This window comes from Bos mutus, chromosome 14 (genome assembly GCF_027580195.1).
Source record: "Bos mutus isolate GX-2022 chromosome 14, NWIPB_WYAK_1.1, whole genome shotgun sequence".
NCBI lineage: Eukaryota > Metazoa > Chordata > Mammalia > Artiodactyla > Bovidae > Bos > Bos mutus.
Window position 1 is genome coordinate 12,226,124 of NC_091630.1, and position 101,359 is coordinate 12,327,482.

A 101,359-nucleotide genomic window follows, 5' to 3' on the forward strand; every position below is an offset into this window, starting at 1 on the left:
TTGTGGTCAGGACATAAATTCTTATTGTTTGGACCTAATAGCCTAATAAATGGAATTATTAGACACTTCTTTTGGCCGAGGTATACTGTAATACAACTGAAACAGTAAAGGGTACCGTAAGCTAAGAAAGTATCGAGGACGTCTGTGGTATAGGCGAGATACACACTAAAACAAAACCGTCATTTCACTGTTCATTTTTAACCTAGGAAATTTCCTAAACAGCCATTTAAGAAGAGAACAAAATATATACAAACATACATACAAAGTTTCCATTTTTATTGAAATCTTGTGTTAGGTATCAAACAAAATTTGCTTTCTTCAGATAAAAATATTCTCTCAGATGTATCCAGGTAACTGCTAAGCCTAAATTGGTCCTCCAATGTCTTGTTTTTACTGTCCTCGTGAAATGTTCATATGCACTTAGGATGTTCCCAAGAATATTTATCGTGTAAAGGACCGTACGTGGCGACCTCTACCGCTGCCTCCACTAACAAACTTTCCTCTCGAGCCTCCACTGCCGCTATTTGCACTTGCCCAGGAAGGCCCAAGCCCCCCACGACCTCTGGAAGCACGGTCACGAGGGCTTGGGCGGTAGCCTGTAAAAGAAAGAATATGATTTTCAGTTGCAACATCTTTCCCTTTCCCATTATATAAATACAAAGCTGGGACACCACACTCAAACCAAGACTACTGCTTGCTCCTTTTAATATTCAAGTGCAAGTTCTGTGACTGTGTTGAAGACCACTTTAAATCGTTAAATTGTCTAAACCAAGAATTACATCTCAAATAAAGCTATTATTTTAAAAATGTGTATTTGGGACTTCCCTGGCAGTCCAGTGGTTAACAATCTGCGCTTCCACTGCAAGGGCACAGATAGGGGAAATTAAGATCTCCCATGCCTTATGGTGTGGTCCAAAAAAAAAAGTGCATTTGAAACCAAAAGCTATATCTGACCAGAGAATTTCAGACTTGATATAGGAATGTTTTAGAGGGGAACAAAAGGTTATATATTACATACATAAGATCATCCTGTAACAGAAAAGAAAATAATTGACCCTTGAACAACTCGAGGGTTAATCCAATATAATTTACGTTAGCCCTCATATCCAGAGGTTCCTCTGCATCCTTATTTCAAACCATGAACCATATTTACTGTTAAAAAAAAATCTGCCTATAAAAATGGACAACCCTTGCAGTTCAAACCTGCGTTGTTGAAGAATCAAACTGTATACTCCATGAAGATATCTCAGTTTAGTCAACATGAAACCACTCAGATTATACACACAGTTCAGAATCTAAAATTTTGAGAATTTATACAGAATATGTACACTGGGCACTCACTCACAGACATAAAATTACACAGACTTCAGAATTATATGCCTACATTCTAAAATATTCTCTCCCAGAATGAGAATATATGACATTCAACAATCTGGAAAGGATGATTCGCCTCCCTCCTCCTCAGCAACAGCAAGAAGGAAGAGCGTGTACCTGTGGAACTAAGTGGTCGTAATGGTGGAAGAGGACCCCTGTTAAAATTGCTCTGGCCTCCACGACTTTCATTGTAAGTTCCTCGAGGAGTATTCTGAGCACTCCAACTGGAGCCTCTTGTTCCCTCCCGACGACTGTAGTTTCCTAAACATAGACAACACAATCAAAATGTACTTGTACCGCAACTCTCCAACTGGGTTAAGGAAGATATGACATGTTTTTCTTAAATTTTCAAAAGCAATGGAAGAGCAGATATGGAATTCTGCACATGAAATACAGGTGAGAGTGGCAGCATTACATACAGTCAGAAGCAGAGGCTCTGGAACCAGACCGCCAGGGTTCAAATACTCGTTCTGCCTGTTGTATTTTATGTGTCCTGGTCAGCTAACTGACAAGTTTTCCCTTCTGTTAACTGAGGGTACTAAAAGAATCTACCTCATGAGGCTGATGAGAGTGTTATATGTCAAGTGTTTAAAATAGTTCCTAACACAGCTATGTGTTCACTATTACTGTAAACATCTATTATCTTTGGCTCTCATCCTCTCAACTCAAAAGCATGAAAACCTGTCATCATCCACTAGTAGAATATAATTTCTGTAAGTTTATACTGTAGAAATTCAGGTTCTAAAATCTTGAAACATTGAAAATAGATTAAATATAACATTAGGAAGCACGCAGACAAAAGAATCGATGATGAACTACACAGAACAATCTTAAGGGAACTGTTGGTAAGGACAACTGTGAAAATAATGTATGGATATTATTCAGAAAGGATACACACAATTTTCAATGCAAATAGGAAAAAAGTTAGGCAAGACTTTTTTTAAGCTCAACAGTAATTATGTAGTTAATCAAAAGTTAACTTAAAAGAAGATTTTTTCACAGAAAACAACAAAATTCTGTAAAGTAATTATCCTTCAATTAAAAAATAAATTAATTTTTAAAAAAAAGATTTTTTCCCATCCAATAAAGTACTTTGCAAATGGTACCATTGGTCTAGATCTAGCTTAATTATAGCAACAAAAAAATACTTTATTTGAATCACTTCTATTCAACAGTCTAATACTGGTAGAACTCATTAGAAAACATATATTAAATAGTTACCTTTAGCTTAGTCTCCAAAATTTACAAACAGCTTATGACACTTAAGAGCATCAAAACAAACAATCCACTCAAAAAAATGGGCAGAAGACCTGGAGAGACATTTCTCCAAAGTGGACATACAGATGTCTGACAGGCATGGAGAAAGATGTTCAGCATCACTAGTTATTAGAGAAATGGAAATCAAAACTACAGTGAGGTATCACCTCATACCAGTCAGAATGGCTGTCATCAAAAAATCCACAAACAACAAATGCTGGAGAGGGTGTGGAGAGAAGGGAACCCCCTACACAGCTGGCGGGAATGTAAACTGGTACAGCCACTATGGAGAACAGCATGGAGGTTCCTTAAAAAATTGAAAAAGAGCTACCATATGACTCTGCAATGCCATTCCTGGGCATATATCTGGAGAAAAACATGATCTGAAAGGACACATGCACCCCAATGTTCACTGCAGCACTGTTTACAAGAGTTAAGACATGGAAGCAACCTAATTGTCCATCAACAGAGGACTGGATAAAGATGCGGTACGTATGTGTATACGTGTGTGTGTGCGTGCTAAGTCGCGTCCGATTCTCTGCAACCCTATGGACTACAGCCCTCCAGGCTTCTCTGTCCATGGAATTTTCCAGGCAAGAATACTGGAGTGGGTTGCCGTTTCTTACTCCAAGAGACCTTTCTGACCCAGGGATTGAATCTGTGTCTCCTGTATCTTCTGCATTGGCAGGCAGGTCTTTACCACTAGCGCCACCTGGGAAGCCCATACACATACACATACATACATACATATATACATGGTGTGTGTGTGTATACATATATATACACACACACATACATATACACACATATACACACAATGGAATATTACTGCCATTAAAAGGAGTAAGATAATGCCACCTGCAGCAACATGGATGGAATTAGAGTGTCATACTGAGTGAAGTGAGTCAGACAGAGGAGAAGAAATATTATATCCCCTTATATGGGGAATCTAACAAGAAATGATACAAATGAACTCACTCACAAAACAGGAGACTCAGACTCAGAAAAACAACTTAAGGTTGCGGGGGAGGGACAGTTAGGGACTCTGGGAAGGTCATGGACACACTGCTGTATTGAAAATGGATAACCAACAAAGACTTACTATACAGCACATGGAACTCTGCTCCACATTCTGTGCCCGCCTGGATGGGAGAGGGGTTTGGGGGAGGATGGACATATGTATATATGTGGCTGAGTCCCTTTGCTATTCACCTGAAACTACCAAAACATGGTTAAATGGCTACACTCCAGTACAAAATAAAAATTCAAAGTTAAAAAAAAAAGTAGTTACCTTTTGAAGCAGGTGGTGTGAAAAACCTATTCTGACTGTGAAAAGCACCCCGTCCTCCCCGATTGCCTGAAAATCCACCACGAGAAGAGATCTTCTGTGACACTTTGAGTGGCCGTTTTGGTGGTGGTATCCCATCTTGAGGGACCACTTCTTTACTTTCAGCTGCAACAAAGTCATCCACATGCATAGACGGTGGTCTGCTTGTGTTCTGTTTCCTCTGACGAAAAATATCATGGGGTCGTATACCCTGTCCAAAGCCTCCCCTGCCCCTTCCTCTTGGTGGTGGCACAACATGAGCTCGCTTGGCAGGTTCAATGTATTCAGATTTTCCACTATTAAAACAAAAGCATTCCATGAACACCTCTCTTTTACACATTTCCAGCGAAAACATAAGTCAATCTTTGCAATACTGAAAACTGCACTATCAATTATTTCTTATCCTAATCGTGTTAAATTTGCAAATATCCCTGCTACCTTCCAGGGAAACAAGAAAACAAGTGAAGAATGGTACTCAACATTTTACTGATATGACTACAACTTTTAAGAAATAACCCAGTTCACTCTTTTTCAAATCTTCTAAACTCTCATAAAGTCTAATAATATAACAAATGGATCAGGTATGTCCTGGCCAAATTATTATCTTTTAAAAAAATTCAGGATGATATTTATGACTCAAATATTACATCAGTGTCCTTTTCCCTTTAATAGTCACGTGTTTTAAATTACACTAAAATAAATAACCTTACTTGATTCCAATCAAGATCTTCAGCAAAGTATGTTTTACCTTGAGGTTATAAAGGTCTCGTGCTTGTGCTTCCCAAGTTTGAATCCTTTAGTTGTCTTGGTTCTTCCAGGAGATGACGGCTCTGACAGAAACGAGCGCTCTAATTCTGAGTGTAAGTCAAAGTCACTACAACATTTTTCAGAGAGCTCAATTAAGTCAACCTTTACCTGCAGTCATAAAAACGAAACAAAATGAAAAACAGACCTTAAATGCAGCATATTCATGCAGCATTATACTTTAAATGTAACTATTAATGTAACATTTGAATATAGCAATTCCAATTTCCTATAAACTATATTTGATTCTCATAAGAAATTACAGGTCAGCCTCTTTCCTTCATCTTTTCAAAAAGCAACATCATTGGTAGTTTAAAAAAAAAAAGTCTTAGGAATTCAGCTGCTTTTATTTCAGGGGTTGGGGGTGGGAAGTTAGCATTCTTACTCAAAGGAGGACTATTAGTCTGAGATCTTTGCTGCCTGACAAAGAACTCAGGGTTTCTCTATATAAATTAACAATGGAGTATCTCCAGAACTTTCCAAAAGAATCTGAAATAACACACTCCACAAGCCTTGTACATCACTATGTTATAAAAGAATTCTGTACCACAGATCCCCAAGTTTAATGAATTTAATGAGGTTCCAACCGAAGTCAACTTTCAGAGAATGAAAATTATGTTTAACTTAGGTTTTATCCACATTAATTAAACCTAAAAGACCAAAGTTGTGGCTGCCATCATCCTCCCTAATACATCTATGAGAAGCATAAAACAGACTCCTTTAAAATCTTTATTTATACTTTTATCTATACAGTATTAAGTTAATGAATGTCAATTCCTGTTCGCACTATATTCCTTTAGCAAATGTCTTTTTACATTTCCCCAAATTAAGAGCAGATACCACAACCTATTCTCCTTAAACCCCAATACAGAAATCCATTATAATTTTGTCAGATACTATTCTCTATCCTACAAATATAAGAAACCAAAGAGCTTCAGAGTACTTATGCAAAAACATGATTTTCCCCTCATTCTCAAATATACAGACCATTAATTAGAAAGAGGCAAAATCAGCAGCATAAAAAAAAATAGTCCTGGACACCATTAAGTGGGCATCTGACATAAAAATAGTGCAGTATAATCCTGAGACAGACTTTTGACAGCCATAAAATGTCATCTATTTTAGTGCTAACAACATGCAAAGAAACAAAAAAAAACCAACAATTTTCCCCTAAATATTTAGTAATAAAATTATACCAAATCCAGATCTGTATCAATCTCCTCAGCCTGAAATGGAGTGAACCACATAGATTTCAACTGATCATCCATGACATCAGCTAGCACATATGCAGTTCTAGAATAGAAAAAGTATTTCTTAAAAAGCAGAATTCCAAAATCAAGTATTTTGGCTTAACTTCTAAGTAAAACCTGTGAACAACAGAATTAAAAATATTACCCTCTAAAATATTAGCAAAATTAGCACTTCTAAAAAGACTCCTTCAAAAAACTACTTAAGAATTAAGTATCCTTAAAAACTAGCAACTTGGAAATTAATCCTTTTGTAACAAATTTTGATTTTTCAATAAAATAAAACAGAGACCTAGCTTTCTTTCCAAAAAGCCAAATTTATAACAGTATACCAATGTGCAATTTTTCTAAATTTAGAGAATAATTTCACCACATTAAACACTCATTATCTCTAGAAGGACAGTGCTCCAAAGATCAAGAGGCATAGCCTCTAGACCAGGGATCAGTAAACTATGACTCTATTTGGCCAACTTGCTTTTGAATAGCCTGCAACCTAGGAATGGGTTCCACATTTTTAAAGCTTTTTAAAGAAAACCAAAAGAAACAAGCAAAAAGCTATAGAAGTGTGTGCAGCAGAGACTGAGTGTGGCCTGCAAAGTCTAGATTTTTCTTGCCTAGCCCTCACGTGTGTGCTGCGCTGTGCAGGCTCCTCTGTCCATGGTATTTTCCAGGCAAGAATACTGGAGTGGGCTACCATTTCCTACTCTAGGGAAATCTTCCTGACCCAGGGGTCAAACTCTGTCTCTAGCATCTCCTGCACTGGCAGGCAGATTCTTTACCACTGTGCCACTTGGGAAGCCCTTACAGAAAATAATTTGCTGGCCTCTTCTAGATCCCAGCCATCTGCATGTTTCCCACTATCTACTCAACCACAAAACACTGCTTGTTTTACCTGTTGTTAAACAGATTCTGGAGAGATTCTGGAGCTGAAAGTACTGGTTCTACATCCTGGTCACCAAGAGGTAGAGGATCACCTGATGACTCTAGCATCTGCTTAAGTCCAACCACACTGTCCAACAGAGAATCCAGACTGTCATCATCTTTTGAATGCTCCTAGATACAAACAAAAGCAGAATAAGAAAATGCAGGTAAAATTTGAACATGTATGCCCATAATCTACTGACTCTTTAGTAGAAAAGGTGGTATTCCATTACTAAGAAATTTGGAACACCATCAAGAAATTAGCACTATTATACGTATTAAAGTAAAACAAACGCCAAAAACACTTGCCATTTTATTTCTAAGTAATGGTATCAGGGGGCACTCTGCATTCAAACAATAGATCATTCAAAAAGTACTGCCTTCATGTACTCCTTAAAATTCATAATAGTATGGAGGACTTCACTCCAAATCATTAATTCAGAGCATAAATACCCAACTGAGAGGTCACTATTTTTAAAAGTCACTAGGAAAACTTGTACTAGTCAAATTGAGAAGAAAGTATGTCTTAGGAAGGAGCTGTTTTTGTTTCTGGTTTTTTTGTTTTTCTTTTTTTTACCAAAACAAGCTTCTCTAGTTCAAGGAACAAATTTTCTGGACTTTCTTCTTTGCTTTGTAGAAGCTGTTTTAACTCTGCAGCATTAATACTCATCGTCCGTGCTGAATGAGCTCCCTCTACTTCCATGAGACCACTATCGTCTCCACAACATCCCTGTAAATGTCACACACAAGTTAAATTTGAGAGCAGAGAAATTTGCAAAAATGCTTCCAAAATCTCTCAGATATTTAAGATTGCGGCAATCTTCCCCTCAGTGTTTTGGTTTTTACATCAGTACAAACGGCTGGTTTTAAGAATTAGTCAGCTCAAAGCTGAAACAAGTTTTTCTTTACAACTCACAAAATAAACAGGCAAACACATTTCTCAACAAAAATATCCAATGACAAACACACTGGCACTTGCAGGAAACAGAATATACTAATTGATACTCAAATTAATAAAAATGCTGCTATAACAGCTAAAAATGCTGAACTTCCTTTTCTGGAGACAAGGCAAACAACTAAAGAAAACAGGAACCATATATTTAAGACTATGTGTTGTCTACAGATGTCATAAAGTTATTATTTTCTGCTTTGAAAAATATGCCACACAATAAAGTGAATGTGGGAATCATGAAAAAAATTCACCACACAAAGCAAATCTCAGTTCATGATAATAAATCCATCCATTGTCACATATGAAAGAAAACTTAAGTAGCTTCAAATTTAACACAGCCCTGTTTTAAACATCTCAACATGAATATCGGTCCCACCAATTCTGATGCAGGACTTAGTATTTTTAAGTTAACAGTAACATTAAAATTCGTTTGTAGCTCCTACCATTTTTCCTTTAACTGGACACATTTCAGTGAAAACTAAATGAAAATTATTCTGCACAGATTTCCACTCAAACTGATACTGTGCCTAGAGCACACTTGCTCCTTTCAGTAAACACTAGACTAAGGAGTCATTTACATGACATTAAGGAACAGGACATGCAATTTTAATGAGAAATTCAATAAACCATATGTCTACAAGGGTTTTACCTGCTCTGTTTGGAAGTGGTGATAAAGGATATGTTGATGATGGTCTACCTTATGCTTTATTTTTTTTTTTGATGTATGAATTAACAGACTAAATATATTTCATAGAAAGAAGTATATTAATGAGATCACAAATTATCAAGGTATCTATCTGACTTTTCTCAGTTATTCATACCACTTTAAACAGGTGGGAAATTCAGTACAGCTGAATCAAAAAGTATTATATGTTAAATGTTGGTTGCTCAGTCATGTCCAACTCTTTTGTGACCCCATGGACTACAGCCTGCCAGGCTCCTCTGTCCATGGAGTTCTGCAGGCAAGAATGGTGGAGTGGGTAGCCATTCCCTTCTCCAGGACATCTTTGAACCCAGGTCTCCCATATTGCAGGCAGATTCTTTACCGTCTGAGCCACCAGGGAAACATTATAATGATTATTATTTTTCAAGGTCAGGAAAAGCAGAATAACCAATTTTTTAAAGAGAAAAACTATGAATTAATTAAAATATTTGGAATAAAATTTAAAAATAAAATATTTGGAAGGATACAAAATTTCACCTCTCCCTCCTACCTTGCTTCTTCATTATTATGAACAGAAATTGAACAAAATAAAACACGTTTTAAATTCTTATCTACTTGTTATTAAAAACAGCCTTAGAAAATCTAGAGTCAAATTTAGCTTAATTTGAAGATTGCTCTCTCTATATATATATACACATACATTACTGTGAAAAGTAGTAAAAGAATTTCTAAGGAGATTTTTTTTAATCTACAAAGTGATTTCAGGAAAATGAAAATTCTATGAAATATATGATACCACTTCAAATCTCCATAATCATTTGTCAAACGCTTTAGCTATTAAACTATAGAAGACACTATGCAATTACACTAGGAAAAATCCAGTAAGACATGGTCTCTGACCTAAGTGACGTTAACACTCAGGTAGTAGAAGAGGAAATGCTAAGTAGGCATATAAATGATCTATAAAAAGAAATCCAGTAATATGATGTGAAGTATACAGAAAGAAAAGTAATATTAACAGGCTTCGCAAATCAGGGTGTGTTAAAATAGGCACTATAAATAGATTACAGTTTGACCAGACAGAAAGAGAGACAGACAGAGAAAACAACAAACTAACAGAGGCATGGCCAAGGAGATACACGTAAGTAGAGGAGATTTACGGATGGTGCCTCCCAGTAAGGGAGAAGTGGTTGCAAAAGTAGCTTTTTGCCCTACAGTGAATAGTCTTGAATGCCATGCTAAAAAGTCTGGAATTTATTCTATAGACACCAGAAGTTATTGGAGAGTACAGTGATATGATCTGCTATCTGCTTCAGGAAGTTATGAACTCATACAGAACTATTCAGAATGTACCAAAGAAGTAAATGCTTGGAAGGAAAAACTGGAAAGGAAGTTGATACAGCACTCTGCAAGAAAATATCAATAGACAGCTAAGAGTTATACAAAAACTGAACATAAATTCTGGAGTGGGAAAGGGCAATAAGTCAAACAAAAAATTCACTAGAGGGGCTCAAGAGCAGATTTGAGCTGGCAAAAAAAAAAAAAAAAAAAGAATCTGTGAACTTGAACATAGTCAACTGAGATTATCCATTTTAAGCAACAGAAAGGAAAACATGAAGAACCATGTGCACAGCCTCAAAAGATGCTTGTGGAGATACTATCAAGAGTACCAACACAGGCATAATAAAGGGTCTCAGAAGAGGAAGAAGGAGTCAGAAAAAATATCTAAAGAAACGGTGACTGAAAACTTTACAAATTTGATGAAAAACATTAATTTACACTTTCAAGAGGCTCAACAAACTCCAGGTAGAACAAACTTAATCCACCCTTAACACATGATCAAGAGCCAAAAACAAAGAATCTTGAAAACAGTGAGAAGTGACTCAATAAAAGATTAACAAGTGATTTATTGTCAAAAACCATGGAAGCCACAATGCAGTAGGAAAACATTTTCAAACAGCTGAAAGAATTAAGAATGATACCTAATAAACTCTACTCTTAACAATCTATTTTTTTTATAAATCAAAAACCCATACTTTTAGTGAGGTGAGGACATATGAAAAAAATAGAATGTAAGTTCCAAGTTCCAAATAACATCATTCCAAGATATTTTTGAACCCAAGTGATTTTTTTTAACATATACATTAAGTTTGTAAATATGAGAAATACCAAATACATATATATACACTTACCATTGTATCAGAATTAAGAATTTGTCTCATAAATTCCAAAAATGAAGATGCAAGTTCACCTGTGTCTTTACTAAATGTGCTGACCACTCGTTTCAGTAAACTATGCAGAGCATTACTATTTTTCCTTAAAGAACTGTAAATAAAGAAAATAGAGAGGCAATGTTTTAAAATTTGAGCATATAAGTCTGGCATGAGAAATGAACTATCTCAGTTCAGACAAACAAAATTTAGTAAATTAAAATGTTACATTTCAAGAAATGTAAAAAAGTACTTTGGTTTATCTGTCATACAAACCATGTAACAAAGCATTTCTTTTTATAGTTGATACCTCCTTTTAAAGAAGATAGACTTCATAAGGGTGTCTCTCATAGCTCTGGCGGTAAGGAATCCGCCTGCAATGCAGGAGGTCCAGGTCTGCTCCCTGAGTTAAGAGGAGAGGCCTGACAGGCTACAGTCCATGTGGTCACACAGAGCTGGACACAACGGGCATGCATGTACACAAACGTCAAAAACACAGAAAGAAAAAAACTCCCCCAAATAACAAAGCTACAAAACTTAGCAAATAAATTCACAGGTTCCTTTTTGAACACTTTTTTATAATCTGGGGATTTCTCTAACATAAGGAAGTTATAGCTGTCTTGAAAGCCTGCTGCTGCTGCTAAGTCACTTCAGTCGTGTCCGACTCTGTGCGACTCCATAGATGGCAGCCCACCAGGTTCCGCCGTCCCTGGGATTCTCCAGGCAAAAGTACTGGAGTGGTACTTTTGCGCCATCACCTTCTCCGCTTGAAAGCCTAATTTATATAATAACTACAAAGAATGATTATCTTTATGACAGTGTAATCTGACAGAAAGAAATCAAAGGTATCAAGTAAGCATCAGTAAACTTTTTATGTAAAGGGTCTAACGATAAATATTTTAGGCTTTACAGGGTTATACAGAACTCAATCTGCCCTCTATACAGAATAGTGGTCTCAGTCACAGCTACTCAATGGCTAACGTAGTGGGAAACCATCTGTAGACAACACATAAATATTGACTACGTTCCAATAAACGCTGGATTTGGCCTGTGGCCCACAATTTACCATCCTCTTATAGAGAGGTTTCAGTGTAAGAAATAATCATGCTATGTGTCCAAAACCATGACAATACATAACCCTGCTAAAATTATGCATTTATATAGTTCTTAGTTGATCAAAATAAAATTTCAAGACTTGGATAAAGCAATACAAAATGGAGAAAGATAAGACTCGTGCTCATGAGAACTTTATAAAATAATGAAACAGACAAAGCACAATAAACAGGAATGAGATTAAACATAGAGATAGTACAATCAACGGAAAAAGCTTAGGTTAAAAATTGGATTATACCAATTACTAGCCTTTACTTATAACTTTAAGAGAATGAGCCTTATTTAGATGGCCTTTCAAAAACTGGGGTCCACTGCATACCCTTTAGAATGTCTACAATTAAAAAAGTAAACTAGCAATACTAAAATCTGGTATTTTGTCACTCAACTTGTAGCGAAGTTGTCTATAAAAGGGTGGCACACTAGACTGCTGGGGTGATGGCTTTGTATGGAAATGTGATAGTAGACACATTACGGTCAAAATCCACACAACTGTATATCATAAAACATGGATGAGGTTACAAAGAAAGGGGGAAAGTTAGAATCCACCCTCTGACACTGTATTAGAAACAAAATACTTGTATGGACTCATCTTTTAAAATATATACATACAATAAATAGATGGGGGAAAAAATGTAGATTTTTTTGGTAAATGCATGAGTTAGGACACATGTATTTCCCAGCCCTAGTCAACGAGAAAAACCAAAATTAGTGATGTAAGTTGAACAATAAAATAAATAACGACATACTGTTCAATTAGTACACAACAAAAAAACTTAATGTCCACAAGTCTATATGGATATAAATACCCAAATAAGTAAATAAATGGGGAAAAGTGATGAATTCATCCTTACAGAGGATAATTAAGTGAAAAAGGAATAAGAAAAATAGGAAATCACTCTTAAAACACCATGGGCTTCCCCTGATGGCTCAGCTGGTAAAGAACCCGCCTGCCAAAGGAGGAGACATAGGAGACACCAGCTTGATCCCTGGGTCGGGAAGATCCCCTGGAGAAGGAAATAGCAATCCACTCCAGTATTCTTTCCTGGAAAAATCCATGGACAGAGGAGCCTGGCAGGCTTCAGTCCATGGGGTTGCAAAGAGTCAGGTATGACTGAGTGTGCATGCACACACACACACACACACATTAAAACACCACAGTAATAACTGACATGTGCCAAGATTCACTGATGGACAATAAAATGACTGGATGAAAATTTTAAGTAGAAACAGGACATTTACATAGTCTTGAAGTATATTATCAAAATGTTTAGTTTAAAAACAGAAAACTAGTAAGTTTGCTGTGCAGAATCCTAGCAGACAGCATCTCAGTTTGGTGACCAAGGTTAGTTATCACCAGTAATGCATATTTCCTGATATGATGTACTTAGAACATTACTAGAAAAACTGGTAAAATCTAAGCAAGTTCTGTATTTTGGTTAACAGTATTATGTCAAGTTTAGTTTCTTAATTTTGACAAATATTCAATGGTTATTCAAGACATCAACGTAAGGACAGGGATAAGGGTAAGTTGGATGAAGGGTATATCTGAGCTCTGTACTATTATTTTGTAATTTTTCTGAAAGTCTAAAATCATCTCAAAAAAAGTTTTTTTAAGTGAGGCCTTTCTCAGGACTAGAGGATATAGTCAGCTATTTATTGAAAAAGCCAGATCACACTATACCTCTGCTCAAAACCTCATAATGGCTCTCGTGTGTCTGTGTGTACGTTAATCGCTCGGATGTGTCCAACTCTTTGTGATCCCATAGCCTGCCAGGTTCCTCTGTCCATGGGATTCCCCCGGCAAGAATACTAGGGTGGGTAGCCACTTCCTTCTCTAGGGAATCTTCCTGTCCCAGGGATCAAACCTGGGTCTCCGGCATCGCAGGTGGATTCTTTACCATCTGAGTCACCAGGGAAGCCCAGTGGCCCTTGTAAGTAACTCTAAAGGCCCCCGATGACCCCTTCCCTCACCTACCCACTACCTCTCTGACCCGGGGCCCTGTCATCTTCCAATGTGCTTACTCACTTTAAGAGCAACCACCACAGTCTCCAGGCCATTTCTCAGACAAGTTAGGCATACCACATGCAGTTGCTCTCCCCCAGCATATTAACATGTTTCACTCACCTCCCTCAGTTCTTTGTTCAAGGGCCACCTTCTCAGCGAGGACTTCCCTGATTACCTCCTCAAACTTCAAATGACAACTCTCCCCCTCACTTCAGCACTCGCTACTCCTTTGCTCTATTTTATATTGTTTTATAACACACTGTGTATTTTATTTACATGTTGATCATCTGTCTACTTCTAATAGAATGAAAGCATCGAGAAGACAGGGATTTTTTTTTTAATTATTAAATCTCCAGCACCTAGAGCAGTGTCTGGCCCAGAGGAGGGCATTCAACAAATATCTGTGAACTAAATGACTCTAACATTCCTTCATAATGCCTACTATGAACCAGGTTTCTAGGTGCTGGAGGGAGTACAGTCAAGAAAACACAGTCCCTGTCCTTGTGCAGATTATATTCTATTGAGGGAGACAACCAAATACGCAGTAAGTCTATATGACATAATGTCAAAATATAAAGGGGTATAAGGAATGGGGACACAAAGGATACACATTTTAGGCAGGCATTTAGGCAGGAAATATATTGATACAGATACCTGAGTGAAGTAAAAAAATAAGTCCTAGAAGAAACTAGGGAAAAAGCATTTTAGGAAAGAAAAAAAAAGGTCTAGAAATAGGAATGAGCCTGACAGGGAGCCAAATTGAGGATAAAAGAGCTATGAGAAAAGTCAGAAAGATAAGCAAGAGCTGGACTGTATAAGAGCCCTAGAGATCAATATCAAGTTTGAATTTTGCAGTTCAATGGAAAGCCAACAGAAGGATTTAAGCAAAATAATAATGACACATACCTTGTTTTAAGTTTAAAAAGATCAATCTGAGCGCTAAGAAAATATTTTTTATGGGGACAATACTAGAAGTAAGAAGAGAAGACTGGAGGCTATTGCAATGGGTCATATAGGCAAATACAATGGAGGGGACAGGGGTGGTAACGATGGAGGTGGAGAAAGGTGATCAGATTCAGGATGTTTTGAAAACATAACGTACTGGACTTCCTGACAGACTGGAGGCAGGGAGAAAGGAAAAGAGAAGCAGCAAGAATCTTCGCGTTTAACATTTACCAAGTTAAGCAAGACAGAAACATGTCTGAGGCAAGAATATCAAGAGCTCTGCTTTCATTCAGCTTGGGTGTCCATTAGATGGCTAAGCAGAGACATCAAATAGATATATGAGTTACATGGAGCTCAGCAGAAAGATCCAAGCTGAAGAAACAAAGGAAATAGGTTACAATGACTTACATGAACCTAGCAGAGCCAGCTTTTTTTAAAAACTAAGTTTAATTGGATATGTAGTGTATAAGACGAGTTTTAAAGGTAAATATCTGGGCAATAGGAAAAAAGACATTTAAGAAATAAAATTTAAAGACTTTGGCGAAAGACTGGGAGGTGGCAGGGGGAGAACCTGCGTGTTCAGCAGGTGCCATTAACTGAGAGAGAGTACAGGAGGACAGGCTAAGCAGGGGGAAAGATGGGAAGCAGCACCAAGCACTCTACCTGGAACCAACGTTATAAGAATTGATGAGAGGCACAAATACATGTTGCCTAATCCTTTCGATCTCATAATCCTACACACTTCTACGAATTCTCAGGGAAACTAAGTAGTAGCTATCTATCTCCCTAGTGAAGAAAAAGACGAGGGCATGGATAGCAATGGGGAGCAGAAATTACACCTGAGAGACTGAGCAGCATGAGAGTTATATCATTTCAAATCCATTTCAGATCAGCCACTCCTCTAGAGAATAAACAGAATCAGCACTTTCAGCTTCAGAGTCCAGAATACCACACTACCATCATCTTTGAAGAACTAGAGGAGTCTATGCCAACCAAACAAGTATCTTCGAGCACTGAATTAATGACACCGGAATGATAAGATTTCCTTCTCAATTTATATTACCTAAAGATTTTATTACTAGTACATTTCACTGCTAATGAATCTTTTCCACAAATTCAGAATTTCTCCACATGAAAGAAACCATACCTTCCACCTTCTACAACATCTATGAATTAATTAATATGGGGGAATTAAAATACAAGAAAATAGTAAATTTTTACCACTTCCTGGTGGCTCAGTGGTAAAGAATCCACCTGCCACCGCAGGAGACGCAGGGTCAATCCCTGGGTTGGGAAGATCTCCTGGAGAAGGAAATGGCAACCCATTCCAGTAATCTTGCCTGGGAAATCCCATGGACAGAGGAGCCTGGCGGGCTACAGTCCATGGGGCCGCAAAAGAGTCAATTAAGTAACAACAGAATTAAATTAGATAAAGCATTTACCTTTTTAAATGAAATAATCCATAATCATGCTCTGCAAGAAACATCATTGTTCTGACACATGTCAGTAAACAGCTGTAACTGCTCTCAGAGTTAGCTACCACAGCCAGGAGACAGTCACAGATTGAGGCCATCAGTTCTTTGTTTGGTAGAGAATTGGAGAGTTGCTCCAGTTCAGAAACAGAACCTTCAGAAGAGTTTGGCAAAATTAGTGCAATGTCCTGTGAGGGAGGAGGGGAGTTGGGGAAAAAACAGTTTTTTTAAATGATTGTCACTATCACTTCGAGCTTTTATTTCTGAAATACACAGCAATTAGTACTTAGTAGTTATTGAAATAGTATAATTATTATCCCATCCCAAACACAGATTCAAACACATTAAATACAAAGGAGTTGTTCTGCCCTTCTACAAAGGTTAATACAAGGATACGCACCTAAAGAATTTGCTTCAGTGTTTCTACTTTGTAAGACTGACACCTAACCACTTGGCAGCGGAACCTGATTCACAGTATTCTTATTTTAAAAGAACATCTCTTTGAAAAATTTTTCCTTCTGGCTTATACTAAGTGTAGTTTCTATCTTCAAATGGTTAGGTTAGTACTTTGGGTATGAAAATATTTTAAATTATTATATTTATTCATCTGAATATTTTTAAATTTATAAAGAAAGCATTCAGAGAAATAAATTTTAATAAATATATCCATACTTGAATTTAAAATATCACAAAAAGAAATGGATGGAACGAAAAAACATTTAGGCACAATCTTCCAATATTTTCCTCTCGTTTTTATATACATCTAAAATTCAAGTTTTTCAATGTCAGCAAGTTTACCTAACAATAACTAAAAACCCACACTACTCTTTTTACAGAAGTAAAGCAGACTTTACAGAAACATTTTTAGGTATGTGTTATTGCCTTTAACCACTTCAATATACTGGAAACCACTATTCAACTTGGGTTAAAACTATAAAACAAAGCTTGAATAGAAAGGAAATACAACTAGGTGAGGCCAGCCAAGAATGAAGCTTATGTGATCAGGGTAGCTAGGATGCTGAACTGTTACTCAGCATGGTCATACAACTCAATATTAATTATAAAACAAATACCAGCTGATTGGACATTTTGAGGTATAAAGACTTAAAACAGCCTTTTTACCAGGTCCAAAACTATTTTCTACCAGATCTCCTTTTTGTGAAAACAAATCACACAAAAAATGTTCCTTCTTGACTTGAGTGTTAAATGTAACCAAATTGGATTTTTTTTTTTTTAAGCTAGAAAAAGGTAATCTTCTAATATGTGTGTGCTTAGTCACTCAGTCATGTCTGACTCTTTGCAACCCCAAGGACTGTAGCCCACCAGGCTCCTCTATCCACGAGAATTCTCCAGGCAAGAATACTGGAGTGGGTTGCCATGCCCTCCTCCAAATCTTCTAATATGGGATCCTATTAAAAATACTCTGCCTGGAAAAATCACATTCGATTAATTAGATAGTAGGAGCATTTTGACAAGCTAAAATCCTATCAGGCAGAGAAATCTATGATGATCCCTGTAACAATGGGCTTTAAAAGTTAAAGCAATTCTCATTAACTCATGGAACTACCAATTGGAAGTTAATAATAGGAACAGCAGGAAGAAGTACTACTACTTCTAGTCAACATCTATAAGCACAGTAACCTGAAGCACACTAAAACTGTAGTAGGCTGTGATGCCTTCCAAAGTTGCAAAGACTTCCCTGGCTTCCCAGCGGTTAAGACTCTGCACTTTCCTGGTTGAGGAACTAAGATCCCCACATACCTTTAGGAATGGCTAAAAAAAAATTTTTTTAATTAAAAAAAAAAAAAGCCCAAACAAAAAAATATAGTATTAATTCAACCAATCACAAAACTACAATATTCAAGAATGAATCAGTACAGAATATAATTGGAAAGAAAATGAAACTACCAGATAAAACCAACCCCAAAGAATACAACGGCACACAGAATAAATACCCAAAGACAGTATCTCATAAAGACAATGAAAAAACCTCTTTAGAGAAACATGTGATGTACAAGGTCAAAGAAAGTTATGTAGCACCAAATCATTTTATTGTTGGTTCAGTGGTCAAATATCCCCCCTAAACAATAATATGAATAATGAAACAGATGAGATCTTTTTGTTAGCAGCCAAGAATTACATCAGGAGAAGTTGTTAAAAAATATATACACCCACAAAGAATTTATAAAAATAACTATAAATACCTGATCACAGAGAGACTGCAAAATGGATGTGATATATTCAACACACTGCTGACGAATAACACTGTCTCCAGGAGACCGCACCAAAACCAACAGATCCTGGAATATCTCTGCATATCTTTCATCACCTTTAATAGTTCCACTAATTAGATGCAAAATAGCTAATTTACAAGCTTTGTGTGAAGCCAGAGCATCAAGAAGAGCAAGCAACCTGGTGGTTTGGCTAGTATATTGTTTTTCTTTATCTTCTGAAGTGCTGAAATAAAATCAACACATTTAGTAAACAAAATTCTTGATTTTAAGGCATTACTTAGTAATTTGCTTTTTCAACACGTATTATACAAATCTTACGTAAAAAATTTCATTCCTTGGGTATGACAACTCTGGAATTTTACAATTACTATAAAACTTTGTAAATTTGGGTTTTCAATAACACATTTTCTTAAATCAGAGTACTTCACAGTTCACTTTTCCAGCACCCTAAAACTTGAAATATTTCAAGGTATCTTGCAGATAAAATAATAGCTTTCTAATCAAAATTTACCTTTATATATTCACATATACATGTGCCTATGCTGTGTGTATTTTATATGTACACGTATTATCTGAGCAATCTTAAGCCTGGTTTCCAAAGTCTAAGTTAATTTTTTTTTAAAGTATTTGTGTCAAAAATACCTTGAGGAAAAAAATTTTAGTGCAAAATGAAAATACCTTTGCAAGTCTTCTACAATCAAATCCAACACAGTTCTCATAATCAGAAGGGCAGTTGGTGAGGCAAGGTCACACAATTGAACACAAATACGCCGTAACATATGTTGAATGGGCTGGCAGGTTGTGCCAGAGAAAGAGCGAACTATTTCTTGGAGCAACTTTGCTTGAACATGAAGGTGCATGCTCCACAACTTTCGGGTGTTGAGTGCCACTGATATATCATGTGGCTCAATAACCTGTTAAAAAAGTATAATGTGTGTGTACGTAGATTTTTTTTAGTATTTATTTACAATCACAAAAACTGTTAAGGAAGAACTATTATGAAAAGAACATCTTTACTGCATGCTTAAAACATTTAATTTTCTGTTGTACAATTAAACATTTGCTTGAATTCATTGCATCTAATAAAAAATCTTATTGTTCTCAGGTTAGCAGTCAGTAGAGCAGAGTCCATTGATGAAGCAACCTAGTTAATGGTGGGGGAAAAAGATTTAAAAACAACAAAAGTACAAGTATACGTAACAGCATAATAAAATTCACATTAACAAAAATTTATTTAAAATGTTACTCCCATGTTTCCTTAATGACCAACTTGCTTCAGTTTTTATCTCACCCTCATCCAGGTATTTTATGTCTTTCTTAGGGGAAGGAGATGAGGGGGTCTTTTGTTTTTGTTTTTTTAAGAAAAACCACTGGTTTTTAAAAAAGTGTTATTGCCATCATTTATAAGATGCATGTTATATGGAAGTGATACCTGAGTTGTTTGCATGGGCAATGGTAGAGGCAGCAGCTCTGAAAGGAGTATGAGTCCAGAAAAAAATCCTTCAGGAACCTTCAATATCGAAGAAAGAACTTCTTTTAACATTAAAGACCAAGTATTGTTAGCTAGAGTCTCTTCTGAGATAGTGAGCTTTTCATTAACTCCTTGGGTAAAAGTCAGTAAGATATCAATGATATCATTCTGAATTTTCTGTTCATCACTATCCAAACGACCTGAGAGAGGGATAGAGCACAGGAGCATGTGTAAAGTCACAAGTGCTGAAGGAACACGCATGTCCTTAAACTCAAAGGATCCACCTCTCAGGAGTTCCGTTAACATAGTTTTAAGAAGAGTGAGTGTGCAGCGAGCCATCGAAATGGTAGTAACTCTGTGAAGGGTAGTCCCCATGTTGACATGGAGCCTCCATGGCTGAGTCAGAATACTGTTCAATTTTTGTAGCACCCGAATAAAGGTGTCCATTCCTTCAGCAGAAAAAAGCTGAATGACAGCAAGATTCCATTTCAGGTCTTTCTGTTGACCTTTACATAAATAAGGGAGAAAAAAAAAACAAAAACTAATTACTTAAATATTAATCACTGGTTAAGATTTTTGAATATTTTATTTAATAAATGATATTTACACTGGGCTTTAAAAATAGTTTTTAAGTATAGTAGCCACATTACCTTCAACAGGGGGTGGGGGACAGGCCACATTACAGAGAACACGCAAGGCAGTAGTAAGGCCAACTCCTTCTGGGGTCATCAAGTTATCAGTATTCTTCAAAAATAAAAATGAACAGAAACTTTAATTTCTTAGTACCTATCAGACCCAGAGAAGGCAATGGTTAAAAACAGGAGTTTCAAGTTAAGTACTTACATCATTTTAAACTTCCTTAGTGCACTTAAAACATGAATAAAGCTAATGAAGTTTTAAAGGTTATACAATCTTTGGCATATGTTGTATCATATGTGACATTATGTTTATAAAATGAATAACTGCTGACACAAGTATATTAAAAAGTACTGACTAAAAAACAAAGGCTACATACAGATAGGTATGAACTCTCTGTGTTAAGAATTTAAAATAGCTCCTTTTTGGATACTCTTTCTATATATCCGTTTTTCCAAAAAGGAAGCAAGGGATTCTGATTTTACAGAGCCCTGTGGGTACAAAAACCTCTTTCAAAATTGATGAAGCATCAGGGAGTGGTTTAATACTACATAACATACATTTCAAAAATACCACAGGAATCTAGTAATGATGGCCATTTGGGGCATGAAGAGAGGAAGAAGAAATACAGTTACCTATGTCCTTAGCACCTGCCCAGGCTATGTTTTCCTGCCAACAAATAGTTACACTTAAGTTGCCTTATTTTTGTAATTTTCAAAGAGCAGCATATAGATGGTTTAAAAAACTTGGAAGAAATACGACTTTAAAATGTTACTACTTCAGCCTTTAAACCTCAGAGGAGAAACCTAAAAATAAGAAAACCCTTTTCCTCATGTTTCCCACCACTGTAGCTCACCCGGTAAAGAATCCGCCTGCAATGAGGGAGACCTGGATTTGATCCCTGGGGTTGGGAAGATCCCCTGGAGAAGGGAAAGGCTACCCACTCCAGTATCCTGGCCTGGAGAATTCCATGGACTGCGTAGTCCATGAGGTTGCAAAGAGTCGGACACGACGGAGCAACTTTCACTTTCACTTTCCCTACCTTGGGTTATCTTTCCCTCTAACTTCTTCCTTGCTGCCTTTCAGTTATCCCACAAGTTACTTAAGGCAGCAGGGAGTCACAGAGTGACGTTTCTGTCTTAGATCAGCTGTTTTTTAGCACACCTTAGAGAGTTATTTATAATAACCATACTTAACAGGACAAGGATTTACATAAAAATTAAAAATTTGAATTATAACATGCAATTCAAATTTCTAGCGCTGAACTTTTTACTGGTTAAATACTTTATTTTATTTATTTATTTTTTTTGGTTAAATAATTTAATCCAAGTCCTCTGGTATTTTACTGGATACTTAATATATTCTCCTAACTATGCACAAGTACCCTAAATACCTGACCATCTAAATTTACAGGACACAAATGTACCTCTGCTAAATAAAAAGACTGAATATAATCAAAAACTCTAGATCGTCTTTGAGGCATAAAATAAAGAACAGAAGAATATGATGGCATTGTAGGAGGTAAAAGTACTCTCTGGGGGAGATGGAGGAAAAGGATAATTCAAGGTCTATTCTGCCCCTCTAGTTTAAAACTTCTTATGCATCATTTTAAAAGAAAAAAAGAAGGAAGAACATCTTCAAAAAAAAAAAGAGCACTTTTTTTTTTAAAGCACTTAAAAAGAAGAGCACTTTTAAAAAAAAGAAGAGCACCTTTAGTCCTTCATCCTATGATACACACTGGATCAACTAAGGAGCAAAGAAAACTTTTTAAACTTCCCCAACTAACAATGTTTTGATTATAACAAAGTTTTGCATTATGAATTACTTGACTTGTATACGAATTTTTCAACTGTAATATTATGAACTATATGATTTTTCAACTCTCATGAATTACTTCAATTGCAGATTGAAGTAATTTAACCATCCCAAATGAACAAACAGAACTAGTCCTCATTCCAATTATCTAGAATTAACTCTTACCAATTTTCACCTAAAAATTTTGAGGGAAATTCTTTTTCAGAAAGTTTAACTAAAACAATTATATATCACATTATCATAGCATTTAACTTTAAAACATTTTTGTAAATGTCACCAAAATGGTAGGTGATATTATTCTTATTTGAGAAGAAAAAAAATAGGACAGAATCTGGCAATAGAAAGCAATATCGTTGTGGGCATCTGTGTTCATGTATACACACAATCACATATCCATCTATACCCACTACCAATCTATACCCACAGGACTAGTAAATCAATCAAGTATACTTAACTACATTATCTATACAAGTGATTTAATACGACATTACTATATACTACCACACAGTTCCATAAAATCAAGACACTTTTAAATTTTACTTACCTGTTTAACATATTCAATTAGGTTTGGGATGCAGTTAATCTCAAATCTAAGGTTTTTCAGAGGTTCAAGCCACTTGCCAAGTTCTTAAAAATGAAAACAGTAATTTACAACATAATATTTTAAAATAAAAGCCTTACAAACAAGCCTTAATAACAAAGGAAGTGAAGGTATTCTTTTCCAAAGACATGACACATTTTTAGATTGCAAAATCCATGTTCATTTCAATGGAGTGATTTTTATATAGGAATTATGTGTCTAAATTATTTAAACAAGCCTTAAAATGAAATGTAAATGTCATACTATACTGGTTTAGAAATAAGAAGCTATCACTCTTAGTTATTTGGCTTCTGAAAACTTAAATGTTTATACGATTAAACCGAACTATCTAACTTAAACTGAATTTTTCTATAGCAATCAACTTACAACATTAAAACAATTATAAAATTAACTGCCCATAAACAAACAAAATAACATAGTGCTTATTCACCCAATACTACCACTGATTCCCACACCTCCAAAACAGCATGCACAAATGTATTCATTTCTAACAGGATCAAACCCATGGAGGAACATTTGCTGAGGGCCTTTTCCTGTGACACAAATTTTAAATTTTGTCAATTTCCTAATCTGCCTTTACAAAAGTAAAAGTGATCACTCTCACCCCTAAAACAGTAACAGGAAACTTTGTTTGTGGAAGAAATACATGAAATACACCATTTATTGCAACTGAATCGCCTAGAAGCTATGCTGTAAAAGTGAAGTCAAAGTATTAGTCACTCAATCACGTCTGACTCTTTGTGACCCTGTGGACTGTTGCCCGTCAAGGTTCCTCTATACATGGAGTATTCCAGGCAAGAATACTGGAGTTGGTTGCCATTTCCTTCTCCAGGGGACCTTTCCGGCCCAGGAACAGAACCTGACTATCACCAAAAATGTTTTTCTAAAAGCATTCTAATGTAATAATTTCTAGACACTTATTAGAAGAACTGATGGAAACTGCAAATAGGAGTCGTCTCTCCTTGGTACTACACTCCTTTTTAGGATTACAACACTTTACATCTGAATATTTTTCCTATACAATTTTAAATTACCTCTTTCATGTATATAGAATATATATTGCTCAAATGAAAGATAAAACGAATAATAAATTTAAGCGTATTCATCACCCAGAATATGTACTAAAGCATTAGTAATACCTTTGAAGATGCTACACACCCTCTTTTTGTAAGGGCATACTTTGAGGGGGAAAAAACAATCTATTTTCAATATGGAAAGTTGAGTTTAGTATGCAACTTTTACTGGTAACACTTTAATCTTTTTAGGATTAATCCTAAACTTTAATCTTTTTAGGATTAAAAGAAAAAGAGGCCTGGGATTTCCCAAGCAGTCCAGTGGTTAACACTCCTCACTTCCACTGCAAAGGACACAGGTTCCATCCCTGGTCAGGGAACTAAGATCTAAGATCCCACATACTGCGCAGCATGGACAAAGACAAAAAAGAGAAGTGGCCACATGCTATCCTGACAACTACTGTGTTAAATTTTCTATTTGGCTAGTTTGAAAGCCAAGAACAAAAATAAAATAATAAAAACCTATAATTAAATACCTTGAACTTTTCAAGACTACCCACATAATAAGGTCCAACTTATTATAAACCGTATGAAACTAAACCATGCCCGTGGGGCCACCCAAGACGGGCAGGTCATGGTAGAGAGGGCTGACAGAATGTGGGCCACTGGAGAAGGGAATGGCAAACCACTTCAGTATTCTTGCCTTGAGAACCCCATGAACAGTTGGAAAAGGCAAAATGATAGGATACTGAAAGAGGAACTCCCCAGGTCGGTAGGTGCCCAATATGCTACTGAAGATCAGTGGAGAAATAACTCCAGAAAGAATGAAGGGATGGAGCCAAAGCAAAAACAATACCCAGTTGTGGATGGGACTGGTGATAGAAGCAAGGTCTGATGCTGTAAAGAGCAATATTACATACGAACCTGGAATGTTAGGTCCATGAATCAAGACAAATTGGAAGTGGTCAAACAGGAGATGGCAAGAGTGAATGTCAACATTCTAGGAATCAGCGAACTAAAATGGACTGGAATGGGTGAATTTAATTCAGATGATCATTATATCTACTACTGCAGGCAGGAATCCCTCAGAAGAAATGGAGTAGCCATCATGGTCAACAAAAGAGTCCAAAATGCAGTACTGGGATGCAATCTAAAAAATGACAGAATGATCTCTGTTCGTTTCCAAGGCAAACCATTCAATATCACAGTAATCCAAGTCTATGCCTCAACCAGTAATGCTGAAGAAGCTGAAATTGAACGGTTCTATGAAGACCTATAAGACCTTTTAGAACTAACACCCAAAAAAGATGTCCTTTTCATTATAGGGGACTGGAATGCAAAAGTAGGAAGTCAAGAAACACCTGGAGTAACAGGCAAATTTGGCCTTGGAATACGGAAAGGCTAATAGAATTTTGCCACGAGAACGCACTGCTCATAGCAAACACCCTCTTCCAACAACACAAGAAAAGACTCTACACATGGACATCACCAGATGGTCAACGCCAAAATCAGACTGACTATATTCTTTGCAGCCAAAGATGGAGAAGCTCTATACAGTCAGCAAAAAACAAGACTGGGAGCTGACTGTGGCTCAGATCATGAACTCTTTATTGCCAGATTCAGACTTAAATTGAAGAAAGTAGGGAAAACCACTAGACCATTCAGGTATGACCTAAATCAAATCCCTTATGATTATACAGTAAAGTGAGAAATAGATTTAAGGGCCTAGATCTGATAGATAGAGTGCCTGATGAACTATGGACTGAGGTTCGTGACATTGTACAGGAGACAGGGATCAAGACCATCCCCATGGAAAAGAAATGCAAAAAAGCAAAATGGCTGTCTGGGGAGGCCTTACAAATAGCTGTGAAAAGAAGAGAAGCGAAAAGCAAAGGAGAAAAGGAAAGATATAAGCATCTGAATGCAGATTTCCAAAGAATAGCAAGAATAGATAAGAAAGCCTTCCTCAGTGATCAATGCAAAGAAACAGAGGAAAACAACAGAATGGGAAAGACTAGAGATCTCTTCAGGAAAATTAGAGATACCAAGGGGACATTTCATGCAAAGATGGGCTCAATAAAGGACAGAAATGGTATGCACCTAACAGAAGCAGAAGCTATTAAGAAGTGGCAAGAATACACAGAAGAACTGTACAAAAAAGATCTTCAAGACCAAAATAATCACGATGATGTGATCACTCACCTAGAGCCAGACATCCTGGAATGTGAAGTCAAGTGGGCCTTAGAAAGCATCTCTACAAACAAAGCTAGTGGAGGTGACGGAACTCCAGTTGAGCTATTTCAAATCCTGAAAGAAGACGCTGTGAAAGTGCTGCACTCAATTTGCCAGCAAATTTGGAAAAGTCAGCAGTGGCCACAGGACTGGAAAAGGTCAGTTTTCATTCCAATCCCAAAGAAAGGTAATGCCAAAGAATGCTCAAACTACCACACAATTGCACTCATCTCACACACTAGTAAAAGTAATGCTCAAAATTCTCTAAGCCAGGCTTCAGCAATACGTGAACCGTGAACTTTCAGATGTTCAAGCTGGTTTTAGAAAAGGCAGAGGAACCAGAGATCAAATTGCAAACATCCGCTGGATCATCGAAAAAGCAAGAGAGTTCCAGAAAAACATCTATTTCTGCTTTATTGACTATGCCAAAGCCTTTGACTGTGTGGATCACAATAAACTGTGGAAAATTCTGAAAGAGATGGGAATACCAGACCACCTGACCTGCCTCTTGAGAAACCTATATGAAGTCAAGAAGCAACAGTTAGAACTGGACATGGAACAACAGACTGGTTCCAAATAGGAAAAGGAGTACGTCAAGGCTGTATATTGTCACCCTGCTTATTTAACTTCTATGCAGAGTACACCATGAGAAACGCTGGGCTGAAAGAAGCACAAGCTGGAATCAAGATTGCCAGGAGAAATATCAATAACCTCAGATATGCAGATGACACCACCCTTATGGCAGAAAGTGAAGAGGAACTCAAAAGCCTCTTGATGAAAGTGAAAGAGGAGAGGGAAAAAGTTGGCTTAAAGCTCAACATTCAGAAAATGAAGATCATGGCATCTGGTCCCATCACTTCATGGGAAATAGATGGGGAAACAGTGGAAACAGTGTCAGACTTTATTTTTCTGGGCTCCAAAATCACTGCAGATGGTGATTGCAGCCATGAAATTAAAAGACACTTACTCCTTCGGAAGGAAAGTTATGACCAACCTAGATAGCATATTCAAAAGCAGATTTACTTTGCCAACAAAGGTCCATCTAGTCAAGGCTATGGTTTTTCCTGTGGTCATGTATGGATGTGAAAGTTGGACTGTGAAGAAAGCTGAGTGCCGAAGAATTGATGCTTTTGAACTGTGGTGTTGGAGAAGACTCTTGAGAGTCCCTTGGACTGCAAGGAGATCCAACCAGTCCATTCTAAAGGCGATCAGCCCTGGGTGTTCTTTGGAAGGAATGATGCTAAAACTGAAACTCCAGCACTTTGGCCACCTCATGCGAAGAGTTGACTCATTGGAAAAGGACTCTGATGCTGGGAGGGATTGGGGGCAGGAAAAGGGGACGACAGAGGATGAGATGGCTGGATCGCATCACCGACTCAATGGATGTGAGCTTGAGTGAACTCCGGGAGATGCTGCTGGACAGGGAGGCCTGTCGTGCTGCGATTCATGGGGTCACAAAGAGTCGGACATGACTGAGCGACTGAACTGAACTGATTATAAACTTAATACTTCATTCAATATACATTTAGAAAATAATACTTTTATCATTTTTCACTTGAGAATAGCACACATGTGTTAACCACAAATGGATTTCTAAGTTGTACTCAGAAATAAGTACATATTCAAAGAAAACACACACCTCTAACAAACTGTACTTCTAAACTCCTGTACAAAACTGAACTTCTGAGTTCATCTTTAATTCTGTTTTGATTAGGAACTTCAACCACCCATAAATTTCCATGACTTTCCAGAAAAAGGTATTTTCAACAACTTCCTAAAAAAATCTTTTTAAGAATACCATATAAAATACCTCCAGAAAACGTGCTTTAACTTATACGGAAAGTTAACTCAAGGTGTTACTAGGTATATTATCAAACAAGATAAAGCCCCTGGTCCCAAATGGAAAATACGAACTGCTGCTACTGCTACTGCTGCTGCTGCTAAGTCGCTTCAGTCGTGTCTGACTCTGTGAGACCCCATAGACGGCAGCCCAACAGGGTTCCCCATCCCTGGGATTCTCCAGGCAAGAATACTGGAGTGGGTTGCCATTTCCTTCTCCAATGAACTACAGATAGTCAAAGGCTTTTTTTTCTTCACTTATCATAAATGCTTAAAATAAGATCAAGTGCCATACCTTGCAATTTAGCATTATTTTCGTCTGCTTTACAAAGCTTCAAGAGAGATGCTGCATGCTGCTCCAACATTTGGACGTCGCTGGAAGACTGAACCACCACCAAGATAAGTATGCACGCGTAATTATAAGCGACTGACTTCTTAGACTTGGAATCACTGAAACAAAAAATAAGGTTTTAAAGGTTTTGGTATGCAAATAATTTTTTAGGAACAATTTTTTAACTGTTTTTTTTTTTAACTTGGTTTTAAGAAGATCAAGGAAATTTACCATGAAACATTACTAACGTTATGAAAACAGGAAATCACATTTTAGTTTAACCTCCACTTCACCTGAAACCACTACTTAAAAGTATATTAACAACAAAGCACATGCATCAAAATGGAAAGTGGAATTCTATTACAAAATATGATCATAACAATAAAATATGAGTAAGTACACTTCATCAGCAATGAAAGATTAGGAAGTACACTTCATTAATCTCCTTTAAAATGTTTTTCCCTCTGGATATACAGGAGAAAGTGTGATGAATCAACCTACCACCGTGATTATTCAGACTTCCACTACAGAACTATAAAGGTATAGCTAGGCATAGAAGCACTCTTGTTCGCCTTTTACAGTCCTCCCAAGAAATCAGTCACTCAAGGGGTCATATCAAGACTCAGATGCAAAGGACACCACAGCTTTGTATGGCACAAACCAGGAGGAACGAGTTTCTCTTCTCATAGACTAAAACCCTCTGCCCAACAGGGCAAGGTCTTCAAAAACCACCATCATTCTCAAACTCCCTCATCCAGTCAAAACACTTCTAAAGTCAGAGCATCATGAATAGCTTAGCAGGTGAGGGCAGAGCCACCAAGACAGTCCTCATGACTCTTAAGTAGTATTATTTCTGTGTCTTATGACTCCCCTCCACAAAAATCAGCAGGAGTACTACAGCTGCAATCTTTGTTAACTCTGTGGGGAAACCAAAGAAGCTACTATTTCATTTCTTTATATCCACATCTTAGAGAGTTCATCATTCTAATGCTTGATTAACAAGTTATAGGCTATGTAAAAAAATTATAGTTTTTATTTTCAAAACAACACATTCTTTCAAGAATCTACCCCACTAGTGATGTAGTTCTCCAATAAGACAGGAAATCTAAGGAGTAAGCAGAAAATTACCCCAAGGCTTCTTTGGAATAGTACTCCATTAGTGTGATAAGACTTTGGAGATTTTTCTCAAGACTGAAAACATGGCCAACAGCTGATCGTCCCACAGGATTAAAAGTAATCAAGTAAAGGTTGTGCAGAGTTCCCAACAGATCTGAGTGGTCAGTTTCTTCACTGGCTGTACAATGCTGAAAATGGCTGAACAGTTCTGTAATACACTGCAATGTCTGTGTGGAGTCCTGCAGCCATAAGGCAAATGCATCATCAATAACACCATCAGACTGGAGACCGTCTTCTTCATCTTGATCATAAAGATGACAAAGAGCTCGGATCAACAAATTTGTTGCTTCGTATTCTGACATAAAAAAAAGAAGACCCTTTTGTGACTGTGCAAGAAACTTTAAAACATCTTTTGTGGCTTGCAGCACACCAGGATGTGCACTTGTCACTGGAATTGACAGGAGCAAAGTAACCAACTCCAAGAAGTGATGACTGTGAAGATACCTGCAGAAGAAGTAACAAGATAAATGTTAAGTCAGTGCACAACATTTCATTTACTCAGTTTTCATTAGACAGGTAATGTTAAAAATTTTAGCAGCAATAATCCTTATCCTCAGCAATATACTGCTTTAATTAAAAACATAATGTGAACAGCAAGTCTTCTCTCCACAGGACCAAATGAAAGTGAAAGTTCTATATGGCTTTTTCCTAGCATTCAAAAGAGGTTTAATTAGTAACTGTTGACAAATTTTCTCTTTCCAGAATCAACCTTGACTTTAAATTCTGGGCCTTCTTTCCAGGCCATTTATCAAATGCTCCTTCCTTTTTAACCATGGTCCTACTCAACTCATGGCATATCAGTATATCTGAATTCATGCATCTAGGAAGAATACAGTGCATATACTATAAAAAGCATTTGGTATATTCAGATTTACTACAGTATATCTGAACTGGTACTTCTAGAAAGAAAAAAAGGTCAAATTATCCATCTTCAGTACTTAATACAACAGTACTCTTTTATTACATCCAAGAACCATTTTTAGTACACACAGTTTTAGTAGAAAAGGTATGAATTTACCTAACACCCCTAACAGACACAACTGCTACTGATACAGAGTATTTTCATTGTCGTAATAATACTCTGTCCATCTATGCATCCCCCAACTAGCTCCTAATTCCTGGCAATCACTGATCTTTTTACTGTCTCCATAGTTTTGCCTTTTCCAGAATGTCACATAGTTGTAATCAAAAAGCATAAAATTGCCTTTTCAATCATATTTCTGCTTAAACGCAGACTTCTGTATCATGAGGAAAACACCTGCAGTAAATGCTCACCACAAAGGTAAATACCTCTACGCTCTTAAGAGCACCCTTAACCACCTCATGGAATGTTTTGAAAAGAGTTAACATGGCAGGCCTCAGAATGCTTATCTTAGAAAGGCTGGTCCTTGGCTGGCCTCTAGGGACTTGGACTTTGGGACAGCTTCGACCCATCAACTGATAAGAATACTCACTGCACATAAACTGTTTATGCAAATAATATGGTTCATTCTGAACACCTGCTTTCTCTTTGGCAGTCTGAAATTCTGGTACATGCAAGGTACTGGGTGCCTACATGGCTATCCCCCAACAGGAAGCTTGGATGCTGAGATTCTAATGAACTTCCTCAGTATGCAACATTTCACACGTGTCACAATTTGTTGCCGGGGGACTTAAGGGGATCCTTTGTGCCTAAACTAGGAAAGGACTCTGGAAGCTTATGACTCATTTTCCCAGGCTTTGTCCCATGTACCTCTTCCCTTTGGGGATTGTGTTTTGTATCTTTTTGATGTAATAAATCCTGGTTGAGATTATAACACTGAGTCCTATGAGTCCAGCTAGTCAATCTGGGGGTTACCTTGAAGATCCCAACATGGGACATCAGAGCCTTGCCATCACTTCAAACTAACCCTTCCAAAATGTAATTATTTCCCTTTTCAAAGTTCACTCTCCCTCCTAATTTATCAATTTCTGTCCATAAAATCACAGTTCCAATAGTTACCCTAGTTAGAAACCTCAAAGCATTTTAGCTCCTTCTTACTTTCTCTTATCAGGTCCAGTTGCCAAGTCCAAGTAATGCTCTCCACCACAAACTCTCAATATTGGCACAGTATTTGTCTTCCCATTTGCTATAAATGCCACTATACTAGGCCCAGTATTCAGCACAATACCCACACCCTGGAATCTTCAGACAGGCTTATCTACCTAATAACATCAATTTCTTTTTCATGGCAATACATCTCGTAACTATAATATAATCTATTATATTATCTATAATATCTATAATATCTATAATAATATAATATAAAACACTACTTGATCATATCAGATCTGCTACTCTAAAATATTCAAGATCTTCCACATTCTAAAAACAAAATCCCCAGGAATTCCCTGGCCATCCAGCAGGTAGGATTCAGTGCTTTCACTGTCAGGGGCCTGGATTCAACCCCTGATCAGGGAACTAAAATCCCACGTACCAAGCAGCACAGCAAAAAAAAAAAATTAATCAAAAAAAAAAAAAAATCCAAATTCCTTAGCCCAGCATTCAAAACCCTTTATCTCCTAAAATCTGACACCCAAATGTACGATCTCCAATTATGGGAGAACAAAAAACAACATTACTTAATAGGCCATTAATTACTAGTTTCCCCTCAATAACTATTTGGGAGCATCATCTCTTTTCTTATACTTAGTCACCCTCAGGGCATTACTTTAAGTCTTAATTTACAAAAAACATGACCAGTGAGAAGCACCTGTCTCCTCTACCGTCTCCATACTACAAAGATAACTGTATTTGTATACTCAAAAGGCTTCCGTTCTCCTGTTCAAAGCGAAACCACTACACTTGTACTCTTGGCCTCATCTCCTACTAGACCTTGCTCTAGCAATTATCATCTTAAACTCCTGTACGAATTCAAGCTAAGGCAAATGAGTTTCAGCTAAAAACAGGAATGGACAGGTACAGATTTTAGAATGGACAAGTATTGATTTTTTGTTAATACATTATGCTCCAAAGCCAGGTAAAAAATAATCACTGAAATAAAATAATAAAAATGCAATCTTTACATTTGTTAAAAAATTATTTACAGGCAAAATGCCCAAAAAAAAAAAAAAAGAAAAGAAACCCTCAAAAATTAAAGCAAATTTTAAAAATCTGTGGGTACCTAAAAATGGCAAAACTGTACCAGTAAATAACTAGAGGGTTAGAAGGCAGAAACAAGTGACAACTGAACCTGTAATGTATCTTTAACAAGGACTGTAAAATTAACTTAGTAAAGTATCAGCTTCACTTACAATGTTTCAGAATCATAAGGTAGAAAGAGGCTTACACAGAAAAGCTCTCTCCTTCCTATGCCATCCTCTTTGCTTCACCTTCCCAGAAGCCACCCGGCAATTTCTCCTTATTCTTGCTCACAGATATGCTAATATAAGCACTATGGTTGATTATTACTTATATCTTTAACTTAAGTTGCCATTACTATTTTAAGTATTAACAAAATATAGCTCAAATACAGTTAACACACTTCTCACTATGACCTATTTTGAAGTATCAAGACATCCTTACAAAGACACACATTACCTACAGATTTTAAAAAAAACAAACAAGGGGCTTCCTTGGTGGCTCAGTGGTAAAGAATCGACCTGCCAATGCAGGAGACACTTCAATCCCTGGTCCAGGAAGATCCCACATGCCACACAGCAACTAAGCCTGTGCACCACAACTATTAAGCCAGTGCTCTTGTGCCCAGGAACTGCAACTACTGAAGTCCATGTGCCCTACAGCCTGTGCTCTGCAACAGAAGAATCCACTGCAATGGAAAGCCCTCACATCGCAATGAAGAGTAGCCTCCATTCATCCCCAACTAGAGAAAAGCCCGCACAGCAACTAAGACGCAGCATGGCCAAAATTTAAGTAAATAATAAATAAAATTATAAAATAAAAAAATAAAACAAAGCTTTGTAGCTTTAAAAAAAAAAGCAACCACATGCAACTGCCTCTAATAATTGGTGAAATATACTTTCCAAAGTCAAAAATGTCTCACCTAAAGAGAACAGGGTATGGATCATCCCTCTCTGGTGGACCGGTAATACGTGCCATTGTTGGGAAAGACTTAACAGGAGGTTGGATCATTGTATGAGGTGCAGTTTCCATTAAATGAAAAACTTCCTCTAAGAGGTTGATAAGCTTTTCTATTTCTCCTTCACTTATATTTGAGGATTCCAGAAGATCCATATCCATAGAAGCCTCTACCTCGTTTTCATATTCTGGGTTTGTTCTCTCAACTCCAGCATCAGTATCATGATCAGGTTCACTGTGGTTAGGAACAGAAGAAGTCTTCTCTGCTAAATGGTCACCAAGTCTTTTAATCTCTGACAAAATTTCATAGAAATGGCATTTCTGAAGAATAGCTGAACCAGCAGTGACAACCCTCACAGTCTGATCTAAAAGTATGAGCTCCAGAAGTTTTTGATAGCCACTTTTTTCACTCTGCCTACTTCTCAAAAAAGCTTCCATTCCTTCTGTCATACTAATGACACTGTCCAAAGCTTTAAATGCATTTAATTTAAGGGAAGATGAGACATGATCAGCAAACAAGAGCTCAAATAAGCCACTGATCACTCCTGCTTGTAGCAGTCCCATGACTCCTTGGGTCCCACATTCTGCTAGTGAGGACACTAATTTGGTCCCAGCTTTGAGCTGTCGGACATTTAAGGCAATGGGTTGGCGAAGGGCTACTTGTAAATTTAAAGCTTGCATGGTCCAGTCTATCAACTGACCAAGGGCGTCTTGTTTTGTATTTTTCAACTGCAAATAACTTAGTCCTTTTATTATTAAACTTGGAATTTCTTCTAAAGCTGTTACCCATTTTGCACCTCTATCTTCTTGATACAAATCCAACAGTTCAGTCAACTTCACTGAGGCTTCTACTGCCCCTGAGTTTTCTTTATCTGGACCTTGGTCCTTCATCCTGCTGATTTCAATTTCAAAGGTAGTCTTGTACGGACAGCTGAAGTGTAAGAGTGGTACCAGCTCCCTATCATACGGGTCATATGTCATAGGAGGGACTGAAGCTAAGTCTTCAGCAGTATATTCGACATCGAAGTTTGGATACTTGAATGTTTCACGTTCCAAGTCAGCAATTCCATCTTCATCACTGGAAATCTGCTCATAACCATCATCCCCTGAAATCAGTTTAAATAATACTTAGTTGTTACATCATTGTTTAGTGCAAAACAATCTGGTTAGTCAAAATAAATTATTTAATAACGTGGCAAAAAAATGAAAATAATGATTCCATCAACAATATTAACTTCTGCCTCAATATCTTATCAACACTTATTAACATTTTATAACTCCTAATAGAACAATTATAAAGAAACTTCATAAGCAAAACCTTCTATTATATCTGTTCAGCTTTACAATAACTCTGCTATAAATCTTTTCCTCACAGAAATAAAATAAGAAATGTCTCAAAAAAAAAAAAAGAACCAAAAATATCTCTCAGGAAGGAAGAAATTAAGCTTGCCTTGTGAGAGAGTATTTTTAAGATGGAAATAATGAATCGATGGGCCAAAATTATTAAATTAACTAAGAATTAATACCATAATTACCAAGTTACACCAAATATTGTCAGGAAAAACATTCTAGAATCTCATATTCCTTCACTTCTACTCCTCTGTATTTACCTATTACATAGTTCCCAGTTCTGTATCATGTTTTTATGGAAAATTTGTTTATAAAAGTACCCATCTTTGCCAAAACAGAGTTTAAATATCATGACACATGCAGCTTTTCCCTCTATTTAGTAATACAGGACTAGAAACAGAAAATTTGTTAGTTTTAAACACAACTGTTACCTGGCTGTGGTAAAACAGAGATGAGTAACAACAGCCTAAGAAAGAAAAGGAAATGTTTCCACGGTACTCCTCCAGTAACAGGCCTCTATGGACATTCTTAAGCTCAAAACAACTTAGCCATAGCAATACACTCATATTTGAAAAGAAAGGGCCTAAAGAGACTTGATTCAAGACTAACCCCCAGATGTCTTCTAGTAAAAATCAAATTAACCAGCCTCATTCTCTTATCTTCTCTACAAAAAATGTCCTCTGATTAACAAAGCCTGCCTGAAATCTAACTGCTACTTGCTAAATGCAATAAATCTAAAAAGGATTTTGTGGTATCCTAGAAATGGGGTCAGTTAAAAGAGTTATCACTCAATAACTCAATTACTTATATTTTGTAAAAGGGCCCCTGTAATACTGAAATGGTTCTCATTCTCATGTAGAATGACTCTCCTCTTTACTATCTTATAGAACAAAGCAGATGATCTGTCATTGTACATAAATACTTTAACATTACACTCCATTTACTGGACAAATTAAGAGTCGATTAGCTTGAATAGCTCTTTTTGCTTTCAAAGGAAAAATAAGACCTAACTAAAAGACTGCATCAGGCTGCCTTATGTCCCTCTGTAATTGAGATTTTTTTTTCCTTGTAAAAATGTCTAATAATAATGTAGATATCATTATTCGGCCAAAATATTGAGGTGACAGACATCTTTAGGGATTCTAGGCAGCTTAAAACACCACTCCTCTGAAGACAGATCACCAAAGCCCTAATCACCATGTATTTGCTGCATATTCTTGCTTCCCTGGGCAAAGCTGATGGTATCAAGGGGAAGCTGATACCACAGCAAGCCAAACAGAATCTCTGTCCCAGAAAACTGGAAACAGATCTGAGACACAGTCAGGCAGTTTAAATTGGTTGGTTAAAGAGAAGATATTAAAGATGTGGGGTAAATAGAGACGTAACAGTTAGTTAAAAAAAAAAAAATCACCTAAATTCATTTTCCTAACTAAATAACAGATAAACAAAGCAAAGAAAAGATAGAAATCCTCAAGTCTAGTCAAGTCTCAAGGCCCGGCTGACTCTTGGGTTTCTTGAAAGCCACTTATCTCAACTATACATTCTTCTGCATCAAGCTAGTTTCCAGCACTTAAAAACAAGAAGTCCTAGTTAATTCACCCACCTTCACCTTCTTCATCTTCTTCACCTTCTTCCTCTTCATCCTCCTCTTCCTCCTCAGGGATACTATCTACGGTATGGCGATCATCTTCATCCTCATCCTCTTCTTCCTCTACATCCACGTCATCTTCATCATCTTCTCCTTCTTCTTGCTGTTCCTCTTCTACCTCTCCTTCATCAGAATATTGACTTTCCTGGGGAACAGAATTCCGATCAGGAGAAATGGGTTCAAAGTAATCTTCTCTATGAGGAGCATCCTCTTCCTTGTCACCAGACACTGAAAAATTGATATTTAAGGCACAGATTATTTTAACTGTTTAAATAATAATAGGCAGAAAGACTAGATATTGCAACTATTTAATGATATTTTGGATGATTTAGCTCATAAACACACTTAAAAAAAAGTGGTAGAATTACTTGCTCTTAAAAAATATTAAGAGTAAACACTGCATAATTTTCTAGAGTGGGAATTAACAAAGTATGCTATTTTATGTTCTTACACAATAATCCTCTTTTTTAGCTATTAAGTAACTACAGAGTTTTATCTCTTCCAATACATACAGGTTATTTTTACTGGTGCTTCTCTATACTATCATTATAGTACATTAACATTTTATTTTCAAAGCAATGTTGCTTCAGTTTCAAATGAATTAACTGATTTCTTTTTTAAACAAATTAACTTGCCAGCAACAATAACAATAAAAAAACCACAAGAAAACACTGTTCAGAATCGGGGTGGGGGATATTCATCAAGATTTGATTACCAGCATCTATTTTTTTTCCTCTAATAAAAAAGTACTATTACATTAACATTAATCAAGAGAGGGAAAAAATATTATTTCTACCTGGCAACGGCATGGGATCATCTTCGTCATCATCAGGGGGCGGGGGTCCTGGTGGAGTTCTTGGTCCCCTTGGCTGTGGTCTTGGAGGGCTTCCATTAAATTGATCTTCTTTCTCCCCATCAGCTGATTTTATTAGAAAAAGAAAAACAACTTTAAAATTATTAAAGTTAGTAATATAAATACATGACAAAATTGCCATTGATCATTTGGGTTTTCATCCTCAGAATTTATTAACTTTTTTGTTCCTAACAGAACAAATGTCTGTTGTCTAACAGAAATTTTGCTAATCAGTTTATATTGAGAAAGTTAAAATCTCTGACACCCATATACCAAAATATAATGTATGGAACTCTTAGGAATTATCCAAGAAATGGAGACTTATTTTCTCACAGGAAGATATACACAAATGCTCATAAATAACTTTATTTGCTAAAGTCAAAAACTAGAAACTTATCTAAATGTCCTTCAATCACTAAACAGTTAAATAATACATCCATACTATTTATTACTACTCAGCAACAATAAAGAATGATCTACTGATACACAGAGAAAGTAGATAAATTTCAAAGAAATTACAGTGAATGAAAAAAGCCAATCTTAAAAAGATCCCAACTTCATGATTCCATTTTGTAACATTTATGAAATAATACAATTACAGAGACAGAGAATAACGATTGCCAAAAATAGGTATAGGTGGGATGAGTGTGGCTAGGAAGGGGTAACACCAGGGAATACTGTGACAGTACAATCAAGGATCTTAACTGCAATGATGGGTATGCAAAACTATACATGACATAAAATTACACACAGCTACACGTATATACACACACACGTGCACAAGTACATGTACAAACTGGTGAATGTGAACAAGCTCTGCAGACTGTAACAATGCCAATATTGTCTTGATACTGTACTAGAGTTGTCAAAGATGTTAACTAGGGGAATCTGGGAGGAGTGCACAGGACTTCCCTACACATTTCTTTGCAGCCTTCTATAAATCTGTAACTATTTCAAAACAAAAAGTTAAAAACATGCACACATATATAAATGCAATATATGAGCTCAGGTGTCCATTTTAAAGCAAGTAAGAGTGAAGTAAGTCAGAGAGAGAAAGACAAATGTCATATGATATTGCTTGTGTGTGGGATCTAAAAAAAATTATACAAATGAACTTATTTATAGAACAGAAAGTTACATATGTAGAAAACAAACTTATGGCTACTGGAGGAAATGGCTTATAGCTACTGGAGGGAAAGGAGCGGGGATACACTGGGAGACTGAGATTGACACATACACACTAGTAAATATAAAATAGGTAACTAATGAGGACCTATCATAGTACAGGGAACTCTACTCAGTTCTCTGTATCAGCCTGTATGGGAGAAGAATATAAAAAAGAGTGGAGATACGTATAACTGATTCACTTTGCTGTATATCTGGAACTAACACAACACTGTAAATAGAAATTATACTCCAGTAAAATTTTCTTTAAAAGTCAGTAAATTTTTTTCCACTTCTCTTTATTTGATGTACAGCTGATTAACAATGCCATGTTAATTTTGCTGTACAGCAAAGTGACTCAGTTATACACATTCTTTTTTATATTCTTTCCCATTATGGTTTATCTCATACAGAATGTAATTCTTTGTGCTATACAGCAGAACCTTACTGTTTATCCATTCTATATGTAATAGTTTGTATCTAACCCTAAACTCTCACTCCATTCCTCCCCACCCCTGCTTCCCCACTTGGCAACCATAAAGCTGCTCTCTGAATCTGGGAGTATGTTTCTGCTTGGTAGACAGGTTCCTTTGTGTCATGGTTTCATTCCAGATATAAGTGATATCATATGGTATTTGTCTCTGACAAGTCAGTTGACTACACTGTGATAAGACTAAAGACAATAGAAAATATCAATGAAACTACAAGCTTAGGAAAGATAACATTAGTACACATTTAGCTAGACTCACTGAGGAAAAAAAAGAGAGAACTCAAGCAAAATCAAAAATGAAAGAGGAGATATTACAACTGATACCACTGAAATACAAAGGATCATAAGAACCTACTATGAACAATTATACACCAACAAGTTAGACAACCTAGAAGAAATGGATACAACCCTAGAAACATACAACCTACCAAGACTGAATCATGATTAAACAAAATATCTGAACAGACCAATTACTATAAGGAGATTGAATCACTAATCGAAAACCTCCCCAAAACAAAAGTCCGAACCATATGGCTTTACTGATGAATTCTACCAAATGTTTAAGGAAGAATTAATACCAATTCTTCTCAAAGCTTTCTAAAACTCATTTGCAAGGCCAGCATGACTCTAATACCAAAACTATACAAGGATGTCTCAAGGAAACAGAGTTGTGTCGGTGTGCTCAGTCGCTCAGTTGTGTCTGACTCTGTGCGACCTCATGAACTGTGGCCCACCACGCTTCTCTGTCCATGTCATTTTCCAGGCAAGAAATACTGGAGCAGGTTACCAGTTCCTTCTCCAGGGGATCTTCCCGACCTAATGATCAAACCCGTGTCTCCTGCTTCCCAAGCAGATTCTTTATCACTGAGAAGCCCAAAAAAGAAAGTTACATTCTCCAATTAAAAATAAATAAGTTAAAAATAAAAGAGAAAGGTACAGGTCAATATCCCTGATGAACATACATGCAAATATCCTTAATAAACTATCAGCAAGCAGAATTCTACAATACACTAAAAGGATAATACACCATGATCCTGTGGGATTTACTCCAGGGACGCAAAGGAGGTTTAGCATCTGCACATTAGTCAATGTGTTAACAAAATGAAGGATAAAGTCATACGATCATCTCAACAGACGCAGTAAAATAATTTGACAAAACTGAAATCAATTTAAGATAAACACTCCCAACAAAGCAGGTACCGAGGGACTGTACCACACCATGTGTGTGCTCTTGGTAGTTCAGTCGCGTCCAACTCTCTCTGTGACCTGCTTTTTAGAAGTTCACTTTATACCACTTTACATTTACAAAAACTTCATGTTAGCACCTGTTTTCACTAACCAAATAAACTTTGCAGTGAGCTGTTATAGAGGGAACATAACCCAAAAAAAGTCAGAGTGGCACCACCAAGCTCCTTCCCCAGCAACTACACTTAGCATCTCAGCATTAAGCCACCACAGCTTTGAATTATGTCTGTGAGCATCTGTGCTCTATCTCAATTGACTTTGTACATCCAGTAGCAAGATGTATCCTAAGGTAATTGTTTCTTCACTTTATATCATTCTGGCTTACAAATGGTTTCACAGGAACACACTTTCAGAGAGCAGGGAAAACGTGTATAATATATAGAAAACCCTACAGATTCCATTGGATTTCCCAGGTGGCTCCATGGTAAAGAATTCACCTGCCAATGTAGGAGACACAGGTTCGATCCCTGGGTCGGGAAGATTCCCTAGAGAAGGAAATGGCAACCTACTCTAGTATTCTTGCCTGGAGAATCCCATGGACAGAGGAGTCTGGCAGGCACAGTCCATGGAGTCACAAGAGTCGGATATGACTGAAGGAAGACTCCATCAAAAACCTATTAGAACAAACAAAAGGTACATGGAACGATGCTCAACATCATTAATTAACATGGAAACACAAATCAAAACCACAATGAGATATCACTTCACACCTGTCAGAATTTGTTGCTTTTTTAGTCTCTAAGTTGTGTCCGACCCTTTGCTACGCCATGTACTATAGCCCACCAGACTCTTCTGTCCATGGGATTTCCTAGGCACAGATATTGGAGTGGGTTGCCATTTTCTTCACCAGGGGATCTTCCCAATCCAGGGATCAAACCCACATCTCCTGCTTGGCAGGTGGATTCTTTTACCACTAAGCCACAGGGAGTGGCTATTACCAAAAGACTAGAAATAACAACTGTTGGTGAAAATGTGGAGAAAAGGAAATCTTCATGTACTGTTGGTGAGAAGGTAAACTGGTGCCGCTAATAAGAGGAAAACAGTATGAAGGTTCCTCAAAAAATTAAAAGCAGAACCAACATAATGATCCAGCAATTCTATTTCTGAGTATTTACCCTAGAAAATAAAAACATTAATTTGAAAAGTTATATGCACTCCCATGTCCACTGCAGCATTACGTACAGTAGCCAAGAAACAAGGTAAACATCTATCAACAGATGACAGACTAAAGACAATGTGGAAGGTGTGTATGTGTTATTCCATACACATATTAATACAACGGAATACTATTCAGCCACCAAAAAAAGAAAGAAATCTTCCCATCTGCAACAACATGGACCTCAAGGGCATTATGCTCTGTGAAATAAATCAGAGAAAGCCAAATACCATATGATCTCTCCTAAATGTGCAATCTAAAAAAAGTAAGTTTAAAAAGAACACCAATAACAAGCTCATAGATACAAAGAGACTGGCTGGTGGTTTCCAGAGGGTGGGGGGTAGGGGTGAGTGAAATGGATAAACTGTTTTTGTTTTATATAAATAAAATTTACAAAAAAGACCAAAGATACAAATACAAGTAAAATATACTTCTCTGCCCACAAAAAGCTCACAGTCTAGAAAAAAAGACAAATGAGCACAGAAGAATAAAGGATACAAAGAAAAGTGAAATTATTAACTGTGCTTAGCAGATAAGATACAAGAAAAAAGATTAAACTACAGTGTGTTGGCCATCAGAGACAAAGACCTCACACAACAGTATCATATAAGGGTTAAGAGAAACAATGGTCATTTTATTTGTGCTCATAAAATGCTAACTGTAAAGCAAACTATTTTTCCCTATGACCTCAACTGTAATTTCAAAATTTATTCCCAAATTTCCTTAGTTCCACTAGTTCAATCTCTTTATTACAATGAGTAATACCAAATGAGGAAAACAGACCCTGGAAAACATAAGCCTAACTGCCTGCTTTCTATAAGGGAAGTCCCTGAAGTTTATCAGAAGGCTTATGCTTTGTTTTGTTTCAGGGGGGTGGGTGGGTTTGTGGGGGTGTTTTCTGGGAGCCACGCTTCATTGTATGTGGGATCTTACCTCCCCAATCAGAAACTGAACCCTCGCCACCTACACTGAAAGTGCAGAGTCTTAATCAGTGGACTGCCAGGGAAGTCCCTAGAGCTGTTATTTTCCCAAAAGGGGAAAATCTCCTTTAGCTAAGATTTAGACATATAAAGAAATCTGATAAAAGAAATGCCATTAACACATACCAAACTTACTGCCTCTTTTTTTTTTAATATACACTAAACGTTCATTTCGTGTACTTCTGAAGGCCAAGGAGTCTGACACCTGACACCAGCATGCTCGGGTTCCATGAGAGCGCTCTTCCTGGCGCGCAGACAGCTGCCTTCTCACTGTGTCCTAGCAAGCCACAAAGAGGAAGCTCTGGCCCCTCTTTCTCTCTTTTTTATAATACTATTTATTTGGCTTCACCAGGCCTTAATTGTGACATGTGGGATCTTTAGTTGCAGCATGAGAACTCTTAGTTGCGGCTTGTGGGATCTAATTCCCTGACCAGGCATCCAACCCAGGTTCCCTGCACTGGGCACACAGAGTCTCAGCCACTGGACCACCAAGGAAGTCCCATTCTCTAATTCTTTGACAGACAATTTTCATAGTAAATCACAAATAACCATGTATTCTGTTATCATTTATATATTTAAAAAAAAAAAAAGAACAAAAAACCTCATATCAACTAAAAAAGCATTTTTGGAAAGTACAGGAAGAAAATAAAATGCAACCACTTCAACAGAAAAAGAAACTCTTCTAAGAAACAATGGAAGACTGACACATAACTTGTCAAGCCTTAAACAAGGTTCAAAAGACACAAGAGTTCTTTGAGTTACCTTTCCCACTGTAATGAAAGTAAGTTTCACTGATAAAACCAAATTTAAAATTCTCACCATGCTTTGGATTCCTTTTCACACTTGGCTGTGGCTGGGGAGGCGGTGGAGGAGGAGGTGGAGGTGGAGGGGAATCTCTGTCGTGACTTATGACTCTGTCCACTGATCCGTATATTGCCAGCGTCAGACAGTTGTACCAGCCTCTCAGCACCAAACCATCAGTATTCACCTGATTTGGTGGGACGGGGATAGGGGAAGAGACATCTTTCAAATTAATGTTTTAATATGTCAGAAGTAAACTGGTATTAAATTACTCTGTGGGTTCAACTAATATCTAAAAGCATGCTGAAAAGGTAAAGATCAATATTGGTGGAAATTCACCCAGAGGCACAACTTTTACATGGCCCTCTAGAGTTATCATATCTAAAACCGTCTCAAGACTATATCTCCTCAGTCCTATACTTTAGGTCAATTCTATTCAAAAAGCATAACCAGATTCCTAACCAAGAGAAGAGAAATAAAAAGGAAATTAGAAGGGAGTTACTGCCGATTAATAAATTAAACCCAAATAGTTACAGGGGTCATGAAGATACACAAAAGTACAAATTGTGTCCAGTCTCAAGAATTATAAAGTCCATGAAATTATATGGCATTCTTTTTATTAATAAATGCCCAACTCATACATGCAAATCAGGTATATTCTATGTACCCACCCCGTACTTAAAAAGTAAGGGTAACCAGAGGCATTAAACAAATTATTTTTGCAAAGACACTTTATCCTAAAAAGATCAAAGACTTTATCAAGGCCATTAACTCTCAATACTTCCTTATAAAATAATTTTACATTTTTCAGAGCTTATCTACCAACAACAGAAATATTAACAACAAATAAGAAACTGAGACTGTCAGCAGGAAAACCCCGAAACCAAAGTCCCTGACTTCTGAGTTCTTCTCCCACTCTATAATGTTGGGTAAAGATGAAATAATAAGTGGTAATGGGATCTCTTCTAGAGAAAGAAATTATTATTTTCCTTGCTCATCTTAGCAAACTCCAGCAAAGTGACCAGAAGTAAGGCTCAAAGATTATACCCATGGACTGACAGACTCTGAACAGAAAAATCACTACAAAGAAGATAAAGAGATAGAGAACACGATTTTTAGTCTAAACAACGTGCAGAATATTAAGTACTCCTTCACCAAAACAAAGAGCAGGCTGAATAGTCCCATACTAGATCATCATTATAGTTAGAATTTGGCTCTTTCATGAGTCAGATCTTTTAGATGCTTTTAGAATGGCAATTGGTATCAAGAAAAAAGACACATTTCTGATATGCAAGGAAGAAGTATGAAATACGAATTTTTAAAAAGACACCTTAATTAAGATATAATGGTGTTTAATAATTTACCACCATCTTCAAAATTCGCCCACCTAAATGAAAAGAAGGAAAAGCAGATGCTGGCTTTTTCCTGACCCAAGTATGAAATTAGAATGAAGAGCTACATAGGTATATAATAGCATTACAATGTTTTTGCTCCGTTTGAAAACAGTTTCTGGAATACAAAGGAATCAGACAAGAAATGATGAAATTCTGCAGAACTCGAACTAAATAAGCTAACATTCTGCATCACTGGGTTTATCTGGATCAAAACCTCTGAATGGAGGTGAGAACAATAGTAGTAACAAGCTGAAAACTGACTTTCACGAATTACCTTTGAGTTGGGTCTAAAGATGATGGAAGTATTCTCATCATATTCCAGGCTGTTAAAAGAGAAGGAACAAATACACAGGTTCAAACACTGAACATCACAGTTTATGAAGATTCAAATATTTCAATCAAACACTAGATTTTTATTTTAATAAACCACAAAGTTTGAGTTTAATTTACTCCCCACAAAATGATATCAAGTATAAAACAAATCCCCCAGATTCTAGTTCAATTGCTTTCAGGTGAGTGTAGATGTCAAGGTTTGTTTAAAAGCACCCCATGCAATTCTACCACATAGCCAGATCAGAGATCCACAGCCCTATAGTCTTCAAAAAAAAAATGCATACTGGGATTAAAACTTTTTTAAAAAGCACCTATTTTATCAGGTAGGTACCAACTTTAAAAAAAATCCTATATATTAAAAATTAGCTGCATCAGATTACCTAGGCTCCCTTCATTTAAAAAAAAAAAGGTTAAATTATCAATGTAATTTAATAATAAATGGAGAATCAATAAAAGAATAAGCAAAGTCTAAAAAATTTACTGACAGGGATAGGAAAATCTCCATTTTTAAGCTGCCTTTAAAATTTTTTATTTTATAAATGAGTAAAACCATTTAATGGTTAATTAATTTGCAGATACCAAAACAACCAGTGTTAATAATACCAAGTCAGTATGCATTAAATTATTCAAAGTAGGGGTAGCTATTAACAAAATTCTCATTTTACAAACATGTGGCTATGGAATTTTAAATTATGAAGCAGTGTGACGTAAAAACCACAGATAAAATCTCAATGCATTTATAGAGGTTTTTTTTTAAGAATCAAAAAGTAATATTTTCCAAATTAGAAGGTTATTACCAAATCATATGATATGTAGAAGAAATGCATACACCAATAAAAATCAAACAAAAGATGGTTAATGTTTCACGCCATTTAAAGTTTTATTTTATAAATAAACACAACTTGTTCTTAGGAGCATGACATTTCCTTAATATTGTCAACTGTTAAAATTAAACCAAATTCTTGGATCTACTATCATATATAGCCTTTTCTTCTACCAAAAGAATAAAAAGGTTTTGCTTACTAACTTAGGAGTGTCTGGAGAGATTACCTAGTAAGTACATACCTTCCCAACCTATCGAAAGAATAAAAAGGTTTCGCTTACTAACTTATGAATGTCTGGAGAGATTACCCAGTAAGTACATACCTGCCCAGCCTATCGAAAACCGGGGCACTTGGCTTGCTGACATTGTTAAAGAACAAGTCTAACTGAAATGTATGCGGTGAGGTCTCCCTGTGAATGAAACAAAGGTGAAACATCAGCCTTTACAATATCCAGTTCCTAAATTAAAAGAAAAAACAAAGTCAAATGTAAGAGCAAGTCTAGAATTAAGATAAAATATTCCCAATATTTAAATAAAACACAGAGTTAACTGCAATATTTCCTGTAATTTTATTCACAATCCAATTCTCAAGTAGTCAACTATTCACTTTGAATATTACTGAAAAGTTTTTAGCCATCAAGTATCTTTTGCCTGCTGCTTGGACCATTTTAAAACACACAGACATTTAAATTTTTTTATGCATTTTAATGGAAAATGCTAATTAATTATATAGTTTTTTTATTCTTTATACCATTATTTTATTAGCAAAAAAGAATCAGGAGTTAACGTTAAGTTGTAAATAATAATTACCATTTAATTTCAGCTTAACCCATATTCATACAGGACTATAATAATTTGAGCATCAGAGCCCTAAACTGTGACTTAAAGCCTAAACTGTAATTTGTATAGCATTAAATTACATAAATCTTTTTTTATAGACTTATCTAGTAAAGTTTAAAGCCTATTTAATTTGCATTAGAATGAAATCTTATTATATACCCTTGGCTGAAATTCCTTTGCCTCAACTAAAATCAGTTTTTAGACAATGCATGCTTTGTTTATTCACAAAAAATCTAAATGGTAAAAAGTGTAATGCCCAAAGTACTATGGAAGAGATTCCCTTATGTATTTCTGGTAGAAATACAAACAGGTACAACCATTCTAAAACACAATATGACAATACAACTCAGGAGACTGAGAAAATGTTCACACCATTTAATCTAAAAATACTTTTCATTACAAAGTGTTTCTATGGAAACACTGATTTACAGTTTTTTTTTTTTTCAAGAGGAGATTCATTACACTAAAAATCTGAAAACTAAAAACCATCTAACACTCCCCACTTTAGGAACTAGCCAAATAAATGACAGTACACTGATTTGTTAAGATTATGCAGTCATTAGAAATCATATTTTCAAATAAATTTAAATGCTGTGAAGTACTCCTGACATAACGTTAAATGAAATAAAGGAATACACAGAACAGTGAGCGCCTGGGTCAGAGCAGCATCATACACTTTATCTCACCCTAATTCAACTGTACGTGCTCAACAACTCCAGTCTCTCCCCTCCTACCTTTCGGCTTATAACCAGACCCTGGCCTCCAAAAGGAGAGGAAAATGGGTTGAAATGCAAATTATTTCCTCTGGAGGCAACAAAGACTCACGTCCTGGTAGCTGAAAAGTGCTTTAATGAATCCACATAGTCTGACTTCACAAGATTTTCACCTTAAAAACTGTTGACTCTAAAACCTAATCTCACATAAGATATACCTATCCTCCCCCAAAAAATATACATATACACACAAATGTTTCACATCACCTGGGAAGCCCCCTCAAATGCTCACATATAAATTTAAAGACATAGGACATCAAAATGCTAAGCTTCTCTCAGAATAGAGGGATTGTAAGGATTTTAATTTTACCTTACACAGTTCTGAGTTTTGTAATGAGAGTATGATCATAAAGTGTGCTGCACAAATATATAACCTCTAACATTAACTTTCAACCTTGAGATTCCAGGCTTCCCAGTATCTTATTGGGTCGGCCAAAAAGTTATTCCGGGTTTTTCCATAAAATGTAGTGGAAAAACATGAATGAACGTTTTGGCCAAACCAATACATTTGTATTAATGAATTAGTACTTCATCTTATGGTTTATAACATATTGTGTATAACACTGTTTCTGGTAACAGTTTCATGTTTGGAATTATTAAAACATGAATAGTCATTTATCCCCAGATAAGAAAAAGGAGAGAGAGAAGAGAGGAAATGTAACACTCTTACCCACTGCAGCTAATGACAAGAGATCCATTTTGCCTGCTATTACAGCCAGCCTCCAAAATAGACCCCAAAGACTCCCCCTTCCTGATATTCACCCCGCTGTATAGTTCCCTCTCACACTGTACCAGCAGAATATGTAGTCAAAAGAATATAGTACAAGCAGTTATATTGAAGTATGTGACATATGCTATTTCTGATATTAAGTTACAAAACACAGTGCCTGTGGCTTCCTTCTTGGGCATGCTCTCTCACTCTCATTCTTGGATCACTCACCCTGGAAGAACCCATGCTGTGACACAGCGACCCACAGAAAGGATCTCCTGGCAAAGAACTGAAGATCTCCCGCCAACAGTCATGTGAGTGAGCTTCTAAAATTCCCCAGCCTCAGTCAAATCTTCTGAGATTGCAACCCGAGGCCTATAACTTGGTTATAACCTCATGAGGGAACCTGAGCCAATCAAGAAGCACCCAAGTTCCTGACCCTCAGAAATAGTGGGGGATTAAGTTGCTAAATTTGCTGAGGTTTGTTACACAGCAGCAGGTAACAATAGAGCCTTCTTGCCCCAAAGCAGTGCAATTAGAGAAGTCTGCTGGATACTCTATCATTACTCCAAAGGCAAAGTAGAAAGAAACACAGGAAAACAGGAGTTTTTATTCCCTTGCACGTGGCAAAAAAATTAACTATAATGATCTGTCATATAAACATTGATCATTCTTATTGCTTTGTTTTTATGTTTTACCTTTGACTGACCTGAAGAATTTTATATCCACTCTACAAGTAACAAACTACTTTTCACAACTATGAAGAAATGAGCTCTTAACTTTGCGTCTGTACTGTACCAGCCACTACTACGTAGCTGGCTTAACTCTCGCGTGTAATAGAAACTGAGCTATCAGAGCATGGACATGTCACAATGTGGCACTGATACCTAGGCCATAAGCCAAGAACCCACTGATACATTTATTATACATATTCATGCTTCCATAACTAAAATTTAGCTTTTATCTCCAATTCATGTAATTAAAATCAGAAGAAGATGATGATTATTAACATCATAACAAAGATCAAATTCATCTGTTTTATGTCAGTTGTTAAAGTTATCAACAACAACACATTAGGGAGTTCCCTGGCAGTCCAGTGGTAAGAAACTTTTACTGCCATGACTTGGGTTCAATCTCTGGTCAAGGAACTAAGATCCTGCAAGCCTCACAGCACAATCAAAAAAAAGAATAACTAAAAAAAACAACTCCACATTAGGAACAATGTCTTACATTTGGTTTATTTCCCACAGACCTTAAAAAGGAGAAATGATGCTCAAGTAACTACTTGCTCAGTACAACTAATGGCTAATGTGAAGCTACATATTTACAAAAAGACACATGTATCAGGCTAAAATGATCACCAATAAGGCATGAAAACTAACACTATAATATAAAAAATGTAACATAATAAAAGATATATTTCTCAATATTACAGATGCATTTATTTTCAAGGAAAACAGCACATTAAGAATACTCTGTCTACTATACTGTGCCACCCTACAATAGTTTGGAAAATATAAACCTATTTCTACCAATTAAAAAAAAAAAGAAATGAAGAAAGAAAAACTTAATCTAGTACTTAAGTCAAATAATTACTCTTTTCAAGTTTATAGTAATATATGGATTATATAGAAAACTTAAAAGTCAATTATAATGCAACATAACTAAAACTGAATAAAGTTTTATTTTTGTTTTTTTTTACTTACAAAATATTACCTTAAATTTTTGCATTTGGAAGTATGTTTCTAGGTCATCTTTAGTCAAAAACACTTTTAAAAAAGAAAACTGACTCACCCATATGCTCTATTGTCAGGCAAGTTGCTATGGGCTCTTACTCCCGGGGGTATGACTCGAACTTCATTTATATAAACCACACATGGAAAACGAACCACATCTATATGAGAACTTTGCTTTAAGAAAAGAGAAGAATATACTGTAAGCAAAACACTTTGTCTAGTCAAAATTTATTCACCTTCAATTTGTTTCATTTAGAATGTCACAATTTTTAAATAAACACTATCATTAAAACAGTGCTATTATATTATAAATGGTGTAAAAACCATTTTTAAAAATAGCCGATGAGGGACCTTCCTAGCGGTCCAGTGGTTAAGAATCTGCCTGCCAATGCAGGGGACATGGTTTGATCCCTGGTCCTGGATAATGATTCCACACACTACAGAGCAACTAAGCCCATGTGCCACATCTACCAAGCCCACGCTCTAGAGCCCGCCAGCCACAACTACTGAAGCCACATGCTCTAGAGCCCGTGCTCTGCGACGAGAGAAGCCATCACAATGAGAAGCCCAGGCACTGCAACTAGGGAACAGCCCTCACTGGCCACGAAGACCCAGCACAGCCAAAAATTAAAAAAAAAAACAGCTGATGATAAAATGTACCTAGTTAAATCCCTCCCCTTGTATGACAACATTTTCTGCATCTGCTTCCCTGCTGTCTTGCCTGGGCCAATACAGACTAATAATCCCTACTGCAAGGGTCCCCAAGCCCAGGCCACAGGCTGGAAGGGGCCACACGGCAGGGTGTGAGCAGCAGGAAAGCAAACGAAGCGTCACCTGCTGTGCCAGCAGCTCCCCCTCACTCACGCTGCCCCGAGCTCGCCTCCTGCCAGCTCACTGGTGGTATTCGACGTTCATAGAAGCGTGGATCCGACACACGTGAGGGACCACGGCAGCACGCTCCTTATGAGAACCGTCCCCAGACCAGCACCTCCCACCTGCAGTCATGCTGTCTCCCACAAAACCAGCCCCTGTGCCAAAAGGTTGGGGACTGCTGCTTTAGTGGACCTCTGGAGCCAGAGGCCTTTCAGAATCCTGACTTTTAGGATTTTTAGAAACTAATGATACAAATACTGCATATTACTTAACACCCCAGTAGTTTCTGCCACAGTAACTTGTAACCAAAACATTAATACTTCTGCAGCAAATGTATAAACGTTCACACTAAGTAAAGATTATACCAAGCATAAACTCAGTTCAAAGCACAGCATATGGCCTGAGGAGTTCAGGGCAGATTTTTCCTGCCATTTTTTGAATTTCTGAATTATAGATGACAGATTGTGAATCTCTTAAATTAGCTTAGTTTACCAAACTTATACACTAAGTAATATCAAGAGATCAAGGGAAGTCATTCAGATTAGATAAGGTAAACCCTCTCAAATTTAAAAAAGAGAAAAAAAATCCACGAACTTAAGAATTTATCGGGACTTCCCTGGTGGTCCAGTGGCTAAGATTCTGAGCTCCCAATGCGTGGGGCCTGGGTTCACTCCCTGGCTAGGGAACTAGACCCTACATGCTACAACCAAAGAACCAAAGAACCTGCAGGGCGCAACGAAGATCAAAGCTCCCTCGGGCCACAACTAAGACCTGGTACAGCCAAATAAAGCAATAAACAGAGTTTATCATAATAACATAAATGGATACCATGAATTTAGTGTACATTCATTTCTATGCATCACTTGATACAAGATCAGACAAATTAGCTCTTGTGATTAATAATTTTAGAAGAAATTTTTCACATTGTTTTTGGACTATTATTTTATATCAGGTTTTCCTAGCAGTTCAGCTACAACCCCATGCTCTAGCCAGCCGCCAACCACGGAAGCCCACACGCCCTTGAGCCCGTGCTCTGCAACAAGCAGCCAACCATCACTGCCTGGTGACTGAAGTTTTTAACAAAAGTGGTTTATATAATTTGTATCTAGAAGGACTGAGTCCTGAGTGCTCTTGAAGATGCAAAAAATACTGTGTCTCTCAACAGACCAGAAGACTGGTCAAATGAGTCTTTCCTAAACTGAGACAGAGGATGACTTTCTAATTTTGCACTTTAAACTCAGAGATTAAGTATAACCAAACATGTAGATCTAGAAATCTTCATATAACTATTCAAATGTACTTTATACTCGCAAAGATTTACAAGAAACAAGATGAACATGAACTGAGGCTGACTGCTAGCTGTTTTCCAATACAACTCTCTTAGAGTTAGGCACAAGTGAACTGAGTCTCCTAGACGCTGGGAAGCCAGTGTGACCATGGGATTGCTAGATCCCGTCAATGGGATGTAAGTGGAAACGATGTTGGCAACTCTGGGTCGTGTCCTTGAAGAGAAAGTCCTGACTTCAGAACCTCCTGCCACCTCTTCCTCTATACTCTGCTGCTTTTCTAGAACACATGGTACAGTGAGCTGTCTTGGAAAATGCAGGAGATACCCTAAGAATGAAAGAGAAAGAGAACAGAAAAGCCTGTCCCTGACAATGCAGACCTGTCACATTAGCCCTAGAATACTCACAGTCAGATTGAGAGAGAGAGTCTTATTTTATCTAACCCATCGTTATCCTGACTTGATGGCAGCAGCTGAAATTGTATCCTATTACAAATATACTGTAGGTATTCAATAAATACTACAGTAGACTTTTATAAAAGAAATAAGCATTCTGCCTCAAACTTTGGTGCTATGTTTCCTTCCTGTAAGTAACTCCTTTATTTAAAAAATCTACTGTATAGAAGCTCCTTTGCTTATACAGTTAAAAATTATCATTAATATTTACAATGGAAACTTAGAACAAAACTTTATTTATTCTATCTTCCTCCACCCTGCCCCTCTGTTATTTAATGAAGGGTATTAGTAGTAGTCAGAGTATAGTCACTGTGGACCTAAAAAATGAACTTAAGGTTTTACAGCCTTTCAAAATCTATTTTGTTGGTAAGTAGAAGAGTTTCTATATTAGTTGCTATCACTTTTATTCAATATTTATTTCTAAACATTTATTAAATGTTTATAATGTTTCAAGGTATGCTGCTGCTGCTGCTAAGTCACTTCAGTTGTGTCCGACTCTGTGCAACCCCATAGACAGGAGCCCACCAGGGAGAGCCCACCACAGGAGAATCCCGTCCCTGGGATTCTCCAGGCAAGAACACTGGAGTGGGTTGCCGTTGCCTTCTCCAATGCGTGAAAGTGAAGTCGCTCAGTCATGTCTGACTCCTAGCGACCCCATGGACCACAGCCCACTAGGCTCCTCCGTCCATGGGATTTTCCAGGCAAGAGTACTGGAGTGGGGCGCCATTGCCTTCTCCGTCAAAGTATGCTGCTGCTGCTGCTGCTAAGTCGCGTCAGTCATATCTGACTCTGTGCGACCCCACAGACGGCAGCCCAACAGGCTCCTCTGTCCCTGGGATTCTCCAGGCAAGAATACTGGAGTGGGTTGCCATTTCCTTCTCCATTGCATGAAAGTGAAAAGTGTCGCTCAGTCGTGTCCAACTCTTAGCGACCCCATGGACTGTAGCTTACCAGGCTCCTCTGTCCGTGGGATTTTTCAGGCAAGAGTACTGGAGTGGGGTGCCATATGCTAGGTCCTGAGAATATAAAGACAAGACCTACCATAAAGGTACAATCTATTGTGGTAGACAAACAGATGAATTACTATGATATAGACTCATACAGAAAACTTCAAATTGGAAGGAGTACTTACCTAAATGAGATTGTAGGCAAACATATGTGAGGGGGAAAAGAAGAATGTCAGGGAAGGCTTCCCAAAAGAAGTACCACCTAATCTAAGTAAATCTTTAAGGAAAACAAGAATCAGTGGAAGAGAGGGAGAAAGCTTTATAGGCAAAATGAGAAGTATGCAAAAAAGGAATGCAAATAAGAACTGGGAAGCTTCAAGAAGTTATAGGCATAGTTCACAAAGGCTGGAGGGCAAAATGTGGGAGAAAAGTAGGGCAGAGTAGCTTGTTGTTGTTCAATCACTAAGTTGTGTCCAACTCTGCCTGTCCGACCAGGCTTCCGAGTCCTTCCCTGTCTCCTGAAGTTTGCTCAACTTCATGTCCATTGAGTCTGTGATACCATCCAACCATCTCATCCTCTGTCATCCCCTTCTTCTCCTGTCTTCCATCTTTCTCAGCATTGGGGTCTTTTCCAGTGAGTCAGCTCTTGACATCACGTGGCCAAAGTATTGCAGCTTCAACTTCAGCATTAGTCCTTCCAGTGAATATTCAGGGTTGATTTCCTTTAGGATCGACTGGTTTGATCTTGCTGTACAAGGAGACTCTCAAGAGTCTTCTCTAGCACCACAATTTTCAACCCTTACCCTACTTTACATATTATGGTCCAACTCTCACATCCGTACATGACTACTGGAAAAACCATAGCTTTGACTAGATGGAGTTCTGTCAGCAAAGTGATATCTCTGCTATTTAATATGCTAAGTTTGTCATGGCTTCTCTTCCAAGGAGCAAGTGTCTTCTAATTTTGTGGCTGCAGTCACCATCTTCAGTGATTCTGGAGCCCAAAAAAAGAATATGTCAGTTTCCAGTTTTTCCCCCTCTATCTGCCATGAAGTGATGAGACCGGATGCCATGATCTTAGTTTTTCGAATCTGGGGTTTTAAGCCAGTTTTTTCACTCTCCTCTTTCATCTCCATCAAGTGGCCCTTTAGCTCCTCTTCACTTTCTGCCATTAGAGTGGTATCATCTATATATCTGAAGTTGTTGATCTTTCTCCTGGCAATCTTGATACCAGCCTGGGATTCACCCAGCCCACCATTTAGAATGATGTATAAGTTAAATAATCTTCCCTGGTGGCTCAGATGGTAAATAATCTGCCTGCAATGCAGGAGACTCGGTCTGATCTCTGAGTTGGGAAGATCCCCTGGAGAAGGAAATGGCAACTCACTCCAGTATTCTTGCCTGGGAAATCAAATGGACAGAGAAGCCTGGCGGACTACAGTCCATGAGATCACATGGAAGTTGTGTCCATGAGGTCACAGAGAGTCAGACACAACTGAGTAACCAGCAATTTCACTTTTATAAATTAAATAAGCAGGGTGACACAACACACAGCTTTGATGTACTCTTTTCCCAATTCTGAACCAGTCTGTTGTTCCATGTCCAATTCTAACTGTTGCTTCTTGACCTGCAGACAGGTATCTCAGGAGACAGGTAAGGTGGTCTGGTATTCCCATCTCTTTCAGAATTTTCCATAGTTTGTTGTGATCCACACAGTCAAAGGCTTCAGCTAGTCAATGAAGCAGATTTTTTTTTTCTTTTTGAATCCCCTTGCTTTTTCTATGATCCAATGGATGTTGGTGGCATGGTCTCTGGTTCCTCCGCCTTTTCTAAATCCAGCGTGTACATCTGGAAGTTCTCAGTTCATGTACTACTGAAGATGAGCTTGAAGGATTTTGAGCATTACCTTGCTAGCATGTGAAATGAGCATAACTGACAACAGTCTGAACATTCTTTAGCATTGTCTTTCTTTGGGACTGGAATGAAAACTGACCTTTTCCAGTCCTATGTCCACTGCTGAGTTTTCCAAATCTGCTGGCATACAGAGTGCAGCACTTTAATAGCATCATCTTTTAGGATTTGAAATAGCTCAGCTGGAATTCCATCACCTTCACTAGCTTTGCTTATAGTGATTCTTCCAAAGGCCCACTTGACTTCACATTCCAGGATGTCTGGCTCTAGGTGAGTAACATCATTGTGGTTATCTGGGTCATTACGATCTTTTCTGTATAGTTGTTCTGTGTATTCTTGCCACCTCTTCTTAATCTCTTCTGCCTCTGTTAGGTCCTTTCCATTTCAATCCTTTATTGTGCCCATCTTTGCATAAAATGTTCCCTTGGTAGCTCCAATTTTCTTGAAAAGATCTCTAGTTTTTCCCATTCTATTGTTTTCCTCTATTTCTTTGCATTGTTCACTTAAGGCTTTCCTATCTCTCCTTGCTGTTCTCTGGAACTCTGCATTCAGTTGGCTATAACTTTCCCTTTCTCCTTTACCTTACATTTTTCTAAAATTTTCATCCACTGCTGGGAAGTCAACTCCAAAAATCTGTACCTCCATTAAGACTTCTCTCCCGAGCCCCAGACCACTACATCCAACTGCCAGCTGGACATTTCCATTTGAATGAACCTCTGGCACCAAAAGCTCAACAAGTCCAAAACTAAACTGTCCTATATCAGTGACTGATTCTTTCTCATTCTCTCGCACCTAAATTATTTCTTCATTTAAACATCACGTTCTATTGATTAAACCTCTAAACAGTTCTCAAATCTATGTGTTAGGTTGGTGCAAAAGTAACTGCAGTTTTTGCACTGTTGAAATTTGCTGCTTGATTCTGGAATACATTCTTAATAATGTGGGTATGTTATCATTTTAATGTGTATTTCTGGCTTTTTATCTTCGCTAATGACTTATTACTTGCTGTTTATTTTGCATTTATTTTAGACTATGGAAAAGATGTTAGACAAAACACAAATTCAAGCAATTTTCTTACAAGTTCAAAACGGGTCGTAAGGCAGTGGGGACAAATTGTAACATCAACAACGCACATGGCCCAGGAACTGCTAATGAACGTACAGTGCAGTGATGTTTCAACAAGTTGTGGGAAGGGGACAAGAGCCTTGAAGATGAGGAGAACAGTGGCTGGCCATTGGAAGCTGACAACGACAACTGAGAGTCATCATCAAAGCTGATCCTCTTACAACTACACGAGAAGCTGCTAAAGAACTCAACATCAATCATTCTACAGCTGTTCAGCATTTCAAGCAAATTGGAAAGGTGAAAAAGCTCTTTAAGTGGATGCCTCATGAGCTGACCAAAAATCAAAAAATCGTCATTTTGAAGTGCCATCTTCTCTCACTGTATGCAACAACAAGGAACGATTTCTTGATCAAATTGTGATGTGCAATGAAAAGTGGATTGTATACGATAACCAGTGACGGCCAGCTCGGTGGTTGGACTGAGATGCTCCAAAGCACTTCCCAAAGCCACCTCGGCACCAAAAACAGGTCAAGGTCACTGTCTGGTGGTCTGCTGCCTGTCTGATTCACTACAGCTTTCTGAATCCTGATGAAACCATTACATCTGAGAAGTATGCTCAGCAAATCAATGAGATGCACTGAAAAACTGCCAATGCCTGCAATCAGCATTGGTCAACAGAAAGGGCCCAATTCTTCTCCACAACAACACCTGACCGTACTTTGCACAACCAACACCAAAAGTTGAATAAACTTTTGCCTCATCTGCCATATTCACCTGACCTCTCACCAACCAACTACCAAGCATCTCAACAATTTTCTGCAAGGAAAAAGCTTCCACGACCAGTAGGACCCAGAAAATGCTTTCCAAGAGTCCACAGAATCGCAAAGCATGGATTTTTTTATGCTACAGGAATAAACGAAACTTAATTCTCATTGGCAAAAAAGTGTTGATTTTAATGGTTCCTATCTTGATTAATAAAGATTTGTTTGGGCCTAGTTATTAATAATAACTTAAAATTCACGGTCCAAAACCAGAATTATATTTGCACCAACCTAGTATTTCCCTTCTTTTCAGTGGTCACTTCTCTAGTTCTAGACACTAGGCCAAATTCCTTGGTCTTACAGACAAGTATTATCACTCCAAACGTACAGCCTCAAAATGCCCTGGTATTCCTCATCTTTATGTCCTCATCCATGCCACTGTCTCTGCTTGGAACTCTCCCACACTCCTCTCCCAACTCCATTCAGATGTCAACTTTCTCTTAAAAGCCAAGTTAGATCAAGTCTAGATGATTGCTTATCAAACTAAGTTCAAATTGCTTTTTTTTTTGAAGAAATATTATATATTTATTCATCCAATAAGCACTGTATAGCAGATCACACTTTTTAAAATTTATTTTTAATTGGAGAATAACTGTTTTACAATGTTGTGTTGGTTTCTGCCATACAACGATGTGAATCAACTATAAGTATACATATATCCCCTCCCTCTTGAACCACATGACCCCATCCCACCCCTCTAGGTTGTCACAGAGCACCAGGCTGAGGTCCCTGTGTTACAAAGCAACTTCCCAATAGCTGCTGCTGCTGCTGCTGCTGCTAAGTCACTTCAGTCGTGTCCGACTCTGTGCTACCCCATGGACTGCAGCCTACCAGGCTTCTCCGTCCATGGGATTCTCCAGGCAAGAACACTGGAGTGGGTTGCCATTTCCTTCTCCAAGGCATGAAAGTGAAGTTGCTCAGTCGTGTCCGACTCTTAGCGACCCCATGGACTGCAGCCTACAAGGCTCCTCCGTCCATGGGATTTTCCAGGCAACAGTACTGGAGTGGGGTGCCACTGCCTTCTCCCAATAGCCAGTGAGAAGCTATTTCACATATGATAATGTATATGTTTCAATGCTACTCTCTCAATTCGTCTTCCCCCACTGTGTCCACCTCTGTTCTCTATGTCTGCATCTCTATTCCTACCCTACAAATAAGTTCATCAGTAGCATTTTTCTAGATGCCATACATATGCGTTAAAATATGATACTTGTTTTTCTCTTTCTGGCCTACAATGTTGTCCAGAGCCTCTGTTTAACAGGCTCTAGGTTCATCCACCTCAGTTCAACTGACTCAAATTCGTTCCTTTTAATGGCTGAATAATATTCCATTGTATATATGTACCACAACTTCTTTGTCCATTCATCTTCAACGGACATCTAGGTTGCTTCCACATCCTGGCTATTGTAAATAGTGCTGCAATGAACTAGTTGCTTCTTTTAATTCTAACTGAACTAATTGCTTCTTTTAACTTTCCTGTTACAGTGGTATTTCAAAAAGACAAGAATCAAGTCTTCAGTTCAGTTCAGTCGCTCAGTCCTGTCCGACTCTTCGCAACCCCATGAATCGCAGCATGCCAGGCCTCCCTGTCCATCACCAACTCCCGGAGTTCACTCAGACTCATGTCCATCAAGTCAGTGATGCCATCCAGCCATCTCATCCTCTGTCATCCCCTTCTCCTCCTGCCCCCAATCCCTCCCAGCATCAGAGTCTTTTCCAATGAGTCAACTCTTCGCATGAGGTGGCCAAAGTACTGGAGTTTCAGCTTTAGCATCATTCCTTCCAAAGAAATCCCAAGACTGATCTCCTTTAGAATGGACTGGTGGAATCTCCTTGCAGTCCAAGGAGCTCTCAAGAGTCTTCTCCAACACCACAGGTCAAAAGCATCAATTCTTTGGCGCTCAGCCTTCTTCACAGTCCAACTCTCACATCCACACACGACCACAGGAAAAACCATAGCCTTCAGTAGATGGACCTTTGTTGGCAAAGTAATGCCTCTGCTTTTGAATATGCTATCTAGGTTGGTCATAACTTTCCTTCCAAGGAGTAAGTATCTTTTAATTTCATGGCTGCAATCACCATCTTCACAGTGCTTAGCATAATCATTTAATGAAAGAAAGACTTTTAACAGGTGCTTAATAAGAGTTGACTGAATTGTGTTTTTAAAGCTAAAAATATTACAGTGAAGTAGGAGGTGCTTAAAATATCCAGAAGAGTACATATACCTAGGAGGTGGGAAATCACAGAAGGTTTATGATTAGAGAGGTAACAGGAAACTGAAGAACGGACTAGATTCCACAACTCAGCCACATTTATCTAAGGAAGAAGTACTTCTGTGCTGAAGTCTTTCTGTGACCAACAAGGCCCACCAATTCTCTAGTCCCACCAGTTCTCTATAACTAGAATTCTCATTTTTGGCTACTCTTTGATGAGTTGCAATCCTGGCAATTCTTTTTTTTTTTAATATTTATTTACTTATTTATTTATTTTGGCTGTGTTGAGTCTTGGCTGCAGCTCTCGGGATCTCTCACAGCAGTGCATAGCCTCTCCAGTTGTGGCATGAGGGCTCCAGAGCACGAGGGCTCAGTAGTCTCAGCACACAGGCTTAGTTGCACCGAGGCATGTGGGGTCTTAGTTACTGGACTAGTGATCAAATGCTCATCCCCTGCATTGCAAGGTGGATTCTTAACCACTGGACCATCAGGGAAGTTCCCATCCTGTCCATTCTATAACCAAAATTGATCATGTACCTATTCCTTCCTTCTTAGTCCCAGTGGGACATAGCATTGCACAGCTTTAGAGTCAGGAAATGTGCGTTGGCATGTCTTAATTCAGCTATGCCACATTAGGAAAGTCACCTAACTTTCCTAAGTCTCATGCTCAGTTTCCTTATCATCAAATGGGGACATTATCTTTCAAAAGGACGGGTGGACTAGAGATAATGTATTTAAAAGGACTGTATTTAAATTTTAAATGTATTTAAATTTGTATTACCAAAGGACTACGTCTTGCACAAAATAAACATTCAATAAATGCTAACAATGATTACTGCCTGTCTATTAACTCAAGTTTTCATTATGTCTCACCTTTTCTTCTTGATTTGCCACCTCTGATTATTCTGAACCATTTTAGGCATGATTGATGTACCAATGTACTGATTGATGTACTTGCTGTTGCTTAGTCATGAAGCTGTGTCCAACTCTTTTGTGATCTCGTGGACTGTAGCCCCCCAGGCTCCTCTGTCCATGGGATTTTACCAGCAAGAATACTGGAGTGGTTTGCCATTTCCTTCTCCAGGGGATCTTTCTGATTGAAATCCAAGTCTCCTGAACTGCAGGCGGATTCTTTACCACTGAGCCACCTGGGAAGCCCACTAATGTACAAATCTACCTTAATTTTACTAATCACATCATTTTCCTGCTCAAAAACTAATTATTTCTTACAAAATAAATCCCATGCCCCTTTGCTGACCATTTAAGGAACTCCATGATCTGGCTTCAAACTGTCCATCAGGGGCCACTACAAACTGCCTCTTCAGCATACCCTTCCAAAGGAATGACTACTCCAGAATACCCTTCTTTCCTATCTACAACTGTGCAACATATCCTCTCCAACTTATCCACCAAAGATCAAGTTCAAATGCCACGTGCCTTGATGAAGTCTTCCCTGATACTCTCAAATGGCAAATGATCTGTCCCTCCTCTGAAATCACACAGCCTTTATTTGTACCATCAAAGGGATCTAAATAAATATTGGCTGGAGTCCTAATATATCAGACACTAATGGGTATTTTGGAAATAAAGGAAAGAAATCTCCAGGCATTTCCACTCTGTCTCTTCAGGTGCTCATCAGTATTTAACTTGAGTCATAATTTTGTGGATCTCATCTCCAATGCTAGTTATAAACTCCTTGAGGACAAACATCCCAATATTCCACACCCCCCCCAAAACCCCTACTCCTCCTTCAAGACTCAGTTCAAATGTGATCTCTATTAAGTCTTCCTCAATCATTACCAAAAGGTATTTATTACCTTCTGGTAGTCCTATCCTCTCCATGGTCCGCAATGCTTGCTTAAGAATGAATGAAAACTAGATTTCTAAATATATCTTAAGTGAATGGATGCTAACTTTCCTAAACTAGAATACTACTAAACTAACTCTTCATACTCTTTTCTTTTGTTTTTAACTGTCCTTTATTTCTATATTCATGACAGGTTTGTTCTTATCCAACTACTGCCTCTACTCTGAGTTTTCTAAAGCATAGCTGGAACTATATTCAGAGACGTATGGTCTCTGAACAAAGAGAGCTATTTGACCCACAAGAAATGAAAGACCACTAATCAACTCACTGTTAGTATGATATGCTAAGAGGCTTTCCAGGTGGCACTAGTAGTAAAGAGCCCATCTGCCAGCGCAGGAGACATAAAAGACACAGTTTCCACTCCTGGGTCAGGAAGATCCCCTGGAGGAGGACATGGCAACCCACTCTGGTATTCTCGCCTGGAGAGTCTCATGGACAAGAAGCCTGACAGGCTACAGTCTATAGGGTCACAAAGAGTCCGATAGGACTGAAGCAACTTAGCACACGCACAGCACATGATATGCTACCGTTTCCAAATATTTTCTTTTTTAGATCTATAAACCATTCATTAAAATAAGACCAAGGTTGTTAAAGTTTTTATTTTATCAAGTTCCAAAGTACATCTGCTACCCACTACCATCTCTATCTGAAGAAAGAAAAGTTTTCCCTCAAGGTACAAACGACTGCGCATGTGGGCATGCTAAGTCGCTTCAGTAGAGTCCGACTCTTTGTAACCCTGTGGACTGTAGCCAGCCAGGCTCCTCTGTCCATGGGATTCTGCAGGCAAGAATACTGCTGGAATGGGTTGCCATGCCCTCCTCCTGGGGGGTCTTCCCGACGCAGGAATCGAACACGCGACTCTTACGTGTTCTGCATTGGCAGGCGGGTTCTTTATCACTAGGCCACTTGGGAAGTCCACAACGACTCTATGTATAGAATAAATAAGCTACAAGGATAAGGGCTTCCCAGGTGGCCGCAGTGGAAAAGAATCCGACTGCCAACACAGGAGACGCAGCCGTTGCCGGTTTGATCCCTGAGTCGGAAAGATCCCCTGGAGGAGGAAATGGCAATCCACTCCAGTATTCTTGCCGGTAAAATTCCAAGGACAGAGGAGCCTGGCGGTCTATATAGTCCATGGGGTCGCAGAGTAAGACAGCGAAGCGCACTCAACGATATACTGTACAGCACTGGGAATACAGCCAATACTTTATAATCTCTCTAAATGCAATGTAATCTATAAAAATTGTAAAGCACTATGTTGTACTTTTGAAACTAATAATGTAAATCAACTATACCTCAATTAAAAAAAAAAGTTCTCTAAATTACATCTACACTGAAAGAGAAATGTGAGCTCTGGGGTTTCTTTTAAGTTTCTCTACGGACTTCATTACTGTTCGTTGTCGGCCGGTTTTCGGGAACCTCTTGTTAACTGGTTATTCAATTTACATATGTCAGAGCCAGTCATACATTCAAGGGCACTCAAGTTAATACAGAACGATTACAACAGCCCACTCTCACCCCTCAAGACGACAACACAATTGTCCTCTACAGTCTGACTACAAATCTCTCCTCTTCACAAGTATTCTCCATGCAAGAGACGTTCTGTGTGAGTACTTCTTGTCCTTACGTGCGAAATCTTTCCAAGAGGTAAGTACTTATTAAAGTTTCAGAGCAAACTGGAGAACGCTGCAGTCTTCAACCGAATGAGTGTCACACCTGGGTGGCATGACTCCCGTTAGAAAAGGGACCTAGGAGCAGGAATTTGGAAACCAGAAAACCAACGTGACCCGCTGAGTTACCGACACGACTGTCAAACACAAGCTGTCCGAGACCCCTTTCGAAACACCACTTGCAGTAAACCCGACACTCAGGATCCTTTTCAAGCGGACCCGGGGGGACTGGTGGGACCGTGGGGGGAAGCAAAGCCAAGTAGAGCAGCCAACTCAACCAAAGACGACGCGGGGCCTTAAGTAACTCAGGGAAATGAGGAGGGGATGGGGGAGTTCCCGCCACCCTCCGCAGACGCGGCGCCCACACCCAGGCTGAGAGGACAGTGTGTGATGAATTAAAGCGGCAATCGGCACAAGGAAAAGTCGAGGCACGCCTAACGATTTTTTTTTTTGTAAGGGTCCCCAAGTCGAAAAACAGGGTCGGAAACACGTCGCGAAGACGTACCTCGGCGCTCGGGTGCTTGAAAGTGTCTAAAAATAGCAGCTCCATCGCCGAGTCCACCGCCATGTTTGCCGCGGGCGGGGGAAGGGGGAGGACTTCCGGGGCAGCCCTCCAAGCTCTGCGACAGCAGCTGAGGAGAGGGAGAGACGACGGTACTTCCTGTGACCAGAGCGCTGGCGTCGGAAGCCTGGACCTATCGCTACGCGTCGCGCTGCCGGAAATCGCCTGCCCAGCCATCTCCAGGGCGGCGGCGAACGCTCTCCGAGCGCCGAGAGATGTAGCGGGGAGGGGTGGGCGGGGAGAGTACTACGGAGTCTCCAGTGGTCCAAACCGCGTCGTCCTACCGCGTTTCAGAGCCACGACGGCCTCGGGGTGGCCGAGTGCCGAGCGGGCTTAGCAGAGGCGGAGGAAAGTTAGGGAGTCCTGCCAAGTCAGGATACCCGGCCCCGGTGAACCCGCCAGCAAGTAACTTCCAGGGCTGGCAGGAACAAGGTGCAGTCAGCGCGGGTGAAAACTAAGACATTTTTCTTTTTTAAGATGAAACTACCTCAAAACGAAGAGGTTTTTTGTTTTTGTTTTCTCATGTGGAAAAATGTCCGTTAGTCAATCATAATACCTAATCCACTGGCTTATTGTGGAATTTTTTAAAAAATAAATTTCAAAAAATTGTAAAACGTGAAATGCCATGAGCGGTTACCATGTAGAGTGAAAAGGAAGCCTCCCTGGCTCCCTGTTGATGAACACTGCAGCAACTGGAACTGTTTAGTAGTCTACAGTGGCTCCAGTGCCGGATAGAGCAATTAGGAATTACTTAGTAAAATCACTCGTGCCCACCCCGCTTCTAGTTTCCCAGGTGGCTCAGTGGTAAAGAATCCACCTGTCAACGGAGGAAACGCCGGAGACTCCGTTTAGACCCCTAGGTCAGGAAGATCCTCTGGAACAGGAAATGGCAACCCACTCCAGTATTCTTGTCTGGAAAAATTCTATGGACAGAGGAGCCTGGTAGGCTGCAGTCCATCCGTGGCAGAGTCCGGGGCGACTGAGCTTGCATACCCACACACCCCACTTTTAGGAAACTTCTTGCACATGTGCCCAGAGAAATACCTACAGATACAAGAGTATTCATGGCAACACTTTTTAGTTTTCAAAAACTGTAAACTTAATTGTCATTAATATGAAATAATCAAAAAGAAAAAATCAATAAACTCTGTTGTATTTATGCCATCTAATATATAAAGCAGAAAGAATGCTATGCGGCTGCTGCTAAGTCGCTTCAGTCGTATCCGACTCTGTGCGACCCTATAGACGGCAGCCCACCAGGCTCCTCTGTCCCTGGGATTCTCCAGGCAAGAATACTGGAGTGGGTTGCCATTCTCCAATGCATGCATGCACGCTAAGTCGCTTCAGCCGTGTCCGACTCTGGGCGACCCTATGGACAGCAAGCAGCCCACCAGGCTCCTCTGTCCACGGGATTCTCTACACAAAAATACTGGAGTGGGTTGCCATTTCCTTTTCCAGAAAGAATGCTGTATTTAATGCTATATCCAGCGCTATATGTACTAACATGGATAATCTAAAAAATGGTTAAGGAAATACCCATTCACATGTAGAAAAGTATACAGCATTTAAATAGCTCTAAACATATAACAAATTTTTAGGAGCATATATATGTTACAAAATTAAAAAGAAAAGCACTGGAATGATAAACACTAAAATTGCAAGACAGCGGTGAACCACAGAGAGATGTAATTGATGAGCTTCATAAGCTTTGATAATATTTTATTTTTTAGGCTGGTGTTTTTTGGTGTGTCTGAAATATTTAACAAATTATTTTTTTAATTTTTTAAAGTGAATCTCCTGTCCACTCCCCTTCTCAGCCATCCAGTTTCTGCCATTAGCTAACAGTTTCTCTCTTTTACTGTTTTTTTTCAGAGAGTCAATTGTTGCATTTATATTTATTACTTTTATATGTCCATCAACTTCTCCCTAAGCTCTGCTTTAACTGTAACTAATATATTAAGTGGGCTTCCCTGTGGCTCAGACGGTAAAGCGTCTGCCCGAAATGTGGGAGACCCGGGTTTGATCCCTGGGTTGGGAAGATCCCCTGGAGAAGGAAATGGCTACCCACTCCAGTATTCTTGCCTGGAAAATTCCAAGGACTAAGGAGACTGGTAAGCTACAGTCCATGGAGTAGCAAAGAGTCGGACAAGACTGAGCAACTTCACTTTCACTAACATATTAAGTACTTTGCCGACAAAAATCCGTCTACTCAAAGCTATGGTTTTTCCAGTAGTCATGTATGGATGTGAGAGTTGAGCACTGAAGAATTGATGCTTTTGAACTGTGGTGTTGGAGAAGACACTTGAGAGTCCCTTGGACTGCAAACCAGTCAATCCTAAAGGAAATCAGTCCAAAATATTCATTGGAAGGACTGATGCTGAAGCTGAAACTCCAATACTTTGGCCACCTGATGAGAAAAGCCGACTCATTGAAAAAGACCCTGATGCTGGGAAAGATTGAAGGCAGGAGAAGGGATGACAGATGTTGAAATGGATGGACAGCATCACCAACTCGATGGACATGAGTTTGAGTAAGCTCCAGGGGTTGGTGATGGACAGGGAAGCCTGGTGTGCTGCAGTCCATGGGGTCACAAAGAGTCAGACACGATTGAGTGACTAGACTGAACTGAATATATTAATACCATATATGCTTTTATTATTGGTATTTTTTACATAGTCTGGTTTTCTTATCTTTAATTCTCTTTTTGACCTAAAAGCGATGTGAGGTAGATTTAAAAATATAATATCTGGAGAATTGTCTGGCTGTCCAGTGGTTAGGACTCCACACTTTCACAACGGGGTGTGGATTCAATCCCTGGTTGAAAAACTAAAATCCCAAAAGCAATGTGGCCTAATAATGATAAATTATTTTTTAGAACAGCCTTACTTTTATGGGAAATTGAGTAGGCAGTACAGAGTTCCTATCTATGGGCTTCCCTGGTGGCTCAGACGGTAAAGAATCCACCTGCAATGCGGGAGACCTGGGTTCAATCCCTGGGTTGTAAAGATCCCCTGGAGAAGGGAATGGCTACCCACTCCAGTATTCTTACCTGGAGAGTTCCTATCTCTATATATCCCCCTCTCACTAATCAAAGATTCCCCTATCACTAACCAGGACACCACAGCAGTGAAAGTGCTGAGTCCTAAACATTGGATACACTGGACCACCAGGGAATTCCCAGGACTGTACATTGATTACAATTGATGAGCCAGTATTGATACATTGTTATTAATTACAGTCCATTATTACCTTATGTTTCAGTCTTTGTGTTGCACGAATATACCACTGTGTGTATTTGAATGTATAGATTATCTCTGAAATAATTATGCAAGAAACTGATAATTATTTTTGCCTCCAGGGAGGAGAACTTGATGAGTTCCCCTCATCAATAGAGGGGAACTCATAGATATAGTTCTTATATCTATGAGTTAAATAGAACTTATTTCCTAAATAAATAGAACTTATTTCCTAATAAAAAATAAAAGTTTTCAAGATGAATATGAATTGAGGAGTGTAAAAAACTGGTATAAACAACTCTTTTGAGAACTTTTGTTTCATAGGACAAAGAAATGAGGTAATTGTTGGAGGGAAACATGGAATCAAAGAGTGTTTTTAGGATGGAGTATAATAGAGCATGTAGACTGCTGGGAATGAAGCAGTGGAGAAACACTGATGATGAAGACAGAGGGGACAATGTATTGCATGGATGGGAGGAATGGTATCTGGTAGCCAAGTAGAAAGTGATCTTTGCTGTTAATAGAATACCTGCTCCCTGGGAACCAGGGGCAAAAAGGAGTCCATGGGTTCACAACAGATGGGAGTAATAGTTTAGTATGTGGAAGCAAGAGAGTTCCTTTTTTATGATTTTTACTGTCTCAGTGTGATCATCAGCTACAACTGAGAGGGCAGAAAGATATGTAGGAGGTCAAAACAGTGAGATGTATTAGCCAGACTTCTGGGAGAGCCCAGAATCCCTGATTGGCTATCCATCACTTCTCACAGTGTGAAGGATCCCAAATTCAGTTCTCCTTGCTCACTCTTTCACCTTGTCCCACTTTGATGATTCAACAATTCCCATCTAGATATGGCTCCCTTAATCCAGAGGTGTTTTACATCTCTGTGCCCTTGCTTACATGTTTTCCTCTACTTTCCATATGACCCCTTCAATATGGCTTTCAAAAACCTATGTACAGTTACAATAGCATCTAAAAGAATGAAATACCTAACGAATGGATTTTACCAATGAGGTGACTAGCTTGTACAATGGAAGATACAGAATACTGCTGAAAAAATTAAAGAGGACTTAAATAACTGAAAAAACATTCCATGTTCATGGATTGGAAGACTTAATATTGTTAAGATGACATTACCCAAAGCAATCTAGAAATTCAATGCAATCCCTATCAAAGTCTAACAGGCTTTTTTCTCCTGAAATGGAAAATCTGCTCCTCAAGTTCATATGGACTTGCAAGGTGTACCAAATAGACAAAACAATCTTCAGGAAAAAGAGCCAATTTTGAGGATACACACTTCCTTATTTTAAAACTTACTGCAAGACTAGAGTAATTATAAATGTGGTAATGGCATAAGGATAAACATATAGACCAATGGAATAGAATTGAGTCATAAATGATAAGATGCTCAACAGCACTAACTTTTAAAGGAATAGAAATCAAAACTACAATGAGGTACCACTTTACAACAGTCACAATGGCTGTGATTAAGAAGTCTACAAGTAACAAATGCTGGAGAGGGTGTGGAGAAAAGAGAATCCTATTACACTGCTGGTGGGAATGTAAATTAGTGTAGCCACTGTGGAAAACAGGATGGAGGGTCCTCAAAAAACTAAAAATAAAGTTGCCATATGATCCAGGAATCCCACTCCTGGGCATATACCCAGACAAAACTAATATGATGCAAAAAGATACACACACCCCTATGTTCATAGCAGTGCTATGTCCAACAAATAGATGGAATATTGTTTAGTTTCTAAGTCATGTCTGACTGTTTTTGCAACCCCATGGACTGTACCCTGCCCAGCTCCTCTGTCCATGGGATTTCCCAGGCAAGAGTACTGAGAGGATCTTACCGATCCATGGATTGAACCTGGGTCTCCTACATTGGCAGGCAGGTTCTTTGCCACTGAGCCACCATGGAAGCCCAGTATGGAATGTTGCTGCTGCTGCTAAGTCGCTTCAGTCGTGTCCGACCCTGTGCGACCCCATAGATGGCAGCCCACCAGGCTCCCCTGTCCCTGGGATTCTCCAGGCAAGAACACTGGAGTGGGTTGCCATTTCCTTCTCCAATGCATGAAAGTGGAAAGTGAAAGTGAAGCCACTCAGTCATGTCCGACTGTCAACGACCCCACGGACTGCAGCCTACCAGGCTCCTCCGTCCATGGGATTTTCTAGGCAAGAGTACTGCAGTGGGGTGCCATTGCCTTCTCCGTATGGAATGTTACTCATCCATAAGAAAAGAGTGAAATAATGCCATTTGCAAAAACATGGCTGGACCTAAGAATTGTCACACTAAGTAAGTCAGAAAGAGAAAAATACCATATCACTTATATGTGGAATCTAAAATATGACACAAATCAATATATCTAAAAAAAAAACAAAAACAACCAGACTCCCTGATATAGAGAAAAGAGTTGTGGTTGCCAAGGGGGAGGTAGAGGAGGAAAGGATTGGAAATTGGGGCTTAGCAGAGGCAAACTATGCACCACACAGCTCCCCCACTCCTCAGACTTGATTTTTTTTTTTAATCTGTACTCTGGAGTATATTCAGCAGACTAAGTTCTAGAGCCCAGCCAGCTTTAGCCTTTATTTATTCATAGGTTAGTGTCCTCCTTTTAGCCTATGAGCTTCTTCCAAGGTGGTGATAATACCCTAAGTACTCAAACATGTTTATTGAATGAATTGATTTTTTTTCTCTATTTCAAATCACACATAAAATTATGTATTATGCCTGTTTTATGTATCAAATGCTCAGATTGTACTATTCTTTTTCTTTCATTTTTGTCTCTTTTGGTTATCAGATTTGGAAACTTGTCTGGTTTCCACCTGTAAATAGCCCATAACAGCTATTGTTGTTTGACCTGCCACAGTATCTTTCCTTTTTGATTTTCACCACCCTGCTGTGAAAAGAGCCATCTGAAGGAAAACAGGAATTGCCTCTAACGTGAAAAGCAATTTATGCGAATCTGAATGCCTGCCAGGGACGACATGACAAAAAGGCAGAGATGGCGGGAGAGAGCCAGGCAGCCCACAAGGGCATGTTTGGTAACAGAGGAGCTCTTTTCCAAGGTTTCGGACATGCATATCAGTACACAGAGCAGGGGGAGAGTTGGAGTGAACTGTCAAAGCTTTTCAGCCTCTCCAGAGATCAAGGACAGGGAGAACAACCAGTTTGGCAGTCTGGCAAACTGCCAACTGCACAACATCCGTCCACCAGTGGAAACACAAAAGGCCCTCATTTTCCTCCCTCTCTGGGCACCCTGATTAAAAGTAACAGCTGCTGCCCTTTCTCCACGAGACTTTATCATGATAATTCCCTACTGCCGAGGGCTTGCTGTGAAACTTCCACCTCATTTCTCAAAATGTGCTCTGGCGATTACCTAAAGATTTGAGAGGCACGGATTGCAAACTACTACCTACACAAACTATCTCCAAATAAGCACACCCACTTGTGCCTGTTGTTTAGAAAGATTAAATGACCCCAGCTATTCTTCGATGCTTTTCCAATCCCATGAAGGCATAACATTCTGGGATCCTGTCTATTCTGAAAACAGGCAAATAGCCAAAACTCTGTGGTTCAGTTGCACAGAGCTAGCATTGTGTAGACCATAAGCCTTACATACGGCACTTTTTTTTCCTTTTTTGTAATTGCTCTACTGTATTCAGCAAATCCAAAATCTCTCAAAGCATGTTTCCTCAAGAAGCCCCATGGAACAAGGTTCCTGTGATCAAAAAGAATTTGGGAAATCCTGTATGCCTTAGTACCCTCTTATAGCTTTACCATGCGTGTTAGAAGCTGTGAGATCTATGTAGAAAAGAAACTTCTCTAACATTCTAGAACTTAACTACTTATCAGGGCTTCCCTGATAGCTCACTTGGTAAAGAAACTGCCTGCAATGCAGGAGACCCTGGTTGGATTCCTGGGTTGGGTCCCCTGGAGAAGGGAAAGACTACCCACTCCAGTATTCTGGCCTGGAGAATTCCATGCTGTGTATAGTCCATGGGGTTGCAAAGAGTCAGACACAACTGAGTGACTTTCACTTCACTCACCAGCCATTGCAGTTTCATCCAAACTTGCTCTTAACAACTTGAGGTTTATTTCAGAGGAATTTGTTCTATATGTAGCTCTAGATTTGATGTGTTTTTGGAGGAGGTGAGTTCAGGACCCTATTACTGTATGTAAGTTGTCATCTTGAACTAGAACCTTAACATCTTTCATTATTTCTATAAAAAGTACAGAAATAATGGACATTATTATTAAATGTCCGTTTATTAAAAGGACATCAGCCTTATGGGTTGCTCTTTCTTTTAGCAATTAAGCAAGGGCATAAGTACAGTGTGAGGTGAATTTGAAGATGACTGGTTGAATGAATTGACTTGGCTAGAAACTTGCTTTTATATTGTGTTAATCGATGACCAAGTGTTAGTTAGATTCCTATCTCCCTCCCCTCTTCCCTTCCTCCTTCTCTCTTTTTCTCTCCCTGGAGCCACTTATGTTTCCACATCAGAGATTCCATCCCTATCTAAATCTTCCTCGGATTGTGCAGTGGCTATAACCTGTTCTCCGAGCTCCAGCTGACTTGGCCAAGGATAGTCACAGGCATAAGGTGGGTTGTGGGGAGTCACCAGTTGACAGCAACCCCTGACTTACGTGGCCTGACTCCAAAGGTGAGAGGCTTGAGTGTAACTCCCAGCTAGCAGTCGCCAGAAGGGCTCAAACTCAGGGAGTGGCACTGAGTCAAGCTCATGACAAAGGACTAAACTAGAGGGAGAGTTGATCAGCTCTGCTGAGGTCCTAGAGCTACTTTGAGTCCAGAAGCGGGTTCACTGAGGTAGGACCAGCCATGTCTCTTATTTGAGATTGATTTTTCTTACTGTAATCCCCTTGAATTTAAATAGCTTAAGTGGGTCTCTGTTTCTTGCGATCAAACAATTCTAAATGTAAATAACTTCTCTAAAAGTGTTCTTCTGAATTTGGTAGGACATATGCAGCAAAATAAAACATGGTCATGATCTTCAATGAATTCCTAATAGAGTTGTAGAAATAAGAAACAAATATTAGAAAGATGACTTTATAAAGCTGTAGAATATGGTATAAAGAGATTACATGAATTCTTGAAATCTGAGGCTCAGGGTTTTGACAGGAAAGAGATGGAACATTCAAAAGATTAATTCATGGATGTTTGATAATAAACTGAAAATATAAAGAATGTTTGAAACCTTTGGGTAATGAATATGATCATTATATGGATTGTGGTGATAGTTGCACAGTGTACATTGTCAAAAATTAGTAAATTGTACAGAAACATGGACGGACCTAGAGATGGTCATACTGAGTAAAGTAAGTCAGACAGTGTGATACTGCTTATAAGCAGAATCTAAAAAGAAATGATACAAATGAATTTACTTACAAGACAGACTCACAGACTTAGAGAAGGAACTTGTGGTTACCGGGGGTAGGGGGAGGGGAAGGATAGGGAGAAGGGATAGTTAGGGGTTGGGATGGACATATATATATACAGTGCTATATTTAAAATGGATTACCAACAGGGACCTACTGTATAGCACAGGGAACTCTGCTCAGTGTTATGTGGCAGTCTGGATGGAAGGGAAGTTTGCAGGAGAATGGATACATATATATGTATGGCTAAGTCCCTTCCCTGTTCACCTGAATCTATCACAACAGTGTTTGTTAATCGGCTGTACCCCAATACAAAATAAAAAGTTTAAATAATAACAATAAAATAATGGGCTTCCCAGGTAGCTCAAATGGTAGAGAATCTGCCTGCAATACTGGAGACCTGGGTTCAATCCCTGGGTCAGGAAGACCTGGAGAAGGGCATGGCAACTCACTCCAATATTCTTTCCTGGAAAATCCCATGGACAAAGGAGCCTGGTGGGCTACAGTCCAGTGGTTATCCATTTTACTTTTAAACAAGGACCTAATCTATAGCACAGGGAACTCTGTTCAATGTTATGTAACAACCTAAATGGGAGAAGAATTTTACAAAGAATAATACATGTATATGTATCAGTGAATCACTTTGCTGTACACCTAAAACTATCACAACGTTGTTAATCAACTACACTCCAATACAGAATTAAAAGTTAAAATAAGTAAATACAATGGCCAAAAAATTCAATAAATTGCACATTTTAAATATATCTAGTTTATTGAATGTATTATGGCTCCAGTTCAGTTCAGTTCAGTTCAGTCGCTCAGTCATGTCTGACTCTTTGCGACCCCATGAATTGCAGCACGCCAGGCCTCCCTGTCCATCACCAACTCCCGGAGTTCACCCAAACTCATGTCCATTGAGTCGGTGATGCCATCCAGCCATCTTATCCTCTGTCGTCCCTTTCTCCTCCTGCCCCCAATCCCTCCAGCATCCGAGTCTTTTCCAATGAGTCAACTCTTCGCATGAGGTGGCCAAAGCATTGGAGTTTCAGCTTCAGTATCAGTACTTCCAAAGAACACCCAGGACTGATCTCCTTTAGAATGGACTGGTTGGATCTCCTTGCAGTCCAAGGGAATCTAAAGAGTTTTCTCCAACACCACAGTTCAAAAGCATCAATTCTTCAGCGCTCAGCTTTTTTCACAGTTCAACTCTCACATCCATACATGACCACTGGAAAATCCATAGCCTTGACTAGACGGACCTTTGTTGGCAAAGTAAGGTCTCTGTTTTTCAATATGCTATCTAGGTTGGTCATAACTTTCCTTCCAAGGAGTAAGCATCTTTTAATTTCATGGCTGCAGTCACCATCTGCAGTGATTTTGGAGCCCAAAAAAATAAAATCTGACACTGTTTCCACTGTTTCCCCATCTATTTCCCATGAAGTGATGGGACCAGATGCCATGATTTTCGTTTTCTGAATGTTGAGCTTTAAGCCAACTTTTTCACTCTCCTCTTTCACTTTCATCAAGAGGCTTTTTAGTTCCTCTTCACTTTCTGCCATAAGGGTGGTGTCATCTGCATATTATGGCTCCATAAAGCAAAAAAAGAAAAAAAAATTTTAATGAAAGAATTATTTACACTTGTATAAGCAGAGTCAAGAGTAAAAGACTCATGGGCAAGCAGCCCTGAGATGTAATTACAGCCCCAGGGCTAAGGAAGCAAGGGAAAGAGACTTTTCAGGGCTGTAGTCACAAACTTGAGGCCAGCAGTCTACAAACTATTAGTATTGTTACCATCCAAGGAGGTAAGTATATCAATAGAAATAGAGTGAGCATTTAGAAGCTCCCCAGGTGACACTAGTGGTTAAAAAAAACCTGCCCACCAATGCAGGAGACATTGGATCCCTGGAGGAGGGTATAACAACCGCTCCAGTATTCTTGCCTGGAGATCCCTACAGACAAAGTAGCCTGGTTGGCGGGTTACAGCCCATACAGTCTTAGAGTCCGATCTGACTACAGCTACTTAGCACACACACGCATAACAATGTAACAGACCAATGTTACATTTGTCAAATCAAATAATATAAAACCCAAGGACTATATTTTGTATGTCTTTGGGGCTTTTTATTTTCGCTTTTCTAGTAATTCTTTTTTTTTTTCAGTTGTTGACCAATTGTGGGTGGTGATTTTTTAAAAAGATCATTCACCACTGACAGTTTGAGAAATACTGATCTGGAGGAATCCAACCTCTGAAAAAAAACTTCAGCTTTTCCTCACTTCAGGAGAGAGCTAGGGAAAATGCATTCCTGCAGTCTCTCTTTTCTCCCACACTCTGATCTGTTTCTCCCTTGGACTAAACCCAATTAGAAGCCAGAGGGCAGAAAGGTCCAGGTAATAAAGCGGGCAGCCTGCCACGTCACAGAGCAGGGCAGAGAAGGGCAGAAAATGGATCTGCTAGCTGTGCTGTGGGCCTCGACACTCATTCGCAGTGTGATCTTGGGAGAGTTACTCTTCTCAGTGATCTCCAGTACCCCCGCCCCATCGTGTCATAAAATGGAGATTCTTAGACCACCAACCACTTGTTCCACCACTCTTCATTCACTTGCTTAATCCAGAGACCCGTAGCCCTTCAGATCCCCCTCAGTGAGTCCTGAGCCTCTCACCCCTATGATGACGTTCACAAGTGGCCTCTCCTCTCTTTATGCCGGCTCCTCCACCTTTGTCCATTATACTGCTCGGCTCAGCCTTCCTGCCTGAGCTCTCATCCAATCCACCTGCCAGAATGACACCCGAGGGATCTTTCAAAATACAGATTTGGGGGACTTCCCCCCTGGTCCAGTGGCTAAGACTCCAAGCTCCTAATACAGGGGGGCCCGGGTTTGATCCTTGGTCAGGGAACTAGATTTCACATGCCACAAGTAAGACACAGTGCAGCCAAAAAAAGAAAAAAAAAAAAACAGATTTAGCCAGCTAATTTCCTAGCTTCAGTAGAGAATCGGAGAGTGAGCATTTAAAACTACTTTAATGTTTAGAATGCTTAAGTGGTTTTGTTCTGTTTTTGTTTTGGTCTTCAGATTATAAAAGTTTTCTTGTGCTTCTAATCTGGCTCCTTTCCTATCTTTGAAATGCCCTTGTCCCTTCATTGCCAGCTAACTCCTATTCATTTTTCAGAACTTGGGAAATCTCTCTGACTCCCACACTCATCACAGGCAGGGGCTCTTAAAGGATCTTATCCTACACTTTATTACTTCACTTATTCCTGCATTGTAATTCAACTTCTTTTAGAAACTGCTAACCCCTTGAAGGGAGAAGGCAATGGCAACCCACTAAAGAGACATTATAAAGAAAGAAGTTATAAAAGTTTGTTAAAATAATGGTGTTTAAGGAGTAGCATCGGAGAAGGCAATGGCACCCCACTCCAGTACTCTTGCCTGGAAAATCCCATGGATGGAGGAGCCTGGTGGGTTGCAGTCCATGGGGTCTCTAAGAGTTGAACACGACTGAGCGACTTCACTTTCCCTTTTCACTTTCATGCATTGGAGAAGGAAATGGCAACCCACTCTAGTGTTCTCGCCTGGAGAATCCCAGGGATAGGGGAGCCTGGTGGGCTGCCATCTATGGGGTCGCACAGAGTCGGACACGACTGAAGCGACTTAACAGCAGCAACCCCTTGAAGGAAGGAACTACACAGTCTTCATGGTTGTATTTCCTTGCCTAATAGTACCTGAACACAATTAGTACCTTCTCTATATATTTATTGAATGGCTTGTTGAGTAAATGAAAATTGGGATGGTCAGTTAAGTCTTTATGAAAATAGAATTTGAACTAAGTAGTTTCTAAAGAATAGATAAGATTAAGATGGCCACAGGGGAGGGGAGAGAGTTCTTGGTAGGTTTAACAATTTGAGTCAAGGCAGAAAGACCAGTATAATTAGTGAGTAGTTGAGTTTGAATGTAGGAGCTAAAGATGGGAGGTCGGTTGAGGTCCAAAGGAAGATTGCCATGAATTCCATATTGGAATTTGTTTTTTAAACTGGGAGTGAACTGAGGAGTTGAGGTTGAGTACTGACCCTTTTTGAAAAGATGATGAAATTATATAAAAGATGTGTCAGGAAGATTACTCTTCCTGGGGTGTTTACAATGATTTGAAAAAAGATTAGAAGCAAAAAGTCATTAAGAAAATTTCTTAAAAGAATTCACGTGAGGGGGTTAAAAGTCTGGATGTAGATTGCTGGCAGTGCATATGGAAAGGAAACAAATGAGAAGAGACATTATAAAGAAAGAAGTTATAAAAATTTGTTAAAATAATGGTGTTTAAGGACTAGCATCAATGCATGGAATTCAGTATTTACTGGAGAAGGCAATAGCACCCCACTCCAGTACTCTTGCCTGGAAAATCCCATGGATGGAGGAGCCTGGTGGGCTGCAATCTATGGGGTCGCTAAGAGTCGGACATGACTTCACTTTCACTTTTCACTTTCATGCATTGGAGCAGGAAATGGCAACCCGCTCCAGTGTTCTTGCTTGGAGAATCCCAGGGATAGGGGAGCCTGGTGGGCTGCTGTCTATAGGGTCGCACAGCCTCAGACACAACTGAAGCGACTTAGCAGCAGCAGCAACAGCAGCATTTACTGATTATTTGACACTCTAAAATTCTGGTCAGTACTAATGACAGAAATAAAGAGGATGCAAAATGAACTATTTTAATAAGGATTCATGCATTGGAGAAGGAAATGGCAACCCATTCCAGTGTTCTTGCCTGGAGAATCCCAGGGACGGGGGAGCCTGGTGGGCTGCCGTCTATGGGGTCACACAGAGTCGGACACGACTGAAGCGACTTAGCAGCAGCAGCAGCATTGTTATTACTTACATTTAAAAAGTCATGTTGAAAATGTATGTATCGGGCAAAGGTTTTACACTCTGGACTCCAAGGCCGTGTTACAACATCTACTGCCACCTTCTGGCAGAGGAGAAGTGATGATAATCTCTTAGTTGCAAACCTGCCAACTCAAGTCAAAGTTAGCATTATGCTGCTGCTGCTGCTGCTGCTGCTATGTCACTTCAGTCGTGTCCGACTCTGTGCGACCCCATAGACAGCAGCCCACCAGGCTCCCCTGTCCCTGGGATTCTCCAGGCAAGAACACTGGAGTGGGTTGCCATTTCCTTCTCCAATGCATGAAAGTGAAAAGTGAAAGTGAAGTCGCTCAGTCGTGTCCGACTCTTAGCAACCCCATGGACTGCAGCCTACCAGGCTCCTCCGCCCATGGGATTTTCCAAGCAAGAGTACTGGAGTAGGGTGCCATTGCCTTCTCCGAGTTAGCATTATGCAGTCATCTAAATGTCAAGCAGCTGGATGATAACAGTCATTTCTGTTCTTTATTGTACACTCTAATTGTTGTGTCGCTATCAGATCAAGGGCCCCAGGAACTTGCCACTGGCTGGTCAAGCCTGGTGTCTTATCCCATTTTAATTCCACTATTGCTGAGTGGTTTTAGGATTTCCTTAGGTTTGTTTCTTTTTAATCAATTTTTATTGGAGTATGGTTGATTTACAGTGTGGTGTTTAGGATTTCCTTAAGTTTATCCTGTTGGCTCAGTAGGTAAAGAATCTGCCTGCAATGCAGGAGAGACCTGGTTTTGATCTCTGGGTGGGGAAGATCCCTAGAGAAGGAAATGGCAATCCACTCCAGTGTTCTTGCCTGGAAAACTCCATGGACAGAGGAGCCTGGCGGGCTACAGTCCATTGGGTCGCAAAGAGTAGGACAGGGCTGAGCAACTAAATCACAGTTTCCTCACTTCTAAGATTTGAAACAGCAAAACTTTTCTGGTTGCTTTTGTAAGGTTATTCTAAGAAAGAATTGAGAAAGACGTGTTGAAAGGTAAAGATATTCTTATTTTCACCAGGCACCAGATTTGTTCTACAAAATGATATTTAGATTTTTGTTTAAATTTTAAAAGATTTTTATTCAATACCATAAGATTTTTATTTTTGCCATATGGTACCAATATGCTTTAAAACCTAATGGAAAGATTCTACATTTAAATGAATATTGATGTGTTAGTATTGATAATACTGGATCCACACACATAGTCTTAAAATACTCATGCCCTTTGATCCAAATCTTTTCATTTTGGAAACTTAAGGAAGTAATCACAAAATAGTGAAACAACCTTTATTTACAAAACATGTATTGCATCATTTATAATCACAAGAAATTGGAAATAATGCAAATATTTAATAAAATAGTAATTGTAAACAATGCTATAACTGTAGAACAAAATATTTTACAGTCATCAAAATGATATTCATGAATAACTTAGAATTACATGAGAAAATTTTATTACTTGTTTGGAAAAATGCAGAAGTGTTATGATTGCAAACTATATAAAATGAAATAAATTTTAAATCATTCATGCATATAAAGACTAGAAAGCAACATACCAAGGGTCATACTTGACTATGAATATCATTTTCTTTTCTTTTTTTATTGTGTTAAATTACACATAAAATTTTGTAAAATTATTATTATATTCTAGTCAACTATCCTCCATGAATTAGTAAAATCCCAGATGGATGCTTAACAAATATCATGTATTCATTAAGTATTTCTTTCTTTCTTCTACCTACCCACTCCTGGGGGTGGTGAGAGATTTTGTATATTGCTTTATATTTTTATTCTTACCAACTTATGGAATAATCTTCCCATTATTTGATATTCCCAGATGAGACCATGTACTCTGAGTCTGTGCCAGAATATTAGCCATGAACACGTAAGAATGTAAACAGGTGTGGCTGTTTGAGGCCAGAGCCACGGTGAGGTGCAGTATCTTAGCATGATCGTGGTCTGGATCCTTGATCTGCAGTCAGGAACTGAGCTTTGACCTCATAGGATTAGCCACTCTTGTTAACTGTTTTCCTCAGGAGTGGTCAGATAGAGCCGTCTAAGTCATACTCACACGTGGGTTCAGTCCCTGGTCAGGGACCCCAGACCCCACATCCTGAGACACAACTGAGTCCGAGTGCCACAAGTACTGAGCCCGCACTCTAGACCCTGTGAGCTGCAGCGATGAAGCCAAAGCGCCTACAGTCTAGGCTCCACGGGAAGAGGAGCCCCCACGGCGGTGAGAAGCCCATGAGCTGCAACCAAGACCCAGCACAGCCAAAAGTAAGTAAGTAAATAAAAATGCAAAACACCACACCCACAAATAAACTGATAAGTAAATCTTGAGTTTTTAATTTTATTGCAAAACTGGAACATATATGTTAACTCACTGGAATCACAGTTGTGGGAGGTGATGAATGAACTCAGAAAACTCCAATGCCCCATGTGAATGAGCTACCTCCAAATGCCCTTTTCCTCTGCGGGGATATATCTAGTAAGGGAGATGACGACTGTAGTAGAAATAGATGATTGTTCCTTCTTTTTTTTTACTGAGCTGTGTGACTTGTGGTATCTTAGTTCCCTCACCAGGAATCGAACTTGTGCCCCATGCAGCGGAAGCACAGAATTTCCTAGCCACTGCACTACCAAGGAATTCCCGTGATTGCTTCTTCTTGTGCTGAGAATTCTGATTTGTTTAGGATACACACTCCTCATTCCCCTTAAACCATGAATTTTAGGAAAGCTGGCATTAGTTCTAGCCTAAGCGAATCTTGTTTGGCCTAATTTCCTTTTGTGGCGGCCACATTCTTCATGCTAGTGACTGACTGAGGGAGAAGCATATGGTTCCACTTAGGCCAATGAGACATGCTGAGTTTAGTTCAGTTGCTCAGTCATTTCCGACTGTTTGCAACCCCATGGACTGCAGCATGCCAGGCTTCCCTGTCCATCACCAGCTCCCGGAACTTGCCTAAACTCATGTCCATCAAGTCAGTGATGCCATCCAATCATCTTATCCTCTGTCGTCCCCTTCTCCTCCTGCCTTCAATCTTTCCCAGCATCAGGGTCTTTTCTGATAACTCAGTACTTCGCATCAAGTGGCCAAAGTGTTGGAGCTTCAGCTTCAGCATCAGTCCTTCCAGTGAATATTCAGGGTTGATTTTCTTTAGGATTGACTGGTTTGATCTCCTTGCAGTTCAAGGGACTCTCAAGAGTCTTCGCCAACACCACATTTCAAAAGTATCAACCCTGAGACATGCTCAGAAGTTGACTAAGTGGGATTCCAAAAGATTTCTTAGCTATATTTATAAAACTTTTAGAAGAAAATATGGAGGAAAAGCTTTATGATTTTGGATTTGGCAATGATTCCTTGGATAAAACACCAGTGCAGAAGTAACAAAAGAACAAAAATAGATAACTGGACTACATCAAAATTTAAAATTTCTGTGTATCATTACATCCAATAGGGTTAGTATCCAGAATATAAAAGGAGCTACATACAATTTAATAGCCACCAAAACCACAATTTTAAAAAGGGCAAAAGGCACTTGAAAATATGCTCACCATCATTAATTACCAGAGAAATGCAAATCAAAACCACAGTGAGGTACCACCTCACACCTCACCCTTGTCAGAATAGCTATTATCAAAAAGGCCACAAGGGTGGTCCAGTGGCTAAGACTCTGCACTTCCACTGCAGGAGGCACGGGTTCCAGCCCTGGTTGAGGAACTAAGATCCCACATGCTGCATGACGAGGGCGAACAAGAAACAGTATTACTTAATAAAACTATCCTTTAAAATAAAATAACTTAAAAAAACAAAAAGACCACAAGTAACAAACGTCGGTGAGAATGTAGGGAAAAAGGAACCTTCTACACTGTTGGTGGGAATGTGAATTGGCACAGTCACTACGGAAAACAGCATGGAGGTGCCTTAAGAAACTACAACTAGAACTACCATATGATCCAGCAACCCCCCTCCTGGATGTAAACCTGAAAAAATGAAAATACTAATTCAAAAAGATGCACGCGCCCCAATGTTCATAGCAGCATTACTTACAATAGCCAAGATATGGGAGCAATTTACATGTCCATCAACAGATTAATAAATAATGAGGATATGAGATATATATATATATATATATATATACTCACACACACGCACACATATACATACAATAGAATACTACTCAGCCATAAAAAATAATGAATTTGTCATTTGCAAAAACACCAATGGCCTTGGTGGATATTATGCTTAGTGAAATAAAGACAGACAGATACTGTATGACATTACATATATGTGGAATCTAAAAAATAAAACAAACTAATGAATATAAAAAAAACAAAAAAGATTCACATATATAAGAGAATAAACTCCTGGTTACCAATGGGAAGAGGGGAAGGGCAATATTGGGATAGGGGATAAAGAAGTACAAAGTACTAAATATAAAATAAATAAGCTATAAGGACATATTGTACAGTCCAGGGAATATAGGCAATATTTTATATAATAACTATAATATGGAGTATAACCTGTAAGAATTGTGAATCACTATGTTGCATACCTGAACTTTTTTTTAATTTTGGGGGGATATGCTGAGTCTTCGGAGAAGGCAATGGCACCCCACTCCAATACTCTTGCCTGGAAAATCCCATGGACGGAGGAGCCTGGTAGGCTGCAGTCCATGGGGTCGCTAAGAGTCGGACACGACTGAGCGACTTCACTTTCCTTTTTCACTTTCATGCATCGGAGAAGGAAATGGCAACCCACTCCAGTGTTCTTGCCTGGAGAATCCCAGGGACGGGGGAGCCTGCTGGGCTGCTGTCTATGGGGTCACACAGAGTCGGACACGACTGAAGTGACTTAGCAGCAGCATGCTGAGTCTTCGTTACAGTGAGTGGGCTCTTCATTGCAGTGAGCAGGCTTCTTTAGTTGTGACACGTGGGCTCAGTAGCAACTAAGGGCTTACTTGGCCTGCAGCATGCAGGATCTTAGTTCCCCGACCAGGGATCAAACTCGCGTCTCCTGAATAGGAAGGCAGATTCTTAACCACTGGGCCACCAGGGAAGTCCTCCCTGAAACTTATGTAATACTGTACAGTAACTATACCTCAATTTTTAAAATATTTTTATAAATGGCCATAGGACTTGAACAGACATTTCTCCAAAGACAATATGGCCAACAAGCATTTGAAAAGGGAAAGAGGCGTTACTATTTAAAGGGTACAGAGTTTCAGTTTGGCAAGATGAAAAGAATTCTGGAGATGAATGGTAATGATGTTTGCACAAAATGTGAGTTACGTAATGCAACTGAACTTATACTTAAAAGTGGTTAAGAAGGTGAATTTTATGTTATATGTATTTTGCCACAATTTTTAAAAAGAGAGAGAAGACCCAGGGATGACACAGTTTCTTTTCTAACTCCAGTTGTTTCTGTAGAGTGATGCCCGGAGCTGCTGGAGTTCAAGTAACCATCTTGCAACTGTGAGGGGACTACCCAACACTCTGAAAGGAGCAGAGGAGAAAGACAGAGCCTGGGCTCTTTGATGACATGGTTAAGTCCTGAATTAAGGAGCCATGATACTGCTATTCTTCCAGACTTCTTGTTTTATAAGATACTACATTATCCTTTTTGTTTAAGTCCTTCTGAGTTGGGTTTTCAGTTATTTGCAACTGAAACATCTTAACAGATACAGTAACATTGTGGTCTGTTAGCCAGCACACCATATTCCCCAGGCAGGGATAGGGCTACAATGACCAACTTTCTTTATCTAAACCTTCATGAAATGTTAGAAACTTGTATTACCACAATATCACCTCCTGACCCACTACAGTTTTCAAGATTTCTAGCTGTAAGATGCTAGGATTCCAGATCAATAGTTTCCCGCAACCCCCCACCCACCCATGGCTATTCCCTGAGGAGGTCTGCAAGAAAAAATAGATAACCTCCGTTTTTACTTCTGTTATCATATATGTGCAATCCCTCTTATGTGAATCTTGTAATTGTGCTTTCTTATATTAAGGCAGTAATACACAATAGGGATGAAGCTACATTCTTTTGCAGGTCCCCCAGGAAGGGTGAAGTCATTTTTGATGCTTGATAATGAAGAAAGAAGGCTGTTTTCAGTCAGAAGCTTGAAGCAAAGAGGGCAATCCAAGATAAATCCTTAATGTGGTTTTGATGAATGAAGGGTCAAATGCCTAGGAACCAAAGGACATCAAGAAAGTGAAAAGGCAATCTACAGAACAGGAGAAAATAATTTGCACGTCATATATCTAATATGGGTCTACTATCCAGAATAAATACAGAACTTTTAATGCTCAACAACAACAACAAAAACAGTTCAAATAAAACGTGAGCAAAGACATTTCTTTGAAGATATGCAAATGGTCAACAGGCACACGAAAAGATACTCAACATCACTGACTCTTAAGAAATGCAAATAAAAAGACAATGAAATGCCACTTCACACTTAATAACACGGCTATAATCAAAAAAACAAGTGTACGATGAAGTGAGGATGTGGAGAAACTAGAACCTTTATGGGTTGCTGGTAGGAATGTAAAACGGTGCATCTACTGTGGAAGACAGTTCGGAGGTTCCTCAAAAAGTTAAGCACTGAATTACCATCTGATCCAGAAATTCCACTCGTAGGTATAGACCCGAAGAAATAAAAATAGATACTCAAATACTTGTGTACACATGATCACAGCAGCACTATTAAATAGCTCAAAAGTGGAAGCAATCCAAATGTCTATCAATTGATGTTTTGAAAAATGAATTATAGGGAGTTCCTTGATGGTCTAGCGGTTAGAATTCAGAGTTTTCACTGTCATAGCCCGGGTTCATTCCCTGGTTGGGGAACTATAACCCACAAGCTGTGCAGCGTGACAAAAAAAAAAAAAAAAATAAATAAATATATATATAGTATATACATGCAAGGGAATATAACTCAGCCTTAAAAAGGAATGGAGTACTACTATATGCCACAATACGAATGAATCTTGAAAACATGCTAAGTGAAAGAAGCCTCACATAAAAGACCACACGTGATGCCACTTATATTAACTATCGAGAGTAAGTAAACCCACAGAGTTAGAAAGCAGACGTGGTTGTCAAGGACTGAGGGGAGAGGGAGAGAGGGATGCTTGCTTAATGGGTACAATGTTTTGGGGGTTTTTTGGCCACATTGCATGGCTTGGGGAATCTTAGTACCCCCTTGCAGTGGACTCCTAACTACTGGACAGCCAGAGAATTCCCAGGTCCACAGTGTTTTGAGAGGGGATGAAAGTGTTTTGGAACTTGATAGGGGATGACGAAAACGTTTGGGGGTGATGAAAAAGTTATGGTTGTACAACATTGTAAATAAACTAGAAGTCACTGAATTTTTCACATTAAAATGATTAGTTTTATGTGATTTGAATTTTACCTCAAAAAATAAAATAATGAAATAAATCAAACCAGGATGCCTAGGAAGCTACTTCTGGGTATTAAATGAGGATGGCTTCTTCCACGGGGATAAAAGTGAGAAGCCAGGAGGGGAGGAAACAAGGCCACTTTGGGCCAACTCCTGGAGCTAAAGTGAGAATGTCTTGAAAGAGCAGACAGAATGGGAAGAGATTAGCTGTGCTAAATGTGGAAATTTCTTTGTAAAACATACTGTTTATAGTGCTACAAATTTCTGCATTTATTTTCCACAATTTCAAGTAAACTTATTTGTACAACTTGGAAAGCTTAGACTTTGAGTTTCTTGAAGAGCAAAAACTGCCATATCTTTGAACCCTTTTGGCCTGGTATGCAGTGGGTTTTAGAAATGCTGATTTTGATGAAATTAGAGCAGGAGGTTTTGGTTACACTTGTGTAGGAGCATAAAAATGGGAACAGCACACTTTTTTGGAATATCTTTGTCGTGGCAGCAGTAAACAGTTGCAGATCACAAGGGAAAGTGAGATCCTGAAATTCAACTGGAGGGAAAAGAGGAGTAAAATTTTCTATGATTAAATCAATATTTGCTTTCTTAAAAGAGGAGGTAATCCCTTATAGGCCGAGAGGAGCCACCCACGTCCAAGGTCAGGGGCAGAAGCCGGGAGGACCCCATGCCCAAAGGGCGGCAGCCAAGAGGAGTTACCCCACGTCCGAGGTCAGGGGCAGCGGCCTAGAGTACCAGACTGTGACGGCGCAGGAATGGCCGAGAGGAGCTACCCCGCGTCCGAAGTCGGGGCGGGGTGCGGGGGCGGGGGCGGCCGAGAGGAGATACCCAGCGTCTGAGGTCAGGGGCGGCGACGAGAGGAGTTACCCCGCTTCCGAGGTCAGGGGCAGCTGCCGGAAGGAGCTACCCCACGCCCCCACGCCCGAGGCCAGGGGCAATGGCCGGGAGGACCAACCCCACGTCCAAGGAGCCGTGGCTGCGCGGGCGCAGGAGGGCCTAGAGGAGCTATCCCACGTTGAAGGTCAGGAAGGGCAGCGGTGAGAAGATACCCCTCGTCCAAGGTAAGGAGCAATGGCTGTGCTTTGCTGGAGCAGCCGTGAAGAGATACCCCACGCCCAAGGTAAGAGAAACCCAAGTAAGACGGTAGGTGTTGCAAGAGGGCATCAGAGAGCAAACACACTGAAACCATACTCACAGAAAACTAGTCAATCTAATCACACTAGGACCACAGCCTTGTCTAACTCAATGAAACTAGCCATGCCCGTGGGGCAACCCAAGATAGGTGGGTCATGGTGGAGAGGTCTGACAGAATGTGGTCCACTGGAGAAGGGAATGGCAAACCACTTCAGTATTCTTGCCTTGAGAACCCCATTAACAGTTGGAAAAGGCAAAATGATAGGACACTGAAAGAGAAACTCCCCAGGTCAGTAGGTGCCCAATATGCTACTGGAGATCAGTGGAGAAATAACTCCAGAAAGAATGAAGCCAAAGTAAAAAGAATACCCAGCTGTGGATGTGACTGGTGATAGAAGCAAGGTCCGATGCTGTAAAGAGCAATATTGCATAGGAACCTGGAATGCTAGGTCCATGAATCAAGGCAAATTAAAAGTGGTCAAACAAAAGATGGCAAGAGTGAATGTTGACATTCTAGGAATCAGCGAACTGAAATGGACTGGAATGGGTGAATTTAACTCAGATGACGATTATATCTACTACTGTGGGCAGGAACCCCTCAGAAATGGAGTGGCCATCAGGGTCAACGAAAGAGTCCGAAATGCAGTACTTGGATGCAGTCTCAAAAACAACAGAATGATCTCTGTTCGTTTCCAAGGCAAACCATTCAATATAACAGTAAAGCCAATTCTATGCCCCAACGAGTAACGCTGAAGAAGCTGAAGTTGAACGGTTCTACGAAGACCTACAAGACCTTTTAGAACTAACACCCAAAAGAGATGTCCTTTCATTATAGGGGACTGGAATGCAAAAGTAAGAAGTCAAGAAACACCTGGAGTAACAGGCAAATTTGGCCTTGGAATACAGAATGAAGCAGAGCAAAGACTAATAGAGTTTTGCCAAGAAAATGCACTGGTCATAACAAACACCCTCTTCCAACAACACAAGAGAAGACTCTATACCTGGACATCACCAGATGGTCAACACCGAAACCAGATTGATTATATTCTTTGCAGCCAAAGATGGAGAAGCTCTATACAGTCAGCAAAAACAAGACCAGGAGCTGACTGTGCCTCAGACCATGAATTCCTTATTGCCAAACTCAGACTTAAATTGAAGAAAGTAGGGAAAACCACTAGACCATTCAGGTATGACCTAAATCAAATCCCTTATGATTATACAGTGGAAGTGAGAAATAGATTTAAGGGCCTAGATCTGATAGATAGAATGCCTGATGAACTATGGAATGAGGTTCGTGACATTGTACAGGAGACAGGGATCAAGACCATCCCCATGAAAAAGAAATGCAAAAAAGCAAAATGGCTATCTGGGGAGGCCTTACAAATAGCTGTGAAAAGAAGAGAAGCGAAAAGCAAAGGAGAAAAGGAAAGATATAAACATCTGAATGCAGAGTTCCAAAGAATAGCAAGAATAGATAAGAAAGCCTTCTTCAGTGATCAATGCAAAGAAATAGAGGAAAACAACAGAATGGGAAAGACTAGGGATCTCTTCAAGAAAATCAGAGATACCAAAGGAACATTTCATGCAAAGATGGGCTCGATAAAGGACAGAAATGGTATGGACCTAACAGAAGCAGAAGATATTAAGAAGAGATGGCAAGAATACACAAAAGAACTGTACAAAAAAGATCTTCACGACCCAGATAATCACGATGGTGTGATCATTCACCTAGAGCCAGACATCCTGGAATGTGAAGTCAAGTGGGCCTTAGAAAGCATGACTACGAACAAAGCTAGTGGAGGGGATGGAATTCCAGTTGAGCTATTTCAAATCCTGAAAGATGATGCTGTGAAAGTGCTGCACTCAATATGCCAGCAAATTTGGAAAACTCAGCAGTGGCCACAGGACTGGAAAAGGTCAGTTTTCATTCCAATCCCAAAGAAAGGCAATGCCAAAGAATGCTCAAACTGCCGCACAATTGCACTCATCTCACATGCTAGTAAAGTACTGCTCAAAATTCTCCAAGCCAGGCTTCAGCAATATGTGAACCGTGAACTTCCTGATGTTCAAGCTGGTTTTAGAGAAGGCAGAGGAACCAGAGATCAAATTGCCAACATTCGCTGGATCATGGAAAAAGCAAGAGAGTTCCAGAAAAGCATCTATTTCTGCTTTATTGACTATGCCAAAGCCTTTGACTGTGTGGATCACAATCAACTGTGGAAAATTCTTCAAGAGATGGGAATACCAGACCACCTGATCTGCCTCCTGAGAAATCTGTATGCAGGTCAGGAAGCAACAGTTAGAACTGGACATGGAACAACAGACTGGTTCCAAATAGGAAAAGGAGTACGTCAAGGCTGTATATTGTCACCCTGTTTATTTAACTTATATGCAGAGTACATCATGAGAAACGCTGGACTGGAAGAAACACAAGCTGGAATCAAGATTGCTGGGAGACATATCAATAACCTCAGATATGCAGATGATACCACCCTTATGGCAGAAAGTGAAGAGGAACTCAAAAGCCTCTTGATGAAAATGAAAATGGAGAGTGAAAAAGTTGACTTGAAGCTCAACATTCAGAAAATGAAGATCATGACATCCGGTCCTATCACTTCATGGGAAATAGATGGGGAAACAGTGGAAACAGTGTCAGACTTTATTTTTCTGGGCTCCAAAATCACTGCAGATGGTGACTGCAGCCATGAAATTAAAAGACGCTCACTCCTTGAAAAGAAAGTTATGACCAACCTAGGTAGCATATTCAAAAGCAGAGACATTACTTTGCCAACAAAGGTTCATCTAGTCAAGGCTATGGTTTTTCCTGTGGTCATGTATGGATGTGAGAGTTGGACTGTGAAGAAGGCTGAGCGCCGAAGAATTGATGCTTTTGAACTGTGGTGTTGGAGAAGACTCTTGAGAGTCCCTTGGACTGCAAGGAGATCCAACCAGTCCATTCTGAAGGAGATCAGCCCTGGGATTTCTTTGGAAGGAATGATGCTAAAGCTGAAACTCCAGTACTTTGGCCACCTCATGCGAAGAGTTGACTCAATGGAAAAGACTCTGATCCTGGGAGGGATTGGGGGCAAGAGGAGAAGGGGACGACAGAGGATGAGATGGCTGGATGGCATCACTGACTTGATGGGCGTGAGTCTGAGTAAACTCCGGGTGTTGGTGATGGACAGGGAGGCCTGGCGTGCTGCGATTCATGGGGTCGCAAAGAGTCGGACACGACTGAGCGACTGATCTGATCTGAAGACATTAGATATCTTACCGTGGTAGGCAAACTCTATCAGGAAGTAGGAATCTCTTCACAAATAATAGAAAACCAAACTCAGCTGGTTTAATAATAAGGGGGATTTACATACACAATACCCAGAGGTAGGGAGGGATAACTCAAAGCCTAACCCTAAGCACCAGTTTCATTTGTACACTGCCTTCTTTGAAGAGCTGGCTCTCCTTGCATTTCCAGAATGGTAGCCTAAAGTTCCTGGTATAGCTTACCTTCTTACATCCAGCAGGAAAAAGCCAACACAGTTCTCCCATCAGCATTTTTAGGAAAAATGTTGTGTGGACTAGTTCTGATACCTGCCCACCCCCAAACCAATCACTGTAGCCTATGGGAGGAAACATTTCCAGGTTTTGCCTAGGTCGTATGTTTCATCCCTGGATTCAGGGCAGGATCAGTCTCCCCAGAACCTTGGGACCCCAAAATGTAATTCTTGCCTTGAGAACTCCATGAACAGTATCAAAAGGCAAAAAAGATATGATACTGAAATACGACAACCCCCGCCCAGTTGGTAGGTGTCCAATACGCTCCTGGAGAAAAGTGGAGAAACAGCTCCAGAAGGGATGAAGAGGCTGAGCCAAGCAGAAACAGCTCCCAGTTGTGGATGTGTCTGGTGGTGAAAGTAAAGTCCAATGCTGTAAAGAACAATATTGCATAGGAACCTGGAATGTTAGGTCCATGAATCCAGGTAAATTAGAAATGGTCAAACAGGAGATGGCAAGAGCAAATTTAATTCAGACGACCTTTATATCTACTACTGTGGGCAAGAATCTCTTAGAAGAAATGGAATAGCCCTCACAGTCAACAAAAGAGTCTGAAATGCTGTGCTTGGGTGCAAACTCAAAAATGACAGCATGGTCTCATTTTGTTTCCAAGGCAAACCATTTAATATCACAGTAATCCAAGTCTATGCCCCAACCACTAATGCTGAAGATGTAGTTGAACAGTCCTATGAAGACCTACAAGACCTCTAGAACTAAGGCCACAAGAAAAGATGTCCTTTTCATCATAGGGGACTGGAATGCAAAAGTAGGAAATCAAGAGATACCTGCAGTAACAGGCAAATTTGGCATTGGAGTACAAAATAAAGCAGGCAACGGTTAACAGAGTTTTGACAAGAGAACGCACTGGTCAGGGCAAGCACCCTTTTCCAACAACACAAGAGACAACTCTACAGGTAGACATATATCCAAATACCAAAATCAAATTGATTATATTCTTTGCAGACGAAGATGGAGAAGCTCTATACAGTCAGCAAAAACAAGACCAGGAATTGACTGTGGCTCAGATTGTGAGCTCCTTATTGCAAAATTCAGACTTAAATTGAAAGAAGTAGGGAAAACCACGAGGCCATTCAGGTATGACCTAAATCAAATCCCTTATGGTTACACAGTGGAAGAAACAAATAGATTCAAGGGGTTAGATCTGATAGACAGAGTGCCTGAAGAACTATGGACAGAGGTTCATAACATTGCACAAGAAGCAGTGATCAAAACCATCCCCAAGAGAAAGAAATGCAAAATGGCAAAATGGTTGTCTTGACAAAGCCTTACAAATAGCTGAAAAAAGAAGAGAATCCAAAGGCAAAGGAGAAAATGAAAGATATACCCATTTGAATGCAGAGTTCCAAAGAATAGCAAGGAGAGATAAGAAAGCCTTCCTCAGTGATCAATGCAAAGAAATAGAGGAAAACAACAGAATGGGAAAGACTAGAGATCTCTTCAAGAAAATTAGAGATACCAAGGGAACATTTCATGCAAAGATGGGCTCGATAAAGGACAGAAATGGTATGGACCTAAGGAGCAGAAGATATTAAGAAGAGGTGACAAGAATACACAGAAGAACTATACAAAAAAGATCTTCACTACCCAGATAATCACAATGGTATGATCACTCACCTAGAGCCAGACATCCTGGAATGTGAAGTCAAGTGGGCCTTAGGAAGCATCACTACAAACGAAACTAGTGGAGGTGATGGAATTCCAGCTGAGCTATTTCAAATCCTAAAAGATGACGCTGTTAAACTGCTGTACTCAATCTGCCAGCAGATTTGGAAAACTCAGCAGTGGCCACAGGACTGGAGAAGGTCAGTTTTCATTCCAATCTCAAAGAAGGGCAATGCCAAAGAATGCTCAAACTACCATCATTTATGCTTATCTCACATGCTAGCAAGGTCATGCTTAAAGTCCTTCAAGCTAGGCATCAACAGTATGTGAACTGTGAACATCCAGATGTACAAGCTGGATTTAGAAAAGACACAAAAAGCAGAGATCAAATTGCCAACATCCATTGGATCATCAAAAAAGCAAGAGAATTCCAGAAAAGCATTTACTTCTTCTTCATTGACTATGCTAAACCCTTTGACTGTGTGGATCACTGCAAACTGTGGAAAGAGATGGGAGTACCAGACCAGCTTACCTGCTTCCTGAGGAACCTGTATGCAGTTTAAGAAGCAACAGTTAAAACCAGATGTGGAACAATGGACTGGTTCTAAATTGTGAAATGGGTAGGTCAAGGCTGTATATTGTCACCTTGCTCATTTAACTTATATGCAGAGTATGTCACGCAAAATGCTAGGCTGGATGAAGCATAAGCTGGAATCAAGATCATCAGGAGAAATATCAATAATCTCAGATATGCAGATGACACCACCTTAATGGCAGACACCAAAGAAGAACTAAAGAACTTATTGATGAAGGTGAAAGAGGAGAGTGAAAAACATGGCTTAAAACTCAACATTCAAAAAACGAAGATCATGGCATCCAGTCCCATCACTTCATGGAAAATAGATGGGGAAACAATGGAAACAATGACAGACTTCATTTTGGGAGGCTCCAAAATCACTTTAGAAGGTGACTGCAGCCATGAAATTAAAAGACCTTTGCTCCTTGGAAGAAAAGATATGACAAACTTAGACAGTGTATTAAAAAGCAGAGACATCCCTTTGCTGACAAAGGTCTGTCTAATCAAATCTATGGTTTTTCCAATAGTCATGTATGGATGTGAGAGTTGGACTATAAACAAAGCAGAGTGCAGAAGAATTGATGCTTTTGAACTGTGGTATTGGAGAAGACTCTTGAGAGTCCCTTGGACTGCGAGGAGATCAAACCAGTCAATCCGTAAGGAAATCAACCCTGAACATTCAATGGAAGGACTGAGGCTGAAGCTGAAACTCCAAATTTTGGCCACCTGATGCAAAGAACTGACTCATTGCAGAAGACCCTGATGCTAGGAAAGATTGAAAGCAGGAGGAGAGGGGGACAAGAAAGGATGAGATGGTTGGATGGCATCCCCGACTCAGTGGACATGAGTTTGAGTGAACTCCAGGAGTTGGTGATGGACAGGGAGGCCTGGCATGCTGCAGTCCATGGGGTCACAAAGGATCGGACATGACTGAGTAACTGAACACAGAGGATGAGGATGTTGCTGGGAAGGCAACTGACAAACGTCTACTACATAAACTAATCTTAAAGTCTCATTATGAAATCCATCTCATTTTTGTGGTCTAAAGCCCACACTCAGTTATGCTATATTAGTCCTATGGGATGTTCTTCAAAGAAAAAGTCCTCAGCACCCCCCCAAAAAAAGAAGTCCTCAGATCAAAGTTGGCAAATAATATATACTGTAACCCCCTCTTCAGAGGTTCCCATTGTGCATTAGTGTGGCAAAGCCTTTGAGAAATGCGTCAGCATAGAGGCTGATGAACTTTGTCTAGTCAACTGTTTCACAAGCTTCTATGACTGAAGCAAACTCTTTTTGAGTAATACCTATCTACAGCCATGGAACAATACAACATATTTTGGAAAAGACCATGTCATTGCAAAAGTCCGATGTCTTCGGACTTGGCTCTATCTTTGGTGGCTGCAACTGCTTTCTACTTAGTCACAAACTCAACAATCACAGAGCCAGAAGTGATTTTGCAACCAGAAGATGTAATGTTGTGTTACAATTTTTTTTAGCGATATGTGATTATAGTGTCATAATTTCATGAATTGTCTACCAATATTTTCCATGTTTAATCTTTTGTACCTTGTTTATGACACTGTGGTTAGAAAGAAATGAAACAACATTAAATTGTTATCTCTGGGAATGGCAACCTGTTAAGGGCACTGTCATAGAGTCAATCTTAGACTCTACAATCACAAGAGCTTCCCGGGAAAATGATACCCAGACCTTCCAGTATTCCCATAAAGTTTCCTGTTTATAACTCCCCTTGCTCCACCCCCATCCCTATTTCACAAAGTGAAGAGATTTTACCCATGACTTGGTAAAACATTTTGTGGGAATGTCTCCTTTAAAAAAAAAGGTGCCAAATATGCCATTGCCATTTGTAAACTTTCTCCTAAAATATCTCCTGGATTTGGAGGGCACTGGAGGAAAAAAAAAAGTCTGAAAGTGAGTAATGTTAAAAAATGCAAAAACTATGATTCTTTATCAAAAAGTAGAAGTGTGGGCACAGATGAAATTCCCTTTGATACACAGTGTAGGGGCTGAGGGCTTCCCTGATAGCGCAGTTGGTAAAGAATCCACCTGCAATGCAGGAGACCCCATTTCAATTCCTGGGTCAGGAAGATCCACTGGAGAAGGGAAAGGCTACCCATTCTGGTGCTGGGTTCTCAGTGGTTAATAATCTAACCTGCTTAGGGCCTCATACGATTCTTTATTCCTTTCCTGCCCTCACTCACTAGCTATGCTTAGTTCTCCTCATTTTGATACCTCAGTCTTAAGTAATATATTTCTATAAAATGCCCAACACCAGACTAAACTCTGGTTTCAGAGACTTTTCAAAGCATTGCAACAAATCAGTCAAGTGTCCAGCAAGGAATAGGGCCTTTTATAGGCAACATGGACAGCAAGGAGATCCAACCAGTCCATCCTAAAGGAAGTCAGTCCTGAATATTCATTGGAAGAACTGATGCTGAAGCTGAGACTCTAATACTTTGGCCACCTGATTTGTAGAACTCACTCATTTGAAAAGACCCTGATGCTGGAAAGATTGAAAGCAGGAGGAGAAGGGGATGACAGAGGATGAGACGGTTGGATGGCATCACCGACTCAATGGACATTAGTTTGAGTAAACTCTGGGAGTTGGTGATGAACAGGGAGGCCTGGCGTGCTGTAGTCCATGGGGTTGCAAAGAGTCGGACACGACTGAGCAACTGAATTGAACTGAACTGATAGGCAACATAGCTGCAGATTTACTTGTTTATGCACAAAATATTTCTTAGTTGATAAAGCATTTGGCTTTTTTTAATTCCAAAGATAATTTAAACAGTCCTTCTAAATCTATATTCTTATCTACAACCCTGTGGTTCAGGAAAAACAAAGTTAAGTGTGATGTTGAGGAATGAATTAGGGTCATGTTAAGCAGATTTTCTTTCAGTTCAATTCAGTTCAGTCGCTCAGTCGTGTCCGACTCTTTGCGACTCCATGAATCGCAGCATGCCAGGCCTCCCTGTCCATCACCAACTCCCGGAGTTCACCCAGACTCACATCCATCGAGTCAGTGATGCCATCCAGCCATCTCATCCTGTCATCCCCTTCTCCGCCTGCCCCCAATCCCTCCCAATAGCAGGGTCTTTTCCAGTGAGTCAACTGTTCGCATGAGGTGGCCAAGTGCCGGCTGCAACGGACTGCACAGAAGCGCACCTGCAGAAGCGCGGCCAAGAGGAGCTACCCCTTGCCCAAGGTCAGGCGCCGCGATCGAGAGTGTCAGGCTGCGACGGCACAGGAGTGGCCTGGAGGAGCTACCCCACGTCCGAGGTCAGGGGCGGTGGCCCAGACGAGCTACCACATGCCCGAGGTCAAGGGCGGCGGCCGAGAGGAGCTACCCCACGCCCAAGGTCAGAGGAGGCGGCCGAGAGGAGCTACCACACACCCGAGGTCAGGGAGGCGGCCGAGAGGAGCAACCCCAAGTTCAAGGAGAGGTGGCTGCGCAGGCGCAGGAGGTCCTAGAGGAGCTACTCCACGTTCAAGGTCAGGAGGGGCGGCTGTGTGGAGATACCCCTCGTCCAAGGTAAGGAGCAGCGGCTGCACTTTGCTGAAGCAGCCGTGAAGAGATACCCCACATCCAAGGTAAGAGAAACCGAAGTAAGACAGTAAGTGTTGAGAAAGGGCATCAGAGGGCAGACACATTGAAACCATAATCACAGAAAACTAGCCAATCTGATCACACGGACCACAGCCTTGTCTAACTCAATGGAACTAAGCCATGCCCGTGGGGCCACCCAAGACGGCGGGTCATGGTGGAGAGGTCTTACAGAATGTGGTCCACTGGAGAAGGGAATGGCAAACCACTTCAGTATTCTTGCCTTGAGGACCCCATGAACAATATGAAAAGGCAAAATGACAGGATACTGAAAGAGGAACTCCCCAGGTCAGTAGGTGCCCAATATGCTACTGGAGATCAGTGGAGAAATAACTCCAGAAAGAATGAAGGGATGAAGCCAAAGCAAAAACAATATCCAGTTGTAGATGTGACTGGTGATAGAAGCAAGGTCCAATGCTGTAAAGAGCAATATTGCATAGGAACCTGGAATGTCAGGTCCATGAATCAAGGCAAATTGGAAGTGGTCAAACAGGAGATGGCAAGAGTGAACGTCGACATTCTAGGAATCAGCGAACTAAAATGGACTGGAATGGGTGAATTTAACTCAGACGACCATTATATCTATTACTGTGGGCAGGAATCCCTTAGGAGAAATGGAGTGGCCATCATGGTCAACAAAAGAGTCCGAAATGCAGTACTTGGATGCAATCTCAAAAACGACAGAATGATCTCTGTTCGTTTCCAAGGCAAACCATTCAGTATCACGGTAATCCAAGCCTATGCCCCATCCAGTAACGCTGAAGAAGCTGAAGTTGAACGGTTCTATGAAGACCTACAAGACCTTTTAGATTTTCTTTAGTAGCATGTATATTCTTGCTGTATTTTGCATGATGTATTTGTAGAATTGGGCTTCCGTGGTGGCTCAGTGGCAAAGAATCAGCCTGCCAACACAGGAAATGAGGGTTAGATCCCCTGGAGAAGGAAATGGCAACCCACTCTAGTATTCTTGCCTGGGAAATCTCATGAACAGAGGAGGCTGTTCAGCTGTTCATGGAGGCTACAGCCCATGAAGTTGCAAAGAGTCGGACACAACTTAGCAACTGAACAATTTGTGGAGTTAGCTTTTAGAAGTCCAGTTTGTATTATGATAGTCACTAGAAATGTGGTTCTAAAGCCAAAAGATAGAGATTTCATGGGAATGCAGAAGAAAAATAAATTTAGCTCTATTAGTAAATAGTATGGGGCCCCATATATTCCATATGGGGCTTCCCTGGTAGTTCAGCTGGTAAAGAAACCACCTGCAATGCAGCAGACCTGGGTTCGATCCCTGGGTTGGGAAGATCCCTGGGAGAAGGGAACATCTACCCACTCCAGTATCCTGGCCTGGAGAATTCCAGGGACTGCATAGTCCTTGGGGTCAAGAGTCGGACACAACTGGGCAACTTTCACACACATTCCATGTAGCAGGAATTATACCAGGCACTAGAGATTCAAAGATGAATAAGAAATGTATTTTGTCTCACCCAGTTCAGTCCCTGGTCTGTCACGGACTGTCACGTTTGTACTAGACCCCTCCCTCCAGTCGTGCCCCTCTTTAATCCTCAGCCACACTGCAGCACAGAGTACTGCCCAATGCTCAAGGGTCACTTGAACCTGCATTAAGTCCAAATTCTTTGGTATCATAGTCCATAACGTCAAGACACTCCTCTCTCTTTGTCCCCTATCACTCTTTACCTTGACGTTTATGTGTTCTAACTGGATCCCATCCCTTGAGCTTTCTGCACGTGTCACATTAATTTAAACCTCTGAGTCGTTGCTCAGGGCCCGAACCTCCGCCAGGCTTGCCTTTCTCAGCATCTTCTTCTAGTCAACTTTGTTCTTTCCTCCAGGTTCAGGTCACTACTTCCACGAAGACTTTGCTGAACGTGCTGGGTGGTCTAAGTTCTCCGCTATGTCTGGGCATTCTTCTAGCACTGTACCTAGCGTATTATAGTAAAATTATGGGTATGTTTCTTCCCTCTTACCATTGGCTCCTTGATGGGAGAGACTGTGCCCTGTTCATCTTTGTGCTGCCAGCATTCAGCACCATTCCTGGCCTGTAGTTGACCCTCAACTATTGCTTATTGAATAAAATAGAGCTGGATTTGAGACAGGCTGGGACCTGGGACTCTTTGCTGCAGGGCTGTGCCTAGACACACCTCTCCATGAGCCACAAAATACAGAGAAACTATATGGGACTAAAATAATTGTGTGCATTCACAGTTGGGGCAAATTATGGACAAAAGATACAAAGAGACCAAAAATAAATAAATAAACTCAACTGCCACTTTTGAAGAGCATGGAGCAAAACCAGGAAATTTTAAGGAAAATGGACCTTAAGCAGGACCAAAAGCAGGAAACTGAGCGTGCCCACTGTGCTCACACTGCCACAGGTGGGCAAACCACCTAAGCCACCCCTCTGGCCTGACTCTTGGACATACCCCCGTGCTGTGCTGTGGTTAGTCGCTCAGTCATGTCTGACTCTTTGCAACTCCATGGACTGCAGCCTGCCAGGCTCCTCTGTCCATGGGGATTCTCCAGGTAAAAATACTAGAGTGTGGCCAGGCCCTCCTCCAGGGGATCTTCCCAACCCAGGGCTCAAACCCAGGTCTCCCACATTGCGGGTGGCTTCTGAGCCACCAGGCAAGCCCAGGAATACTGGAGTGGGTAGCCTATCCCTTTTCCAGGGGGTCTGCCTGAACCAGGAATTGAACTGAGGTCTCCTGCATTGCAGGCAAATACTTTACCAGCTGAGCTACCAGGGAAGCTGGAACACACCCCTACCCTCTCTCTATACAAGGTACAAGCTCACCCCCTCCTCAGCCAGTGAGCAAGTAAGGGAATGTTTTTTGTTTTCCTTCCCCTTGGCTGGAGCAGGGGCCCCAGTAAAGCCTGGCCTGAATTTCTTGTCTGGCCTCTAGTCAATTTTTATTGGTTCGGGAAGGTCAAGAACGTTGATGGGTTATCAGATTGATCATCTTAAAACAATTATATTTAAAATTTTACATTTGCTAAATGAAATTAAACTTTGCAAGTAACTTTTTATAGGAACTAATAAAACTTACCAGACTCCAGACAAGAATTTTTACATAGCAGAGCATGATACAAATTCACTATGATTTTCTTCTGTGAAAAAGTCAGATATACTGTTTCTACATAAGATAACAAGCATAATTAATGTTGGAGATACCTTTCCTACCAAACATAAATATTATTCCGTAAGAAAATCTCTTCAGTTTCATTGCAAACTCTAAGATCTATAATAATACAAATTACTACTTTATTCTTTCTATGATTCCACAAAAATAACGAATAAGTTCAGCAATATTGTCATTTTCCAAATGAGGATAGTTCACACGTAGGCCTCACAAGGCTGTTCACAGACGACAAATCATTTTGAAAGGAAACTTGAGTGGACAAATGTCATTTATCTGCCCAATATGCCTGTCTTTGGGAACCACCCATTCTCCCCTCCTTATGGTCCAGGTGGGAGTGCAATCATTGAACCCCACCCGCTAAGGGATGCCTTTGGATGAACTCATTCACATGGCAGCAGTGATTGCTTCAGAGCTGAGTTCACAGCTCAACCAGGGAGAGCCACAGCCCTGCCCATGACTACCCATTCCTAGGAGGCAGAGAAGCTGGAAGCACGTGACATGGAGGGGGTCAGTGGCTAACAAACTGAATTGCTATCACTTGCAATGAAAACCTTTTGTCTAATACAACAACCTGGAGTATTTAGTGGACTATTTCCAAAGACGATACAGTCAGCAAACAGCCTTCTACCTTTAATGACTGTGCACACAACCAACCTTCCACACTTAATAACCAAACAACAGTAAAATACCTCATAATTGTAAGCAAAACAACTTTATATGACATTTGACTATAAACACATCCGGGTTTCTGGACTTTATAACTGTAAACAAACTCTTGCAACATTTTATAACTGTACGCAAAACACCTCTTAATAATATTTCATAACTTCAATCACAAGTTTAACAGGAAAGACCTGTCACTTATTTGACATTTTGAGCACATATAAAGGCTCAAAAAATCCTGGCTTGTTTATCAGTTAGTGAACAGTTTCAGATGCTAAAATTTTAATTATTTGATTAATGTAGGTTTTCTTAGCACACAATAGCTCAATATACATCTCAGTCACTATCATTTATGTTATAAGCATATGCTACACAATAACTGTAATTAATTCTGGAATTTAAATAATTCACTGATTATTTTAAAATACCCAGAAAATCCAAAGAAAGATTGAAACTATAAATTTTAAGGAATTTTTAGTGACTGATCAAATTACAAAACGGAATGAAATTAACTACATCTTTCAAAACATGTATTAACATGTCCTAATCTTTTTTTTCCTTTTGATTTACTAATAAAATGAGAACATGACTTTTTAAAAATTAAATTATTACTTTTACTTTTTTTTTTTTTCTGATATGGCTGTGTCTTCACTAGGATAAGGAGGCTATTTTGACCAGAAAGTTCACAAAATATTTAGTCTCTATACAAATGGTCTTAAAATTGAGAAAGTTATATACATATATATATATACATATATTTGATGGTGGTTTAGTCGCTAAGTTGTGTCTGACTCTTGCGACCCCATGGACTGTAGCCTGCCAGGCTCCTCTGTCCATGAGGATTCTCCAGGCAAGAATACTGGAGTGGGTTGCCATTTCCTTCTGCAGGGAATCTTCCCGACTCAGGGATGGAACCCAGGTCTCCTGCATTGCAGGCAGACTCTTTACTGACTGAGCTACAAGGGAAGATCCCTATATATGTATATGTGTGTATATATATACACGTGCACATACATATTATTTCTTTTTGGTCACACCACATGGCTTTTGGGATCTTGTGGGAGGGCCAGGGTTTGAACCCAGACCCTGGCAGGGAAAGCGTTGAGTCCTAGCAGCAAGCAAGTGTCAAGCAAGCATAAGAATCAGGAACTAACCTCCACCCCCACCCCTCAGCACACAGCCCCCCGCGCTAGCTGTGCCCTAGGCCCTGACTCCAAGGGCTGCCCTCCTGATCGCTCCATCGTGGCACTGTCTACCACTTCAGCAACAACTCCAGGAGGCGGTCGCCACTGGCCTCCAACCCATACTCTGGGGCCTGGGGTTCAGATCCCCCAGCACTCACCGTCTAAAACAAACTTTCTTCACTTTGCATGACAGGAACAAGACAGTGACCTACTTATCTTTCCTCCTCCTCATTTTTTTATAAAATATCTCTTGTCTCCGGCCCCTTTCCTTTCTCCTTTTGGTCAATTCTGATCCCCTTTTCCTTCTCTCTCTAGGATGGAGAAGGTGGTGAACCCAGGAACTGAGGAAGGAGGTTTTCCATTCAATCATATTAAAGACCCTGGGGGAAAGTAAAGCTCAGAGCCAGTAAGGAAACATTTCCTTTTTGCTTTTATTTGGTTTTCGCTTCTCATATTTGAAAACACTTCAGTACTCATGAGTTGGCCTTGTGGAGGGTGTTTCTAAGCGCGGGTGAGACGGGAAGGAAAGATCTCAGGCCCCCGGTGGGAATCATGTTGTTAGGAGCTGGGCAGAGGTGTAAGAGGTGAAGATGCAGTGTCCTCGGTGCCTCTGGATGTCTTCCAAGGCCTAATTTCCCTTCACTCAGCCGCTTATATAGCTTTCCCCCATAACGAGGAAGACCCTGGACCCCAGAGTCCTCCAGAGAATCTTCACTGGTTGCCTGTGAAGATTCTGGCTCTGCTGGGGTCTCCAGAGAATCTTCACTGGTTGCCTCTGAAGATTCTGGCTCTGCTGGGGTCTCATTGGAGGAAGGACAAGTTTCTGGTGCTCACGCTGATCCACACACAAGCATTTTCCCCCTGTGACTTTCAGATGGCCTCAGCCCCAGTCACTTAGTCCCTCTACACCTTGTCCTTTAATTAATGGTAGTTCAGTTGTGATAGTTGCTTTATGAAGGTTTTGATCAATTTCCCTGCCCTCTTACCATTTTAATTATATGGAATCCAAAGTGTATACGAGGTCTGGGGAGGGGCCGTAGAAAACAGTACCAGTGGCAGGTACTCTAGTCCCGTCTCCACTGTCAGCTTCCTCCAATTCTATTCTTACTCCACCTGTATTCTTGTCAACCCAGCTTTCGGGCAGAGGTTTGCCCCACCAGGGGCTTCCCTGGTGGCTCAGATGGTAAAGAATCCACCTGCAATGCAGGAAACCTGGGTTCGATCCCTGGGTTGGGAAGAT

General features: G+C 39.6%; 1 protein-coding gene across 2 annotated transcripts; it reads right to left on the bottom strand.

The window, feature by feature from the left end:
* Positions 1 to 255: 255 nt before the first annotated feature.
* On the bottom strand, positions 256 to 63,760 carry VIRMA (vir like m6A methyltransferase associated). Of its 2 annotated transcripts, XM_070382978.1 has the most exons (24): positions 63,605 to 63,760; positions 50,050 to 50,165; positions 46,257 to 46,343; positions 45,052 to 45,100; positions 43,402 to 43,570; positions 37,491 to 37,613; positions 36,650 to 36,922; positions 33,662 to 34,802; positions 29,592 to 30,083; positions 28,428 to 28,582; positions 22,992 to 23,074; positions 20,647 to 20,740; positions 19,958 to 20,502; positions 19,204 to 19,439; positions 18,496 to 18,748; positions 16,262 to 16,479; positions 10,739 to 10,871; positions 7,508 to 7,660; positions 6,902 to 7,062; positions 5,959 to 6,055; positions 4,707 to 4,873; positions 3,923 to 4,254; positions 1,492 to 1,635; positions 256 to 596 (listed from the first exon to the last, which is right to left on the bottom strand). In XM_070382978.1, the coding sequence occupies exons 1-24, from the start codon at positions 63,665 to 63,667 to the stop codon at positions 442 to 444; spliced, it is 5,439 nt and encodes a 1,812-aa protein (XP_070239079.1). In that variant the 5' UTR covers positions 63,668 to 63,760; the 3' UTR covers positions 256 to 441. The 2 variants fall into 2 exon arrangements, with proteins under 2 accessions (XP_070239079.1, XP_070239080.1); XM_070382979.1 differs by lacking the exon at positions 7,508 to 7,660.
* Between the last annotated feature and the right edge of the window lie 37,599 nt (positions 63,761 to 101,359).

Coding starts and splice junctions, on each gene's coding strand:
- VIRMA (XM_070382978.1), bottom strand. CDS start 63,667: ATGGCGGTGGACTCGGCGATGGAGCTGCTATTTTTAGACACTTTCAAG. Junction 50,166..63,604: donor TCAAGCACCCGAGCGCCGAG/GTACGTCTTCGC, acceptor CTTTTCTTAAAG/CAAAGTTCTCATATAGATGT. Junction 37,614..43,401: donor GAAAAGGAATCCAAAGCATG/GTGAGAATTTTA, acceptor TAATAAAATCAG/CTGATGGGGAGAAAGAAGAT.